Here is a 144,179-nt window from a genome sequence, read left to right as displayed (position 1 = left end):
GAACAGAACAATCGAAGACAACCCTAGTGGCGTAACACATAAAATAAATTGCAACGCTGAGACTGTTGACATGAAGTTATATATCATTATTTGAAAACAGAGCGTTTAAGGACTTTAAAACACAATCGTGTTTGCATCAACACCCGCAGAACCAGCGGTGCAACCGAACTAATTCGTTTCCGCATACCTGTGTGCGTGACCAAGTGCGCAATTTTGTGCAACCTCGACTCAGCTGGTGCAAGCTTTTCTCGTTGAGATACTGTAACAAAAGCATAATGCCTTATGTAAAAGACCGGTAGTGGTTGTCTCATCAAAGCGCGCATTTGTTTACATGCGTTAGAACTGGTGTGATCAGAGTTGCTCCAACTCCATTTTAGTGGAAGCGACTGCTTGCGGGCTCACAGCAAGATGAATTGTAGCGGAGAAATCGTGTTCTTCAGTAAATAATTTACCGAGTTCGATAACATTTCGTCTGTGTATCAGAAAAAGAATTTGAACCTGTTGAATGCCGGTAAGGAATACTTTATTTCAGTGACTAGCGGTTATTTAAGTTGATTGTGCTGCGTATTGCTGCTGAGGATCACTTTCCTAGAGAAACTACCATATTGGACGACTGTTCAACGTGCCGCGTTCCAGGACCAACGTGAAGAGTATTATTGTTCATTCGATGGAAACGAATACCAAAAAAATGCGCGTGCATTTCGGGCATAATAGTTTATTCTTTTTATGCATATATTGGAGCTGACTCACTCCAGAATAATTATATATTTAGTTACACGCTAATATAACATAACTACTGAAACTCACAACAAGACAACACATTCCTTCATTTTCTTTCTTGGAATGTGGGCTACGGCTGGGCAAAACGCGACAATTTGAATTTGCCGCCCTCTATAGCTAATACAAAAAGTACATTTTCTTCGTTTCTCTATTTCAGGGATACGTGCCGGTAGTTACTCGACATATTATGTGTAAATGTTGATTGCTCACAGCGTTCGCGCGAGAAAAATTGCGCGGCTGATGCCCGTGTGTTCGTGACCCGCCAAAAGGGGCGAAATTCTGGTCGGCCAAATTTTCGGATCCATGCATGAAGCTACTCCGGCATCAGTACAACAGCGTAAGTATTTACGTTGTTACTTAATACTACTAGCTACATGCCACCAAATGTTTAGCTCATTTGGTGCCCTGAGGCAAAGGGGAAATTTTTCTTAACGTTAGCTACACTTGCTTAGCCAGAGCTGATTAGGCGTGGATCCTCATGAGCCGTGCTGCGCATGCGCGAGGATCAGTGATGTCGCGCAGCTGGCTCACCGCTCTCCGCGCTCTACCCCACCGCGTTCTCTGCCACCGCGATCTCACGCGCTTTCCGCCACCGCCGCGCGCGCCTCGCCGCTCATGGTCTGTGCACTCGAGAGGAGTGACGTCGTAACCACGACAGACACACTGGCGCCAGCGCGCGCGCGCGCGCAGCTATTCGCCTTCGCTGTGCTGTCGCCGTCTCACACTGCGCTGGAGGCGACTGATAGCGTCTCTGACTGGCGTTTGCAAGTGGGTAACACCATGGAGAAGGACAGTGCAAATGCTGCTCAAGGGCGCAGAAGAGCCGAGAAGCTTATCTCATCGGATCCCGAAGTAGTCGCCTGGCAATTATGCGTTCAGCGTGCGAAGAATGAACAGAAGAAGGCTAATAATCCTAGACAACCTGGAAAGCTAAGAATAATCAGCTGAACCTTCGCTAACGCTACGTATATCCGGGCATAGCCGAGCTAAGCCACTGCAATTTTTTTCATTCGGGCATGTGAGAGGGGCACACCGAGACAAAAAGGTATGGAATTGCCTTAGAAAGTGTCTTATTAAGTTAACCAATAATTTACGCTCATTATATATAATATTGTTTGTTAAGGATGGTGCGGAGGTGCAAGAGAATATCATCTAGAGTTTCCTGAGAGGAAAACGACATGAAAAAAGCACTGAACGCTTTTCAGGAGCTTTGGAGCAGCACAGGACCGACTTCTGTGTCGATCCAATGCGTGGAGCGAAAGCCTGGGAGCATGAAGACTGCGTGGCGGTTCACGGAGTGAATTGGAAGTGCTTCTACTGCAAGAACTGAAAGGATAAATTTTTTTGCGCTGTCTCGTTTTGCCTCACGCAGCATCTCGTTTTGCCCCGCAGGTTGGGGCAAAATGAGACATGTGGTGCATTTTTTGTTTCTTTTTAAAACAAAATTTTGAACAGTCGCAGCATGGCCATATTTATGTAGCACATACCTTGTACCAAAAAGAAATGTCCTCTTTTGACATTTTATGGTAACGAGCGAAATAAAAAAAAAGACATTCACTATTTTCAAATTTTTGTCGCGTTTTGCCCCACCTTACACTAATACTGAGTGCCTTGGAATCATGTCATGCGAATTTGACGCATTTGCAGACAATGACTCAAAATTCGTCACTGAAGGGGATAAGAACGCGTAACGTACGCGTTATATCTTATTTGCATTGCATGTATGGCAACCATAAACATCCTCACTCAATTAAATTTTCATTGACGCTCAATTATTCACAGCTTTAATGGTACCGACTAATACATGTCAAAATTATAGGCGCGCCTGTGAAACCAAACAAAGCGACTGCTCATCACTAGTGAATACCTCCTGTTATGCCTTGATAATAAGAACGGGGGGGTTTCGACCCCCTCCCACGCCCCGCCGTGCGTGGCTTTGCCGTGTCCGGGGAAAAGGGGATCCTGGGGGTTGAGCCGACGCCGGGTGCTTGGACCTTTAAGGCCCCCCGCCAGAGGCAACACACCCCTTTGGCCGCTGCTTCACGTAGACGTAACCCCTGGGCTGACCCACCCAGGGGAAATCGGCGGTCGCCTTTTCCTATTCCCCTCTCTGATCTTTTGCTTTCCTATCCTCTTTCCTCGCTGTCCTGTCTCCTAATCTCTTCTGTTACTTCCCCATTTTCGTAGGCGGCCCGGGTTAGCCGTGTATATGTGTCCTCTCTTGGACATAATATATTAGGTTATAGCGGCATTGTACGGCTGGCGTCTGCAGCCTTAGATCATAAGTGCTGCAGCGTCCCCAAGTTGGACTCCATGGTGGGTGGCCGCCACTGCTGCCGAAACAAACACAACTATAATGGAAACAGCACCATTCCCCCGTCTCCTTGATCGTTACCCTCACAAGAGGGTACGCACCGATGAAATGCTCAATTCTCTGACCCGAACAGCAGAAACGTTTCCAAAGTTTCATGTCCTTCACAGCCAGAACACTGACAAACTCGCAAGAACTATTCTACCATTCACAGTCCCAGAATCCTTGACCGAAGCTTTAGGGCCGGGCTACAAGGTAACCAAAATGGCGAGCGGTGACCTTCTTCTCGAAGTCACAGCGAAACAACAGTATGAAAAACTCAGCACTCTCGTATCACTTGGAAGCATAGCCATTACAGCGTCACCCCATAGGTCCATGAACACCTCACGCGGTGTCGTTTCTGAAGTAGACCTCCTTGACTTCTCTGAAGCTGAACTGCTAGAGGGATGGAAAAGCCAGAACGTAACTGATGTGAAACGAATCGTTATTAGGAGAGAAGGAAAAGAAATCCCAACGAAACACCTGATTCTCACATTTGCAACCAGTGTTGTTCCCCAAACCATTGAAACAGGCTGCATAAAATAAATGTCAGACAATACATTCCTAACCCCAGACGTTGCTTCCAAGGCCACAGATTCGGCCATGGATCACTCAGCTGCCGTGGTCATCAAACTTTTCCTAAATGCGGTGTACAAGGCCACCCCTCCGACAAATGTGCTGAGCCACCACACTGCGTCAACTGTAACGGCAACCATCCTGCATACTCACGTTCATGTCCAAGCTGGAAAAAAGAAAAGGACATCATCACATTGAAGTACAAAGAGAACATTTCTTTCCGCAAAGTCCGTAAAAGGTGCTCACCCTTTCACAGCACACCCTACGCTGATGCGGCGCGCCGGGGGGCCGCGACGCATCGGCCCCCGCCACTCCCTCGGTCTGCGCAGAGCGACCCGTCGGCTGTGGCGCCTGCCCCCACGGCGGCAGTAGTCAAGTCTACTCCGCCAACTAGCGAACAGGGACCGGCGACTCCAGGGCCGTCGGGTCTCAAGGCCTCGTCACGCCAGACGAGGCCCGAAACTCGAGCCACTAGCCCGACCATGCGGGCATCCAGTGCCTCCGAGGAGGCAATGGACACGGCATCGGCACCCCTGGTGCCGAAACACCGGCGCAGTTCTCTGGACCGCGCCAAGAAAACAAAAAGGCCAATAACGGGGCCGAACGACCGTCCTGCCTCCTGAAACAAAGTATTTCACTTGAACACTCCACACTTCCTTACTGTACACAAAGCACCTATTTATCATTAATATGCACACACAAATATTACAGTGGAACATCCGAGGCCTTCTGCGAAACCTCGATGACATTCAAGAACTCCTTCACGAACGCAATCCAAAAGTGCTGTGTGCACAAGAGACACATTTAAAACCACAACACAAAAACTTTCTACGCAACTACCTCATTTTTCGAAAGGACCGAGATGATGCCATGGTATCATCCGGTGGTGTAGCCATTATAGTCAACCAATCAGTAGCATGTACACATTTACCACTACAAACGTCCCTGGAGGCAGTGGCTGTTCGAGTGGTTCTTTTGAACAAACTCGTCACCATTTGCTCTCTTTACATACCTCCACACTACCACCTGCAAAAACATGAATTCCAGTCCTTAATAGATGAGCTACCAGAACCTTATCTGATTCTTGGGGACATCAACGCACATAGCAGTCTATGGGGTGACTCTCGCTGCGATGTGCGAGGTCGGCTAATTGAACCATTCCTTTTTCTCTTCGGGTGGTTGTCTGTTGAATCAGGAAGAGGCAACATACTATAACCTCGCTAATGGTACCTACTCGTTTATAGACCTCAGCATTATATCTCCATCACTTCTACCCTTACTTCAATGGAAGGTCATTAATAACCTTTACGGAAGTGATCACTTTCCTATAGTTCTGAGCACACAAATAGTAAATGAATGTCCCCCACAGGTTCCCAAATGGCACATTGACAAAGCCGATTGGGAACAGTTTCGTAAGACGGCTCTCTTAAGTTGGACAGACATGTGTGACTTAAGCATAGGTGCAGCTGTAGACTACTTTACAGCTTTTCTGATTAATGCTGCCACGAAATGTATCCCACAAACAAGTGGACTGTCTGGCAAACGACGGGTCCCATGGTGGAACAATGAATGCCGGAAGGCGCGCAAAAAATAAAACAAAGCATGGAGGTTGCTTCGGGACTCTCCGACAGCCGATAATCTTGACAGTTTTAAAAACATAAAATCTCAAGGCAGGAGAACGCGCCGACAGGCAAGAAGAGAAAGTTGGGAGAAGTTTTTAACGGGGATCAATTCGTATACACAGGAGGCTAAAGTCTGGAATATGGTTAGTAGGGTAGCAGGGCGGCAAGTACATTCACTTCCTCTAGTACACACACAAGGCGACACCTTGGAAGACCACGCAAACTTCCTCGGCGTACACTTCGAACAAGTGTCTAGTTCCGCGCATTACTCTGAAGTCTTCCAACGGTACAAAACAAGAATAGAAAAACAAAAACTAGAGCGGAAATGTACAAAACACGAGGCATACAACCAACCCTTCAGCTTAGCTGAGCTCCAGGTATCGCTTAACAGCTGCAGTAATTCCGCCCCAGGTTCTGACCGTGTGGTATATGACATGTTGAAAAAGCTACCTGCCGAAACGCAAAAAACCTTACTTTTCCTGTACAATGCTGTCTGGTCTTCCGGCGAAATCCCCTCGTCTTGTAAAGAGGTCATTGTCATTCCTATTCTAAAACAGGGCAAGGATCCATCCTCCGTTACAAGCTACAGGCCCATCGCACTAACAAGCTGCCTGTGTAAACTTTTCGAAAAGATGATAAACCGCCGACTTATACATTTGCTGGAAACGAACGATCTACTTGACCCGTACCATTGCGGATTTCGTGAGGGTAGATCCACCACTGACCACCTTTTACGTATCGAGGCACAAATCCGTGACGCATTCGTCCATAAGCAGTTCTTTCTTTCTGTGTTCCTCGATATGGAAAAGGCTTACGACAGGACATGGCGCTTTGGAATATTTAGAGACCTGTCCCACCTTGGTGTACGTGGTAGAATAGCTACCTGTCGGATCGTACGTTCCGTGTCCGAGTAGGAAATGTTCTTTCAAGACCATTCCTTCAAGAAACTGGAGTGCCACAGGGTGGTGTACTCAGCTGTACACTCTTTATTATCAAAATGAATTCCTTGCGTCTTTGCATACCACGAAATATGTTTTATTGCACACATGTCGACGGTGTACAGGTCGGTTTTAAATCTTGCAACCTTTCCATGTGTGAGCGGCAGGTCGAGCTAGGTCTGAACAAGATCTCTAATGGGCAAACGAGAATGGTTTCAGTCTTAATCCCCGAAAAAGCACCTGTGTCCTGTTCTCTCGAAAGAGAGGTCTTCATCCTGACGCAGACATTGAACTGCATGGCCAACATCTCTCCGTGAAGATGGAGCGCAAATTCTTAGGCCTTATCCTGGATAATAAGCTGACGTTCGTATCACACATTAAACAGTTAAAAAGCAAATGCATAAAAGCAATGAATGTTCTAAAAGTGTTGTCACGCACTGCGTGGGGTAGTGACAAGAAGTGTCTGATGAATTTGCATAAAAACCTCATACGCACTCGCCTGGACTACGGGGCAATAATCTATCAGTCTGCGACACCAAGCGCCCTAAAGATGCTTGACCCTGTCCACCATCTAGGCATTCGACTATCTACGGGCGCCTTTCGCACCAGCCCCGTGCAAAGCCTTTACGTCGAATCGAATGATGGTCGCTACACCTCCAGAGATCTTACCTATCATTTGTATATTTCCTCAAAGTGAACGCAAACAATGAACACCCCTCACACACTACAATCAATGAGTTGTCTGCTTCTGAACTTTTTCACAACCGTCCTTCTATGAGACAGCCGCACTCACTTCGTGTGAGGGGCCCAGCTGAAGAAATGGGTGTGCCACTCTCGAACACTGTCTAATGGCTCCCGCTGCCCTTCTCCCGCCGTGGCAGTGGCAGCTTATAGATTGCAATGTTTCTTTCGTCGAAGTTACCAAGCACGCGCCATTTGCGCATATCCGTACACACTTCCTCGAATTACAATACAAGTACCCACACCCTGAATTCTTTACAGATGCCTCAAAGTCTAACACTTCTGTGTCGTACGCAGCCTTTGGTCCATCCTTTTCCGATTCCGGTATTCTGCACCCTGATTCAAGTATCTTCACGGCAGAAGCTTACGCGATACTTGCGGCAGGTAAACACATAAAACAAATGAAACTACAAAAGGCAGTGATATACACGGATTCTTTAAGTGTAGTGAAAGCTTTAAAAACTATGACAAAGCACACAAATCCTGTCCTTGTCTCGCTATACTCTATTTTATGCACGATCTACTCCCTCAAACAACATGTCGTAGTGTGCTGGGTGCCTGGGCACCGCGAGATACAAGGCAACGTGTTGGCGGATTAGCTAGCAGCATCCGCCCACGAAAACAGTCCCAATACAGCCGTAGCTATCCCTCCGCTAGACTTAAAACCATTCCTCACAAGAAAGCTCAGGGCCTTTTGACAGAGCACATGGGATAGGCACACACAAAATAAACTGCATGTTATCAAGCCGCAACTAGGTAATTGGACAGTATCAAAGTGACGCCACACAGAAGTTACACTCTGCAGACTTAGGATTGGCCACACATACAGTACACATTCATACCTTTTGTCCGGAGGCGATCCACCTTTGTGCGACTACTGTGGCGATCCTTTAACCGTACTTCACACCCTACTACAATGCACGGAACTAGACGCTCTCAGGAGAAAGCATTTTTCATCTGCATACCTGCAGTACCCGCTTCATCCTGCTATGTTAATTGGCAGAGAACCCCTTTTTAAATATCAGTCCCTCTTTGAATTTTTAAAAAGTTTACTTAATTTCAACGTAATTTTTCCAGGCGCTCCGTAGCGCGGCCTCGTGATTGAGGCTGCTGCTGCGGTTTCTATCAAAGGAAGCACCTGCCTCCTGGCCTTTGGGCTCAAAGGCCTTGAGGAGGCGTTCGTGCTGTTTTCCCGCTACTCACTTGTAAATACCATACTCACTCGTCATTCAACCCACACCCATAGATCACATCACTTGTCACTGCCATAATTTTATACTCTACACACCCCTAATACGCTTATTTATAGCACGTGATTTTAGGCCTGTATACAGCCATAATACACCCTGTCGTCGAAATCATTGGTCAGGCCAACACCACACAAAAGACATGGCGCTCTTTGGCCACCCATGGCCCTTGCGCCACAAAGCCCCACTAATCATCATCGTCATCATCAGCCTTGATAATAAGATTCTATCACCCTTTCAATAACATTTCATTTCACACGCATGATGGAACGTTACAGCAATGTACGAGACAATCTATAAGAAGCTATCATTAGTGGTCGCTAATCCATCGGGGTGATTAGCAATCACTACTGAATGCTCATTTAATGACAATTTTTTCTAGCAATGAGTACACACTCGAAATATAACTGGGACTGTTACAAGAAATTTGGCAGATCGCACGCCTTGTGCGAATCGGTGTCATGCGAAGCAGTCAGCGAGTAGTCGATGCTGCATGTTTGGCTTTGAGCCAAGCGTTACGAGGCTGATCGACGTGTTTTTCGTAAGCATAGTAATTGGGTGCACACCGTGGCCTTACCAGGCACGTCGCCTACACTGGCGTTTAAAGGGTAACTTATGGTCTGACGTAACGTCAGCACTACATTTAGGGCACAGACGTGAGTAATATTGAAACGAAGTGCACTTGACGGCGCGACGATGTGAATATCATACGTAACATTCGTTAGCGTGTTTTGCGCGGTCGAGCAACGCTCGAATATCGCTTGCTGAATCATAGGAATACAAATGTTATGTTTATTAGATTTCTATGAAAGCGCAGCAACACAGGAACCACAATTGACGTTAACCCGGCATCACGCCTTTATCATAGAAGTACATATGTAATGTTTATTGCTTTGTTACAGAATTAGATAGCCAGCACTGCAACCACAAGTGACGCTGAAGCGATATTCCGCCTTCATAGGGTCTTTTCCTAAAGCAGTCTCAAGGCGTGGTGTGGTTCTGTCGTAGAATACTTCACTGCGACGCAGAATGCTTGGGTTTTGTCGGGTCAACGCTGCCGATGTCAGTTTTCTTGTACGGTGTCGCATGTAAATTAACAATATCTGTTCTCGCCGTTCATGGGAGGATATAAACTGTCAGTCTCCAGTGGCGCATACCCGCTTGCCTTATGCGGGTATGTGCCACATGTGTCTGGAGGAACGGGTTTGACGGTGTACGCGGCAGGATTTTCACGTTATTCATGTCATGGCAAGACAGTCATATTCGTCAAGCCCTCGCACCATCTTATTCCGATTTTGGTCTACACGAAGTTGAGGCGATCATGAGAGGACCCAGACGTAGGCGGCTGATAGATAGATAGATAGATAGATAGATAGATAGATAGATAGATAGATAGATAGATAGATAGATAGATAGATAGATAGATAGATAGATAGATAGATAGATAGATAGATAGATAGATAGATAGATAGATAGAAACGCTCAAAGTGCCAAATGTTCGCTAAGAAATGCTACGCATTTAAAACTGAATCACTCTTTCGCTGACTTTTTGTTTGATACCCATGATGCAACGTTATAGGAAAGTACGAGACCATACAGCTGAACATATCACTAGTGATGACGAATAACTCAAGATCATCGGTGCTTGCAACATTACCAATATAAGCGTTCAGTTAATCACACTATAATAACAGTAATCACAAGGTGGATTTTCGCAGCAAAAGTGATCACTTGTCACTCACTCGTAATTTGTTCTACACGTCCTGAATAAATCTCCCTCTAATTCACTCCAAAGCCATTCACTCCAAGCATTTACGAAAATTTTATGTCGTCTTGAAGTCGCAAAGTAGTCACGAAATGCATGCTTAGATTAAATTTGCTGGCGATTGAATTACATCGGCTGGTGTTTGAATAGTTTCAGTGGAACTTGAATTAAAATGACTGGCACGTGGACCAATTTGAGTGGCGGCTGGACTAAATTGTCTAGCGCCCAGATTAATTTGGCTGGCGCTTGGATTAAATTGAGTTGGAAAATCTGCAGTACCGTCGTACGAACAGGTGGTCGTTACGGCCTCAGCCTCTACTGCTGCGGGTTGGACACTGTGGGGCGACGGAAGCCTGGATGATGTGCTCGCGCGCTGGGCTGTCGGCCGCATTCTACCGCTCTAATCCCTCGTCTTCAAGTTCCCACATTACGCAGCTCTACGGGGGCGGAGTTCTCCGTTTTTTTAGGACCTTGTGCGCACCAGCCCCCCTCGAGCAGTCCCTAGAGGCGGCGTGAAAGCCGATGAACATTGCTGCATCCCTGTATGTGATGGTGGCGATATCTATTACTTCAAAGATCACTGGACTCTGACTTCTTTAAAATGCAACACATTGTTAATAAATCGGTTGCGTGTTTCTCACTTCTGCGTTTTCCATGTCTTTGAACAGCGACATCGGAGTTGGCGCCGAGCAGAATATTCACCCTAAGACCTGATAGTAGGAAGCCGAAATGAAATAATAAATTGACAGCAGACCTTCTACATTTTGCTTTGTTGTCGGGCTTGTTTGCTATTACTTTAATTGTGGTTGTGTTTATCGTTAGCTTGGGCGCAACCACCAGAGAGAGAGGTTTATATACAGAAAAACAGAGAGGTCGGCCTGAGCGACAGTATGCTCTAGCCCGCTACTCTACACCAGGGCGGGGAAATGGGACAAGAAAAATCATGATGTACAATGGAAAACAAAAACAGTACATTACGTCTCTAATGACAGGATATCACTGAAGTGTTCTTTGTCAATCAGGATCAAGATAGTCTTCGTGTAGATATAAAATTAAAAAAAGGTCTCATTGAACTCTTGCATGGCTTCATTTACACGTATTTGCGTGTTTCTCAGAAGTAACTATTTTAGACTAACATGTTTCACATATTATAGCATGATATCAATTGAAGCATGCTGCAGCAGATGGCAACGGATTTCCTCTCATCACCAGAATTTTCTTAACATGCTCTTTAATTGAACTACGCCAACTAGCGTTACTACATCTCTCCCTCCGCACCCCCCCCCCAAAAAAAAAATGCGGTGGTCGAGGTTGGGAATTGGACCCGCGTCTTTGTACTTGCCAGTGCAACGCCGTAGTCTCTAAGTCATAACTTTCCGAGGCTCATCGTGAACTTACATTAAATTTAGCTGACGCCGATAATACGCAATACGCAGTTTGGTGCACACACTAACGCCTCAACACACAGCTTGGCGAGCTGGCACGTAAAGTGCTCTGCGGCGCCGCTTGCCGTTGCTCGTTTCGATACATGATTATTTTATGTTTCAACATTAGGTCTCAACAAAAAACGCGTACGCTGGGCTATGTCATTACAAAAAGTCATCCCAAAGCTGCATACACGTTTCAATAGAAGGTGCACAAGCACTTTAAGAAGCACAATTAAAAAGCAATAATATCAAAGTAGGGGTACAAACGGCAAATATTTAAGAGGTGAACATAGCATTCTTGGTGTTTTAGATGGACAAGAAAAACTAAAATAATTACCATCCAAGCATTTTGAAATTCAGGCATTGCAGAAAAGTCCGGGTCGAGAAACTCCAATGCAAAATATGCGGCAGATACCATGAAAATGAAGGCCTACAGTGGTATCACTACAGAAGCCATAATGAAGGCTTCTTTACTACTGGAGATGTTTCCTGACAGCGCCTGCACACCGCCTAGCTAACTTCGTTTACGCGGTGCTTAGCCGTAGACGTTTACATTAAAGCGGAGTTGGGGGAAAATAATTGAAATTTAAAATAAAAAAACTATGCCCTGCTTTCACCACCTAAGTATAGCAGGCCAAAATCTGTAAAGGTAAACGAAAAAAATGTACCGAAATTTCGATTAAAAACGAAAATAAAAAGATACAACGAAAATTGATCTCACCACCTAGTGAAACCACCTCCAAGGGAAATATTCGCCAGATTACATACTACCGTTTCTCTTCATCTGGACTTACAAATGTTTATATACAATGGATCCCCGATGAGCTCGTCTTGGCTAACAAGTCTTCCATTTGTTTCAGTTCATGTGTACTGAAACAATACCTGTTGTTATTAAATATCTCAAAATTTCGACACGTCATCTATTCCATAGAAATTGTAGTGCGCCACAGTAATGATGATTCTTCGCGGATGTATGCGGCTCGTGACGTCCTCCTCACCATTCTCACGAAACAACCTCTGCGCGTCGCGTTTAAGCACTGAAACAGTATGTGTAAAGCCTGTCTCTACATTGTAGCTCTGTAAACTATATGTACGTCTGCTGAAATTTTCATGAAAAATATTCGCAGTTTCTTCCGGTGGAAACAAGTTTCCCAAAATTACCTTGCGATAAGCGTTATTATTACCACATTCTAAGCAAGGTGTGAGTGCATATGTGTTGTATTAGGGCGGTCATTTAAAGGGGCGCATGAGCACAACTCGGTAAAACTTTAAACTCTAGAAGTTGTCCTCGCCAGTATTATGTAGCGCCTGTTTTATAATTTCTACGCGAACAAACATACGAAAAGAAAGGAAGCGAGAAGGAGAAAGGGGCGCAGTAAGGGAATCTACAACGAAAGTAGACTCCTTTACGACTTTCAGGAATGACTGATTCATATTTATCTTTATTCATATACTAAATTCAGCCTTTCGTACATAGTCCTTGTTTTGTGATGGGGAAGGGTCGGCTAGCTTGCGAAGCTGAGTTTTAATATGTTAGGACCAAAACCACGATAAGGATTAAGTGTTATGTCGTGGTGGAGGTCTCCAGAAATTTTGACCATCTGGTGTTTAACGTGCTCTGACATCGCATAGTACACGGGCCTCAGGAATTTATCCTCCACCGCCATGCGACGCCACGGCGGTTATTGCACCCGCGACCTTAAAAGCTCAGTTCGAGAGAAGTGTTAGAAATTGTTACGTGTAGCTTAGCGGGACGTCTACTTACAATGTGTATGCAATATATTCAAGATGACCACTTTGTACCAACCAGAACTATGTCGCCTTCCTCCTCTTCAGTGCATGCAGCCACACTGCGGCGGATATTGCGTGTCATAAACCCTGACGGTACGAGCACCGTCCCGATGCCTAACCCGCTCGTTTGTGATCAAAGGTGTGTGGTAGCGCTTTAGCATTGCTACATAAACGACGTCACTTGCAGCTGACGACAACGCTGAAGAATCGGCGGGGATGACTTGATATGTGACGCCACTCACTTGTCGCAACGCTATATTTTTAAATGGGAAGCATTTCTTACCAAACCTCTGGCAGTTGCAGCGTTTCTATCTATCTATCTATCTATCTATCTATCTATCTATCTATCTATCTATCTATCTATCTATCTATCTATCTATCTATCTATCTATCTATCTATCTATCTATCTATCTATCTATCTATCTGTCTGTCTATCTATCTATTTAGCCGCCTACGTCTGGGTGCTGTCATGATCGCCTCCTTAATTTCGTGTAGACCAAAATTGGAATTAGAAGGTGCGAGAGTTTGACGAATATGACTGTCTGGTCATGACATGAATAACGTGAAAATCTTGCCGCGTATATCGTCAAACCCTTTCCTCCAGACACATGCGGCACATACCCGTATACGGTAAGCGGGTATGCGCCACTGGAGAATGAGAGTTTATATCTTCCCAGGAACGGTGAGAACAGACATTTGGTAATTTACATGCAACACCGTAAAGAAAAAAAATTGCCCGCGTATCTGCGTGCTTCGCTGCAAATGTCGTCTAAAGGCGATAGAAGAGGCGCTGCGTGAGACATGGACGCCATCTGTCAATACGTCGGTAAACATGAGTGCTGTGTTGCGGGCTGGTAGTCCCGGCGCAGCGGCAGGCGAAGACCGGCGGTGACCAACGCGACCGGTGGTGACGCCGGCCAGCCCGAACACGCTGTTTGGCGCGATGCGCCGAAGGAGAAGAAACGTCCGCACTGAACGAGTACTCTCCCCAAACTCTCTTATTTACACGTCGCCTGGGTAAAAGAGGAATGCCAGAGCGGCGCCCCCTGTCATTCTGACAATGCAATACTGAACCGAAACCAAAACACAACATGAGCTTGTGCAGAGGGCACGGAGGTAGACAAGTTCCAGCGCAGTCGCATTTTCAGCGCAGCTTAAGAAACTAGGGTCTTTAAAATTGCGTATCTATGTATTTTCTATTAAAGGTACACACCACCTAATACTTACCTAATGATATTGCGCCTCAGATATGCGTAATATTTACTTTTTGATCGACAACGTTCACAAGTATGAACAGCCGTACCAGTTCAAGATGGGTGTGCGGTTAGCAAGTGGTTCAACTTTGGCCGAGTGGCTGAATCGAGTGACGTGCCGACAAACAGAAAGACAGACAAAATTTCTGCGTTTAAGTTCCCCAAGAAAGACTATCGTCTTTAAAAATTACACCATGTCCCGCTAAAGGGGACCATGAGGCGATGCGAAACCGGAGCACTTGCACGATCGCGTTCCGTTGGCGTTCGTTGGGCATGCTACCGACCTCGCGTCGTGGAACGCGAAGAGGAACACTACACACGTCGTGTCTTCCCTCTACCCTGGACGTTAATTCTCACAGGGCAGCGTAGAAGAGAAGAGAGAGGGAGAGGGGACGCGCATGCGCTGGCGCTTATCGCGGCGCTGCGCAGGAGAGAATTTCGGCATGTCGAGTCCGCATTTCAGAGGAGTCAACCGAAGCAAGCGCTAGACAACGCGCGCAGCGCTCTACCGGCTTGAAGGAGAGGAGAGTAGAGGAAGAGAGTAGCGCATGCGTCGCGAGAGCAGAAGCGAGAACGCAGGAGAAGCGCAAGCAGCTGCTGGGAGGGAAGTGGAGAGAGTAACGAGCAGCTGTTGGAGAGAGGGAAGAAGGAGAGTTGGGCATGCGTAGTGTGAGTGCGGAGTAGCACGCCGCGGGACATACCCCCAACAACATTTCAAAAAAATCAGCTGAACATTTCCTGACTCTACGTATAACCTGGCATAGCCGAGCTAAGCCACTGCAACTTTTTTATGGCACTGGATCGGACTGGGAACACTGGGGTGCTATGCAGGGTGGCCCGAGCTTCTTGGGTACACCAGTTTGCTCCGAGCTCGCATTACGGCGTGCATCAAAGGAAGGCAGTGCAGAGCACGCGATAGCAGCTTTGATAAAAACGGCTACAAGAACGAGCGTGGCGTCACAGACGCATGTGCGACATTTGCGGTGGTTTTCAAAGCAACGCCGCGTGCGAACGCGTCAGCGCCGCCACCCAGTCAACATTTTGACAGTGCAGCGACATCAGCGTGATTGTCGCGCTATCTTTTTGCCAACTCATCATCGCGCCTGCCATGGGCGTGTTCGTGGGCGTTTGTCCTCTTTCGGAAAATTCTTCCGTTCCACCTGCAGCACCGAAATTTCCACTCTCGAAGGCAACAAGGGCGCACACGCAGCACTCTGGTGCAGCTCGTTTCGTTCTCTGGAATATTACAGATAAATAAATGGACATGTTACTGCTATACTTACATTACACGTCTGGACATTTTTTTGTAGTAACGAATCGGTAGAAACAATATCTCCACAAAGAAGTAAATATTGACATTTCTCGCCACTAATCACACCAGGGGCGCTTGCGTCGTGGCTGTGAGCGGTACGTCGTGATGATATAACCTTTAGTTCTTCGTGCGTGTGTGCATAGTCTGTGCGATTAAGCTCATAGATGAATCGTGCCGCTCGCTAGCGTTGCGTGGTGAGCACTGCTCCTCGGCAAGAGAAGACGCGGTGGGCGGTCCAGATCTTCATCCCCGGACATCTGTCAATCAAATTGATTGACGTGCGAACTCGGGCACAAACTCGTTGATTCTTAAAAGGCCCCAGTTCAACTCCTGACTGTCATGTTGCTGGTGTGCCTGTCAAGTGTTTCATGCGGTGGACGCTACTCAGCAGCTTTGCCTATAAAATAATCTGGTCAGCTTGTACTACTTGTGCACGGCTGCGGCCATCGAAGATGATGAAAACATTCCTTTATTAAAATTTAAAGAAAACGGGGAGGGTCACTATTCCGGGACTCCTATGGCAACCTCTGCGATAGCCCGGGCCCGCTGGACGAGCGCCCGACAGACCTCGGGGGCGCCTTCGCGAAGGATGCCTTCCCACTGCTCTGGGATACGGGTGGACCGAAGGATTGGTGGGAGGGGAGGGAAGTAGGCAGCGGTGCACTCTACGGTGACGTGAAATGTTGTGGGGATGGCGCCACATCCTGGACAGGCGTTGGTATAGCGAGTCGGATATAATTTGTGCAGGAAGTGCAGATTTGGAAATGTTCGGGTCTGCAGTCGGCGAAGTGCGACAGCCTCCTCTCGTGTGAAGGGCGCTGGTGGTGGTTGGTATCGCTGTCGTTGGCGTATGTAATGCTGTGTGACCTCGTGAAAAGTGAGAAGTGGGGAACCTAGCTCTGTGTTGGCCGCCTCACTGCGCGGGGCTGCTCGGAGGGTGAGTTCTCGAGCGGCCGCATGAGCGCGTTCATTACCCGACAGTGAGGCATGACCAGGAGTCCAGAGCAGGTGTATTGTGTGACTGATGTCTGATGCAACTTTGGATGTACGTAAAAGAATAGAATATGAGGTTTCGGGAATGCCGCGACCTGTTAGGAAAGCCCGACATGCCGCTTGCGAATCGGTGATTATGTAGTACGTTTCCGCGGGGAGGCTCATGGTGTGTTGGATGGCCAGGGTAACCGCCAGAATCTCGCCCGAGTCGGTGGCTGAACATGGTGAGGAGATCGAGGCAGCACTTACAATCTCATGAGTGCCGCTAACCACCACTGCCGTGTGTACGTTTGCCATGCAAGCCGCATCCGTGTAATAGACCCTATTCTCCTCAACCTCGCTGAGAGTGCGGTTTAGGTATCTCACTCGTGCCCGCCGACGACCGGCGTTGCGATCAGGGTGCATGTTGTTGCGATCAGGGTGTTGCGATCAGGGTAGGGGATGCACGCGAAGTACTCGAGCTATTTGGAGCGGCACGGAAGTCCACTGTGTTTCCGGAGGTGCAGGGGGCACTGGGTGACCCAGGCGGGTTAGTAGCTGTCTACCCGTTGGAGTGAGAAGGAGGCGTTGGCGCTGACTAATCCACTGGGCCTCGAGCACTTCATCGAGGGTATTGTGCACTCCTAGCGACAAAAGGCGCTGCGTAGAAGTATAGTGCGGAACCCCCAACGCGACCTTGATGGCCTTACGGATGAGCGTGTCTACTCGTTCACGTTGTCCTTGCGTTAACCGGTGAAAGGGAAGGTGCTAACTAAAGCGGCTTAGAATGCACGCGTCTACTAGTCGAAGCATGTCCCGCTCCCCAAGGCCCGAGCGTCGATTGCTTACGCGTCGGAGCATGGCGATGATCTGTTCCGTCTGGCGTGAGGGTATAGAGATGGTGTGTCTAGCCCTGCCATCTGCTTGAACGTAAAGTCCGAGGATGCGTGCTCGCTCTACCTGAGGGATGAGTGTCCCTTCGACGAGTACATTGATGTGGGGTGGGGGATCCTTACTGCGGCCACGGAAGACAAGGAGCTCAGACTTGTTCGGGGCACGAGTGAGGCCGCCCTGTCGAGCATAATCTGATACGACCTCGACTGCTTGTTGAAGCCGGTCTTGAATGGCACCGTCAGAACCACGAAACGTCCACAATGTGATATCGTCGGCATAGATGGCATAGTGCAGATCCTCAACTTGCTGAAGTTGTTTGGGAAGACCTGACATAGCAATGTTAAAGAGTGCTGGCGAGATCACAGCCCCTTGAGGCGTGCCTCTGCCCGGCAGGTGTATGATACTGGAGCGAAGAGGGCCTATACCAATTGTTGCGGTACGGTCGCGAAGGAAGGCTCGGACGTAGTTATAAACTCGAACTCCGCAGCGTGATTCGGCGAGGTTGCTGAGAATGAGGTCGTGCTCCACATTGTCGAAGGCCGACTTAAGGTCCAGCGCAAGCAAAGCGCGGGTTTGAGCCCCCCGCGATGGACCCAAGACCTGCTCTTTCAACTGGAGTAACACGTCCTGCGTTGACAAGTGAGGGCGAAAGCCAAACTGCGTATCCGAGAAAAAAGACTTGCCTTCCAGAAACGGCTGCAGGCGTCGCAGGACAACGTGCTCCATGAGCTTTCCTATACATGATGTAAGTGAGACCGGTCTGAGATTTGCGATGGAGATGGGCTTCCCCGGTTTTGGGATGAGGGAAATATCCGCATGTCACCATGACTGGGGTAGCGTGCCGTTTCGCCAATGCTCGTTAAACGTGTTCACCAGGTGCGTAAGATCTGCGTCGTTCAGGTTTCGAAGCGTCGTGTATCGGATGTGGTCCATACCCGGCGCTGAATTCTTGCGGATGTCCTCTAACACGGAGCGGACCTCTTGAATCGTGATTTCGGCATCCAGAGCGTTGGGCATATCTGTGACGTACGGGTACGGGTTGTACTGGGAGCTTGTGGTCACCGAGCTTCTTCCACCTTATTACGTGGCTCGTCTACTCAGTATGCTTGGTCTGTTTCGGAGTAGTGACCGTGTCGGTTCGGTCTCAATATTGGTACTATTAATTAGGTAGGCCTTAATTAACATGGCAGTTAATAGTTGTGTCTTAATTGGTAATGTTTTAATTAACACGACATTAATTACACATATTTCATTATCAAGATCCTAATTAGCACGGATGTACTTAACATAATGATAATTAGCGTGATCCTAATTACCGCGTACTTGGTGAGGAAGTTTCTAATTAGCTTGGTTTGAATTATCGTGCTTCTAATTAGCGTCGTGTTAATTAGCATGATCGTAATTAACTGGGCATTAACAAATATAATGTTGAATAGTCATTCTTGATTGTTAATGTTTTAATTGCCACGACATTAATTACTCAGGTTTAATTCGCAAGGTCCTGAATAGTACACAGGTAATTAGCATAATCATAGGTAGCGCCATCCTAAATAACACGATCTCGGGCAGTAAGGTCTTGATTATCTTGATTATAATTACACGCTCTTAATTAGCCTCGGGGTTAATTAGCATGATCTTAGTTAGTTCTTGGCTTTTCACGACTTCATTAACATGGTCTTAATAAGACGTGGCTTAATAGCTTGGCCTTAGCTTCGTCATAGCATGTCCTGACTTAGCTAAGATAACGCCCAGCTAATTAGCTAATGAGCCTGGCGCACCTGCTCGTGGAGCGAGCAGACGAATAATAGGAAGAAGAAGAGGGCGCGCGCCGGCCGAGCAACGCGCCAGAATGTGCAGGCCGACCATGGTGAATATACACGTGGCCTCGACGATTAGCTCCAGCCGCGGTGTTGTAAGGCGCTCGGTCAGAACTATTCTCAGAGGCCACGGTGCTGATTATTCAAAGGATACACATTGCAGACGTTAAACACTTGAAAATGTATTCAAACGACCCGCGCACACATAAAAAATATAGTTAGTACAACTTTCTGCCACTTTTCTTGCATGGGTGCACTTCTGCACTCAGTGGAACGAGAAGCAAATGAAAGAAGGTGCCTTTAGTTTGAAGACACCACCCAACCTTCTCGACCGCCGTTGACGTGACGCCGCGTTCCATCGTAACCAATGGAACGGAGCGCGCTCTGGTGGATGGATTTCACCTTCTCGTACAGTTACCTTGTTCAAAAGGGGGTGTCGCCAGAGCTTGGAAAGATGCCGAGTTTCGCCAAACTCGGGCCATCCTGCATAGCACCCCGGTTCACGCTTCGATTCATTGGCCCTTCAGTGAGCGCGCTGGAAGAAAGCTGGAAGTCACACTGATGGGGGCGCTGGATTCGAACCTGTGATCCTTCAGTACACTGGGAACGCTCTAAGTTTTACTGCAGTGCGATGCCGCATAATGGAGCTGGTTATGTTTGTGCCAGTACTACGCTACATTCAGTATTGTGGCGCGGCGAGATTTTTCAGTATCGCTTAATATTGAATGTTCGATTAAATTTCACCGATAGATGCTATCCTGACAGGTCCCAAAGATGTGTCACATTTTCTTGCTTCGCAGAGACACAGGATGAAATTTACAGTATTTCATGACGTGCGTGATATGTGAAATGACTGTCATTTCAATGTTTCCCATTCTAATGTGCACACAAATATCTTAATTAACCAAACGAACCAACACTGATCATTCCGCTTTCTTTGTTTTTTTTTATTCATGCAGTGCAATAAGGACGTTTTTTGTGTTTCTTTTGCTTACACGAGTATCGAGTGAGGTTTTCTGCTGTGTTTTGAGGCTTGTTGTTCGAAAACCTTGATAAAAAAATGCCAGGACTGCACGGAACATGCAGGGCAGTCACAGTGAAAGCTGGAAGCCGCGTTGTAAACTCTCTTGAGGCAACTAATACAAGTACACTTGTAAGGTATCCACAGCGCCATAAATCATCAAAACTTCCCGAAACCGGGAAGTACCCACTATTCCATTACTATTAATCATTCTGCAGACAAGCAAGGTGCCCACTACCCGTCTATAAGGCATTATGTACACTTTGTTGATGTGGCTGACGACGATGAAGAATTAAGGCTGAGTCCTTTGTAATAGGTGGGAAGCTTTAAACCACCCACTCGTTACGCATTTCGAGTTGTGTGACGCATGACTGTGGTATTACTCTTCTGCCACGCTATATTACTTCTCGTAACGCGATTCCTTGTCCACCATCACGCCTGTATAGGGTCTTTTGCGACAAAACTTCAAGTACCGGCGTGACTCTGTAGTAGACCTGTGCGCCGGTCGCAAAATCACCGGCGGCGGCGCGCCGGTGCTTCGACTCTGGAGAGTTGGTAGAGAGAGAAATTTGTCCCTTGAATTTTGAACAAGCTGTTTCACCGAAAGGACGAAGCAGTGAATGCGATAGCAGCATGTCGCGTAATGTTATATGCACGAAGGCTAGCAGCTAACTGTTTTTTATCCGATCTCGCGCAAATCTACAAAACGCTGGTGTATGACAATACGGCCATTCCCAGGAGAGAAGCGGTTTTCGTGCACCACTGCCCTCTCAGTGGTCACAGCGCGAAGCGGTGAGATCACAGCGCGTAGAAGGCTATACGAGCCGTTCGCTGATGTCTGCCGACATAGCGCGCGTGCCAGCGCTCGCGACCTCGTCGTCATGGTAGAAGTTCACAATTGCTGCTCGAGCCACGCAGTTCCCCTTCCCCAGCTCCCTTCATGCCCCTTCGTCCAGCGAAAAACGGGCGCGGCGTTTCTTTTTTGCTTTAGGAGCAACCGACGGCAGGCCTCGCACGTGGGTTGATGTCATCGCATGCTCCCTGCGTGCGACGGAGGTGGCCAGCTTGTTTCATCTCTGCTTTGACGGTGTTCCTCGCCAGCGTTTGCGAGCATTTACTCACGGGTAGACCATAGGATGCGAGGAGCGATGTTACTGATTTGGACTTTATACGACACATGACGGCGATGGTGAAAACTTGTTCAGGTTGTCCATATAATTGCGATCGCATAAAAGATATACAAAAACCGTGCAAGCGGGTTTGCACTTTTTCCTTGAAAGCTGCATCGTCTCCGCTGGAAAGAGTTCGTCCTTTAAAAGAACCAAATAATACGGCGCATTTCCCACTGGTTTCGTTCTTGCCTTCACTACCTTTCTTATAGGGGATATCTCCTCGCCATTTATTTCTTCTTAAAGCACGCGTACAATGTCAGCACTAAGCTTTGAACCTATCAGGATTTCACGCTTGTCGGCTACAATCTGTTATCTCTGCATGCGCAGTCGCAAACGCACAAAATGGAGGGCAATCAGTAAATCGCGCACGACGATCATACCAGACAAGCAAGAGCAGGTGAGCGACTGCTTGGCTATAATGTGGGAAGCAATTCACACCTGTTATTTCTCCCATATGGACCGGTCGCGAGTATGTACAGTACAGTCCACTGTTAAAGGGAACACTCGCATGAGCAACTTTCATTTTGCTTGCCCCCTAACGGCTAGTGTAGCAGAGCAAAATGCGAAATGCTTTTGTAGGAGAGCGAAATCCGGACATACCCGAAACGCAAGTGTTTCCTTTAACAGTGGTCCCGTCTGTACGCCAACGATGTCATGTGAATCACGGTTCTGGCGTCACGAAACGCACCTAAAAGGCGAGAAAATGACGCGCTCGTGTTTTGTATTTTCAGAGGCTGTTTTGGGGCGCTTTTAAAAAAAACAGGGATGTGCAAACACGCACACAAGGGAGTTGTCAAGACACCAGAAACGCGGCTAACACCTGAAAAATCACATAGTGGCGGAAAAGAAGGTAGACACAAATACTTCTCTGCTCATTCCAACGCAAGAGGCGATACTTGTCAATTAGATGCGCATGGGGGTCTACGTGAGCCAAGAGCCAAGAGCCGAGAGAGTGAACATACACCTGTTCACCCTCTGGGCTTTTCTCTTGTGCCCGTGCTTGCACGTGCTTTATTAATAACATGAATACCTACCGACCCTCTCAGCTATATTCCAAGTTTTTCATTATCTTCACTTCTATATTTATGAATTTACTCGAGCAAGAATGAAAGGAAAAACGTGTACTAATACGTCAATATATATTACTTATCTAATTTATTTATCTGTGAACAGTGTACCAAGACTCCAATAATATGCTATCCCACGAGTTGGGTCGTCGCCCTTTAAGGCTGGAGGACGCGTCAGCGCTGAGGTCAGGCAATACTCGTGAGACTTCTGGTAGAGAAAAAAGATACGACAATTCCGGGGAGGTATTCTCGATGTGTCCATCCAAAGGAGATGTCCACAGTCAATTTCGACAAAGCACATTCAGTTACTCGAAAAAGCGGTGAGCTGTCATGTCACCTCGCTCTTGACCACGCGACGAAGCGCACCAGCCAGCACATTCCCAGCGTAAGACGAAAGTGGACGAAATGTACAGAAACAGGAACTTGTGAAGTCTGAACTTGCGCACGAATGCGTCCAAGATGTTTGAGAACGATGCAGGGAATGCGTACAGACCTTCACAGATGCGTTAGACGGGCGGCCGCATTAAACCTAATTCGACGGCTAACGCCACGAGAGTTCGTGCACGGCCTCCGAGATGTGCACCCGAAAGCGGATCTCTGGGTGCTGCTTTCGTTGAGTTGAAGCGCATTCCGTCCTTCTCATTTTGTCGAGAGCGGTGAAAGCTTCGTGACGTCAAGATAACTTTGCAGAACAAGAACCGGAAACAGGGGCGCACTGCTCGCGAGCTCCGCCAATCAGTGGCGGCAGAAATGGACAGTCCATAACATGGACACATGGAGAATGATTCTCCCGGCTAAGTGGTGTATTTTATGTCCAGATTCCCCGTTCGCGTTAACAGAAACTACTAACGACGGCACGCCGCAATTATGGCGTGGTGGCGGCGCGAGCGGCGTGAGCAAAAACAGGCGGCAGCGGAGGCGCACGGGTCTACTCTGTAGTAGAATGCTCGGCTGCCGTGCAGAGCCTTGGTTCAAATCCCGCGCAATCTTGGATATTTTTTTTCTCATTATGAGTGATAGCGGTTACGGACACCAGCGGCGGCGGCAGCGGCGGACAACTACACCCCCAAAATCGTCGGTGCTGATCTCGTAACAGCTTTCGCTGTCAAGTAACAAAAAGAAAATGGGTTGAAATAGTTTAAGCTAAAGGTCGAACAATAAAGATCAGACATTCAAATATGTCGTAAAAGTAAAATGATATAATTAAACATTGTTTTATTAGGGCAAAACTTTACTAGCCTCATCAAACGCGGAAAACACGAAACGGCGACCGCTACTCAGCTGATTGATCGGTTGTCGACGCATCATTTCTCCCCATAGCAGGCGCTTCAAACACGGCAGTGGGTACAAAACTGCGGCAACATGATGTCACAGACCTGAGCACGCTGGGCATCTAAGATTGTCCGAAACCGCTTCAGAAGAGATTCGTTGGGCGTCTACTGCACTGTCAAGTATTTCCTTTTAATTCTTGAAAGCTGAACCTGTTACAATTTAACTGACCAGCAGCACTTCACAATGTTTTCACAGAACAGCTTTCCAGACTCAGAATTTGACATTCGGCAACTCTTCTTCATTTTTCAATTTTTTCAGAGCGTCCGCAACATTTCCGGGACTGAAAATCAGGTAGGTGACGCCCCACCGTGGATCAGCGGTGTGCCAGCTTACTCTTTGGATTTACGTGCCCTAACCGGCGCCCTTCAAAACACACCACAGGCAACTTCTCGGCCGATCGTGCTCCTTCGATTTAGGCTGCGAGTAATTTCACTTACTGTAGAGAATAAACGACGCTAGCATGAGCGCGACCCATAGCTTTACCATGGACTTGTTAGTTTGGCGAAACTTCAATAAATGTCCGAATTTGGGCAAACGAATTCGAACATTTTTGATGAAGTCAAAGTTAGGCTGAGTCTATCAAGCTGAGTCAAGCTTAGTCGATCGCTTTCTTTCTGTGTATCTCTTTATTGCTTTCTTTGTTTCCTTCCTTCTTTGTTTCTTTCTTTTTTCTTTATCTCCATCTTTGCTAGTTCTCTCCCACAGCAACGCAATCATATGGTTTACATAAATGCTTGTTGTGCTAGCGTGCATGAATAGCCGAGTGGTAATGACGCTTGCCTTCGGACCGTGCGTACTCGGGTTTGAACCCTGCGTCGCGAAGCGATTTTATTTCGTTTATTTATTTCTCCTCTTCCTCTCCACTTCCCTTCTCACTCATCTTTCATTCCTTCCTCCAAGGCGTTGCTAGGCGACGCATGGTGACGTAATTGCTCTGCGAGGTGTTTCTGCGCGCACCGAACGGCCTAACCCCGTTAAAAAGCTTCGCTCTTAAACGCTTACCAGATTGTCAAGCCTTGAAAGTGAACAAACGCGCACAGCAGTGCAGCTGTTCGTGCCCCTAGATAGCGGCTTGGAACCTAGTGTGTTTAGAGTTAGTGGGGCATCTTCTTCACTGGCAAGGGCTTAATCCCCTCTTAACGTGTGCAGAATGCTAATCAGGGTGTGCTGGGGCAACTGCAAGACCTCACTGCAATATATAATAGCTGAAAGAGGGATCGTAGCATTTTTTGCGATGTAGGTGTTCTACAACCATCCCCTCTGCATTGCGGTTGACCGAGCACGCAGTTCCAAAAGTCACTTTTTCTGTCTTGGCAAGACTCCTCAGCACACACCTCGATAACACCACTTCTTTTACCACCCATAGAGCAACGGCGTGTACAAACGCTTCCAGTGACAAGTGAAAGGGTCATTGGCAACCACACTCTAGTGTTACGGGGGCGTTGTCACGGATGGCGTTGAAGTCATCGCAAACGAAATTTTCTTCATCTGAACAATTCTTATCCCACGCGAAGTTTTCGCAACCAGAAAAAAACACCAGGCCTGCGTGGAAACCACAGCACTGTCACACCTTTAGCTGAGACACTGCTGCGGTTCCTTGAGATTGAGATTCCTTGCCCGAGGTGACGTCTGTATAGGGTGTATAGCGTAGCTCTCTGGTAGAATACTCGACAACCACGCAGAGTGCTCGGGTTCAATTCCCATTCGATCGTGTAGGTTTTTTCTCATTTCATTTTTTCTTATTTCACTCTATAGCTCTCACAGACACTGGTGGCGGCGGCGGCAGTGCACAGCTACGGCACTATTGCCGTGATCTCATAACAGCTTTCGCTGTAATAAGCCGCCGGCTCATCGCAGCAATTATAGAAGCTGAATTCCTGACTCGACTTAGCTTCCAGCAATGTCGCCACTTGTCACCTGCGGCCAGCCACAGTTTAGTTTGCCATGTACACAGCCACGCACGTCATTTTGCGATGCTACTCCATCAAGCCACCACTCGCTCTTTCCAAAGACGGCTCCTTTACTTCGCGTTCGTGGCAAACAATAGACCGTGTTTTGCGACTGCATCTACCTCTTTTGGTCAGTGAGCTCAGCATAAACGTTGCAGCCTTTTGTAGCGATCATCGAAAATGCCCTTCTCTCTCTCTCTCCCAAGAGTCCAGTGCGTTTCATCATCACCACGGCGGACCTGCCTTACCTTAACCATTTAAGGGGGAGTTCCCCTGACTTCTCGGTGGACCACTTCCTCGTCGCAAAGAGTTTTTTTTTTCCTTTCGCATTCGGAATCCTATTAGTTCCCCCCGTTTCCCTCCCTCGCGCCCTCAATGCTCACGAGCCTTTTCTTCTGCACTCCGTGGAACAGTTCTTACTTGTGAATGAACGTCAAGCTATTCTTAAATTTAAATCAGGCTGTTAAATCCAGCGTATTTCTCTCATCTACTAAACTGACCTAAGAACAGACTAGTCAAACACTATTCATCTTCTTTCGCAGAGATTGTATGCATAAGATACCTGCTTCTGTCTATGACACAAGAAAAAAATTGTAGTGGCGTAGCCCGGCTATGCCAGGATATCGGTAGCGTGAGCTAAGGTTCAGCTGATTATTTTTAGCCCTCCTGGTTTTCTAGGATTAGCTTGATTATCAGTGCTGCTTCAATGACACACACACACGGTATACGCATTATGCGACGCATGTATATTTAAGTTTTGATCAACGTCATTTCTCTATTGCCACAAAGACTGCTTGGTGGTCAGTGTTGTGACACACTGCCGTCTCTATGGCGCCAACGCCCGGCCCAGCGTCAGAGGGCCACTGCGCAACGGAGGCGCACAGCTGGGCGCGCGCCGGCGCCAGTACGTGTGCCGCGGCTATGACGTCACTCTTCTGGAATGCGGAGATCGGTGAGGAGCGTGGCGGCGGCTCCGGTGCGTAAGCTGTGCGCCGTGTGGCGTCACTGCTCCCCACGTATGCGCAGAACAGCTATCGGACTGCCACACGAAGCCACTCCAGCTCGGCGAGTGTAGCTGACGCCAGAGAGTTAATATACTGACCCTAGAGGAAAAGCTTCCCATAGGGCCCATGCATTGAAACTACAGTGTACTTGAATGGGACAGTGGGCTCAGTGCAGTATCCCTGCGCCGCACCGCCACGCTCTTTCTGCGTCGACTGCTTGGGTGCCCGCTAGGGGCGCTGCCGCCAGTTTCTCCTGCAAACTTCTCTTGCGGGTGTGAAGCGCTTCCCCTTGGTCGAGGTTACGCTGGTTGCGCTGTAATTCCGGGAGGATGAACAAACGCGGGCTTGGAGGTGGACAGAGGGCCACCACAATGACACAGCAAGGGATCACATAAAAACTAATAGAGGGAGGAGGGGGTTGAGCATTTTATTCTTTGTTTAAAGCTGACCCAAGTAGTAGAGGCTACTGTTTTCATTCGTGTATGTCCTGCAGCGCATGTTCACGCCATGCATTCGTTTGAAGGATCTTTGTTGTTCTGAAGGATCGGCATCTGTGTCTATCCGCGAATTGCAACTGTTTCAATAAACGGCCCACCGCTGCATCTGGACGGTCGGTACGCGTTTCTTACAGCCTCCGGCGGTCGTCCAATAGAGCATGCAGCGTATGTGCAGAGAAATTTCTGGGGCAGCATTTAAGAACAAAAAACCGCTGGACCCAACGAAGCTAAGAGTGACCGCAAGGTCAAGTGCGATACCAATAAAAGCACGAAACCACGACGGCAATGACAGTAAAACCATACTCTACTTTGGTAAAGGAGGGGGGTGGTCAGGGTACTTCTAAAAATAAGGAACTCCGGTACATGGCTGCTTGTTTCGCAATCGAAGTCCTAAGCACAGAACTAATGACGAATGAAACGGGCTGGATAGAGATCGATGTTCAGAAAAAGGAGATTTAGGAGGATGACTGATCGAAGTAGCTGTCATTAGGAAGCGGGGGAGGCCCACATGGATTGGGCGCCTTTTGGAATGCTGCAGTTAGATCTATGTTGTCATCAGCTCTTTAGATCGACGTTGTGATATGGCCAGCATTTGCGCACACATAGGCAGGGTTTTGTGCAAATAAAATCACTTTGTCAGCACGCGACGCTGTCGAGTGTTGGTGGTGCAATTCTACGGTGTAATAAAAATGCACGCACGTAATGTATGTTACTTGTTATTTAATCATAATAACAATGTATAGATTTTTTTTTTCATTGGCCCTGCAGCTATAGTACCAAGATATATCGCCTACGAGTCCAACTAGTTTTGGTAACCTTGTAGGTTTTACGTCTGCAAAAAAATTAATATTACGGTGCGGATACATTTATTACAATGCCAAGTGAGTACGCCCAATATTGTCTCGCGAAAAAAAAAGGCGTTAAGTAGGGTAGTCACACAGACCTGCTCATATGCGAAAGCAAATAAAAAAATGAGGCGTCGTTTGCATTCGGCATAGTGTGGCTCGAAAGGCGGGAGTGAAGTCGCTAGGATCGCTATAGTGGCGAAAGGGCATTGAAAATTGTATCGATCCACAGGCCAGAAAAAAAAGATCTTGAACGCCCCCAGCTGCACGCAAGCGTCAATATCGCTTAAAATATCGCCCCTGCAGGCGCCCCTCCCCAAGCACCTCTCTCGGCCAAGTTGTGTTTTGGGCCAGCTGTCGGCTCATGAACCCTTCCCCTCCCTCCCGCCTACAGGAGCACCGTGCGGCACAGCACTCTGCGCACCTCTCGTCCCAATGCCGAGGACACAATCAAAGCGCGTTGAGAAACCCGCCCCACCCTGTGTCAAAACACGCTCCCAGTAACCTGGTCGCACGCAAGTGGACACGGTCTTCTACGGTCCTGCTAACAGGAAGGTATCCTTCCGGCCTGTCTCCCAGGAAGCCATCTCCGCCTCTCTCGCCGCCATTCAGGGTGTTGTACTAGTGAAAGCAAACTTTCGGCGCTAGGTTGTCGCTGCCGACGTCGCACCTGGTACACGCCTTGATATCCTGATCGCCACCGCTGATATCTGCGGCATCCCTGTCCGTGCAATGAAGGCGACAACCAACACCTGCAGTCGTGTTGTTTACAACGTCGATCCTTCAACAGGCGAGGACGAAATCCGTGCGAACATCACGTCGCGGCATTCCAACCTGGAGTGCTCCCATGGCGGCCGCAACATACTCGTGTCCTTCAGCGGGTCCAAGCCCCCTGCTAACATCGAACTGTATAAACAGCAACAGCGCCGCACGGTACGCCCTTTGCGGCCCCCTCCCAACCCAATGCTCTCACTTTGGCCGCTAGGGCCACAGTGACGTCACCTGCACATCGGAGCGGCGTTGTGTGCCCGGCGGAGGGCCGCACGCCCTGGCTGAGTGCAGGGCCGAACAGCCAAAGTGTCTGTCTGTGGTGGAAAACACCCTGCCACGGAACCGCACTGCCCTCGCTGGCTAGAGGAGCGACGCGCACTAGAACTGCGCAACGATTCGGCAGCGCTGATTTCGCGTTGTGAGGACCTTGCCGTCGCGCGGGCATCGGACACGAAGGCTTCCGGCAACCCTGTAAAACAACACCGCAGTTACCGGACAGTCGCCGAGGGCCTATCCTACGCTGCCGCCAGCGGCGTCACCCCTCCCGCAGCTGTGCCCCCACCCCCATTGCCCTTGCGCCCCCCGGCCGCAACACCAGTGACAGGAGGGGTTCATTCATCACAGTTCTGGTGGCAGCACTCCGAGCTACAATGGAATTCTTGCCCTATGACTGACCGCTCCTCCCGCTCTGCGCCGCAGCGCTGGCCACTCAACTGGCATCAACCAGTGATGGCGAGTGACTACCACCGAAAAATCAGGCCGCGCATACTGCAGTAGAACTGCAACTCACTGCGCCGCCGACAAGGAGTGCTTGCAACGATCCTCCCCTTGCTCGGCTACGACGCCCTGGCCTTCGCGCGGCTCGCAGCGTCACGTAAAACTATCCGGCGGGTTGCAAGGCGCGGCACGCGCGTTGCTGTTTTGCGCGCAAGAAAATTCAGAGTTACGAGGTTACGATGCGCAACGTTCGCGCGGAGGAGGTATCGCAGCCCGGCTACATCGGCTATAGCAGTCCAACGCAGTGTGCGCTGCCTGATTGCAAGACTGTGCCGTGCAGTGGCGCTCTACACCCGCCTGGGAAGCCGCGTGCCGCGCTGTACATTCGGTCTACGCCAGTGGCGTAGCCAGAAATTCTTTTCGGGGGCGGGGGGGAGGAGGGCTGGAATGTCAACACACACACATATATATATATATATATGATTTTGCTTACTTTTGAACTGTTAGCGAATTCCGACTAGGGCGCCTAAACACACGCACATTATATATATATATATATATATATATATATATATATATATATATATATATATATATATATATATATATATATATATATATATATGGGGAGGTTTGGCGCTTAAGTCGGAATACGCTAACAGTTCAGAAGCATATGCTTAACAGTGGCTACCTATAACACAAGTTCAAAAGTAAGCAAAAGTTAGCGTGCATCGAGCGAAGGCGTCGAGCAGTCTGCAAGAGTGCTGGCGAGTGTTCTTGCGTCGGATGGGATTGCAGAGCAGTTTTAAAGACGATAGTCTTTCTTGGGGAACTTAAAGGCAGGAAATTTTGGTGTGTCTGTCTGTCTTTCTGTTTGTCTGTCTGTCACCCGATCCAGTCACCCGGCCAAAGTTGAACCACTTCCTTACCGCCCACCCACCTTGAACTGGTACGGCTGTTCATACTTGTGAACGTTGTCGATCCAAAAGTAAATATTACGCATATCTGAGGCGCAACATCACCAGGTAAGTATTAGGTGTTGTTTTCTTTTAACAGAAAATACATAGATACGTAATTCTTGGGGCCCTAGTTTCTTAAAGGGACACTAAAGAGAAACAATGAATTGGTGTAGACTGATAAAGTGTGCTTGGAGAACTCTTGTGTAGCTTATTCCACCACCATAGGTTTATTATTAGAGAAGAAAACCAACTTCAAAGTTTCATTTTTAAATTTCGCGCCGAACTTTTTAATTCGTGACGTAAAAGATCTCAAAGAGCATTTAACGTATTTTGGCGCCACTGGCTCGACGAAATTTCCAGAAACTCGTTATGTGAAGTCTCTGGCCCCATCAGAGGACTATATACTTCGATTTAGCCGATTAGGAGCTACGTAGGCCCAAGCAGGTGCCCTCAAAAATATGTGACGTCACGGAAAATGGTGCGGGAATTCCAAGGTGGCATCGCCACGTGTATTTTGTTTTTGCGCGTTTTCTCGCTTATTAAATTTTTGCTCGCAGCAAGCGTGGTGTTTTTGGTATCGTGGAAGACTACTCTACCAATACGAGAAAAATCATTTTGCTCTTTAGTGTCCCTTTAAGCAGCGCTGAAAATGCAGCTGCGCTGAAAATGCCATGCTAGGCGCGCCGACGAACGCCCTCTGCCACGGAGCAAGGAAACCCTCTGCACAAGCTCATGTTTCCCGACGTATTGATAGATGGCGTCCATACCTCACGCAGCGCCTCCTCTATCGTCTTTAGACGGCATTTGCAGCGGATCACGCAGATACGCGGCCAATTTTTTCTCGGGAGTCTAGTTTCGCCACCTATGCAGGTGGCATTCTCAGTATATATATATATACACTGGCAATAAATGAGCGGAGATCGACCAGTGTCGCACACGTCCTTGTAAACGTCCAGTAGGGGGCCGCAGCTGTTGTTGCAAGCCGATGGTTTAAGAAGAATGAACTACGATTCCAGTGGTTCTCATTGGCCCTACTTTCGTTCCCGATCCAACATCGTTGCATCGTTTGAGTCGAAGCTATGTCATGTGCAGGGGTGTGCATGGGTGCATGTGGCGAAACGAATATGTCATTTTGTTATTAATTATTTTTTTAATTGGAGTAAACCTTTTACAATCATGAATTCGCCCGTATTTTAGAACGTTTTTTTTGCATGTAAAGAGATGTGCACATCCAGCACCTGTATTTTTGCTGGAAAACGGAGCACTTTTTTTTTTGTTCCCTGCCCGCGCGGCACACGGCCATTTCATCGTTTTATAGCCCTGACACAAGGGCACTCTTAGGTCCTTTACGTGAGGGGACATCTTCCAGAAAGGCCTTAATGTGCAGTGACACTTTTAAAATGTGCCACTCTAGCGTCGCTAGCGCGAAGTCGGTGACAGGAATGACAGCAGGTTAGGTCGTTCCGTACGCAAGCAGACAGAGCGAAGAGATCAGAAACGTGTTTGGAAAACAAAACAACTTTAATCTAGCGGTATCGCAGCTCCAGGAATTTCAGCAGTACAACACTTAAAGAAAACTAACATACGTATCTTTGAGCCATAAAACCCAACATAACTAACGTACGTATAAAATCGATCAATCATTTACAAGAGGCAGTGCTGGGCAGTATCGAAGATACATGTATCTTCGATACTATTTTAGGTACTCTTTGGGTATCTTGCGTCTGTATCGTGATACGTCTCGCAAGACGTGTATCAGTATCTGTATGTCCGATGCATTCAGTGTATCGTGTATCGTAAGATAGAAGATACTGCGATCCAGGGGCGTAGCCAAGGTGGGGGGGGGGGGGGTTGGGGGGTTCAAAGCCCCCGAAATTTTTCAATTTTGCTTGCGTATATATACACGCACACATACAAACGCACGTACAAACATACATAAAGTATGGTTGAACCCCCACCCCCCGAAAAAAATTTCTGGCTACGCCCCTGCTGCGATCGCAACACCGTGGTGCGAAACAATAAACGTTGGTTGAACTCCGCTTCTCAAGCTGGTACTGCTCCCACTAAGCCACCACATAAAAACTAAAGACTATAACATTATTTTATCTTTCCACCAGAATTTTCCAGGGAGGGCAAGTGATGAGCTTTGAGTGCCCCTATTGAGTGAGCAGAGTCACGTGGTGGCGCTAGCGTCGTCTAGACAAACGTGCGAACGTCTACGCCCAGACGACATTTTGTTTCCATGCTTTATTTTTTTTAGTTGTGTCGGTGCTATGGCACATGGCCCTTAGGTACTATACTGTGCCGCGTACTCCAATGCGTGCGGTGTCCTTTGCACAAAGTCTGATGCCGCTGCAGTGTCGTTATCGAAGTTTCTCTTGCGTTGTGCGTCGTTACGAAGTCTGAAGAATGCAAGGAAAGGGGTTGCTTTGCGTCCAGTGGCTTTTACGCATCGGCGATTTGAAGGACTTCGTCAATGCAACTTTGACTTACATGCAATGAGATTGACTTATATATGCAAATAAGATTCTAACAGCTACAGCACAAGCGGTACCGATATTGGATTTAACAGAACAAGCATTAACTTACCAGAAGCTATCTTGGCGTACATCTCCGTTTCTTTTATTCAATGAGTTTTCAAAATCATAATTTGATTGCTAGTGCAAGTTCTTTCTAAGCTGTCCTTTTCCATCCCATACACCACATATGTCTCTGTATGGCTGTTTTCGGCTCTGCTTACGGAAGTATGTCTTTAACTTGCTGGCAACGTAAGCTCTCTGCTTTATTCTTACATTTAGCTGTTCGCATTATTTCTGCTGCTGCTTACAGACTGATATTCTACTTAGGTTTACTATTATGTCATGGCGACGTTGACATCAAATATATAATAATCTGAGTGTGCTTGGAGTATACAGTAACGAAAGTTCTGATTACTGCTTAGTAAAATAGCGAAATTGAGTTTTCATTATAATAACGTAAGTTATGAGGAGCCATCTCAAAGATGTTAGTTCAGGGATTGGAGAAACAATGTTATACGAAATGCTCCGTTTTTCTATTGAGCGTCTCAACGAGTCGGTTTACGCTATTTTATATAGGCACTAATTTTTCTGTGGTCTTACATTGAATGCCTAATTGTCATGGCTATTAAGGGTTACCCGCCATGGTGGTCTAGTGGTTATGGTGCTTGACTGCTAACCCGTAGGCCGCAGCGGCCGCAATTCGATGTCTGTGTGCTTATAATTGAGTTTTATAACACCACGTGGTTGAAATTTCCAGAGCCCTTCACTATGGCGTCTATCATCATACCGTGGTTCTGTGGGACGTTAAACTCAACAATTATTACCAGCGTGGGAGTGCCGCCTGTATCGTGTTCCTTTACTAATTCGCTGTGTTTGATACAGAATCGCTTTTCTACTTTACTTATTTACATTTGTGTTTATTTTTTAGTCTACTCTAAATATTTTAATGTTACTAATCGCCAGGTAATTGGAGCTTAAGCGGCAATATAGTGTGATTAGCGGTGGTGTCCTGCGGCACTTCATGCAACTATAGAACACGTCTGACACGTTTTCTGGGCTGCATATGTTCTCTCATAAAAGAAAAATTGTTAGAAGATCACGCATTACTGAGTACGTCGCTAACGAACGCTTTACGCCAGCAGGTAAGTAGAACATAAAAGTAATTACAGTTTTATGTCCTCTACGTAAACGAGATGCGTCGCAAAGAATGTCGCTGCCGGCGTCCTTGCAGATGTACACCTGTCCGGTGATCGGGTATTGTGAAAACTGTGATACGTTTACGGGCAAGATAGTACTTAACAACGGTATTTGCACCATTGTGCAGAGGTATCATATTGAGATAGCAGCCAGCTAGCTGGTCGCCAAGCAGAGCAACGACTCTGCCCAAAACAAAAGCGGAAGCAAAAACCGTTATCAGCAAAGAGTAAAAAGAGCTGTCATGGTAAGCAGCTAAAGCAATCCCATTAAGTTGTTTCGGAACAAAAGTATTATACCTTCAGCAAGAAATACAAAACTTAGGAGGTACTAACAGACATTTCATACAAATGAAACAAAATTGGTCGCAGTTAACTTTCAAGCAAACATTTTTGTGCATCGGCGTTTAGTGCTACATTGCCGTATACACAAATATATAACAACACATTTCCGAATCTATCGTAGTGTCTTAAGAAAAATTTGTAATGTATCGTATCGGATACAATCGACGTTGTGGTATCTTGTATCTGTATCTAAAATACTTCTTGCCTGAGTATTTTGTATCGTTACAAGATACAATTTCAAAGTATCTTTGCCCAGCCCTGAAAGTATCACACAATTACCAAACAGTAGTAGATATTTACGCATGCTCTACATCTAGGTAAACAGCTGACGTTAATCGAGTTAACAGTAGCTAATAATGTGAAAGTTTGAAAGTGGAAACAGATGAAGGCATACGTGCGATGACCGGAAGCGTTGAGTCCCCGGCGATCGGATGAGAGAAGTCACAGAGAGGTCTGGCACGACTGCGATGTGGGCGGAGTTTGAATGTTGATCTTTCAGGGGGCTAGTGCTTGAAGACGATGTCAAGCAAGTTGAGGTAACTTTCGGTATTAAGTACGCGTATTAACTAGAAGAACGGCTAAGTTCAGGTGGCTAGCCAATACGGAACCACAATAAAAACTTCCAGAAGGGATATTTGATGGTCTGCTTCTACACCATGCTAGACAAGCAACTAGACTGATAAGCAGTGCGATATTCTTTCGTGTCCCCCGCTTCACTTATTGGGGGAAAAGGGACCTCCACATGGGTCCAATCATACGCGCTTGATTGTTACCAACTCGCCCCTCAAAAATGTATTGACCACACCCCTTTTTATTATGGGGGGTTACTCAACTGAGCGAGAGTGACAGTATACGACTTGCCCACCTGCAGTTTTCACCGTGAGAATGGTCCCTTTCCTTGGCTCTCAGCCGGTGCGTCTTGGGGTTCGCAGTTGATCGCAGCCTTCAACGACCCAGCCGTCGCCGCGGGTACAGGTACAAAGGATCAAACGTCAGCGGCGAACGTTCGAAGAATACCCCTTCGGCTCTAAAGACCAGTCATGGGCACCTTACCAGTAAAACGTGACAGTGTTACAGTAACAGTTACCTAGGCGAAAAAAAACTCTGCTACAGTTACACTTACAGAGTTTCCAAAAGGTAACCTGTATCAGTTACAGTTATTGTGAAAAAGTAACGTGGTCACTTTTCCGTTACTGTATAAAACAATAGATCACAAAATAAGTTATATTGTTTATTTATTCAAAATGTGCGAAGGCGTGCGGGTAGTGAAAATTGCACGTGGTAAAACCTTACACGAAGGAAACCTATCATAAGGGGGCCCAACACAAGCAACCCTTTTGTACACCTCATTCTGTCGCATCAATAAATGCCCTTGGATACCAGAACTGGAAAACGTGGTTGATGGTCTGTAACGACAGCAGTATCCTACGCCGTTTATTAGCGATGCCCAGAAATGGATGCGAAGAGGAACTTAGAGTGCGTCACGAGTGCAGACGACGTCCACTGTGTCTATTCCTTATGTTCAATGTGTATCTCACTGTCCGGAGAGCTAATAATATCTGGGGTTAAACGTCCCAAAACCACGATACGATTATGAGAGGCGCCGTAGTGGAGGGCTCCGGGAATTTCGACCACCTGTGGTTCTTTAACTTGCACCTAAATCTATGTACATCCCGCGACTGTTCGGAGAGCTCTGCGTCCGCTGGGCATACAAACCGTTTTAAGCCCATTTATACCTTGAGACATGTGTTCATGCGAAACCCCAAGACCATATACCGGCGGACGATCAGACCCAGTCAGAGCGGGGTCATCTAAAAGTACATTGTGGGGATTGCGACGCAACTTACATCGAAACAGGCCTGAAAAACGGGATGTTGCTAAAGCAACCCGGGATGTTGCTAAATCAACCTACGATGGGGCTTGCTGAACACTGCTGGACAACAGCGCATAGTTTTGACCTAAACAATGGGACGACATGGCTCGTGAACGAATGCAGGTGGGAAGAACACTCCTGGAATTGTGGATCATTCGCCGCGACGCGTGGGCTTGAAACAACCTGAGGATGCCACTTGCATAGGAGGCAAAACGTCTATGTCATATTGTTAATAACTGTTGGGTTATGTCGGAGTTAACTATTTACAATCAGTTCCAAAGAGTCTTTAAAAAAATTACACCATTTCCCGCTAAAGGGGACCATGAGGCGATGCGAATCCGGAGCACTTCCACGATCGCGTTTCGTTGGCGTTCTTTGGGCATGCTACCGACCTCGCGTCGTGCAACACGAAGACGAACGCTATGCGCGTCTTGTCTTCTCTCTAGCCTGGTCGTTAATTCTCCAGGGCGAGCGGGGAACGCGGTCGGCAGGCGTGCAAGAGGGGGGCAGCGTAGGAGAGGAGAGAGAGGGGGAGGGGACGCGCATGCGCTGGTGCTCATCGCGGCGTTGCGCAGGAGGGAATTTGGCATGTCTAGCCCGCGTTTCAGAGGAAGAGTGGAGAGGGGAAGTGGAGAGGGGGAGGGGAGAGGAAAGTGGAAAAGTGAGGGGAGAGGGGAAGTGGAGAGGGTAATTGAGAGGGGCAGGGGAGAGGGTGAGTGGGGAGGGTATGCGCAAGCGCAGTAAGGGTGGCCACGCCGCACACCACCACCACCACCACCACCACCGGATTGAACTCCGCCATAAGATACTTCGCATCTAAAAATTGTTTTGTTAGTTCACGGTATTGCTGGCTCTCAGCCGTTTCGCGCGGTGTAGCTTTCTAGCCACCTGTCAAACAGGAGTAGCTCGGAGCCACGGACGAAAGAGACTATATAAACTAGGCGTCCTAATGCTCCACCGGTTCACCAAGAACAAAGCTACAAGCTCAAGTGACAAAAATGATATATATTCCGAGAAAAAAAAACAACGGACGTGAACTTAGCAAGCTGTTCAGTTGCAACATGATTGATTCACGATATCTAGTTTACAAGTCAACACTGACGTCGCGTTAAGACCAACCTCCGACCTCAGCCTTCTGCAGGAATGACAATTTCTTTAGCGACCCCCTCTCCTAAACGGCGAGGGGAGCGCTATTGTGGAAAGTTGAAAGGCGTATACAGGATATGGTAATAACATTATTATCTGTGGTTTAACGTCCCAAACCCACAATATCGTTATGAGATACGCCGTAGTGGAGGGCTCCGGAAATTTCGACCACCTGGTGTTCCTTAACGTGCACCTAAATCTAAGCACACAGGCCTCAAATATTTTGCCTCCATCGAAAATGCAGCCGCCGCGGCTGGTATTCATTCAATCCCGCGAACTTCGGGTCAACAGTCGAGCACCATAAGCACTAGACCACCGTGGCGGGGCTACAGGGTATGTTAAAGAATGAAGTTCGAAAAAGTGGAAAGCGTTTAAAGTCGGCCATTACAGAGTATTGCAGTTGGAGAATATCTTCAGAAGAACAAACATTTGGGCGAGTTCGATTCTGTTGAACAAGCCCTTGTGTTCGTGTCCCTTCTTCATCTCTGTCGTCGTTGTATCACGCTGAATCCAGCCAATATGTTCAAGGATATCTTATAAAAACAGAAGTAACTGTAACGGTATTTCCCGTTACATTTACGGTGTAAAAAAGTAACAGTGTTACAGTTACAAGTTACTGAAAAAAGTAACTAGTTACCGCTAACGCGTTACCAGTAACTAGTTACTGCCCAAGACTGCTAAAGACAACCCTCTTACGATCAAGCGGTCCCGTCAGTCAGCGGGGGAGCGCGGCGTCCGTTAGTCGGCGTGGCGCCGGTTCGCAAAAATGGCAATCCGTGACAGACACACGACTTTTCTCTTTTCTGCAAAGGGTCCTTCAGAGCAACGAAATGGGCTCACTACAGCCCCCCCCCCCTCCTCCCCGAAATTTACTGAACTCCACAGAACTTTTCGGCCGCGTTTGAGGCGAAGTAGTTAAAAAAGGCGATGACTGTCGAAAACGATTCCTCGCTCTCCGTACAGGGGCAAGAAAACGAAACGTCCCTGGACAGCAGTCCAAGATGAGCCCCCCCCCCCCTTTCTGGGCCCTCCGCTAGCACAATATAATCCTTTCAATTCAAGACGTCCCGGCGCAGCGGTGCATTCACAATACCTTCTCTATAGCCTCATCCGAGGAGTTCGGCTAGTCTACAATAGTTACTCGTTCGTGGTAGCACGGCATCAGCGTGGGAGAGGGGAGCCCGTTAATGAGCGTGTCGCTGCGTCGCAAAATGGCAATCGATGGCACTACGCCTCTGTTTGCAGGGTATTTCTGACGGCCAAGCGCTGCTAAGCCAGCATGGCAGCCAGTTACAGAGCCGCCTTTCAATTCAAGACGTCCCGGCGCAGCGGTGTATTCACAATACCTTCTCTATAGCCTCATCCGCGGAGTTCGGCTAGTCTACAATAGTTACTCATTCGTGGTAGCACGGCATCAGTGTGGGAGAGGGGAGCCCGTTAATGAGCGTGTCGCTGCGTCGCAAAATGGCAATCGATGGCACTACGCCTCTGTTTGCAGGGTATTTCTGACGGCCAAGCGCTGCTCAGCCAGCATGGTAGCCAGTTACAGAGCCGCCAGGGGCGCAATGAGGACAGCCAGCCCAAATCACCAGTGTTTGCACCAAAGTGTCTTTTCGACTGTGGAAAGGTATTCTAGAAAAAATACCGATAACATCCGGCGCAGGTGGCTGTTTTGGTTGGCGGCACATGACAGTACGAAACAATTTCGGGGGGGAGGGGGAGGGGGGCTGTAGCCCGATCAGCTCCCCCCTCCTGGCTACGCCACTGCTCTACGCTCCCGCACGCTCTCATCCCCACGGAACAATTCACCAGTAAAACATGTGAGTCTGTGGCCGCCGTGGTGTGCGTAGATGGTTTTGATACGTAAGTCGTCAATGTGTACGTCCGCCCAGACGCCGCGGCCAGCTACGCGTTTGTGCCGCCCCTCGTCACTGCCCTCTCGCGCGACCACGTCCTCTGCCAGGATTTAATGCGCACCACGTCAGCTGGGGTGAACCGGCCACCGACGTGCGCAGTCGGTACTTGTGCGACGTGATACACCGGGCTGGTCTCCTCGTTGTGAACAGTGGAGAGGCAATCTTCATCCGTCGCAACACGGCTGCCACCAACGTTAGCTGCCACTGTGATCGAGCTGGCCCTGGTGTCAGAACGCTGCTCTTACGAGTGGAAGCGACACTCTGACACGGCCGGGTCCGATCACATTCCGATGGCGCTACTACCGTGCCATCCCAGCCATGGTGCCGTCCGCGAATACAGGGTCGTGCGCTGGCCACTCTTCCGCGAGCTGTGCACGGTTGTACAGTCCAGTGAGGATTTCTTTGCGCGCATCGCTGACTGAGCCGAGCGTGCAACCACAGGCTGTGAGTGCCCGCCGGAACGTGACGCCCGGACATCAAACTTCTGAACGTTCGCGCAGTTCGACAGCGCGTTCAAAGGCGGGCACTCCGCTCCCCTGGCCCCGGTGCGTGGTGAGTATAACCGCCTCGACGTCGTATGCCGACGCCATGCGCAACGACTGCGCGACCGAAGTTGGACGAGCGGGTGTTGCTCTCTCCGTGACCCGCACCGGCGCCGCTGCGGATGGCACATCACGAGGGCCATGATCAACCCGAAGGTCTCGCACTTTCCTGTCCTAGCCATCGCGGTGGCGCGCGAAAGCAAAGAGAATCTGGGATGCACCACGAGTGCCTCAGTCTTTGTGGGAGAGAGTGTTAAGTCGATGCCCTCCTAAATAGCAGCAACACACATGGCAGCTGCCTGTGTACTCAGCGATGAGCTCACTGAGCTCATCGCCACGTCCTTCGAACTTCTTCTTGTTGCTGCCCAGGATTCTGCGCAGGCAGCCCCGACTCTCCCAGCTCCCGAACCGGCTCTTACGGCTCCGATCCGCTCCCTTTGCGAGGAGGATTTCACCCTCTCCGAACTGGAACGGGTAATCCAAAGGAAGCGAGGACGCAGCGCCCTGGCGCGGACGGCATAACACACCAGCTACTGAGAAACATGGAGTCCTCCCGGTGCCCTCTATTGTTAGAGGCATACAACCAAGTTTTCTCAAGTCCACGCCTCCCGGATCAGTGGCGCTCTGCGGTCGTTGTGCCGATCCTGAAGCGAGGTGAGCCGCTCCACGAACTGATGTCGTATCGGCCCATCTCCCTCACACCCGTGGCAGGGAAACACATGTGTGAGGAAGAAGATCGGCAAGCACGGATGCGCATCGCCATGGCTCGCACACACCGACAATTCGCACACTGGTTACGTCCTGCGTGCTGCTGCTACGGTCGTTGCTCTCGTAGAATGCTCAGTAAACCCCCGTAACAAGTGGTGAAGCGGCTGGGTAAGCAAATCTGGAAGTACGCAACGGGAAACTCAAGCCCGCCTCTACAATGACGGAAGGAGGACCAATGCAACCCGGTGCCGCGGTGGCTACCATGCTCTGCCCTGGCCCGTTCCCTCAACGTGATCCAATCTTCAGCGGTGTGGATGACTGGCTCGCTGAATACGAACGAGTGAGCGTGATACACCGCTGGCACGACGCAGGAAAGCCTAACTACCTGTCATTTCACTTGAGCGGTGTCGCCAGCGTGTGGCATCGAAACCACCAACGCGACCTCCCGACATGAGCTGCCTTCAACACTCACGTGACGGAGGTATTCGGGCGCCCCGCCGTTCGCAAGCTTCGAGCTGAGCAATGTTTGCGTGCTCGTGCGCAGCAGAGCGGTGAGAATTTCACAAGCTACATAGAAGACGTTCTCGACCTATGTAACCGCGTTGATGTAGCAATGACCGATGCCGAGAAGATTCGGCATATCTTGAAAGGAATCGAAGACGATACCTTTCCGATGCTGCAGGCGAGAAACCCATCAACAGTCTCTGACCCAGTCAGCCTTTGCCAAAGTTTCGATGCACTGCGCAAACAACATGCAGCCACCCGCCAATCTCTGCCATCCGCGACTTCAATGTCCGGCTACGCTCTTGCTCCCGATCACACGTCCCTGCTGCAACAGATTAAGGATTTCGTTCGAGGAGGAGTTGCTCGTCAGCTTTCGCTGAAGCCGCTTATTCACAGCCTGTCGAGTTCTCCATTGGCGCTAGCTCTCCAGGACATCGTCAGGGATCAGGCAGCCGATCAAGTTCCACCTTCTATCCTTCAGGCTCCGGCTGCTGCTCCCCTGACGTACGCTTAAGTCGCTTCGAGGCCTGTGCTACAAAGTTGCGGCCCACGTCGCCCGCATATGCGCCCGCCAGTATCTCCACCCGCCCGACCAGCAGTACAGTACGCATGAGCTGAGGATCCTTGGCGCACAGAAGACAACCGTCCTATTTGGTGTCATTGTGGTCTTCCTGGGCATGTGGCACGTTACTGTCGTATTAGTGTACCGATTGTCTCCAACAATATGCGTCCACCATGGGTCACGTATGCGCCACGTCAGCCCCGCCGTAGTTATTGGACAACCACGAATCTACTCCTGTCGCCGAGGCACCATTCTCCTCCCGCCGTTCGCCTTCTCCTCACCGCCATTCCCTTTCACCCATGCAACAACGGCGGAGCCCCACTGCGCCAGGAAAACTAACTAGCGCGGTTCAGGAGGCAAGAACTACGGTGCCAGCGAAATGTGTAAGGCCTCCAATTTCCCCGAAGAACGTAATTGATGTCGCGATAGAAGGAATACGGACGACACTGGCGCCGCTCTTGTCGACACTGGCGTTGCTCTTTCAGCAACTGATACACGCATTTTCGCGGAATCAGAAAAGTGACGACACCACTTTCTGGACTATCTCTTTGCACCGCCAAAGCACAGCACGTCGAGCCGTCCGGCGCCTGCACAGCCCGTGTCGTCATACAGAATGTTGTCTATGCATTCGAATTCATCGTGTTGCCATCATGTTCTCAAGGCGTAATATTAGGCTGGGATTTTCTCTCCACGCATCATGCGATCATCAATTGCGCCCGTGCCGAAATCGAGTTGTTGCCGTTTTCAGCAGACATTATCAATGACCACACAGACTTGTAAAATCGCAGACACCGTTATGCCAGCCTGATCAACTGCTCTTGTCAGCATATCTTGTACTTCTATCAATGACGGCACCTTGCTTTTCGCACCCTCTGACCATCTACTTCGTCACCGATCACTACCACTGCCGTTTGCCATCCTTCAGTTCAATTCTGGCACGTCTGTGATGTACGTGTCAAAACTAACGGCCGCACCAGTTACCCTGCGCCACCGTGAAAGCCTAGGGAGAGCCGAACCACTGCCACCTTCTTCAATTTTCGACACCATGGAAGACTCCGCTGAGCTGGCAGCCCTTGAGACCTCGCCTCCTCAGTCACTGCCGCGGCCTTTCACACCAACTATTGCAAGCGACCTTACGACGACGCAGCGCGATCAGCTTCTTCGCTTGCTCGAAGGTTTCTAATCCTCGTTTGACTCCCACGCAACGTCACTTGGCCGCACGACTGTGTCGCACACCATCGATACTGGTAGCCATGCGCCAATTTGACAGGGTCCTTAGCGAGTATTGGTGAGCGAAAGGCGCGTTATCAATGAGCAGGTGAAAGACATCCTCCAACGTGGTGTCATTCAACCTTCCAACAGTCCCTAGGCCTACGCCTGTGGTCCTGGTTCGGAAAAAAGATAGTACCATACGATTGTGCGTCGATTATCGATGGCTTAACAAGATTACCCAAAATAATGTGTAGCGAGAGAGGGAGACGAGACGGCGGCCAACGTGGCCGTGTCGTTCTCTCGCCACTTTATTTGGAAGGCAATTGCCGAAGCGGAGCGGCGGCGGCTGCAGCGTCCAAACCGACAGGAGCGTGAGTACGATCTCTACTGATCGCGCCTCGAGCTCTAGGCATGAGCTGCACGAGAGGCGCAGCACGGTGGCTAGAAAAATGACGATGTTGATGAATGGTGATGATGATGACGATACAGATTACTCCCCCCCGCAGAAAAGAGCCCGGAATGCAAAAATCACAGCATATCCACGGGGTGAATGATGATGAGTGGGGCGAAGCTACGGAGGGAATCATCTGTAAACCGTGAAACTCTTCCGTGAAATGCGCCCAGTACATAATATAAAGAGTGTGAAACATCGTGTATATATTAAACATCAAACTTTTATTGTACTGTTGGTTTACGTGGTCCCTTCATTATCACTTGTGATCGGTGAAATGCAAGGAAGAAGTCCGCTCCCGAGCGAAAGAGCGCCAAGAGCGACCGCATTGCCCGCTCGCCCTGTGCGAATTAAAGGCAAGGCTAGAGGGAAGACAGGACGCGCGTTCCACGACGCGAGGTCGGTAGCATGCCCAACGAAAGCCAACGGAACGCGATCGTGCAAGTGCTCCGGCTTCGCATCGCCTCATGGTTCCATTTAGCGTCCCAAAACCAAACATATTGCTCAAGGTGTGCCTTGCGTTTTTCGTAGAAATAATTTCTTTATCATGTACATTAAGACGAAAAGTTGAAAGCTCACTAGAGTGTATCGCCCGCAAAGTATGTCTTTTAGTGTGATTTAACTCTCGTACGGCAGGGTCCTCGCGCCGTTGCCGGTCCACCTCGCCCGTTGACGATCGGGCGAGGTGGCTACATATTAAGAAAAACATCTGGCGTTCTTTCGTTCCGCTTTTACAAAACATCTGGCGTCTTTCGTTGGTTTATTTCATCAATCAACGGCGTTTTGAACAAAATTTTTATTGTTTAATCACGCACAGGAGAAATCTCACCAGGCACTACCTTGGAGGTAAACAATGGCTGCTAATGGCAATGAGAGACAGAAGAAGTCGGCTTTTAGCTAACACTTACACTTCTACTTCTACTAACGTTTCCTACTGGAACATGCCAATGGCTGCCAATGGGGAATGAGAGACAGAAGAATTCGGCTTTTAGTTAACGCGCACGCTGCGAATGTTTTATTGTTCAACAACGCACAGGAGAAATCTCCCACCGGCACCACCTTGGAGGTCAAAGCGTAAGACTTGTTACTCACTACTACGACCACGACGACTACGAGGGACGAACGGGTGCCGCCTTAAGGAGCTTCGCCCCTAAAACGACGGGGGCGTATACACAAGAATGATCCGTGACGCGAGGCAAAGTGTCAGTGGGCAGCCCAGGTCGGGAACGTGAGATGACCATCGGAGAGCAGTGGGTCTCTGGCGGGCGGCTCTGGCAGCTGCGTAGCGGGCGGGGGTCGCGACGAATGGACGCTGTAGGCAGGAGCAAGGGCGCCCGTCTCTCTTCATGTCGGAACCGATCCCAGAAAGTCGGTTGGGCGTGAGGAGAGGTGTTGCAGATGTCACAACAATACCGGTGACTGCTCGGTGCACTCCGGGCACCATGCCTGCTGCGCGAGACGAAGTACCGCCGGGTACGGTGGCTGTAGACGTGGGGAGGAGGCCTGCACAGCGCGCTTGCGCAGTGGCCACATGTCGCGTGGGCGGCGCCCTGTGTCAATGGCTCCGGAGCAAATCTACGGTGACACCGAGCAGGCATCGTGGCTGCAGGCTCGGACAATGCACCTGTGCGCGTTGAAGCACCCTCGGCAGGTGGCACACGAGGGCTCGTGCGCAGGTCAGGAAGCTGGATTCCGGCCGACGTGGCAGGCGTCACATGTGCGGCTTGCTCTGCCATTGGCGAACCAGGCAAGTCGTCTTGAGACGCTTCGGTCATCGTGGCAGCGTCTCGCAAGTTCGGCCCTTGATGGTTCGGTGCTCGAACTTCAGCTGCGGTAGATTGCGAGGGTGATGCTGGTCGCTGCTGGCCAGACGCACATAGTGTCGAGGTTGTTGACACGTGGTGATGTTTGAAAGACGAGGACGACGAGTCCTCCACAATTGGGGAGCAAATAGAGGGTGGTGCGATGTACGCGTCAGACTCCAGGGCATGCCGCAAAGTAGCGGTCGTGGGTTCCGACGGCTCCGAAGCGTCGCAGGCAATCGAGGTCGGCGAAGACGTGTGGATTGAAGGCACGCGTGAGGGACCTTCATACAAGGGTTTCAAAGGAACGCATCTGTCGGTGGGGAGATCGGCAGAAGTAGGCGCATCTTCTACCTCGTCGGGGTGGTCGGACGCAGGAATGGATGCTCCTGTAGGCGCATCCGAGGTAGAAGGAGTCGTAGACGGCGAAATGAGGTATTTGTGAAGGTAGGGCTGCGGGCCTGTTGGTAGTGCTCGCTGCGACGGAGGGGAAACCTGGAACTCACGGCTGCCCGGAAGCGGGCGGTACGTTTCTCCGTAGCAGGCGAGCACCGCAGCGCAGAGGTCGTCGTAGGGCCGTGGGCTGGAGGACGACTCGGCGGCTAGATCACACAGTTCAACCGGGAGGGCGTTCAGCAGGACAGCGTGCGTCATCGGCTGTGCATTGATGCCATTCACCGCGAGAATGGCATCGAGCCGCATAAACCACGCTCGGGGGTAGGCCGGGTGAAACGGCGGAACTGGAGGGCAGAGTCGCGGCAGCATGGCAGCGGGCCGCTCGGCGAAGGATGTGGTTGTCCGGGTCACCACTTGTAGCGAGAGAAAGAGACGAGACGGCGGCGAACGTGCCCGTGTCGTTGTTTCCCCACTTTATTTGGAAGGCGATTGCCGAAGCGGAGTGGCGGCAGCTGCAGCGTCGAAACCGCCAGGAGCGTGAGCACGATCTCTACTGCTCGCGCCTCGAGCTCTAGGCATAGGCTGCACGAGAGGCGCAGCGCGGTGGCTAGAAAAATGACGATGATGATGAATGGTGATGATGATGACGCTACAGATGTGTATCCGTTGCCCCGCATTGATGACGCGCTGGACTGTTTGCAGGGTGCAGAGTTCTTTTCTTCCTTCGATCTCCGCTCTGGCTACTGGCAAGTGCCCATGGCTGACGCTGACTGTTCGAAAACAGCGTTTGTAACACCAGACGGATTGTACGAATTAACTGCAATACCTTTCGGTCTCTGCAACGCGCCCGCGACCTCGACCTTTGAACGCATGATGGAGGCGTCCTGCGCGATCTGAAGTGGCGCACTTGTCTCTGCTATCTTGATGACATTGTCGTCTCTTCCCCAGATTTTTCGACTCATCTGCACCGTTTACATCAAGTTTTGGCCTGTCTTCAGAATGCTGGCCTCCAGCTTATCTTGAAGAAGTGCCAGTTTGCGGCTCAAAAACTGACTACATTAGGCCACGTTGTCTCCAAAGAAGGCATTCTCCCCGATCTTGTTAAACTCCAGGCCGTATCCGATTTGCCAAAGCCCACTACCCTGAAAGCACTACGCAGCTTTATTGGCCTATGCTCCTATTTTCGACGCTTCGTTCGCAATTTCGCTGATGTCATCGCACCCCTGAATGCACTTCTCCACGGCGACAATGAACTGTCTAACTGGTCGGAAGCCTGTGATGACGAGTTTACGACTCTTCGCCGCCTGCTTACATCTCCGCCAATCTTGCGCCACTTCGATCCCAGCGCACGGACAGAAATTCACACTGATGCCAGTGGTGTTGGCCTTGGTGCTGTGCTCGCACAACGTAAGGACGCCAACACCGAATAGGTGGTCGCCTATGGTAGTCGTGCGCTCGCGAAACCTGAGACCAATTACTCCGTCACAGAAAAATAGTGCTTGGCTATTATATGGGCTCTTCAGAAATTTCGCCCCTCTCTTTACGGTCGTCCCTTAGACGTCGTTACGGACCACCACGCTCTTTGCCGGTTGTCGAACCTGAAGGACTCGTCAGGCCGCGTCGCTCGTTGCACTCTCCGAATCCAGGACTACGACATCCGCGTCGTCTATCGCTGTGGCCGCCGACACTCTGATGCTGACGCCCTTTCTCGTTTTCCACTCATCTCAGACGACAGCATATGTACACGCGATCAAGATATGTCGTCACTCGACATCCTGGACATGGCCTCAGAAAAACTAAACGACCCATGGATCGCCACCATTTTGAACTTTTTGTCAAGCTCACCGACAGCGTCGGCACCTCGCGCACTGCGACGCCAGGCACAGCATTTCGCTATCCGCGACGGACTTTTATACCACCGCAACTACATCAACGACGGCCGCACATGGTTACTAGTCGTACCCCCTAATCTTCGTCAAGAATTATGTTCCGCTTTTCACAATGACCCACAGTGTGGTCACGGTGGAGTGTCTAAGACGTACAAGCGGCTCAGTCGACGATATTATTGGCGGGGCATTTACAACTTCGTATGCAAGTACGTCCGCTCTTGCATCCCCTGCCAACGACGCAAACCAGTGTCGCACCTCTCCACAGCACCTCTCCACAGCACCTCTACAGCCACTTGCATGTCCAGCCCTCCCGTTTGACCGCGTCGGCATCGATTTATACGGGCCTCTTCCATACAATGGTACTGGAAACCGTTGGATTCTCGTTGCCGTAAATCATTTGACAAGCTATGCTGAAACCGCCGCCTTGCCTGCTTCAACAGCAAAAGGCGTTGCCTCCTTTATTCTACACAACTTCATTCGTCGCCATGGCGCACCTCGTGAACTCCTGAGTGATAGGGGACGTGCATTCCTCTCGGACGTGCTGCAATCACTCCTATCTGAATGCCAAATTATTCATCCACTACTAGCGTTTATCACCCACATACTAATGGCTTAACTGAATCATTTAACCGGACCCTTGGTGACATGTTGTCTATGTACGTTTCCTCAGACCACTGCAATTGGGATGTTGTACTTCCGTTTGTCACATACGCGTACAACACCGTCTACCAAACCACTACCGGATTCTCAACATTCTTTTTGATTTATGGCCGCGAGCCCTCCAGCACGATTGATAAAATTCTTCCGTACCACCCAGATTCTGCCGGCTGCCAGCCTGCTTCTGAGCTCGCCCAGCACGCTGCGGGATGCCGACAACTAGCCCGATCTTTCACCTATGATGAACAGTGTCGCCAAAAACTGCGCCACGACTCCAAGCCACCTCCGGACCCTTGTCCTATCGACTCCCTCGTGTGGCTTTGCGTGCCTCCAGTTGCTGCTTCGGGCCTTTCATATAAGCTCCTTCCAAAGTACCACGGACCCTACCGCGTCGTTGCGCAACCCTCCCCTGTCAATTATGTCAATTATTAACCTCCCCTGTCAAACCTCCCCGTCTACCACTCCTCCTGCTTGGCGTGCAGTCGGCATTCGACTTGTTTCCCCACGCGTCCACCATCAGTGCTTTCCGCGCGCTCGGTGTTGAGAGCAGGCGCTTGAACTATGTACGAGGTTTGCTCACAGACCGGACGTTTACTGTGCGCGTGGGGAGAGTGACAAGTTGATCGGGCCCGTTAAATCTAAAGAGTGGTAAGTTGGGCTAGTTGGTAATGATCCATACTTAATGTAACTGCGCAAAAAACGGACGGAAACACGAAGGGCGAGAAAAGGACAAACAAGCGCAGACTATCAACTGAAGTTTTATTGCACGAACGAGGCAATATAAAGGGCAGAAAAAAGCGAGAGAGGGCAAAAAAAGAAGGAGACAAAAGGCACGAGGGACCAAATCAACAAAAAACATTGGCCACATCAGGCAAGGCACGCCCGTCATACAAAACCAAGATAACTTAACTCTTTATCATGTATGGCGACATATCATTCATAAGAATTCTGAGTCCTGCGTTAGTGTTCCATCTGTCGCCATACATGATAAAGAGTTAAGTTATCTTGGTTTTGTATGACGGGCGTGCCTTGCCTGATGTGGCCAATGTTTTTTGTTGATTTGGTCCCTCGTGCCTTTTGTCTCCTTCTTTTTTTGCCCTCTCTCGCTTTTTTCTGCCCTTTATATTGCCTCGTTCGTGCAATAAAACTTCAGTTGATAGTCTGCGCTTGTTTGTCCTTTTCTCGCCCTTCGTGTTTCCGTCCGTTTTTTGCGCAGTTACATTAAGTATGGACCGTTAACTCTGGTGTGCCACAGTCCAGTGTTTTAAGACCGTTTCTGTTCAACATGGTGCTCGCGCCTCTCGTGAAGTGCCTCCCAGAAACGACTGATTTCCCAGTGCGCGCGGTGATCTATGCCGACGACGTCGCCCTGTAGGTGTGCGGCTCCAAACGGACGTTCAGAGCTGTCCGCGACTGCATTCAGGCAGCTCTCGTGTGTGTTGCTGCTTTTTTTTTAGCAAATTGGCCTGGCACTCTTTCCCACGAAGACTGAGGCACTGGTAGTGCATCCCAGAGCTGCTCTGCGCCGCCAAGTACCGTACCTTCAACTCCACGATGCGCCGATCGCCTGGCGAAGCTGGGTGCGCTACCACGGGCTCACCATTGACAACCGTCTACGGTAGCTGCCTGCTGTCAAGCGCATTCGGCAGGACGCCTGTCGTGTCGAAACCTGTGTTCGCCGACTCTTTGCCGGTGGTGACAGCTGCCCCCCCTTCATTTGGCTGCACCATCTGGGAGGCAATGACCTTTTCAGCAGTGCACTACGCCCTTTCACTGTGCAGTGTTCGTGAGGTGCGCGCTGGAACGGGATTACCTCCGAGTGATTCGCACGTGTCACGGATTTCCTCGCAGTTCTTGTGTGGCAGAAGCACTTGCGAAAGCTCGCGCGTGTCCTGTTTCATTAACATCTGACCTGCGCGCCCTATGCCATGGAGCGCCTTCACCAGGCCCCAGACGCCAGCCCGCTCTTCGGCCGACTTCGCGCAGTGCTCAACTCGCGCGTAGGCCAAATCCTCGACTTCTACGACAGTGTGGTGGTTCACGAACCGACGCCCCCTGCACGCTGGCCCGCCCCTCATTGCGGCGAGGCCCTGCGTGTTTCCCTCGAGCTCCCTGGTGTCCGCTCCAAGCGCAACAGCCCTCGCTGTGCCATCGCGCACGAAGCCGAAGCGCGGGTGCACGAGGAAATCGCCGGCAGGATCCACGTCTTCTCCGAAGCCTCTATCCTACAGGACTGCTCCGCTACTGCAGCCTGCGTCGCACCCGAGCTCGGCACTGAACTCCAACGACGCCTGAGCTACGGTGCTTCTTCCACCACAGCCGAACTGGTGGGTCTGCAGCTGGCTGCCGATCTCCTTCGCGACTCGCCGGCTGTCACGAGCGCAGTTATCTTCTGCGACTCTAAACCAGCCCTGCGCCAGCTTGCGAGGGAGGACTCGGGCGTACCACTCGCACAGCGCGTTGCCCAGAGTCTCCTGGTACTTCGGGAGAGCGGTTGCGACGCTCTCTTGTAGTGGCTGCCATCCCACGTCGGTATCACAGGCAACGAGGCAGCGGACGAGCTCGCAAAGCGAACATTCTCCGCCACGATCCCGCTGACAGATTACGTCACGTCGTTTGACTCTGCGCGCAACAACTTTCATCGAGATTTAGCGCGCGTGCATCCTGACGCGCGGATCGCCGCTGGACTCCCCCTCCTCCTCTTCCTGCAAATAGTTTTCCCGACGCGATCGCGCGCTCTTCCTCGCTCTGAGGACAGGTTCTGTGTGGCCCGCGGAACGTAAATGTCGTCTCCGCGGCGCGGCTGCACCGAACTGCGTCGATTGCGTTGCGGTGGAAACAATGTACCATCTGTTCTGTGAGTGCCCTGCACTTGATTACGCACGGAAGCGCCTCGTCTCGGAGCACTGCCTCGTCGGACTGCTCTGTGCGACCCTGCAGGACTTCCTGTATCCCACCGGCTAAGAGGATCGCCGCCATGCTGCCCTGAGGACCCTTGTCTCCTTCCTTGAGGACGCGATCCCGATTGTGCGTGTTTTCTAGCCGCTCAACACGGTGAACTAGCGCTTCTCCTCCTGCCTCTTCGCGAGTTACAACCTTTCTCTTATTGTTTTTCTCTTTCCTTTCTTTTCCTTGCTTTTTAACACGAAACTGTTTTATGCCGGGGTCCAATACGGCTCCACTGACGTATTTCTGTCGCGGATATGACGTAAAATAGAAACACTAACAGATGGCAAAGAAAACAAATCAGGAAGGAAAAGTTCCGTCACTGGGAGTCGAACTTACGACCCTTCCTCCGCAGCGCGAAACGATTAGGCCACAGACGGCACGTTCTTTGCCATGCTAACGGCGAGCTATTTATATACACCATTTGCCTGTGGCGGTACTCAGAGATCGGTGGTACATCAGCGTGTTTTCGTTATCACTAGCGAGATGGCGCGAAGGGCTCGAAGAGCGAAAAGTCCCTAGAAGAGCGCGGTTTAAAGGTCGTGGCCTCACGCGGAGGAGCGCGAGCCTCTACAGGGCGTGGTCGCTCGTGCGCGCGCTTATCTCGTCCTAGTGGTGGTTTCTACATCTTGTGCTCTCGCCACAAGTTTGCGTTGAGAGCACGAAGGTCACTTCGTTCACTGCAACGGCCGCTTTTGCGAAAGGAGCGCGCTGCTCACACAAAAATAAGTGACTACTGTGACCGTTCGCGCTCATCCTGTGTATGTTCATTCCGTGCGTCATTTCTGCTAGAGCAGCGCGTAGCAACTTTCTAGCTGCTTGCCGTTCTTCGCCTGACATTACAATTTGTTGCTATAACATTCATTCCTTCGCCGTTGGGGCGAAAGAATGCCCAACAAACGCTCAACTACATCTGTGAAGACACGTTGCACTTTGTTGTTATACTAATTCCTATGACAGAGCGAATAGCCATGTTTTTTCTTCTTTATCCTACCGTATTCTGTTCCCCCTCATCTCCCGCGAGTGTTTTGGTTAAGGTGACCTCACTGAGAGACAGTTTTCGTCACTCCTCCCCCTGTTTCCTACTGTCTTCCGCGTTCTTTCCTGTTTATAGAAATAAAGAATAACGCACGGCTCAGTGAGCGAAAGAGAACCGGAGAACCGTCGCCGCCGTGGCTCAGTTGGCTCATTCGGTTCAGCGAGCAGCTCAGTTGGCTCAGTGAGCCGTCTTCTAAAGAACCACCGCTCACTTTTACTGAGCCGCGGATCGCTCGTTCTTTTAAAGGAGCCGATCAAAAGATCCGGCTCGCTCCTGAGCGACCCATCTCTACCTATAACCGCAAGGGTCCCCCCATGATTGAACAAAACGAATGTTGCCAGATCCTGAGACGCTCGCTATTTTTGACGGTGGTAATCAGTTTTAATCGACCAACCTAAGCTAGCTACGTGCTGTTGGCGCTATGTCAGGGAACATCTGTGTTTTCATTCGTGAAGCCGTGTGTTAGTGTAGCGTTTTCTCCTTACAGCTGGCCCGATTGACAACAGTGAAAATTGCCCCCTGTTTGTGCACAATTTTTACTATGCACGCCCTACCAACAATGCATAACGAATACAGTTTCTCTGTTTGCTGGCACAAGGGTCACTCGACGGATTCCCAGCTCGAAGGAAATATCGTAGGCCTTGGGTGCGGTGCGTCCACTTGCAATGACGAGGCACCTGTATCGGCATTCTTTTTCAGCTCTGTGCTACCGTACTTCAGCGCAGAGAGCCAATATGAAGCAGAAAAATGTCGATTGCAGCATGCAGCGGGGAATGTGAGAGATCACTTGAAAGCTTCAATCAAAATAAAGTTGCACGTCACACGAAGTTTTATCACCGTTAAAAATACTAAAAATACTTGTGTTGCGCTTAGCTGGTACATAACTTTCATTGCTTGTCTCACCTCTTTTTTGCCGTCCGTCCTGGTTTGCACTGATGTTTTCAGCTTTACACAAAAAAGCTGTCACGTGAAGTCGAGTTGTTGGTACGTGGCGACAGAAAACGCACACAACGGGACACAATGACAACAAGATATACACGACGTCAACGAAGTTTCAGGCGCTTTAACACGACGCGCAAACAGGCGCAATCAGCCGCGAGCGCACTCTCGAGTATTGTTGATATGGTGGCGCCATCTAGTAAACCCGCCTGCAAACGCTTCTTTCCGCGCACAGTAAATTGCACAAATAGCCGTTCGCTTCTTTCGTAAAATTATTCAAAATAAACACAAAAACAATATCCGCACGTTTTTAATTGTGCAGATGCTTCTTTAGGATTGATATAGCGAGTATTGTGAGTGTTGTACAATGCTAATGTTGGCGCATCTTTAAAGAAGGTGATGGCAACAATGACAACGTTCCAAGATGTCAGCCTTTTTGTGTGGTGAGCGTTCTCGCGTCCAAGCTTTTCCTCTAGAATGGGTATACTAACCCTATGGCTAACGCTACAAAATCCTTCAACGGGGAGTGTCGCTGCAGTCAGCGTTTCAAGTCGGCTTGTCTTCCGCAAGGCGGGAACTCGTCTAGGCACTTGCTGCCTTGACGAAGACTAGTCCACTTCTCGAAATATTAGCTCCAGCGACATCCGGCTGTGTTCAGGGATTTCTCATGACTTCGAGCCTCAGTTTTTCGCGTACTTATGGCTTGTTCGGACCACTGTCACAAAGTGACAGACTCCCAATCACTTTTACCAAGAACATGGGAGCAATGGAACAATCTACCTGCGTCCGTTGTTAGCATGAGTAATCTTGCTACACTTAAAATTGAATCAGTTAACCAGACCTAGCCTGGAACCTTGATGCGAATAACGCACCTTCTGACCCTGTGATCGTGTCAATAAGAAGGATACTTGAATATTGTGTGCATTGCGCTGCCCATCATATGTATACTAGTGCAAAAGCGTTTATCGTGAAATCTAATTGGTAAACTACGATTAAATATTGAAAAAGTCATGTATAAGCGAGATTCACCATATCTAATGTGTGGACCATGTGAATAGTACTGCATGCGCATTTTGTATACGCGACATTTGAAAATATGCACGTATACAGCTGCCACTCTTAACTTGTACATCAGAAAATTTTACATTAAAAAATTTATTTTCGAAGCTAGCACATTTCAGTTGCTATTTATCATGTTCCTTTTGTTTCTAAGTTTTGCTTTTGCCATTCTTTATGTAGCGTCTAGCCTCTGCAATTTATTTTTACTTTGAAAGTATTGTAAATAAGTAAATATGTAGCACTACAAAACATTATGGTTAATTAAACACGCAGCTACCGCTTTCACTTTTGATAGGGTGCGCATAACGGTATATTCGTTTCATAGGGTTTATTAGTTAATTTCTTCCAGGGACGTTTGTTTGTTGTCCCAGCGATGAAATTTTAGCATAACATGCTTATGGTCGAGCAATTATGTTGATACTTCACACATAAAAATACAAATGTTATGATGCGTTTACCACTGAAAAACCATAATGAAATTTTATTGCCAGTATTGTTCCGTGGATTTTCTTTAAATAATGGGGTTCAAGCTTCTATATGTCCACTGGAATGATCTTGAAGCTGTACGGTTTCCGCAACCAAAAACTTTCTTTGCTCACTAATGAAAATCATACGCGGCAATTCATTCCTTCCCGTCACCACTTCTGATACAGTGTATGTGTCGTAGGATCTCAGCCAGATTTGGAGCCTCTTTCTGTGGTATTAAGACACGATTTGTCAGAAACTTCAACAGTTTCATCGAAGTAGGAGCACAGAAGTTCGAAAACGAACAGGCAACATTTTGGCGGCTTTTGTATACGAGATTCTGGAAGCCACATCCAGCAGCGAAGCCCTTCGTGATCCTCACCTGCTGTGGAGTAAACAAGCAAATAAATGTAATCAGTATAGCGGTGGTCAAAACCCGCGAGTTGAAAATTTTCTCCCGTTCTCTAAGACTGGCAGGGTTTCAGCCCAGACAGTGATTTGCCATACTTAAATATGCATTCTGCGATTAGGCGTAAATATTCAGCAGTGAAGTCTACTTGACAACTAAGCACATAATCGTCAACAAGGTTAAAATCCCGTGTTAACAACGTAGAGAGGTTCAGACATGTACGAAATATAATGGAGGCGTTTAACGAAACAAAAATATTGGGATGACTACGAGGAACGGCGTGGAAGGCATCACCGGAATCACAGTTCGATGGTTAGCACTACAATTTAACTTCTTAAAGAACTTCTAGTGAGCTTTCATTCTTGGCCTTCTTTTTAATGGTACTTTTATGCAACCTGCGATTTTTTGTAGCGCTTCTAGCGTTTATTTCCGCTGGGATTTTTTTTCGTTGTTTAGTTACTAGGACTAGTGATGGTTCTTTTTCCTGTTAGTTTCGCTCTACTATCGTTCTCGCTCTTTGTGTCAGGGCTTCTGTTCGCAAGGCGCTGCCCGCGTTCAGAGACACGGTCACCGATTTGCTCTCTCACCTTTCTAGTAAGGCTAGTAGCTGACTCCTTTAGTATCCAGCTTGACGTAACTCAGCGAAACATTGGTCTAAAGAAACGCGGCTGCTGCAGTGAACGAAGCGACCTTCGCGCAGTCTATCGTTTCAACGCAAAGTGAGCGATGAGAACACAGCAAGCACAAATCGATGGTTTGTATGCTATTCCATGTCAAGACAGTTGGCGCGCGACCGCGCCCTGTCGTTCAAAGTACTCAGTCCCTGCCGCACTGACGCAGCACCTTCCTCTCTCTCTTTCGAAGACCCTCATGGGCCCTTCGCACGTCGGAAGACGGCCGGCGCTTTTCCTCTCTGCTTCAGCCACCATCGTCAGATGCCCTCCCCCGCAAGCTTTTGCTTGTAGATAGAGCATAAAACGCGCGGGGCGATGTTATCGCCCTTCCACATCATACGGAAGTGGCGACACCAACGGCTACGGCAAAAATGTGCCTGGAGTGTCCATATAATTGCCAATGCAGTAAAAGCTGTATGGAGGGTGGAAGTGGGTTCATTGATCGACGTCGGGTAGCAGACAGAAAGCCGGCACAGCGAAAAAATATTAACGCATATCCACGAAGTGCTTGATGAAGAGTGGGCGAAGCTCTGGGGATTTTTCGGTCACCGTGAATCTCCGGTTTGTTGTTTTTGCCTTTTGCAGCCGCTTCCCGCGCCTTCGCCTCCGGAGTAGCAGCTTCTGGTCGGCGCAGCGTTGAGCCGCCGCATGCCGCGCCCTACGTTCGTTTTCATCCATGGCAGAAAGAAAACGTGTGGCCTGGAACGCGCTTACATAAGCATTTGCACCGCAGCGTCCTCTTCCGTCCGTCCTGTCAGCGCCCAGGACGGACGGAAGGTACATGACGGGCGCCTGTCATGTACCTTTCTTCTTGTCCTCGTCTACGCTACAATATTTAAATAAGAATGTATCACCAACAAGCCCCGCAACGTGTTTGTAGGTGTTTTGTATTGTTTTGACAAAATTAAGATTGTTGTTCGTCTATTGTAAACCTTTTTTTTCATTCATATACACACATATGTTTTGACTATAGCAACGGTTTTCCAACCACCATAACAGCGGACAGTGAGCGTCGACGACAAAGCTAGGTGCTGAGGTATATGAATTCTACGTTGAAATCGCAGACTCGTATAAAGGGTTCGTGCTGCTAGGTGTTTTATATTGTTCTGTGATGCGGCCTTGTGCACTGCTGTGCCCCTAGCGGACTTGCAGCATCAAAGCAAGGAACAACTAGGGGATGCCAGCTCGGATCAGACCGCAACGTTAATCCAAGACGACACCCATGAAGCCAACTACCGAGCAAAAGTCCAGCGCCGGCGAAAGTTAAGGGCTAAATTAGAAGAAGCTACAAAACACGACACCCCGCCACTAAGATCCACCCGCCCCTACGAGGTCATACTCAGAAGACTACAAACACGAAGCTTCACAACAATCCCAGTGCTTCACAAGATGTACCCGACTATATACCCTGACCCCAACTGCGACTACTGCCAAGCCCCAGCAACCGCGGAGCATATCCTCTGGGAGTGCCCAATTCACGAATCAAGCGGAGCTGCTTACACAAAAAGAGCCCAACGTACGCTGCCCCACCTACTGCAAGACATGGAGGAAACCACCCACTGGATACTCGAAGATCCACTCATCAGAGCCAGGCTGAAAATACGGTGCAATGACTTGCCCAAGACGGCCATTCCTTGCCCAGCAATAACAAGCACAACAAGGTCACCAGTTTAGGAAAATCACCTTTTTATCTTTTTTTTCTATCTTTTCTTTCCCATTTTTTACACCATGGTGCTGAAGTCAATAAGCGAGAGGATTTTGTATATATTCCAATAAAGTTTTCAATCAATCAATCTATCAATATCCGGGCACGGGACATGCCTCGACCCTAAGGTGCTTCACCCCTAAAACAGCTCCACAGGCTCGACGCCAAGAGCTCGCGATCAGCGCTCGCGCATCGCGCCAAGAGAGCTACCCACAGGCGAATGCCTTGCATAATACCAGCTTATGAAACGGAATGACGGTCGCGGGCTTCACAATAAGCACTCGCTCTGGTGAAAGGGCGTGTCATTTGACGGGGCCTAACCGAATGTCGCCGCAGTAATTAAGATTGATTGGTCGCATGTAATTTGGGCGCATAAAACATACGCCCACTGTAAAGGTTGCAAATGCACGCCTCTTTTTCATAAAACTACTGTTATTTTTAGGCACAGGGATGATGCGGCGCGTGAGGTTATGGAAGCATTCTTCATTAAGAATGCTGGGGAGAGTTGCATCAGCTCTCCTTCAGTGGCGCTATCGCGAACTGAAATTAGTTTTTTAGAGGCGGGGTAGATAGACGCTTTTTGGCTTTTGTGTTTTTGTTTTTCTGGTTTTGTTGGCTTACCTTGCTGCTGCCTATCTGGTATTATGACGGTAGAGTTTTACCTATCGCTATTTCTTGGTTCTTTTGGTTTTCTTGCCCTTGCGCATGTTAGTATGATCCCCACGTGGCGGCGATAACACAGATCATTTTGTGTCACCTTCTGTATGTTTTCTTTTCCTTGGTTCTTGTAATAAATCTGCCAGTTGCGAGTAAGCGCTCGTCTGTGAACTTCTTGTCCTTTGTCCCGTCTTTTGCGCTGCTCTAAAATATTATGGAACCTTACCAAATAGCCCAACTGTCGACCTTGCTGAGATACGCTTCAACCACCGCTCGTATGTGGTTCCTGTTGGCCCGTCGCTATATGCAGTTCTTAACGTGAAGCGGGTTGTGCTCTCTTCTATCACAAAACTTAAGTTTGGAATTAATGTCCAATAAATTATTTGATGCCCCTCTATTCCCTATCTGCGTTAAAACTATTACACAAAAGCGGATGCAAAACACAATATGAATAAATGATCCCAAAACTATACATCTTCACTGCAGCGCAGTGTACAGCTGCCCTAAAAAGCTAGGGCCGTTGCACACTGGAGCCAAGCCTGAAGGAACCGCGAAACTGCGCGGGTTCTTTAGCACCAAGCCAAGTTTAGCCTAGATATAGCGAGTTAAGCCTTGATGTAGCCTCATGAGCATAGAGAGTTAATCCTGGAAAGCCAAGCTGAGCCTAGGAAAGCCACGTTGAGGCTCTGTCTTTGTATTGCTTTGTCTCTCTTTTTTCCGGTATGTTTGACCTTATTTATTTCTTTATCCGTGTGTCTACTTCTTTCTGTCTCTTTCCTCACATCTGTTCCTCTTTCATTTTTCTATGCATGATTTTCTCAATTTCTCGCTCACAACAACGCAATAAAGTGGTTCCCATAAACGCGTGTTCTGCTAGCGTGCATGGAAAGCCGAGTGGTTACCACGCTCACATTTGCACCGTATGCACCCGGGTTTGAATCCCGAAAGAACGTGAGCTTTGGCATGTTGGTATTCCATCTTAAAACATACAGCGCACAGAAAGGACAATACACTGAGGTACGAAGCGGACACTGCTCTAGCTCCCAACAAATGCTTCAAACATGAATATGAAAAAGAATGCACACGTATGCTTTTCGCAACGTCGAAGAATTCGACGTTGCGCAGTTCGTCGGACAACAATGCAGTTCGGAAGATACCGGTGAAGTACAGGAGAAGCTAGCCGAGAGGCGTGGATTGTGGCCGTGACTGCACGTTTCATCGCTCTAACCGCTTCGCTTCGCTGGTCGAGTTCGATCATATTGGAGGCATACGGCGCTCCATAATATGCACAATAATCGCTGTACATGCAAGCGCACAAGAAAAACAATGCGTTTATTTTGATCTCGCTGAAGCATATTATACATTAAATATAATCAAAGTGACTTACGAGCGTGAAAACACATTAACGCACGAGGCGACATGAAGTGCAACTCGCTCATTGTCACTGAGCAGCTGATCGTTCAACATCGCTGTCATTCTCGGTGCTTTCTACGTCGAGTGAAAAATCATCGTCGTCAAGTTGGTTTCAACATAACTGCTGAAAGCAATCTGAAGAAATTAATCTGCCGAAATAGACTTCGACCATTCCGTGTCACCATGTTTACAATTAAATAGACGTCTGGGCGCGGAGAACATTTTGCACTCAAACCGGTCATCAAGCAAATCACTTACAGTGTTAGGCCACCTAACACAAAACGTGCAAAAACAAGCGGTGCAGCTCTGCCTATGGAACCAACGGTGAAGGACGGCGTTGAGAGCGTCCTCGAATGACTGAAACGTCGCTCGCACGATTCATAATAGGGCTTCCCCGACAAAGGATAGAGGACTTATTTTAATGTATCGCCAACTTGAGATGGCTCAGTTATAGAAGAGCACATCGGGAGCCCGTGTGACCTCCCTTGTACAATGTTATGGGATTCCTGTACTACAAAAACACTTACAAATGCTATGTTCAAGTAAAACAGGGTGAGTTTCCACTGAAAATGTCAGGCGATAACATTAAGCTAACCTACGTCGCTACAGAAAACCTCGCGCAGCTGATATGTGTACGCTGTGGGCTTTCATTGAAGGCGCTATAGTTGCCACGTATTTTTATGAAAACATTGCGTCTCGCAAGAACGAATCAGACTTCTCGTGTCACGGAGGGCGCGGTTTGTTCACTGATGCAGGAAACATGCAAATTCGTAGTGTTCCTTTCTTGTCAACGCGTTAACACTTAGGCTAGCACAGCCGAACAAGGGAGCGACGGCGTAGTGCTGCCATTTTGTCGTCTACTAACCCTCCTGGAGAGGGTGCTCCTGAATTCCGCTTGGCGGCGCGACATTTTCTGGGCACTGCGAATTAGCGAGCCGTAAAGATGCGCAAAAAATCCCGTAGTTATCAAAAGGTAGTAAGAGAGCAGCACTTTAAAAAATATATGACATTTCACGCCACGTAGCTATATGCGCGACGTCGCTACCGCTTCCGGTGTGAATTAATATTTGATTTTCATTTTTCTCTTGCTGTTATTTTCCTCACCGCACGCAGATGGCGATGGCGGCAACGAGCCGCCAACTTCTTGACACATGGTTACTATGGAAGTATCGCTAACACTTTACATATACATTGTAGCGCAATCGTTCACCGCAGCGGCAGAAAACGGACACAGGACACGAAGAACACGGGACGAGCGCTTCATGTGGTCTCTTCGTCCTTTAGCGTAGCTAATATGTGAAATCAACTTAACCAAATGTTCAAATTCTACCTGCACAGCTTACTGGATGCTCACACTAAACAGTTTCTAGACGTACACTTTTTTTCACCATGCACACAGGTTGGTGTTGTGAAGGCCAGAGTAAAGCGGGCGCTGCTGTGAAGAGGGAATCGAGTCTCTTCGCCTGCAGCCGCCACAAAGTCGCTGCAGTAACCCTGCATGTCCGATTCAAAACAGCAGCGCATGAGGCCTACAGGAGGATCGCGCAGTGCTGCCAAACGAAATGTGCGCGCCTCCCTATCGGGGTTAACGGACTGTGCACACTGTACAGTGGGGAATGCTTGAGTCAGTCGCTCCGCTGTTCGCGTTTGATTTAACGCCGATAGTACAGGCGCGGACACCGATGCTGGTATCTCATCGATCAAAAAGCACGCTTATCAATGCAGTTTACCGCTGCTTTCTCGAGAACTGCTTGCATCATATTTGCAAGTAATCGAGGCACCACTGAACTAAGGTCTTTGGTGAACCCCCCTGAACTAAGAGTTTTAGTGTCTATAGATTTGCGGAGCATCACGTATTCACGGGGCCTAATGAAGTCTGGAATCGTTCTCGACCCCGACAGGCAGCTGAGATAATTGCTTACCCAGCCAGACGCCGCCCAGCGGGTCACATTGGGCTGGGGCTTTTAGGCTCAGGGTAGGTCTGTGCGGTGCATCTGCTGATGAGAACATAAGCGTGCGCAGGGTTCCCCATCAGGGGGGGGCGAAAGTTCATCGCAGCGCCCCCCAGCCCTACTAAGTCAATGTATGGGGCAGATTTTGCGCCCCCCTCCCCCCTCTTAGGTGACTAGAAGGGTCAATGTACAGGACAGATTTTGCGCCTCCCCCCCCTCATAGGTGATTAGGGGGGGGGGCGACCGCCCCCGCTGCCCCCCACCCCTCCCCCCTGTGCGCACGCCTATGGATGAGAATATTCACCGCAACTCCGTCTACACCAAGCCAACCTCACGCTTCACCTTCAATAATCAACGAACACATCGAATAAATTTTGCTTTGGCAAATGTTCTTCAATCTTACCTGCTTTTAACGTGTCGGCCAGAATAAGGCAATTAGTGTCACTATAAAGCACACGGAATGTGTTGTTTTCATTCGAAATAGCGATTTCCTTGTCAGTGATGTTCATGATAGAAAATTTGCTCCCTGAAAATAGAAAATGAGGTGCTTAGCTCTTGCAAGAATTATATTCTTGTGTCCATTCAACCCATATTCGTAAAAGTAGTAGGATAAGTATTTCTGTTAACACAAACAGTGTAAGCAAACCTAAATAACCAATCAAACATAGAAATAAAAGACTAGCAAATAACAAAGTACACCGTATAATAAACTCTAAACGAATAATAGTAAGAGAGAAATTAAGTTTCGACGCAAGGGCAAAGCAATGAATGCGATTGCAATAAATTGGAATGCCACACGAAGAATGGCAAGTAGCTCGAAACTTGCTGCGTGCTTCTCAAGCCCAAAGAACGCACGAAAAGAATACACAAAGTGCGAGCGCGAATTAACTATAGACACAGCTCGACGGTTGCAGCGCGCTGCTGAAACACCAAACAGGACGCATGAAAAGAACGCACTTCTTCAACTAGCCACTACTTTCCCTCTTCTAGCTAGCAGCTCTTTCCTTTCGCAAACGACTATTGGGACGCCGTAGTGGAGGGCATGATTATGAGGGACGCCGTAGTGAAGGGCTCCGGAAATTTCACCTTTAAGAATGGAACGCGATAACGTAGGCGGGCACCGTTCGCATCGCCTTCTCATTCGCTTGCCATGCTTCGCTTCTTCGCGAACATTCAAACTGTGCCGCTATGGAAGGAACGTCTGTGCGCGTAACACTGGCCGTTTTAAACTCTCCAAGAATGCCTACTCGAAGCGCACTTACGTAGTGTCCACTACGCCATAATTCACCATTTTGCAAACAACGAAGTATTCACAAACCTACGTAAGGCAATACGCACCTCTGCCGCTTCAAACTTTCTTGATGCTGTCGTGGATGATGATCATCAAATATGGCTAAGCGCTTTGTAATGAATAGTCCTTTAGACAACCCACTCTCCAAATGCACATGATGTCACGCCTGTTGTGATTCGACGCTTCTGCCACACAATATTACATGCCTTACGGGACTTTTTACACGAGATCACGCTTGTATTTTATTTTTGCGAAGCAGTTTCAAACAATGGCCTGATTTTGTGGTAGAACATCTCGCTGCCACGGACAAGGTTGCATTCCGGCCCGAACCCTTGTTTTTTATTCTTCCCATTTATCGCCATTTCAGCTACTGGTACGCCAATGCGACAACGCAATACCGCCACAGTTACGTAGTGTGCGTGGTGTCCACTGAGGGATGTATCCTTTACGCACGACCATAAGAACACCGTTCACCGTCGAAGTGCAAGAAGCTGGCATTGTTCTGGCCGTCGCGCATCCTGCCGTACAAACCGTCCACTGCGACTCCGAAAGGCCAATCGCAAACTTTTTCGTGAGGTAGCACAGGCGACTGTCCGAAGCGAGGCCTACAGGAATTTACAAACGAGAAGTCTATTGATCTCGTAGAGGTCGCAGCCCATCCTGGGAATCAAGGGAATAAGGTGTCCGAGGTCTCATCAACTGATAGATGCACGCCTCTGACTCGGACACTATGGATCATGCACCGAGATCATACCACGAAATAACACTAAGAGAGGGAGAAAAGGCGAATTTAGACGCCTCTGCACGCAAGCCTCACGAGGGTAAAAGCCTCGATCATGCGTCAAATCTAAACTGATTCATTCCATAGCTCTCATTAGCTGGCAAAATAAGTGTCAACGGGCGATGAAGCTCAATATGCCAAAACTGCACAATCAAACATTGCCTACCAAAAATTGCAATATTTGGGGGTGCGCGAATCTGCCCTTTCCGCGTCGCTCCTACCAGCTCTCTCACACGAGACGTGAGAACAGCTGCTCAGAGCACGCGATCAGAGTTGGTTGCTTGGCTGGTTGGTTCCTAGAGCAATTACTCAACCCACCACGGAGGATTGGCCCTGAATCGTGCGGCAGTAGGTGTTGTGAAGGAAAAAAAAGGATAATTCTAAAAGGATAATTTGTAGGTACGCTATATTATTATTTGTGTTTACGGTTGCTGTATTGAATGCTAAAGAGAGAGAAAAAAGGGAGAGAAAGAGTGAGGTAAATAAAAGAATTAAATATATAATTAACGATAAATGAAATAAATAAATGAAGAAATAAAACAAGTATGTACTTGAAATAGCATCGCGGTCTTTTATTGTTTTATATAGTCAAATGCCGCATCACATATGTTGCTATTACAGTGACCCAGTGCCGACGCCCCCAGTGAGATTAATGCAGCTCAAGCCCAAGTTTTCGGAAAAGTGGTTCGAGATATCTTCGCCTAAGATTTTGATACCTGCGACATTCTGTGAAAATATGCTCTATGGCTTCTGCTACTACAGCAACCTTCGTCGCCAGGGTGATAGTTAATGTTTTCCTCTGCATATGGCTCATAGCCGATGTAGGGTATTGCCGGAGTAGTGGGTGAATTTAACCAATATCTTCCGTAGCTAATAATTCGTAGAAGCTATTGTTCACTTGTATTTTGATTTAAAGTAGCAGTTATTGATAATGAAATATTTAAAGCAGGAAGAATTTAGCTCGATAATCTTTTAGTCTCGCTGATGAAATCATGAATGGCAAAAAAAAAACATCCCTGGGACTCTATTCCAGAGTTGTGGCCCCAAATGAAAGGAATAACCGGTTCCGATACTTCCAGGCACAGCTTGCGAAGAGTCAGTACTGTTATTTTTTCCTCAATATCGTGTACCGGCGACAGGATAGAAAGTAACGACTGATAGCTTCCTGCTCATTACGGAAGAGGCACAGAGCGGAAGTCTCTAAGCCTGCTCTATTGAAGTAAATATTGAGGAAGGTAACGCGGTATAAAATTTCCTTATGGCCGTTTCCGTCGTTCTTGACTTGGATAAATCGCTGCTAGGGAAATTAGAGGCACTTGCAATTCGGAAGAGCAGTCAATGCACGGTCCGCGAAACTTTTTATTATTGTTAGAGAACGAAATCTCGCCATCGTGATGTGAGCTGTTGGCGGTAAAACACGAATGACTGGCGCCAAAAGCGACGCCTTTGCGAGAGAATCAGCGATTTCATTGAACAACAAACCCTTGTGGACCTGTACCCAAATCAAATCAATACATTGAATATCAGCAGGAACTTGTACTTCATAGAGCTTTAGTATAGCGTGTCACCAGATGCGGCAAGAGATGAGCACAGAGACAATGACAAACCACTGCGGAAAATCGTCTATAGAAGATATTCCGCAGCTGGTTTCTTCAATCAAAACTAAATGCTGCCACCACACCGTGGCCGTCTGAGTACCATGGCCATCGCAATGGCCATCCCCCTTCCTTGGCCTGTGCCAGAGGTGCTCAATATGTCTCCATCCGCGTCGCGTCGTCTGCCCATAGCGTCTGCGCGCACGCAAGTAAAAGCGAGCAGACGGCAGCGCCGGAAAAGTCGTCATGGCGGCACCTGTGGATGCAGTTTCCTTCCGCCTCGAGCTGATCACGTCGTCGTCCTGCGCTGTGTGGCCCGTAATTTCAAAACTTACGTATTTATTTGCTATATATTCGCGTCCTGAACCTTTGAGAGCAATGTACTCGTCGGTATTTTGCAGTGTTTCCAAGGTTCATTCTCATATTCCCGGAGACAAGGCTTAGCAAAAGTGGCTAAATAAACACAGCTGATGGAAATAATGAAAGCAAGGCATACCTGAAGCTTTTCCCCTGCGTGAACTGACGCAAAGCGATGAGCGATTTCACCATTTATTTATTGCTATGAGGACAGTGAGCGAGTGCAAGCGCCAGTTCGGATCGAAGCGGGCGGTCGCGTCTGCATGGGTGCTGCCATGTTGGCTTCTAACCTCAGCTATTGCCGGTTGCTAATAGGGAGTTTTCCAATAGGGGCCCAAAGGTTTGGGCCCCAAAGTCCTTTGCGCATGTTCGCTTTGGGTCAAGCAGGAGCTAAGAGTTTTCGAATAGGGTCTGCGGCAATTTGGACAGTCCCCCTATTCTAGGTCACTGAAGTCTTGGCCAAGAGCCGTCGCTTCAGTGGGTGCCATCATGTTAGTTTGACCAACGCCTCCTCTAGAAACATGCCTGCGGCGTCACTGGCTATGCCATTGTAACCGTCTTGCCATGAGTTGTGCTCGCTTGTCTAGAGATGGCGCCACGTTCTCCCCATTGCTTTCAATGGGGCTGGCGTGGTGTGACGTCAACGGGGGTAATGTGCGCATGCGCAAATGTGTGTTTCAAGCGGCCACCGCAAAGATCGCCAGCTACTGCCTTCATTAGAAACGGTGAAGGAAGGAAAGGGTAGGGCAGGAGATTTTTGGCTCACCCGGCAGGCATCTTTCTAGAGGAGGCGTTGGTTTGACGCAAAGCTTTTGGGGCAGGCTTTGTGGCTCCCGCTAAATTCGAGAAATAGCGTCCCCAAGGCAACTCCCAAACGATGTTTCGGTCTCGCGCATACGCAGTGGCCTCGATGCTATTTTTGGGGGCCCCAAAACGATTGGGGCCCCTATTCGAAAACTCCCTAATACAACAATTAAACGCATGGGCCATAAATGCGATGTAGAATAAACACATTCCAGTCGGAAATAAACAGCGTTTCTAGTGCCTCCCAGTGCCTTTTAGTGCACTGGTTGGCACAGGAAACGCTGTACAGTGTGTCCCTGTGTACTACAGTGCGCTGGTAGGCACTGGGAGTGACTACAGCGTGGCCAGTGCCGCCCAGTGCGCTGAAAGACGCTGTACAGTGTGGCCCGGTGTCCTACAGCGCATTGGGAGGCACTGGACACGCTGTACAATGTCTGCCCGAGCACTGGGAACACAGGCGGCGCATTAGAGAAAACTGGGCGCGCTAGCTGGAATTCGTATAAGATTTGGTATTGGATCGCGAGAATTTGAAAAGAAAACTCATCGAAGATTTTCAAAATGTTATTTTATTCTGTGTCCTAAACATATATAGATTTGTTTTACTTAAGCGGTGGACGTACGTATACGCTAAAGTAATCATCTGTCGAGCGATCACGCGTGCGTTTTCTCTGAAGTGTGTGATCGAGTGTCATAATTGCAGTTGATATAACTGCATCGAAAGAAGTTATAATTCGCAACACTCAAGGTGGGGCACGGGCTCTCAGCACGAGAGGACAACCCCGCCGCGGAGTTGCAAGGCTTCGCTACAATTACCGCGGGTACGAAAAGGGAGCCGACTGGCAACCTAACAGCTTGGCACTATGTCGGGTTATGGTAGGCCTTGAGGTGCTCCACGTTGACGATGTCGCGCCCCGGACAGCGCATGTCGGAAGGTGATTCAATGGGTTCGATCAGGTGGTTAGCCGGGGACGTGCGTTCGACGACATGGTAGGGGCCTTCGTATTTGGGCAGCAGTTTTAAAGAGAACTATCTTCCAATGGTAGGGATCGAGAGACTTACGAGCGCTCCAAGGAGGAACGCGGGCGCAGAAACGGTGGTGTCACCGCGAACGCTGTTCTGCCGCTCTTGGTCATGTGTAGTAATATTCGCAATCTCGCAACACTCTTCAGCAAGTTTGGCTGTGGCATAAATAGGCGCTCACTGAGATCGACGCGGCTTGTATGAAAGAATTGTGTCGAATGTGTGCAACGGATGCCAGCCTTACGATAAGAAAAAGGGGGAAATACCAGTAGTGATCTCAGGGGCTGCATTGTAGGCCTAGTTATAAAGCACAGAATGACATTCTAATTTGAAGCTTTCGGTGAGGCCATTCGCCTGCGGGTGGCAAGCGGTAGTTTTGCGGTGAACATTGTTGCACGCTTTGAGAATGGCTTCTAGGATTTCCGACAAGAAGACACGGCCTAGATTGCTGGGCAGCTACTGGGGTGGACCGTCACGCGGTATCAATCGGTTGAGCAGGAAGGAGGCCACATCGTGCGCTGTAGCCTCTGGGAGGGCGGCAGTTGCGGCGCATCGCGGACTCTTAGCACGAGCGGCGTTCTCCAAGAAAGGACTAAAGGACCCACTAGAAGGCTCTCGAGAGGACGAGCCACCGCGGAGTTCCAACGCATCGCTTAGTTGCAGCGGGTACGAAAAGGGAGCCGCCGGGCGCGTTCCAGCCGCTGGGAGTGCGACAGTTCCGGCGCATCGCGTGAGATCGTCAGCTGCGAGAATGACCCAGTGGTTACCAGCCGACGTCAGAAGAAGGGACCCGTAAAAATCAATGCCGACGTGCTAACGTAAAATGACACGCGACCTGAAAAAAAATCAGCCTGCCATATCACAACCGGCTGATCGCCGACCATCCTCAGGATTTTAGGACAACTTCGATTGCAAAACTCGGAGGTGTCAAATACGACTCCCGGTTTTATATTGGCTGAGAAGAGTTGTTTGAATTCCTATGCTGCTTTATTGCCTTACTAAAGCCATGTAACTTCCTTGGTGGTGTTTGGCGGCCTTATTCTTGTTGCCTTATGGTCAAAGCACTTGCTCAATTGTCGATCTTGCTGCGATTTATTCTTGTTTTTTCCAAAGCCCACATCTGGAACAACATGGCATCTGGGTGTGTCAGAACAGCTCGCGGAGCTGGCAAAGTTTTCGAATAGAATGCTTGGGAGCATGTGCGGGTGAGCGAGACTAAGAGGGCGCTTCAATGCCTCAATGAGTCTGCCTCACCACTGCCTCATCAAGTCTGCCTCACCCCAGGTGCGCGCTGCGCACACCAGTGGCGAGGTAGACTTTTACAGCGAAAGCTGTTATGAGATCACAACAAGGGCCGTTTTTGGCGCCGTAGTTGTCCGCCGCCGGTGTCCGTAACCACTATCGCTTGAAATTAAAAAAAAACTAAAAAAGAAAAAAAACTTTCAGGATGGAACGTGGTTCGAACCTGGGCCCTCTGCGTGGGATCCCAGTGTTCTACCTCTGAGCCATGCCCGTGCTTGGAACTGCTGTGCGAGAAGACCCTATACAGGATTCATGTCGGGAAGGAACCACATTAACATATGTAATGTAGCGTGGTAGAAGAGTAAAATAACAACCAAGCGTCACACAACGTGAATACTGTAACCAGGAGTCATACAATGCGAATTGCGCAACGGGTGGGTTGTTGAATGCTTCGAACCCATTACAAAGGGCTCTGCCATAATTCTTCATCGTCATCAGCAACAGCATCAACAAAGTGCACATAATGCGTTACATGTGTTCAGCAGGTACCAGGGTTCTCCGCAGAAGGACAAAAAATTGCACACTGGCTGCTTCCCCATTCCACAAAAATTATGATTTATAGCTTAGTGGGTTCCTCGCAAATGCACTTCCATTGGTTGCTAAGGAAGCCCATAAGCTCCCATGATCCATTTTCTCAGGGTCTCATAACGTTATTTCCCTCTGTCTATCTCTTTCTCACGTTAGCTTTGTTATAAAGAGTGGTGGGAGAGTGACGTCACGACCGGGCATCACCAACATTAAGTAACTAGTGGGTCCTTTAAAGCTTCCAACCCATTACAAAAGGCTCAGTCAGAATTATTCATCGTCATCAGCCATCGCATCAAGAAACTGCTCATAACGCCTTCCAGATGGTACATCGCTTCTCCGCAGAATGACGAGCAATATCGTCGTAGGTGCTCCCAACTTCATAAAAATGATGATTTTTGGCGTAGTGGTTACTTTGTTAGTGTATTTTTATTAGTAGCCACAACAGAGTTTATAACGGGCTGTAGAAATGCCGCTCTTCGAGCTTTCGCTGTGACTGTGCTCCGCTTTCCACGCAGGCCTGGCGTTTTTTAGGCGCGAAGCTCCTTATAGCCTCACCTGGTCGGTCGTCGTTCCGTCCGGCGTTCGCCCGCCGTCGTGTCTCCCGTATCATTCAATAGATGGCGCTGTCCCAGAGAAATGCGTGCAAACTGCAGTTGGGTGACGATATACTAGATGGCGCTGTCCCATAGAGATGTGTGCAATATGGCGGTTGGGTGAATGCACGCTGGGTGGCGGTATAGGTGCCTGTCACAAACGAGCGCCCAGAAAGCGCGCGCGCGGCTGCTTTCAAACGGCAGCGGGAAAAAAACGGCGCGAGCCGATCGCCCAAGAAGCGCGAACGGCGAAAAAACAAGCATCAAAAGACGCCGGCGCGCCGCATCCTACTCATCCACTCCAGCCAGACGTAGACAACGCGATCAAACGCGCAGCAAAGCCTGGAAACATCTGGAAGAGAAGGGTGACGCATCGCCGATGACGCCGCGGCGATTCGAACCTATGACAAAGCTCTCGTCCTTTGCCTAGGCTTAGCTGTACTACGCGCCGGAGAACACTCCCGACGCTTCCAGAAACCGGGGTGAAGGGATAAAATTGTGCGACGACGACCAGAATGTCGAGAAGCAGTGAAGGAGCGAGCGAGTCAGTCGGCCCGGTGATGGTGAAGTTATGCTACGTGTGGCTCCGTTAGCCAAAGGAGACATGTTTATGATGGTGTGCGGTCAGTCGATCGTCGATCTGGAAGAATCCGATGACGACACCGTGTGAGCCGTGACAAGTTACGACGACGGTTGAGCTACAACGATCAACGCTGGAGCTGGCGTGAGTGTTTCCTTGAAGAGAAGCATTCGATTACCGTCCAAGAACTGTGGACTGGATACGCCATTGTACATGTACGTCGGGACTTTAACTGTCCTTGAATAGTTGTATTGCATGCGATTGCATTTGTAGCGTGTGATCTGCTTGTTTAGCTCCCGTTGTGTAAACAACATCTGAGTTATATTGTGAAGTTGTAACTGGTACCAGCCGAGTGTGAATGTGTTCGTGATATTGGTATATTGTGACATTGTGATATTGGAGCGCGCGGCCGGCGGTCCGCGGAGCGCTAACTCCTGGCGAGAATTGGAAACGCGGAGCATGCGCGTAGAACCACAAGGGCGGTTCGTGTCCCGCGTCGTCTGCTACTTCTTCGCCCCAGCGCTCGGCGCGCGCTGGCGAAATTCTATATTTCTACGGCTGGAAGGACAAGCATGCTATTATCTATGCATCGGGCATAAATTTCCTTGTCTGTTATAAAAAGCGGCCGGCTGGTGCGAGCACCGTGTTAAGCTTAGGACTAACTTATCGGTGAGCATTTACAAGAATAGACTGTTGGGCTAGTTGGTGATTCACTGTGAGGGAAACTGCGCACAAAAAAAAACAACATCAGCAAAGGGAGAACAGAACAGCACAAGCGATGCGCTTGTGCTGTTTTGTTTTCCTTTGTTGACGTTGTTTCTTTCTTTTGCGCAGTTTCCCTCATAATGAGCACTTATATTAGGTTGCGCAAGTGACAGGCTTCATTGTCATTTTCACACAATTCCACAGCTGGGGGTCCCAAATTCGAAATTCGGCCGCTGGGGCCGCGACTCGCATCACACCAAAACAGGCGAGAAACCAGAGCAACAAAACAAACAACACATTTTGTTTCTTCCTGCTGATTAGCCGCCGACGCGCAGGTATAGTGGCGGCTACATGAATCGCACCGCTGAAAAACGGAAGCGCTGTCCAGCGCTCGCCAAGGACAGGGCCGGAAAGTAGCAGACGAACAGCGACAAACGCCGCCCTTACGTCTTTATGCGCGTGCTCCTTGTTTACAAATCTCGCCGCCAGTTTGCGCCACACGGACCGCCGGCCACGCGATCACCTGTTCCCACTAACAGTGGACCGCATTGTACACAAAAATGATGCAAACACAAGCACTGTATGTGGCTTCTGGGTGATTGAAACTGCACCGTGACAACCATAGAAAATTTGCTCAGTAAGCAGCAACAGATAAATATTAAGATCGTACCGCAGAGAAAGTTGTGCTCATGTGAAATGTTATCTAGCGATGCAACTTTGTATGAGGCACGCGCGTGCATGTGGCTCTCTTGCGTTGGCCTCCAATCGTATCAGAAAGGTTGCGGCTGCATGCAGACCTAAGCATGCTGGGTTCCTTCCCACAAAGCGAAGAATTTGCTTGCGTCGACTTCATAGAGGTATGTATCATCATCATCATCAGCCTGTCTACGCCCTATGCAGGGCAAAGGCCTCTCCCATGTTCCGCCAATCAACCCGGTCCTGTGCTTTCTGCTGCCACGTTATACCTACAAACTTCTTAATGTAATTTACCCACCTAATTTTCTGTCTCCCCCTTACGCGTTTGCCGTCTCTTGGAATCCAGTCAGTTACCCTTAATGACCGCCGGTTATCCTGCCGACGTGCTACATGCCCGGCCCATACCCATTTCTTCTTCTTGATTTCAACTATGGTATCCTTAACCCCCGTTTGTTCCCTGACCCACTCTGCTCTTCTCCTGTCTCTTAAGGTTACACCTATCATTTTCCTTTCCATCGCTCGCTGCGTCGTCCTCAATTTAAGTTGATCCCTCTTTGTAAGCCTCCAGGTTTCTGCTCCGTAGGTAAGTACCGGTAAGATGCAGCTGTTATATACCTTCCTCTTCAGGGATACACTCTTAGAAAAGATCGAGTAAAAAGGGCGTCTTTTTGTCCCACAACAATAATCGTCATCTGGCTTGCTTGCGTTTCCTTTCTTGAAAACTCGGCGCTGGCCACTTTCCTGCCAAGAATGCTATGTCACGCTGATAGCGCGCATGTTGTTCGTGACTCGAAAGTGCCGGGCGCGCGGCGATAGTGCAAGGAAGGCAAAATAAATGACGATTATTGTTGTGGGACAAAAAGACGCCCTTTTTACTCGATATTTTCTTAGAGTGTAGTGGTAGACTACCATTCATGATTTCATAGTGCTTGCCGAAAGAGCCCCATCCCATCCTTATTCTTCTACTTATTTCACTCTCATGATTCGGCTCCGCGGTTACTACCTGTCCTGAGTAGACGTACTCCTTTACAACTTCCAGTGTCTCGCCACCTATCGCAAAGCGCTGTTCTCTGCCAAGATTGTTCGACATTACTTTAGTTTTATGCATATTATTTTCAGACCTACTCTTCTACTTTCCGTATCCAGTTCAGTAATCATGAGCTGTAATTCGTCTCCCGCGTTACTCATCAATGCAATGTCAGAGGTATGTATATGTGTGCTAAACAGGAATCTAATTTTGCGCATGCTTGTCGTGTCAACCACGGCCCGTTTTTAGATGGAAACCTACAATAAATAAAGTTGCATAGTTGTACGCATTTTATGCAGCAAAAATGTTTATATGCCGCAAGAACGTGCTAAGGCCCATTCGAGTCTTCAATTCGACACGGAATAGATCGTTACCTCTTACAAAAGCAGCGTGCTCGGCCTCCGTGACCATAGCAGACGTCTCCGGCAGTCAAGTGGTTGTCTGAGGCATTATGAGGAGCGCACCGTTTTTCTGAGCAGGTATTTAGCATTTTGTAGAGTCAGTGAAGCAGCCGCGGCAGTACTCTATTCATTTCGTCGAAGTCAAGCACAACAATAGTAAAAAAGGAGACGCGAAAGCGGCTGCGGGGTGTGCAGTAGAGGGTTGGCTGAGCAATCCAACCTTGCATGTTACAGGGATGCCCCCGCATGGCGGCTTCACGGTATGTCCTCCCGCGCTGTATCAAAGCCGCGTCTAGCAAGGGGGTGGGAATGGTGAGATGTTGAGGAGGAGGCACAGCAGAAGGGGAGAGGGTAAAGCACAGCTTTGTAAGGGCTTAGGCAGACAGAACCATGCATAGCACAGCCACCTATAACATAGTCCTGTATACAAGGGGGCGGAAAAGGGAAGTTAGGGTGAGGGGGAAGGAAAGGATCAAGGGATTATGCTGTCATCATATGCTGTCATCTTTTGGCGTTACGCAGGCAAAACCATATATATAGCATTGCCAATTAGAACAAGGGGGAGGAAGTGAGGGTGAGGAAGAGCGAAAGGTGGAAGTGATAGGGTAAAGCATAGCACAGCCATGTATGGCCTCACGCAGGCAAAATCACGTAAAGCATATCAATGCATAGTATGGTATAGTAAGGGTGCGGCAAAGGGCAATGAGCGTGAGGAGGAGGGAGAGCAAAACATAGCCTTGTATAGCATAGTGCCAGGCGCGCATCCATAAATCTGAAACGACGCATGTAACGTAGGGCTCGGAGCCCCCTAGAGCAGAGGATTCACGGACTTAGAAATGATTGTTAGTTATGCTAGCCGGTGGCTATCTAAGGTGGAAGGAAATAAGTTTTCTCAGAACCACCGCTTATGACGCACAGAAAAGCCCAAAATCTGTGTGACCTACTCACGTCGTCAAAAAGCGCACGCAATAAACCTACTGGCTGCCGTCCTTGCAACAAACCCCGTTTCAAAGTCTGCCACTGTATGGCCACTTCACTTATCGCTCGGCACGGCATCTGCAACACGGCATCTAACTTCAGCGTGAAATTAGATGGTGGCTATAACGGCGACACGCGTAATGTAGTTTATCTCGTGGAATGCTCAATCTGCAAAATGCAATACGTAGGCGAAACCGAAACACCATTCCGATATCAGTTTAACAACCACAAGGCTCATACTTCTTCACTTCCTCACCTTCTAATGTCAAAGCATGCTAACGAAATGGACCATTCATTTGACATCAGAGCCACGATTCTGGAGTCTGGCTTCCGAACGCATCATGACAGGGAAGTTCGTGAATCATTTTTCATCCCTTAGTTCAATACAATCGAAGGCGGTTTGAATGAGAGTGCGGGGAAACTTAGTGTCTTGCATCAGTGACTGCTGTCGATCTTATTGCTTGTACCATCTGTAATCCTTGTGCACGTGTTGTGACTTGTCATTTTGATTGCTTATAAGTAGTACGTGATACGGGGCCCCAATATGTATATATTTCATGCCTGATTGCTGCACTTGCTTTTATAATTTTTGCGCTCACGTGATCTTGCAATCGAAATGCATGCGCTTATAGGCTGAACACCACTGTCACTTGTTACTCTGACGAAGGCCGGTCCCACTGCCGAAGCGTCGAGAAACCATTCCGTTTTTCGACGTGTGTTTCTTTTTTTTCATATAACCTTGGCCTTGGCCACGAGCTGAGGGAGAGAGTCATCCGTGGCTTTCAGGTTTATTATTCACTGACGACAAAACATCCCACCCCAAAACGAGTTCGTGGGTGCACTCACGAAATACCGCAATGATAATGTGGTGACGAATACCATCGATAAAAACACGAACCGTACACTGTGCGAATGGACGAATGACGGCGTTCGTCGCTGCACGGAGAGAATGGCCGCTGTAAGGCGTGGTAACTTTTCGGAGGCGAGAACAAAAGTCAGCGCGAATAATGGAAATGGCAACGCCAGTATCCACGAGAGCCTCGACGCATACACCTTCAACTAACACGACTAAGGAGTTTGACGGTCGCTCTGGCGGAATTGGTGGTTGTCCGGTGGATGCAGTTTTCCCTCCTAAAACTGCATCGGGGAGTTTTCCGAATGGGCGTTCGTGACATGGGACGCGTGTGGCAGAGGCGACACTGAACGGCGACGTGGAGAAGGTGACCGGCGACGAGACTCATGGGAAGTCGCAGGCATATCGACATAGTAAGGAGGAGAGGGTGAACGGCGAAAGGAAGGGCGGTAGGGCGTCCGTTGGTAGTTCGTGGTTGGACGCATGCCTCGGCGTTCCTCGGGAGCGTAGCCGCGTTGCTTGTCCTCTTGTCGCCTTCGGCAAAACCAGGAGATGTGTCGTCGATAGCCGCAGTAGTAACAGATGGGTCGAGGAGGACGCGGAGCGGTGTAGTACTGCTGCACACGCAGCGGCGGTGTCAACGCAGCCACAGATGCGTGGTCTCCTGGTGTAGGCACAGAGACGGTGGTTGCTGCAGGGAGTGCCGCAACGTCGGCGTACGTTGGCACCTGACGAGTGCAGGGACCGTCGGAAAACGTTAGACGTGACGCGGACGCTATCTCGTGCCTAATGATGTCCCGCAAGTTGCTTGGAGCAGAAGGTAGAGAAGATTCCAGAGCGTAGGAAGAGTAACGCCCGTGAAGCTCTTCACGAACGATGTCGCGGATCAGCGTACGTAATCGAGGGCAGCAGGAAGACGAATGTCGGAGGTATCGTAGCAAAGGCGAAGACACTGGAGTTCCTCAAGTCGCTGGCAAATGGTGATGATATCCTGGGTGGCGGCGGGATTTGCATAGCAAGGGCGTTAAAGGCGATGGTGTTCATGCCTTTGATAATATGGCGTATTTGGTCGATCGGGTACATGGCGGAGTTTACGCGCATGCAAAATGCAAGAACGTCCTCAATGTACAAGGTGTATAATTCTATGATTCACGGGTCAGTTGAATGCGTTCAGCCACCTCCTTCTTCGATGCCTCAGCGGGAGGTGTGGGGGCCGCGAAAATATGACGAAGCTGCTGAGTGAACGCGTCCCAGTCGAGAAGGTCTAGTTGATGGTTCCAAAACCGGGTTTTCCTGACATCAGAAAGGTAGAAAGGGACGTTCCGCCACTTCTGTGAGTTGTCCCACCTGTTCAAGTAGCTGACGAGATCGTAGATTGTAGTCATTCTTCGACGTAATCCCCGCGTAGACCAGAAAACACTGCCGGTCACGCTGCCGGCTGTTGATGGCCGGAGCGGATGCCGGAGGCTGGGTTGGACCGGCGGCGTTGCACGAGGCAGGATCTTCGTGAGCGGGCATGGCAGGTGGTATGACGCGACGACCCGAGCGGAGCTCCAATGAGAACGTGTGAGAGGATTGGGGATCGAAAAGCACCATCCACCACTTATGAGGAACCCCGCACCTCCACCACTTACGAGGAACCGCTTTATTCCAGTCTAGCTCAAGCCGTGCTACAATGCTGATGATACAATGAGGAAGTTGCACAAATGATGAGGGTATGTTGAGATGACAAAGAAGCGTCACGGACTGATTTGTTGCACTCCCACTATATATATATATATATATATATATATATATATATATATATATATATATATATATATATATATATATAGATATATATATATATATATATATATATATATATATATCCTTCATCAGCTTGAATTCACTAAAACCTCCTGTCACGCTCAGTTCTAAACCTAATAGAATAACAGAAGTGACAGTGGTGCTACAGTATGCGTACGCAACGGGCCAACCATATATATATATATATATACATATATATATATATATATATATATATATATATATATATATATTGTGTGTACATATATTGTAAAGTCGTATATTGGTGGGCACTAGGTGACGATGCACAACGGCAACAGAGGGCGGGGCACCAACACTCAGCACGAGCGGCGTTCTGTCACAAAGGTACCCAAGAGGGCGACAGACTAGAAGGCGCTGGAGAGGACTGCCGCCCGCGGAGTTCCAAGGCTTCGCTACGGGTACGAAAAGGGAGCCGCCTGGTGACCTAACAGGTTGTCGCTATGATAAGGTCATGGTAGGCCTTGAGGCGCTCCACGTCGATAATGTTGCGCCCTCGACTGCGCAAGTCCGAAGATCGTTCAATGGGTTCGACGACACGGTGGGAGCCTTTTTATTTGGGGAGTACTTTCGAAGGGAGGTCAGTTGATGTGGTAGGGATCGACAGCCATACGAACGTCCCAGGGAGGAACGTGGGCGCAGAAGTGGTCGTGTGACCTCGAATGCTGGTCTGCGCTCTTGGTCATGCGTAGTAAAGGTCTTCGCAAGCTCGCGACACTCTTCAGCAAGTCTGGCTGTGGCAGAAATAGGCGCACACCCAGATCGACACGGCTTGTATGGAAGGATTGTGTCGACTGTGTGCGACGGATGCCTGCCGTACAACAAAGGGGAAATAAGTAGTACTCTGAGGGCGTAATTGTAGGCGTAGGTGATGAAGGGCAGAATGGCATTCCAATTTGTGTGATCGGCGGCAACGTACATGGAGAACACGTCGCCGAGCGTGCGGTTAAAGCTTTCGGCGAGGACAATGCTTTGCGGTGTATGCAGTAGTTTCGCGGTGAACAACGTTGCACTCTTTGAGAATGTCTTCGACGACTTCCGACAAGAATACACTGCCTCAATCGCTGAGAAGCTCCTGGGGTGGACCATGACGCTGTATGAATTGGTGGAGCAGGAAGGAGGCCACATCCCGCGCTCTAGCCACTGGGACGGCGGAGGTTTCGGCGAATCGCGTTAGATGGTCTCACAGCCACAATGGTCCAGCGGTTACCAGCCGACGCCAGAAGGAGGGGTCTGTACAAATTAATGCCGATGTGCCCAAACGGCTCGTTAGAGCAAGGTAAAGGTTGGAGAGCTGCTGGCTAAAGGTGCGAAAGTTTTTCGCCGCTGACAGTCGAGGCAAGAGCGAACGCACTATTGCACGTAGCGGTACATACCTCGCCAAAAGTGCGGTTTGGAGAATGCGGTTGTAAGTTTTGGATACTCTTGAGTGCGCACAATCCGGATAAGAGTAGAACGACTCTCATATTTCAAAACGCAGACTGTAGGGTATTGCTAGTAGCCACTGGTGGCCGTCAACGTTGTAATTGCGTCAGTGAAGCGGGTATCCTCGAAATGGTGGGCTTGAGGACGCAACACGCGAGTGCTTGGTGTAGCCGATGGAGCAGTGAGCAAATCCACCAGCGAGGCGATTCATTGATCCTGACGCTTTTCGCTAGCCATAGTGTGAAGATCGATCGAAGAAACGGCAAAGTGCGACATTGAACAGTCACTATTCTCATCAGGCAAGGCGAGCTCGACAGGGTGTCGGCGTCAACATGCTGTTGCCCGTTGCAGTATACCACGCAGATATCGCAGTCTTGCGCGTGAAGTGCCCAGCGGGCGAGACTGCCTGAGGGACCCTTCAATGACGACAACCAGCATTGTGCATCATGGTCCGTAACGACATCAAATGGGCGACCTACAAATAAAATCAGAACTTATTAAGGGCCCAGATGTTGGACAGGCATTTTTTTCCGTGATGGTATAATTGGTCTCGACTTTAGTAAGCGTACGACTTGCATATGCCACGACATATTCAGGGAACACTAGTTTACGCTGCGCAAGGACGGCGCCGAGGCCAACACCGCTGGCGTCCGTGAGTACTTATGCAGGAGCCGTAGGGTCGCAGTGGCGTAGTATGGGAGGAGACGTCAACAATGGAAGGAACTTTGCGAAAGCGTCGTCGCACTCTGACGATCGCGAATTCAGGAGCCTGTTACCTTCAAGTAGCTTCGTTAGTGGCGATATGATGGCGGTGAGGTTTCGAATGAAGCCCCGAAAGCAGTAACACAATCCATCGAAGCTGCGCAGTTTTTTGACGGACGTGTGTTTCCGGGACATGACCATGGCCCGAAGCTTGTCGCGATCGGAGAGAATTCCGTCCCTGGGCACGACGTAGCCTAGTATTGTCAGCTGCCGTGCAGCATATCGGTACTTCTTTAGATTCTGTTGCAGACTGACACTGCTTAAGTGTTTCAAAATATGCTGCAGGCGTTTAAGATGCGTGCAGAAGCCAGAGCGAAAATGAAGAGGTCAATAATTAGCACGTGTGCCATCTCAAGTTGCAGAGAACGGTATCGATGATGGGCGCGCTCAAAGGTTGTGCGCGCATTACACATTCCAAATGACATCACGTTGAATTCGTACAAGCCGTCCGGCGTGAGAGAGGCTGGCTTCGGTCGAGCGCAATCAGCCTTGGGTACTTGCCAGCGCCCTCAGCGCGAATCGAGACAGGAAAAGAATTTTGCTCCTTGCAGGCGTTCAATGGCGTCGTCTATTCGCGGTAGTGAATAAACGTCCTTACGGGTGCTCTTGTTGAGTTATCGGTACTCCATGCAGAACCGTGCAGAACCATCGTTCTTCGCGACAAGAAGAATAGGAAACGCCTAGGTGCTGTTTGAGGGATCAATAAGATCTCGTCAAAGCATGTGGTCAACTTGCTCGTTAATTACAGTAGATTCTGCGGGAGATACGCGATGTGGACTTTGCCGCAGCGGCGGTTGGGCGCCAGTGTCGATGCGATGCATGACAGCGGACGTGCGAACGAGAATGAAATTCTTCCAACAAGCACAGAAGCTGAGAACGCTGTACCGGCGTAAGGTTGTGAGCAATGGAGGAACCAAACACATCAGTGGGTGAAGAACAGGGGCGTAGCCAAGGGGGGGGGGGGTTGGGGGGTTCAATACCCCCCGAAATTTTTCAATTTTGCTTCCGTGTATATACACGCACACATACAAACACACGCACAAATATACATAAACTATGGTTGAACCCCCCCCCCCCCCCCGAAAAAATTTCTGGCTACGCCCCTGGTGACGAATCAGACTTGGAGACAGCACTGGGCGTAATGAAATTGGGACAGTGCGTGTCATCGGGTGCGTCCATAACTTACGCTTCTGACAGCACTGAGCGTAATGAAATTGGGACAGTGCGTGTCATCGGGTGCGTCCATAACTTACGCTTCTTCGAGGGGTAGCACTCTGCCGAGATATTTCCCTCCACCCAACCTAAATATGTGCGGATATGAGTTCGTAACAAAAATAGCGGTGCTGCCCACAGTGACATGCAGGGTCGTAAAGGGCACCATCAAGCCTTTGCAACTGCAAGCATGGTCGGATGGTGAAAGGAGTGCAGTGGTGTCGGAAAGACCAGTGCAGTAGCTGACACAAACTTTGACGAGATTGGAGGTACTTTGCTTTCGTCTTGGACGACTATCTTGCTCGAAGCCGATGGACTATATACAGGCGTCAAACCTGCGTATGGCGATGTTTCTATTTCGGCTGGTGCGCTATGAAATACGGCGTCGTGCAGGGGCGTAGCCAGAAATTTGTTTCGGGGGGGGGGGAGGTTTCAACCATACTTTATGTATGTTCGTGCGTGCGTTTGTATGTGTGCGTGTATATATACGCAAGCAAAATTGAAAAATTTCGGGGGGGCTGCACCCCCCCAACCCCCCCCCCTTGGCTACGCCCCTGGCGTCGTGCTGAAAATCTCAACCCAGGATGAAGTCGTGACAGCACGCAGAAATTCGGCGGCGTACAGAGCGTCCTCAATGATGACGCGGGCTCTGGGTACGATGGATACTTCGGGCGCTAGCTTACAGAGCGAGCCCTGAACGTGGCGTCGTCAGTGGTCGTAGAAGTTTCGTGCCCCTAACGGACACGGAGACTCCAGTGTCTACAATGGCAGATGCGCGAACACCGTCCCCAAACAGGTCTATTACATTCGATGGTCTTCGCTGAAGGCTTTGGCAGTTCGACAATGTCGCAGCACTTCCCTCGTGGACTGCGACGACTACTTTTCCTGGATTCGTGCGACTGGACGTGGCTGCATCGTTCACGTGTGGTTGATGGCTGCTGCAGGTGAGCAAACGCCAATAGAGGATCATAGCGGGCAATTATCTCGCGCACGAAGGACTTGTTTGAGGTGTAAGGCGCGACGACGACAGCAGACAAAAGGGAAGAGTACTCATACACGGCGTGTCACTTCTAACAATGTTAAGTACGAAAGGAGCACAGTACATATATGCACCACGCGCTGTCACAAATCATCAGTGCTCATTTGCATTGAAGTAAAACAGCCGATCCAGTGATAGTGAAATTGAAGCCACACTAACACACATATCGCCTTCTTCGATGATTTTCTTGGGCTGAATGAATAATCTTACCCATTTATCGTGGCTTTTGGCGGCAATAGAGAAGGCGCCAAAGTCAGCACTACACTTACAATCACGACAACAAATTAGGAGGTGATCTTCTGTGCCATTTCTAACGTTGTTGTTATGTGGTTTCAGTATGTCGTTCAGGCATTGCTTAGTTTGGCTTGCGTATCTCGTAGACCACACGTACTTGTTTGACGTACTTGTTTGACGCACTTGTTGTGGATGACCTACTTGTTTTTCTGATTCACGCCGCAGGCCGAGCTCTTTGGAGACGAGAGTTGGACATCCTGCAGAGCCTGGAAAGCTGCAGAGCCTGGAAAGTATGCTTGTTTTGACGCTATAGGTACTGGCAAGTTCACTGCGGAATGGAAATGTAGCGGTTGGAGTCGTCTTTTAAGAGAAGGCACGGTGTATGCTCATAGTTGTCTTAGCCCCAAACAATGAATGTAATGGATCAAAAAAAAAAAGAAGCAGGGGACTTTTTTGTTGTATAGACAAGTAATTGTAGAGTGCGACATCACTTCAGTAACATACATAATGAAATGTCGGAGAACTTCAAAAAAATCCTGCTGATGGCACGTAGCAATTAAGTCGACGTAGGCACCAATTTCCTCAATTTTTAAAGAAATTATTTTGGAAAAGCTTTGATAACATCCATGGCCGAACGATGACTTGTGTATACAACTATGAATGCTTTTATGTGGTGCAGCTGCCCTATCGATTAATTGAGGCTTCATTGTGGTATGCCTCCGTATACAGACAGACAGAAGACTATCAGAGTGTTATGTGACATAGCGAACCTTCGGGGACTGCCTACATCTCATGCAGGAAGATTGTTTGTGGATACTTGCTCCGTATTATATTATAACCAAATGATAATCAGCAAAGAGATCTACCTGTTAGCACCAAAGTATCGCTCAGTGCGCTTCTAACATACACATAAAATAAAAGAGTATTCATTTACGTCTGCTAGTTTTTCGAATTACTTCTTTTTGAAAACAATCAGAGAATGGAATCAACTCCCAGAAGCGATGGTAAGTGCAACTGATAATAATGCATTTTTTCTCTGCTGTGACTACTGACGCGTATGGGACATTTCTCAGTGTTCTGACATTCGCATGCTGTACCATTTCGATAGTAAACGGTAACTATTGTTGCACATTGCATTTGTTATTTACTGTAATTCAGCATTGTGTTTAACTTCTGTCTACTGACAAAAAATGTACGAACTCATAATCGATCTGTCACTTGTACATTGTATCTTTTGCTTTATTCACCATCTTTATTATAGCTAAGAAACATGTTTGACTTTCTATGTTTGTATTTCACCCATCCCCCATGCGTAATGCCAAAATGCCGTTGCAAGTGTCTCTGCAAATAAATGAATAAAAATACCCCATTGCGGTAACTGAGCGCAATGTGCGCTCACCGTATATATTTCTGTGTTTTGTTTTATATTTCTGTGTTTTTGTTGCATACAATTTTGTGTTTTGTTTTTTTCGAAGGCAGTTATTTTGACTAAAAAATTGCAGTGGCTTAGCTCGGCTATGCCAGGATATACGTAGCGTTAGCAAAGGTTCAGCTGATTATTCTTAGCTTTCCAGATTGTCTAGGATTAGCTTGATTGTCATGCTTACTGTTGCTCCAATGACACACACACGGTGTGCGTATTATGTGGCACATTAATATTTATTATTGCTCAACGTCGGGTTGCTTCTCTATTGCCACAAGGACGGCTCGGTGGTCAGTGAAGTAACACGCTGCCGTCGCTGAGCATCCAGTGACGCCGCTTTGCTAGACGTTCCTTCGTTTCCTCCAGTGTATCCGCAGCACGTTTAGCCTTCTTCTGGTCATTCTTCATAAGCTGGACCGGTAATTGCCAGGCAACTACTTCGCGATCCAATGAGATAAGCTTCTCGGCTCTTCCTCGCCGTCGAGCAGCATTTGCGCTCTCCTCCTCCATGGCGTTATCCACCTGCAAACGCCAGTCAGAGGCGCTATCAAGCGGCCCCAGCGCAGTGTCAGACGGCGACTGCACATCGAAGGTGAATAGCTGAGCGCGCGCTGACGCCGCTGTGTTTACGACGTCGCTCCTCTCGAATGCGGCGCATACCAGCAACGGCAGGCCGCGCGCGGCATTGTCGGAGGGCGCGTGAGATGCCAGCTCCGGTGACCCAGCTGTGTGACATCACTCATCCTTGCGTATACGCAGCCCGGCTCACGACGCTCCACGCGAAATGGGCTCCGGCGAGGCAAGTGTAGCTAACACTACAAAACATCTTTCGTTTCGACAGAAATGTCCAGCAGGACTTGGGCGTAGTATTTTCGTAGAGCGCCGACAGCGAAAACCTATGCGGAGCGTGTCGGCGTTATCCTACTTAGACGAAAAAGAGGCGCGTCCGATTGAGGGCGACTCCATAGCACCTCGCCCCCAATCTCTTGAGGCTAGTTCAACAGATGGCTCATAGTTTGGTATGCGTTGTGTTTTCATTACAAGCTTTGCGTTGAAGCGATAGACCGCACAAAGGTCACTTCACTCACTACAGCAGCCGTGCTTGCTAAAGGAATGAACAGCTATAATTTCTTCTTCATCATCAGCCTGTCTACGCCCACTGCAGGGCAAAGGCCTCTCCCATGTTCCGCCATCAACCCGGTCCTGTGCTTTCTGCTTCCACGTTATACCTACAAACTTCGTAATCTCATCTACCCACCTAATTTTCTGTCTCCCCCTCACGCGTTTGCCATCTCTTGATCTCCAGTCAGTTACCCTTAATGACCTCCGGTTATCCTGCCGACGTGCTACGTGCCCGGCCCATATCCATTTCTTCTTCTTGATTTCAACTATGATGTCCTTAACCCCCGTTTGTTCCCTGACCCACTCTGCCCTCTTCCTGTCTCTTAAGGTTACACCTATCATTTTCTTTTCCATCGCTCGCTGCGTCGTCCTCAATTTAAGTTGATCTCTCTTTGTAAGTCTCCAGGTTTGTGCTCCGTAGGTAAGTACCGGTAAGATGCAGCTGTTATATACCTTCCTCTTGAGGGATAGTGGCAGACTACCATTGGTAGACTATCATGGTAGTCTACCATAGTGGTAGACTACCATGATAATGCTTGCCGAATGGGTCCCATCCCATCCTTATTCGTCTAGTTATTGCACTCTCATGATTCGACTCCGCGGTTACTACCTGTCCTAAGTAGACGTACTCCTTTACAACTTCCAGTGTCTCGCCGCCTATCGCAAAGCGCTTTTCTCTGCCAAGATTGTTCCACATTACTTTAGTTTTATGCATTTTAATTTTCAGACCTACTCTTCTACTTTCCGTATCCAGTTCAGTAATCATTAGCTGTAATTAGTCTCCCGCGTTACTCATCAATGCAATGTCATCAGCGAATTGCAGGTTACTGAGATACTGTCCATTAACTCTTATCCCTAACTCTTCCCAATCTAGTGCCCTGAAAACCTCCTGTTTTCAGGGCCCTAGATTTCTTCTTATGTCATTCCAATTTGTTGTTCTCGCATTCATTGCTTCGCCCTTGCGGCGAAACTGTCCGTTTTACACTGCTATGATTCCGCATAGGCAGCATCGCATGACTGCAACTCACGCAACCAAAGCCTGACAGTTAGCCAAGAATATTACGTACACACCAACCTTAACCAACACTAGCCAATAACAAGCGAAGGTTAGCCTGTGCTCTCTCTCTCTTTCTGCGTGACATACTTAGATTTAAACGGCTAGATACAAGTTTAAAAGCTCTAGTTTACGTATATGGCTAAAGTTTTAAAAAAAGGGGATGTGCTATCGTCACCATATAGAGCAAATAAATGAGAACCACCATTGTGCGTCGAAATCTGACTTACCATTGTGTTGAACATTAAGAATTTTTTTAGAGTCCTGGTCTTCTACGGTAAGAGAAATATTTGTAGACCTGATATTACTGAGAGAAAAAGAAAATGTATAATGCGTCCGTCAGTGTAACCCCAATACATACAACGCTGAAAATACTGAAATAAATATAAAGCTTGTACTTTTTATCAATTGATATTACTTTCAACAAAAATGTAATGCTTGGCTGTGGCGTAATGAGCTTCTGTGTAAACAAGCAAGACAGCGTCGCTCTGCTTAGTAACGCGCTGTTCCCTTACTGTCGACAAATATATTTGGCGCTCCACTAGTTACATGACCGAAAAGAATTTAAAGCAGGAGAAAACATTTGGTCCAGCGTTATGCTACACAGCCCTAGAAATGAGATATGAAACCCGGCTGGGTACCGCATATGCAAAACACTTTGTGCACAAAATTTCCCAACAGAAACCAGACTGTGTATGTGGCCACGTGCGTAAGCCCGCGATATTAGACAGATTTAGTTGGGCGTCCGCGGCACCTTGGTGGACGCAGCCTGGCAGCCATTTGCTATTGCAGGCTGTGTCCGTAAAGCTGTTGCGGACGCTCAACTAAATCTTTCCATTACGAGCAAAGACGACAGCTACTACCAGATTTAAACGTACTGGACCGTCGGCCCTTCAGACTCGGGAAATTCCTTAGTCCGTGGCCAACACGTGCCTTGCAAAAAGGGGCGCTGCAGCGACACAGAAGTTTCCAAAAATGAGTGGCGTACTTTTAAATCATTGAGAAAACATTTATGTTCAACTTATGCCTATAGTCTAACCTGAACGTGCGGCCATGGCGGCTGCATTTTCGATGGAGGAAAAATGTTTGAGTCCCGTGTACCTAGATTTAGGTGCACAATAAAGAACCCCAGGTGGACGAAATTTCCGGAGCCCTCCACTACGGCGTCTCTCATAATATTGTCGTAGTTTTGGGACGTTAAACCCCGGATATTGTCACGTGGTCCTGACGTCGACGAAGACAACAGTCAGCACGTCCGAGATGAAACTGTTTATTTGGCGGAACTTGTGGCCGAGAAACTGAGAACTAGAACTACAGCAATACACACTACAATGATAGCGGCTAACAGTGCGTCGTCCGTCGATCAACTGACAAGCGGTCAAGCGCGTCGGCTTTTATACAGGCGCTATGGAACTTTCCAGCAATATCGCTGGTGGCGGCGTTATCTCTCGACAAAGCTGGAACAATCGCGTGCGGCGCACAATCTTACAAAACGATCTACTAAAATCGTGAAGCTTCTCGAACACTGCTTCGCGGCCAGCGTCGAGCGTTGATAACCGTCCTTGCTGGTCAAACTCGAACACATCAAAATAAAAGAAGCGGGCGTGGCAATATTATTATTAACCTGAACTTGCGTGCTAAGTGTGGCTTCAGTGTAAACATTACTCTGTGTCCCTGTGACTGTAATTTGCCAATTACAGTGTTGTTACGTGACTGGATGCCATGTAGTGTTGTTTTCAGCACAAACAGCGTTCGTGTGACTTCATTTTATGCTATCTATTGTGTTACGTGCCTGCACTGTATTGATGCAAAAGCCTTAAACGCGTCATCAAGCGCGAAAATTGACCGTCGGCGTCCCGCGTCGGCGGCTTCAGCACGAGCGATGCAAAAAGTCATTATCACATGAGGACAGCGCCATATGACGTCGCTATAGTGTCACATAACGTGACGTCATCCCATGACATTGTGTCTTGGTCAAACGTGGGCCGATCACGGAGGCAGTGTAAAAGCAAGTGAGATGTAGAAAGCTTGCAATCCTTCCATCGAGGAGCAGGGCAAGACCCCGGTACTTGCAAAAAGCTTCAAGCACAAATGACGCATGAAAAGAAACACACAAGGCGAGTGCGAACTAACAACTGTCACCGCACGACACATCCAGCGCGGTGCTAAAACGCAAAAAAGGATGCACGAAATAACGCAGAGGTATGCACAGGACGAGCGCGAACTGTCACTGTTGTCACTTCAACTAGTCCCTCCTTTGGCTCTTCTAGCCAGCAGCTCGCTCCTTTCGCAAACGCGGCCGCTGCGGCAAGCAATGTGACCTTCGCGCAGTCTATAGCTTCAACGCAAACATTGCGGTGAAAGCACAAGGCGTACAAAACTCCCGCTCAAGAGATAATCGCGCGAGCACGGTCGACCACGCCCTGTATGACAAAGTACAAACCGGAGGGACACATCCCAACTCCGGCGAAACACTAGAGACTTTTGGAATTGGGTACCCAAGAACTTTACGAGCCACCAGGGCGCATGCGATGAACACAAGCCACTCTCGGACACGTGCGCTCGAGAAAGAATAAAACGTTTATTGATGTTCTGTGAGAACATCGGCGAGTGGGATCCTTAGTCCGGGATCCCAATGGCGCGCGCCGCTGTCCTCGCACGTTTCACAAGGGTCTATTGGGTCTTCTGATCCGAGCTTGACAAAGCTGGTTGTCCCAAGACCGCGTAGCACCCCCCTTTGGGCGGCAAACGAAGCCGGAGTGTGCGTGACCACAAGAGAAAAAAATAAAGACGGCGCTTGGCGGTGGGCGCGTGAAGACACGGCTCGCGTTCCCTGCCGACGCCGATTTTGGTCACTAAACTAAAACAACATTTGGGTCTAGTTGGTACATATTCCTGACGCTAAAATTACAACGCAAACAAACTCCTTTGTCCTTACTTCTTTTTTACCTCTTTGTCCCTTCGTACACCTGAAGGTCATTTCATGGCTTATATATGCATTGGCGTATGAAGGACTACAGCAGTTGTTAGTCAGCGTTCTGTCGTAGGTTTCTTTTCTTCGTGGCTGTCTTGTGCAATAGCGCCGTAATTTTAACCTCACGATTCTGGTCACTGTGAAAGATATATACTGTGATTATGGTTCGATCGTCTCGTCTTTTGACTCCTGTGGCATAATCCGACAAGAGCCAAAGCGTTCCCACTGGCTCGCGCCACCACGAGCCACGGGACGCTCTTATTTTTCCCTGGCCGACTGGCCACGAGCGGCGTGCCGCTACACTCGAAATGAAAAACTACCGTGGGTTTCCAGTGTTAGGGTTGACGCGCTGGAGTTTTGAGTACTGTGGCGGAGCCTGGTGGCGTGTGCCTTAGTTGGTTGTGTAGTCAAAAATAGACGCCGACCGGTGAGTTACATAGTTCCCACTTGCTTTGAGCGTCTTACTTAATTTTGCGCGCAGTTTTCAGACTCAAAAAGTGCTTAAAATGTACGCAGGAACTTGCCCGCTATGCCTGCAAAGCCTGGCATGTTTGACGAGCGATCCCTGCTTCAAGAAACCGTGCCGAAAGTATGCGGACCGGGTGACGGCTCTTAGCAGCGCGCGGTCCCGAAGCGCGGTCGCCGCCGTTATTGCTGCGTGGTTAATTGCCACGAACATGAGGGTAAGGATTCTAATGTGCGGTTCTGCCGGTTCCCTGGAAAGCCTTACGAAGTGGAGCGACGGAACCGCTGGATGCATGCCGCGTGAAGTGAGCACGCGAGCAAGCCGCGGTCTGCTACGTAACGTGCTGATTCATTTTCGTGCACGCGTTCTACATATGTATATATTTCCTGTGTGTAGTCCTGACGGCACGCCGACGGCGAACACGAGGATATGCAGCCGGCACTTCGTGAGAAACGAGAAACAGGATGCCATGAGTCACCCTGCATATGTGCCTACAATTTTTCCGGCAGCTTACAGCCGGCCGCTTCCAGCTGCCCACGGTCAGCGCCCTCTAGAATATTTTCAGGCCTGCTCACTACTCCAGGCATGACCTCTGACGTCACTCATTTCTGACCCTCGTCTACTGCCGAGTAGACGTGCCCATGCATGCTCACGCCGTTCGAGAGAGCAGGATTGCTAAGCGTGACGAAGCCTGTCATGGCATACTGGTATTTCTTTTTGCGTCTGCATGAAGACCGTGTTCTCCGTTTGTGATGTGCTGCGTGGTGATGTGATGTGCTTCGTTCAGTGAATGTTCGCGTTGTACATCTGCAAGCTCTCCCAATGGAGCAGTGCTGGATGCCCAAGTGTAGCCGATATTGACAATGTAGCGAAGGTTCCAGTGTTTTCATTCTCCCAAGACAACCAAAAAGAGAAATGAGAGCAATTCACCCGGATGACATCGACATGCATTCTCTCCGTGTTTGGAAGGTGTGTGATGTCTATACTACGTGGTAGCGCATCATAAATGTGGTAGCGCATCAGAACTGTCTAATTTTAGGCCCATTTCCTTAAGCTCGACCATATGTAAAGTTCTCGTGCACGCAGTATTTAAACACATAAACATATACCTGGAACAGGAGTCTATTGTTTCGCCATATCAACATGGCTTACGCCGAGGTCTCTCAATAGTCACACAGCTACTACAACTAACACATGACATATCACAAATTCTAGATTACAGTAAACAAATAGACTTAATATTATTGGAATAATCGAAGGCTTTTGATTGTGTACCACAAAAGAAACTAATCGTGAAGCTTGAGTGTACAAAAGGTGAAGGCCCTATTATTGATTGGATGGAGAACTACCTGAGTAACCCTTGCAATGCGTGCATATCCATAACGAAAATTTCACTTAAGCATTTGCTACATCGGGAGTGCCCCAAGGCAGTGTACTGGGTCCTGTTTTATTTCTGATGTACATCAACGATTTACCTTGTAGATTAAATGTTACTAAAATCCGGCTATTCGCTGATATTGTATTTTGTACCGTGAAATTATTCTGCTAATGATTACCATGTACGAAATAATGATCTAGAATCTGTATCTTCTTGGTGTGAGGAGTGGCAGATGACTCTGATGACCAAAAAAATCTGTAACGTTTACTGTGACTAAAGAGAAACATATCTCATTTTGCTTACACTATTAATCACTCTCACTCGCTTATTTGAGCATAAATATTTAGATGTCACCTCAACGCAGCATCTTCGATGGGAAACCCGTGTCAGCAATATAACCTCGAGTGCAATAAAGCGCCTTTTCGTTTTGAGAAGACCCCTTCATACAAAGCTGCTGGCATACAAGATGCTTATTAAACCAGTGTTGGAGTACGCCAATATTGCTTGGTTTCCGTATACAAAAGAACTAATCGCAAGAAGGGGTGCACAGTGAGGCAATGAGGTTCATTTATGATAAATATAACCTAACAGATTCTCCTACTGAATTACTAACTAAAGCTGGACTATTAACAATACAAAGTAGGGCAAAAATACCAATACTAAAGTTTTGTTTCAATTAATTCATGATTACATAAACATCGACCTGTCAAGACTAATGCCTTTCAGTCGTTCTAGGTTAACACGATAGAGGCACTCTCAAACACCTAATGAATAAACTTTCAATACAAATTGATTCAAATATTCATATTTCCCGCAAACCATAAGATAATGGAACCAACTCAGTTGAAGAACACGTGGACTAAAATAAAACAAAAACGCATCAACATTGCACAGAAGTGAAAAAAATTCCCCCACCTCCCCGAAGGGAATCGTGAGGAAATGCGAATGCATTTCTTGCGCCGAGAGTACACGGCGTAGTAATTTTAATGGCGTAAAGCTGGACATATCGACGCGCTCAAGTGTCTCCCTTTTGCACGCCTCTTTCAACGAATGCTTCCTACGTGCGTTCGTAATCACCTCATGGATGTTGCCACCGCCATGGAGGAAAGAAAAAAGAAAGGAGGTAGCATTATGTCACGCAGCCAGCCTTGGCAAGCCAACTCGCTTTGAAGCCAGCAGTGTCGGCCCAACACGTGACCTTTTGCGTCAAGATCACGCAAAAATTGAGGTTTGCCGAGATTTCGGGTATGGCACCCGGTAGCTTTAATTGAAGCGCGCTTGTTCGGCGCAGACCGGCCGGGTCACAGAGGACGTTCAAAAACGAACTCCGCCGGTAGTACTAAAATCTACCCGCGCGCTCTGACGTTTTGATCACGTGTTGGGCCGACACGGTGGGCTTCAATCGCGTGACGTCATGCTCCCTGCTTTGTTTTTCCTTCCTCCATGGCCACCGCCTTCAATGCAGCACAAACGCGTTTAGAACGCGCTGTTTTCAGGCTGTGCCAAGGCAGCACAAACGCTACAAACGCGTTTCAAACGCGCTGCATTGAGGCGGTGGCACAGGGAGGAGAGAGAGCGAACGGCGAGAGAAGGAGCCGCGAACCACTGCACCTACCCTCCCGCGCGCCCGCAGCTGTTGCTATGGGAGAGGGAGTGAGAGCGGAGAGGCGCGCGGACAACGCCGGATGCTTCACACAGCCCGACTAAGAAATGCATTCGCATTTAAAAACAAATGGAAAGAGTAACATAGCGTATCGCCTAACCGCACACGTGCTGAGAAGATAGGCGACCTCCTTCTCCATGAGAGACAACGATGCCTCACTTATGCATGCGTCCCCCATTTGGTTAATATGGAATGCCTCTACACTTCTCTACTGGACTGCGAACGATGTTTTGACAATATCTTTGCATCGGCATTCCATGACAGAGGAAATAAATATTTTCAGTGGCCAGTCAGCGGTAGTCCGTGTCCGTGTCGATCCTCGCTCTGAACACAAACATGCTACCGTAACAACTAGCCCCACTTTCAATACTCTTGCAACTTAGTTCTTCTGTTATTAACGCTTCATCTTTAAATGTGTTCTTAGATATGGTAGAAGTAAATGTACATGCTGAGCAATCTCTCTGCACTGTATTTTTCTTTTTTCAGTTTTTTTGTCTTCTTGTAACTCGTCTCCGGACTCTCTATTTCGATAATCTTATTGCATCATTCGACACCATACCATTATAATTGTTGTAATTTGTAGTTTTGCCATGATATGTAGTCTTACCATTCGCATTGCTAGTGCTAATTTTGATGGATTGATTATCTATTGATTTCCAGGCTACAAATGAAGTGATGGTGCTTCTTTTCGTTTTGATATGTATGCCCTTCATGGAATTATCTCCTTGTGAGATCGGCAGTATTGCTGAATAAATAAATTAAATGTATTGGATGCATATATATATAAAGCCACAAATAAAAATAATTCAGAAGAAATATTTCAGATGCCCGCGACCAGGGATTCCAACCTGCGACCTCTCGCTTCGCAGTTCGCTGCATTAGACAAGCATGCCTTGCGTCATTCGTTGTCCAGTATACTAACCGTAGAGAACAAACGTACGCGGCGCTGGGTGAAATGCATGGGACGCCACACGTGGCGAATTAAAATAATTCGAGATGCGGGCCATCCTGCATCGTTGCCCGCGCTGTGTTTGCTTCGTATCACAAGGAACCCACACTAGTTTTCCATTTTGGATTGTAGCACCGCGCCACTGGTGCCCTGTCGGCCAGGGAAAAAGAGTAGCTTCCCGCGGCTCGTGGTAACGTGAGCTAGTAGGAGGTCGATTCCACGAAAGATCAAAAAAGTGTGTATATTTGATGTTTCCGATTTTCCTGATAATTTTGTATGTTGTGCACATATGACTGCACAGCACGAAATCGCAGTTCGTTTTCAAATAAAAATTTTTTTCATAACAGGAAAATTCGACAAGTGTCGCCCGTTGACGACGACCAGTTTACGAAGAGTGCGTTTTCGTAAATTCGCGACCATGCTGGCAGCTACTGAAGCTATATATTACAAATATCTTTCTTTTTGGCAGAAGTAGAAGTAAAGCGGAAATAGCTCTTATGTTTTCATAGAATTCTGAGCAAATTATGTATTTTTAAAAATTCACGAAAAAACGCTGCGTTTTGAAAATCAGTCAAATTTGGGACGCTATGGCTACTTCTGTGAACATCTTAGCTTGTTCATATTTGCAGCATGAATAGGCCTCTATGTGAATAATGAACCTCTGCATTTGTATTTCTCTAATAATTTTCAAAGTAGTAAATTTTCATGCTCGAAACACCAAAAAGAGAAAAGTGCTCCTCGATTCAAAAATCTATAATAAAAAAAACCCAATCTCAATTTTGTTCAAAGTCCCCCAAAATGTTCTCGAAGGACTGCAGAATGATATTATGAAAAAACATGTTGCATCATTTTTATTAGCACAAAAGCAGAAAATGTCAAACATTGTGTTTCCAGAGCGTGGTGGCTACTGCGTGAAGGACATCTCTAGTAACAAGAAAATACAGTAACACGTCTTTTTTCTTCTCTGTGCTTCGCTAAACAACAGTAATGATCTATTGTCGGAAAGTGGGAACTGTTTTGTAAAAAAAAAAGATCGTTCCAATTAAATGCATTTGCGACACCACTTATATTCCTCGTCGACGGGCAGCACGGACATTTTCATTCCTCTGGATAATTTTTTTTAAGTAAATGCACTTACCTATATAAAAGCAACGAAGCTAAACGCGAAATTGGTGTAGCTGAGTCGATCATGCATTGTAAGAATGCGAGAAATCGCAAATAGCGACAGTGGTGAACGGCGAGTACCGAAGTGCAACCTAAGCACACCAGCCACACATTGTTTGCCAGGCTTTGTCGCTCTGCACGAGAAAATGCTGGGGTGTCGATTGCGTTGGTTACACGATACATTTTTCACCGCTCGTCGCTCTCCCGCCCGGTCTCTGGATCCGCACCGTGCGGATCGTGTGGCGGATCGAGTGGCCCGCGCTACAAGCACTCGCGTAAACGGAGTAGAATGCGTTAGGCGGACAGGGGCAGAGGACGGCGCGATAAACGCCCGCCTGAGCAGACGACAGCAACGAGCACGGCTGTGCCAGTCAGCCAAACACCACCTGAGATAGAAGTTAAGCATCCAAATTGTGCTTCACCTTGATGCGATCACTGTCCTGCGCTCTGAAGGTGGCTACGGGTAGGCGTTATAGCCATGACCGAGATTTTGTACGGACTGCCTCATGGTGCACAAAAAGAAAATTCCGCTGCAGCGGAATTTTCGCTATGTAGAAGATATCGTATCGAGTCTCTTTTGCGGAGAGTCATGAAGTAGGATGCGCGCTCAATTCAAGAGGGAGACCAGATCTGCCAGCACTGCTTCAAGAGATACAAGGAGATGCAAAACAAAGCAGATGCAATGCAAACAAAACGTGTTTTGTCCGTGGCCAAAACTGCTGCCACCAATCTTCACGTAATCGATTCTTTTTAAATTCTGCATTGATCACATAAGGTTTGACAACGTACACATTTGGGCCAACAAAAACCACACGTCTTGGCGACCGCTCTCCAGAAATTCATTTCCATTCATGAAGAGACCTTGGCTTTTATACCAATCTCTCAATTCTGGCACAGCACATCATCATAAGAGACGCATGGAGGGAATGCGTTCTTTAGCACTCAAGATATGAATTATACTCAACTGAAATAGATGAAAGAAAAGGAGGCTACAACTGAAAGTGCCTACTGTGGACTGAGGGATGTCTAACACTGGCGTGAAGTCGCACACCACGCAAATGCATTTAATTGGAACGATATTTTTTTCTTTACAAAACAGTTCCCACTTTCCGACAATAGATCATTACTGTTGTTTAGCGAAGCTCAGAGAAGAAAAAGACGTGTTACTGTATTTTCTTGTTACCAGAGATGTCCTTCACGCAGTAGCCACAACGCTCTGGAAACACAATGTTTGACATCTTCTGCTTTTGTACTAATAAAAATGATGCAACATGTTTTTTCGTAATATCATTCTGCAGTCCTTTGAAAACATTTTGGGGGACTTTGAACAAAATTGAAATTGGGTTTTTTTATTAGAGATTTTTGAATCGAGGAGCACTTTTCTCTTTTTGGTGTTTCGAGCATGAAAATTTACTACTTTGAAAATTATTAGAGAAATACAAATGCAGAGGTTCATTATTCACATAGAGGCCTATTCATGCTGCAAATATGAACAAGCTAAGATGTTCACAGAAGTAGCCATAGCGTCCCAAATTTGACTGATTTTCAAAAACGCAGCGTTTTTCGTGAATTTTTAAAAATACATAATTTGCTCAGAATTCTATGAAATCATACCAGCTATTTCCTCTTTACTTCTACTTCCGCCAAAAAGAAAGATATTTGTAATATAAAGCTTCAGTAGCTGCCAGCATGATTGCGAATTTACGAAAACGCACTCTTCGTAAAATGGTCATCGTCAACCGGCGACACTTGTCGAATTTTCCTGTGATGAAAAAAATTTTTATTTGAAAACGAACTGCGATTTCGTGCTGTGCAGTCATATGTGCACAACATACAAAATTATCAGGAAAATCGGAAACATCAAATATACACCGTTTTTCGATCTTTCGTGGAAACGACCAGGAACGCTTTGGCTCTTGTAGGTTTATGCCCCAACAGGGAAGAAACGAGACGGCTGAACCCGAATCACATTATTTCGAAAGCAAGTATATGGATACTCTCAGAGGGTTTGTGCCGCCACGGTCATGTGCCGGATATGTATATGTGCTTGTATATAAATAAAAGCCAAACAGAAAAAATCACGCCATATCACTTCAGTAACATACATAATGAAATGTCGGAGAACTTCAAAAAAATCCTGCTGATGGCACGTACAATTAAGTCGACGTAGGCACCAATTTCCTCAATTTTTAAAGAAATTATTTTGGAAAAGCATTGATAACATCCATGGCCGAACGATGACTTGTGTATACAACTATGAATGCTTGTATGTGCTGCAGCTGCCCTATCGATTAATTGAGGCTTCATTGTGGTATGCCTCCGTATACAGACAGACAGAAGACTATCAGAGTGTTTGTGACATAGCGAACCTTCGGGGACTGCCTACATCTCATGCAGGAAGATTGTGGATACTTGCTCCGTATTATATTATAACCAAATGATAATCAGCAAAGCGATGTAGCTGCCAGCACCAAAGTATCGCGCAGTGCGCTGCCAGCATACACATAAAATAAAAGAGTATTCATTTACGTCTGCTAGTTTTTCGAATTACTTCTTTTTGAAAACAACCAGAGAATGGAATCAACTCCCAGAAGCGATGGTAAGTGCAACTGATAATAATGCATTTTGTCTCTGCTGTGACTACTGACGCGTATGGGACATTTCTCAGTGTTCTGACATTCGCATGCTGTACCATTTCGATAGTAAACGGTAACTATTGTTGCACATTGCATTTGTTATTTACTGTAATTCAGCATTGTGTTTAACCTGTGTCTACTGACGAAAAATGTACGAACTCATATAATCGATCTGTCACTTGTACATTGTATCTTTTGCGTTATTCACCATTTTTAGTACAGCTAAGAAACATGTTTGACTTTCTATTTTTGTATTTCACCCATCCCCCCTGCGTAATGCCAAAACACCGTTGCAAGTGTGTCTGCAAATAAATGAATAAAAATACCCCATTGCGGTAACTGAGCGCAATGTGCGCTCACCGTATATATTTCTGTTTTATTTTATATTTCTGTGTGTTGTTTTTGCATACAATTCTGTGTTTTGTTTTTCTCGAAGGCAGTTATTTTGACTGCAAAAAATTGCAGTGGCTTAGCTCGGCTATGCCAGGATATACATAGCGTTAGCAAAGGTTCAGCTGATTATTCTAAGCTTTCCAGATTGTCTAGGATTAGCTTGATTGTCATGCTTACTGTTGCTCCAATGACACACACACGGTGTGCGTATTATGTGGCACATTAATATTTATTATTGCTCAACGTCGGGTTGCTTCTCTATTGCCACAAGGACGGCTCGGTGGTCAGTGAAGTAACACGCTGCCGTCGCTGAGCATCCAGTGACGCCGCTTTGCTAGACGTTCCTTCGTTTCCTCCAGTGTATCCGCAGCACGTTTAGCCTTCTTCTGGTCATTCTTCATACGCTGAACCGGTAATTGCCAGGCAACTATTTCGCGATCCAATGAGATAAGCTTCTCTGCTCTTCCTCGCCGTCGAGCAGCATTTGCGCTCTCCTCCTCCATGGCGTTATCCACCTGCAAACGCCAGTCAGAGGCGCTATCAAGCGGCCCCAGCGCAGTGTCAGACGGCGACTGCACATCGAAGGTGAATAGCTGAGCGCGCGCTGACGCCGCTGTGTTTACGACGTCGCTCCTCTCGAATGCGGCGCATACCAGCAACGGCAGGCCGCGCGCGGCATTGTCGGAGGGCGCGTGAGATGCCAGCTCCGGTGACCCAGCTGTGTGACATCACTCATCCTTGCGTATACGCAGCCCGGCTCACGACGCTCCACGCGAAATGGGCTCCGGCGAGGCAAGTGTAGCTAACACTACAAAACATCTTTCGTTTCGACAGAAATGTCCAGCAGGACTTGGGCGTAGTATTTTCGTAGAGCGCCGACAGCGAAAACCTATGCGGAGCGTGTCGGCGTTATCCTACTTAGACGAAAAAGAGGCGCGTCCGATTGAGGGCGACTCCATAGCACCTCGCCCCCAATCTCTTGAGGCTAGTTCAACAGATGGCTCATAGTTTGGTATGCGTTGTGTTTTCATTACAAGCTTTGCGTTGAAGCGATAGACCGCACAAAGGTCACTTCACTCACTACAGCAGCCGTGCTTGCTAAAGGAATGAACAGCTATAATTTCTTCTTCATCATCAGCCTGTCTACGCCCACTGCAGGGCAAAGGCCTCTCCCATGTTCCGCCATCAACCCGGTCCTGTGCTTTCTGCTTCCACGTTATACCTACAAACTTCGTAATCTCATCTACCCACCTAATTTTCTGTCTCCCCTCACGCGTTTGCCATCTCTTGATCTCCAGTCAGTTACCCTTAATGACCTCCGGTTATCCTGCCGACGTGCTACGTGCCCGGCCCATATCCATTTCTTCTTCTTGATTTCAACTATGATGTCCTTAACCCCCGTTTGTTCCCTGACCCACTCTGCCCTCTTCCTGTCTCTTAAGGTTACACCTATCATTTTCTTTTCCATCGCTCGCTGCGTCGTCCTCAATTTAAGTTGATCTCTCTTTGTAAGTCTCCAGGTTTGTGCTCCGTAGGTAAGTACCGGTAAGATGCAGCTGTTATACCTTCCTCTTGAGGGATAGTGGCAGACTACCATTGGTAGACTATCATGGTAGTCTACCATAGTGGTAGACTACCATGATAATGCTTGCCGAATGGGTCCCATCCCATCCTTATTCGTCTAGTTATTGCACTCTCATGATTCGACTCCGCGGTTACTACCTGTCCTAAGTAGACGTACTCCTTTACAACTTCCAGTGTCTCGCCGCCTATCGCAAAGCGCTTTTCTCTGCCAAGATTGTTCCACATTACTTTAGTTTTATGCATTTTAATTTTCAGACCTACTCTTCTACTTTCCGTATCCAGTTCAGTAATCATTAGCTGTAATTAGTCTCCCGCGTTACTCATCAATGCAATGTCATCAGCGAATTGCAGGTTACTGAGATACTGTCCATTAACTCTTATCCCTAACTCTTCCCAATCTAGGGCCCTGAAAACCTCCTGTTTTCAGGGCCCTAGATTTCTTCTTATGTCATTCCAATTTGTTGTTCTCGCATTCATTGCTTCGCCCTTGCGGCGAAACTGTCCGTTTTACACTGCTATGATTCCGCATAGGCAGCATCGCATGACTGCAACTCACGCAACCAAAGCCTGACAGTTAGCCAAGAATATTACGTACACACCAACCTTAACCAACACCAGCCAATAGCAAGCGAAAGTTAGCCTGTGCTCTCTCTCTCTCTTTCTGCGCGGCATACTTATATTTACATGGCTAGATACAAGTTTAAATGCTCTAGTTTACGTATATGGCTAAAGTTTTAAAAAAAGGGGATGTGCTATCGTCACCATATAGAGCAAATAAATGAGAACCACCATTGTGCGTCGAAATCTGACTTACCATTGTGTTGAACATTAAGAATTTTTTTAGAGTCCTGGTCTTCTACGGTAAGAGAAATATTTGTAGACCTGATATTACTGAGAGAAAAAGAAAAGGTATTATGCGTCCGTCAGTGTAACCCCAATACATACAACGCTGAAAATACTGAAATAAATATAAAGCTTGTACTTTTTATCAATTGATATTACTTTCAACAAAAATGTAATGCTTGGCTGTGGCGTAATGAGCTTCTGTGTAAACAAGCAAGACAGCGTCGCTCTGCTTAGTAACGCGCTGTTCCCTTACTGTCGACAAATATATTTGGCGCTCCACTAGTTACATGACCGAAAAGAATTTAAAGCAGGAGAAAACATTTGGTCCAGCGTTATGCTACACAGCCCTAGAAATGAGATATGAAACCCGGCTGGGTACCGCATATGCAAAACACTTTGTGCACAAAATTTCCCAACAGAAACCAGACTGTGTATGTGGCCACGTGCGTAAGCCCGCGATATTAGACAGATTTAGTTGGGCGTCCGCGGCACCTTGGTGGACGCAGCCTGGCAGCCATTTGCTATTGCAGGCTGTGTCCGTAAAGCTGTTGCGGACGCTCAACTAAATCTTTCCATTACGAGCAAAGACGACAGCTACTACCAGATTTAAACGTACTGGACCGTCGGCCCTTCAGACTCGGGAAATTCCTTAGTCCGTGGCCAACACGTGCCTTGCAAAAGGGGCGCTGCAGCGACACAGAAGTTTCCAAAAATGAGTGGCGTACTTTTAAATCATTGAGAAAACATTTATGTTCAACTTATGCCTATAGTCTAACCTGAACGTGCGGCCATGGCGGCTGCATTTTCGATGGAGGAAAAATGTTTGAGGTCCCGTGTACCTAGATTTAGGTGCACAATAAAGAACCCCAGGTGGACGAAATTTCCGGAGCCCTCCACTACGGCGTCTCTCATAATATTGTCGTAGTTTTGGGACGTTAAACCCCGGATATTGTCACGTGGTCCTGACGTCGACGAAGACAACAGTCAGCACGTCCGAGATGAAACTGTTTATTTGGCGGAACTTGTGGCCGAGAAACTGAGAACTAGAACTACAGCAATACACACTACAATGATAGCGGCTAACAGTGCGTCGTCCGTCGATCAACTGACAAGCGGTCAAGCGCGTCGGCTTTTATACAGGCGCTATGGAACTTTCCAGCAATATCGCTGGTGGCGGCGTTATCTCTCGACAAAGCTGGAACAATCGCGTGCGGCGCACAATCTTAACAAAACGATCTACTAAAATCGTGAAGCTTCTCGAACACTGCTTCGCGGCCAGCGTCGAGCGTTGATAACCGTCCTTGCTGGTCAAACTCGAACACATCAAAATAAAAGAAGCGGGCGTGGCAATATTATTATTAACCTGAACTTGCGTGCTAAGTGTGGCTTCAGTGTAAACATTACTCTGTGTCCCTGTGACTGTAATTTGCCAATTACAGTGTTGTTACGTGACTGGATGCCATGTAGTGTTGTTTTCAGCACAAACAGCGTTCGTGTGACTTCATTTTATGCTATCTATTGTGTTACGTGCCTGCACTGTATTGATGCAAAAGCCTTAAACGCGTCATCAAGCGCGAAAATTGACCGTCGGCGTCCCGCGTCGGCGGCTTCAGCACGAGCGATGCAAAAAGTCATTATCACATGAGGACAGCGCCATATGACGTCGCTATAGTGTCACATAACGTGACGTCATCCCATGACATTGTGTCTTGGTCAAACGTGGGCCGATCACGGAGGCAGTGTAAAGCAAGTGAGATGTAGAAAGCTTGCAATCCTTCCATCGAGGAGCAGGGCAAGACCCCGGTACTTGCAAAAAGCTTCAAGCACAAATGACGCATGAAAAGAAACACACAAGGCGAGTGCGAACTAACAACTGTCACCGCACGACACATCCAGCGCGGTGCTAAAACGCAAAAAAGGATGCACGAAATAACGCAGAGGTATGCACAGGACGAGCGCGAACTGTCACTGTTGTCACTTCAACTAGTCCCTCCTTTGGCTCTTCTAGCCAGCAGCTCGCTCCTTTCGCAAACGCGGCCGCTGCGGCAAGCAATGTGACCTTCGCGCAGTCTATAGCTTCAACGCAAACATTGCGGTGAAAGCACAAGGCGTACAAAACTCCCGCTCAAGAGATAATCGCGCGAGCACGGTCGACCACGCCCTGTATGACAAAGTACAAACCGGAGGGACACATCCCAACTCCGGCGAAACACTAGAGACTTTTGGAATTGGGTACCCAAGAACTTTACGAGCCACCAGGGCGCATGCGATGAACACAAGCCACTCTCGGACACGTGCGCTCGAGAAAGAATAAAACGTTTATTGATGTTCTGTGAGAACATCGGCGAGTGGGATCCTTAGTCCGGGATCCCAATGGCGCGCGCCGCTGTCCTCGCACGTTTCACAAGGGTCTATTGGGTCTTCTGATCCGAGCTTGACAAAGCTGGTTGTCCCAAGACCGCGTAGCACCCCCCTTTGGGCGGCAAACGAAGCCGGAGTGTGCGTGACCACAAGAGAAAAAAATAAAGACGGCGCTTGGCGGTGGGCGCGTGAAGACACGGCTCGCGTTCCCTGCCGACGCCGATTTTGGTCACTAAACTAAAACAACATTTGGGTCTAGTTGGTACATATTCCTGACGCTAAAATTACAACGCAAACAAACTCCTTTGTCCTTACTTCTTTTTACCTCTTTGTCCCTTCGTACACCTGAAGGTCATTTCATGGCTTATATATGCATTGGCGTATGAAGGACTACAGCAGTTGTTAGTCAGCGTTCTGTCGTAGGTTTCTTTTCTTCGTGGCTGTCTTGTGCAATAGCGCCGTAATTTTAACCTCACGATTCTGGTCACTGTGAAAGATATATACTGTGATTATGGTTCGATCGTCTCGTCTTTTGACTCCTGTGGCATAATCCGACAAGAGCCAAAGCGTTCCCACTGGCTCGCGCCACCACGAGCCACGGGACGCTCTTATTTTTCCCTGGCCGACTGGCCACGAGCGGCGTGCCGCTACACTCGAAATGAAAAACTACCGTGGGTTTCCAGTGTTAGGGTTGACGCGCTGGAGTTTTGAGTACTGTGGCGGAGCCTGGTGGCGTGTGCCTTAGTTGGTTGTGTAGTCAAAAATAGACGCCGACCGGTGAGTTACATAGTTCCCACTTGCTTTGAGCGTCTTACTTAATTTTGCGCGCAGTTTTCAGACTCAAAAAGTGCTTAAAATGTACGCAGGAACTTGCCCGCTATGCCTGCAAAGCCTGGCATGTTTGACGAGCGATCCCTGCTTCAAGAAACCGTGCCGAAAGTATGCGGACCGGGTGACGGCTCTTAGCAGCGCGCGGTCCCGAAGCGCGGTCGCCGCCGTTATTGCTGCGTGGTTAATTGCCACGAACATGAGGGTAAGGATTCTAATGTGCGGTTCTGCCGGTTCCCTGGAAAGCCTTACGAAGTGGAGCGACGGAACCGCTGGATGCATGCCGCGTGAAGTGAGCACGCGAGCAAGCCGCGGTCTGCTACGTAACGTGCTGATTCATTTTCGTGCACGCGTTCTACATATGTATATATTTCCTGTGTGTAGTCCTGACGGCACGCCGACGGCGAACACGAGGATATGCAGCCGGCACTTCGTGAGAAACGAGAAACAGGATGCCATGAGTCACCCTGCATATGTGCCTACAATTTTTCCGGCAGCTTACAGCCGGCCGCTTCCAGCTGCCCACGGTCAGCGCCCTCTAGAATATTTTCAGGCCTGCTCACTACTCCAGGCATGACCTCTGACGTCACTCATTCTGACCCTCGTCTACTGCCGAGTAGACGTGCCCATGCATGCTCACGCCGTTCGAGAGAGCAGGATTGCTAAGCGTGACGAAGCCTGTCATGGCATACTGGTATTTCTTTTTGCGTCTGCATGAAGACCGTGTTCTCCGTTTGTGATGTGCTGCGTGGTGATGTGATGTGCTTCGTTCAGTGAATGTTCGCGTTGTACATCTGCAAGCTCTCCCAATGGAGCAGTGCTGGATGCCCAAGTGTAGCCGATATTGACAATGTAGCGAAGGTTCCAGTGTTTTCATTCTCCCAAGACAACCAAAAAGAGAAATGAGAGCAATTCACCCGGATGACATCGACATGCATTCTCTCCGTGTTTGGAAGGTGTGTGATGTCTATACTACGTGGTAGCGCATCATAAATGTGGTAGCGCATCAGAACTGTCTAATTTTAGGCCCATTTCCTTAAGCTCGACCATATGTAAAGTTCTCGTGCACGCAGTATTTAAACACATAAACATATACCTGGAACAGGAGTCTATTGTTTCGCCATATCAACATGGCTTACGCCGAGGTCTCTCAATAGTCACACAGCTACTACAACTAACACATGACATATCACAAATTCTAGATTACAGTAAACAAATAGACTTAATATTATTGGAATAATCGAAGGCTTTTGATTGTGTACCACAAAAGAAACTAATCGTGAAGCTTGAGTGTACAAAAGGTGAAGGCCCTATTATTGATTGGATGGAGAACTACCTGAGTAACCCTTGCAATGCGTGCATATCCATAACGAAAATTTCACTTAAGCATTTGCTACATCGGGAGTGCCCCAAGGCAGTGTACTGGGTCCTGTTTTATTTCTGATGTACATCAACGATTTACCTTGTAGATTAAATGTTACTAAAATCCGGCTATTCGCTGATATTGTATTTTGTACCGTGAAATTATTCTGCTAATGATTACCATGTACGAAATAATGATCTAGAATCTGTATCTTCTTGGTGTGAGGAGTGGCAGATGACTCTGATGACCAAAAAATCTGTAACGTTTACTGTGACTAAAGAGAAACATATCTCATTTTGCTTACACTATTAATCACTCTCACTCGCTTATTTGAGCATAAATATTTAGATGTCACCTCAACGCAGCATCTTCGATGGGAAACCCGTGTCAGCAATATAACCTCGAGTGCAATAAAGCGCCTTTTCGTTTTGAGAAGACCCCTTCATACAAAGCTGCTGGCATACAAGATGCTTATTAAACCAGTGTTGGAGTACGCCAATATTGCTTGGTTTCCGTATACAAAAGAACTAATCGCAAGAAGGGGTGCACAGTGAGGCAATGAGGTTCATTTATGATAAATATAACCTAACAGATTCTCCTACTGAATTACTAACTAAAGCTGGACTATTAACAATACAAAGTAGGGCAAAAATACCAATACTAAAGTTTTGTTTCAATTAATTCATGATTACATAAACATCGACCTGTCAAGACTAATGCCTTTCAGTCGTTCTAGGTTAACACGATAGAGGCACTCTCAAACACCTAATGAATAAACTTTCAATACAAATTGATTCAAATATTCATATTTCCCGCAAACCATAAGATAATGGAACCAACTCAGTTGAAGAACACGTGGACTAAAATAAAACAAAAACGCATCAACATTGCACAGAAGTGAAAAAAATTCCCCCACCTCCCCGAAGGGAATCGTGAGGAAATGCGAATGCATTTCTTGCGCCGAGAGTACACGGCGTAGTAATTTTAATGGCGTAAAGCTGGACATATCGACGCGCTCAAGTGTCTCCCTTTTGCACGCCTCTTTCAACGAATGCTTCCTACGTGCGTTCGTAATCACCTCATGGATGTTGCCACCGCCATGGAGGAAAGAAAAAGAAAGGAGGTAGCATTATGTCACGCAGCCAGCCTTGGCAAGCCAACTCGCTTTGAAGCCAGCAGTGTCGGCCCAACACGTGACCTTTTGCGTCAAGATCACGCAAAAATTGAGGTTTGCCGAGATTTCGGGTATGGCACCCGGTAGCTTTTAATTGAAGCGCGCTTGTTCGGCGCAGACCGGCCGGGTCACAGAGGACGTTCAAAAACGAACTCCGCCGGTAGTACTAAAATCTACCCGCGCGCTCTGACGTTTTGATCACGTGTTGGGCCGACACGGTGGGCTTCAATCGCGTGACGTCATGCTCCCTGCTTTGTTTTTCCTTCCTCCATGGCCACCGCCTTCAATGCAGCACAAACGCGTTTAGAACGCGCTGTTTTCAGGCTGTGCCAAGGCAGCACAAACGCTACAAACGCGTTTCAAACGCGCTGCATTGAGGCGGTGGCACAGGGAGGAGAGAGAGCGAACGGCGAGAGAAGGAGCCGCGAACCACTGCACCTACCCTCCCGCGCGCCCGCAGCTGTTGCTATGGGAGAGGGAGTGAGAGCGGAGAGGCGCGCGGACAACGCCGGATGCTTCACACAGCCCGACTAAGAAATGCATTCGCATTTAAAAACAAATGGAAAGAGTAACATAGCGTATCGCCTAACCGCACACGTGCTGAGAAGATAGGCGACCTCCTTCTCCATGAGAGACAACGATGCCTCACTTATGCATGCGTCCCCCATTTGGTTAATATGGAATGCCTCTACACTTCTCTACTGGACTGCGAACGATGTTTTGACAATATCTTTGCATCGGCATTCCATGACAGAGGAAATAAATATTTTCAGTGGCCAGTCAGCGGTAGTCCGTGTCCGTGTCGATCCTCGCTCTGAACACAAACATGCTACCGTAACAACTAGCCCCACTTTCAATACTCTTGCAACTTAGTTCTTCTGTTATTAACGCTTCATCTTTAAATGTGTTCTTAGATATGGTAGAAGTAAATGTACATGCTGAGCAATCTCTCTGCACTGTATTTTTCTTTTTTCAGTTTTTTTGTCTTCTTGTAACTCGTCTCCGGACTCTCTATTTCGATAATCTTATTGCATCATTCGACACCATACCATTATAATTGTTGTAATTTGTAGTTTTGCCATGATATGTAGTCTTACCATTCGCATTGCTAGTGCTAATTTTGATGGATTGATTATCTATTGATTTCCAGGCTACAAATGAAGTGATGGTGCTTCTTTTCGTTTTGATATGTATGCCCTTCATGGAATTATCTCCTTGTGAGATCGGCAGTATTGCTGAATAAATAAATTAAATGTATTGGATGCATATATATATAAAAGCCACAAATAAAAATAATTCAGAAGAAATATTTCAGATGCCCGCGACCAGGGATTCCAACCTGCGACCTCTCGCTTCGCAGTTCGCTGCATTAGACAAGCATGCCTTGCGTCATTCGTTGTCCAGTATACTAACCGTAGAGAACAAACGTACGCGGCGCTGGGTGAAATGCATGGGACGCCACACGTGGCGAATTAAAATAATTCGAGATGCGGGCCATCCTGCATCGTTGCCCGCGCTGTGTTTGCTTCGTATCACAAGGAACCCACACTAGTTTTCCATTTTGGATTGTAGCACCGCGCCACTGGTGCCCTGTCGGCCAGGGAAAAAGAGTAGCTTCCCGCGGCTCGTGGTAACGTGAGCTAGTAGGAGGTCGATTCCACGAAAGATCAAAAAAGTGTGTATATTTGATGTTTCCGATTTTCCTGATAATTTTGTATGTTGTGCACATATGACTGCACAGCACGAAATCGCAGTTCGTTTTTCAAATAAAATTTTTTTCATAACAGGAAAATTCGACAAGTGTCGCCCGTTGACGACGACCAGTTTACGAAGAGTGCGTTTTCGTAAATTCGCGACCATGCTGGCAGCTACTGAAGCTATATATTACAAATATCTTTCTTTTTGGCAGAAGTAGAAGTAAAGCGGAAATAGCTCTTATGTTTTCATAGAATTCTGAGCAAATTATGTATTTTTAAAAATTCACGAAAAACGCTGCGTTTTTGAAAATCAGTCAAATTTGGGACGCTATGGCTACTTCTGTGAACATCTTAGCTTGTTCATATTTGCAGCATGAATAGGCCTCTATGTGAATAATGAACCTCTGCATTTGTATTTCTCTAATAATTTTCAAAGTAGTAAATTTTCATGCTCGAAACACCAAAAAGAGAAAAGTGCTCCTCGATTCAAAAATCTATAATAAAAAAAACCCAATCTCAATTTTGTTCAAAGTCCCCCAAAATGTTCTCGAAGGACTGCAGAATGATATTATGAAAAAACATGTTGCATCATTTTTATTAGCACAAAAGCAGAAAATGTCAAACATTGTGTTTCCAGAGCGTGGTGGCTACTGCGTGAAGGACATCTCTAGTAACAAGAAAATACAGTAACACGTCTTTTTTCTTCTCTGTGCTTCGCTAAACAACAGTAATGATCTATTGTCGGAAAGTGGGAACTGTTTTGTAAAAAAAAAAGATCGTTCCAATTAAATGCATTTGCGACACCACTTATATTCCTCGTCGACGGGCAGCACGGACATTTTCATTCCTCTGGATAATTTTTTTTAAGTAAATGCACTTACCTATATAAAGCAACGAAGCTAAACGCGAAATTGGTGTAGCTGAGTCGATCATGCATTGTAAGAATGCGAGAAATCGCAAATAGCGACAGTGGTGAACGGCGAGTACCGAAGTGCAACCTAAGCACACCAGCCACACATTGTTTGCCAGGCTTTGTCGCTCTGCACGAGAAAATGCTGGGGTGTCGATTGCGTTGGTTACACGATACATTTTTCACCGCTCGTCGCTCTCCCGCCCGGTCTCTGGATCCGCACCGTGCGGATCGTGTGGCGGATCGAGTGGCCCGCGCTACAAGCACTCGCGTAAACGGAGTAGAATGCGTTAGGCGGACAGGGGCAGAGGACGGCGCGATAAACGCCCGCCTGAGCAGACGACAGCAACGAGCACGGCTGTGCCAGTCAGCCAAACACCACCTGAGATAGAAGTTAAGCATCCAAATTGTGCTTCACCTTGATGCGATCACTGTCCTGCGCTCTGAAGGTGGCTACGGGTAGGCGTTATAGCCATGACCGAGATTTTGTACGGACTGCCTCATGGTGCACAAAAAGAAAATTCCGCTGCAGCGGAATTTTCGCTATGTAGAAGATATCGTATCGAGTCTCTTTTGCGGAGAGTCATGAAGTAGGATGCGCGCTCAATTCAAGAGGGAGACCAGATCTGCCAGCACTGCTTCAAGAGATACAAGGAGATGCAAAACAAAGCAGATGCAATGCAAACAAAACGTGTTTTGTCCGTGGCCAAAACTGCTGCCACCAATCTTCACGTAATCGATTCTTTTTAAATTCTGCATTGATCACATAAGGTTTGACAACGTACACATTTGGGCCAACAAAAACCACACGTCTTGGCGACCGCTCTCCAGAAATTCATTTCCATTCATGAAGAGACCTTGGCTTTTATACCAATCTCTCAATTCTGGCACAGCACATCATCATAAGAGACGCATGGAGGGAATGCGTTCTTTAGCACTCAAGATATGAATTATACTCAACTGAAATAGATGAAAGAAAAGGAGGCTACAACTGAAAGTGCCTACTGTGGACTGAGGGATGTCTAACACTGGCGTGAAGTCGCACACCACGCAAATGCATTTAATTGGAACGATATTTTTTTCTTTACAAAACAGTTCCCACTTTCCGACAATAGATCATTACTGTTGTTTAGCGAAGCTCAGAGAAGAAAAAAGACGTGTTACTGTATTTTCTTGTTACCAGAGATGTCCTTCACGCAGTAGCCACAACGCTCTGGAAACACAATGTTTGACATCTTCTGCTTTTGTACTAATAAAAATGATGCAACATGTTTTTTCGTAATATCATTCTGCAGTCCTTTGAAAACATTTTGGGGGACTTTGAACAAAATTGAAATTGGGTTTTTTTATTAGAGATTTTTGAATCGAGGAGCACTTTTCTCTTTTTGGTGTTTCGAGCATGAAAATTTACTACTTTGAAAATTATTAGAGAAATACAAATGCAGAGGTTCATTATTCACATAGAGGCCTATTCATGCTGCAAATATGAACAAGCTAAGATGTTCACAGAAGTAGCCATAGCGTCCCAAATTTGACTGATTTTCAAAAACGCAGCGTTTTTCGTGAATTTTTAAAAATACATAATTTGCTCAGAATTCTATGAAATCATACCAGCTATTTCCTCTTTACTTCTACTTCCGCCAAAAAGAAAGATATTGTAATATAAAGCTTCAGTAGCTGCCAGCATGATTGCGAATTTACGAAAACGCACTCTTCGTAAAATGGTCATCGTCAACCGGCGACACTTGTCGAATTTTCCTGTGATGAAAAAAATTTTTATTTGAAAACGAACTGCGATTTCGTGCTGTGCAGTCATATGTGCACAACATACAAAATTATCAGGAAAATCGGAAACATCAAATATACACCGTTTTTCGATCTTTCGTGGAAACGACCAGGAACGCTTTGGCTCTTGTAGGTTTATGCCCCAACAGGGAAGAAACGAGACGGCTGAACCCGAATCACATTATTTCGAAAGCAAGTATATGGATACTCTCAGAGGGTTTGTGCCGCCACGGTCATGTGCCGGATATGTATATGTGCTTGTATATAAATAAAAGCCAAACAGAAAAAATCACGCCATATCCACGAAGTGAAAGATGATTGAGGAGCTGGCTCGGAGATAATCGGGAAAACCATGAATGCTCTGTACAATTCCTCTACTGTCATATAAAGATGTGACACGTTGTTATAGTAGCGATTGCGGTCAGGTTGTTGTCGAACCACAAGCGGTCGCAGACCTTGCAGCTGTGGCCGAACGTGTGGTCGAGAAAATCGCGCTTGAAGCGCGCGTCAGCGCCACCAACTTCAGGTAGCGACCGCCTTCGGTGCTTGGCCGCTGCATCCCGCGCCCGTACCCCTTTGAGGTTCTCTTGCCGCTGCTTCGGCGCTGCTTCGGCTTCGCGGGCTTGTATCTCGGGGTCCGCACGACGCTGACGTCTCTGCGGTCTCGCGAGTTCTCGCCGCATGGTCTTGGTGGCGAGCCCGCGTTGCTGCTGCCTTGCGAACCCTCCGCTCCGCCGCCTTGTCTTCTTCGCTCATCTTATTATATCAAAGTGCACTGACTGACAACTGTCGAAAGAGAGAGCAAGCACGCAGTTGTGGCCCTCTAGGGGTCTCCTATCAAACTAGAGCACGCGCCGGCATGCAGCGAGGGCCGCATGCTACAGTTGGCTATGCTATATGTGGTTTTGCCTGCCTTCAGTCACTGTGTACACAATTGTGTACGCGAACTTCGCTGGCGCATCACACGCCGCGTGTTTCTTCAAATTGCTTGAAACTCAGAGTGCACACTCGTGCAGGCTTCCTGAGTGGACAGCTAGCGGTCATTTAACTTCATTGTGCTGCGCATTGCTGCAGAGGATCACTTTGCTGGAGACATTACCACGTTAGACGATCCTTCGACGTGCCGCTTTCCAGGACCAACGTCAAAAGTATTTTTTTTTCTCCGCTCGAAACGGATACAACTAAAAAACAAACTGTCCATGCATTTCGGGCCTAATAGTTGATTTTTTTTTTCTGCAAGTATTGAAGCTGACCGATGGCAGAATAATTAGACAATGAGTTACACGCTAATTAACATTAATTACTAAAACTCACAAAAAACAACACAATACTTCATTTTCTTTCTTGGAATGTAATACTGAGTGCTTTCGAATTATGCCAATCGAATTTGACGCATTTGCAGACAGTGCATCATAATTCGTGACTGAAGGGGTTAAACGTCATCACGTCGCTCGAAGAACAAGAGGAAGAAGACTTCTGTTTCGCGCGAGCTGAGCCTGCAGTGGTCACCTCTGGAACAAAGGTTACGCGTACGGCGCGGGACTTCGCCCCAGCTAAAGAACCTGGCGAAACAGGTCCTTAAATGACTCAGAAGAGAAAAAGTTCCGATGCGTGCCACCGTGATTCGAACGTGCGATCCCTCGCTCCGCAGCGTGCAGCGTTAGACAACAGGCACAGGCGCCATTCATTGTTTTGAATGCTAACGGTGAGCTATGTATATGCACCATTTAGTGCTGCTGCTACTCAGAGCTCGGAGGTGCTCCAGCATGTGCAGTGTCACCCGCGATATTGCCCGAAGTGCGCACTTTATGGCAGCGCTCCTAGATTTTGCTTTATAAAACTGCCCTTGAGACGCGGCACTAAAAAGTGGCGTCGAACGCCATCACGCGGCAGGAGACGCGGAGGGGTCACTCTACGGGCCACTGTTTCAAGAAGAAAAAGTATCTAAGAACGCTGGTTTGTAGCGTGCTGCTCAAACACAAAGGAGTAACAACTGTGACAGTTCGCGCTCGTCCTGTGTATACTTCTGCGTTCTTTTCAAGTGTCTTTGCTTGTGCTTCAGCAGCGTGCTGCAAGTATCGAGCTGTGACCGTCGTTAGTTGGCGTCTGTCCTATGTGGGTTCTTTTTGTGCGTCCTTTGCGCTTGAGCGGCGCGCTGCAAGTACCGAGTTGCTTGCCGTTCTTCATGTTACATTCCAATTGGTTGCTATCGCATTGATTTCTTCGCCCTTCCGGAAAAACTGAGTTTCTTCTGACACCGTGGCCAGAATCTTAAGGCTAAAAATCAAGGCAAATGCACAAGACACTCACGAAGAAAAGAAACGTACCGCAAAAGCGCTCACTGACAACTGTTTTAGTCTTTCGTACGCCATTACATATATATGCCCAAGACAACCTAACCGCACATGCGCACACAATAGCTCTAAAGCAAAATGTGTAACAAGTATGGTAGTGTAGTAGATATGGCGAAGACATGGAATCATATTCAGATGGGGCACGGACAAAGAAGTAAGAAGGACAAAGAAGTGTGTTTGCGCTGTAATTTTATTCTCAGGAATATGTACCAGCTAGACGCGAATGAAGATTTATTTTATTGACTAGAATCGACGCCAGCAGGGAACGCGAGCCGTGTCTTCACGCGCCACTACCAAGCGCCGTATTTCTTTTCTTCTCTTCCGGTCGCGCGCTCTCTCGGGTTTCGTTCGCCGCCCAAAGAAGGGCGCTGCAGAGTCTTGGGACAATGCAAGCGCAACAGTCCGGTAATTGTTCGCGTTCTGCCCGTGCGCCCTTTCGGCTTGCAAATTTCTTGGGTCCCCAACTCTAAAACACTCTAGCGTTTCGCCGGAGTCTGGACGTGCGCCTACGACTTGTACTTTCACAAGCAGGGCGTGGTCGACCGTGCTAGTGCGGGCTTATCTCTCGAGGGTAGTTTTGTACGTATTATGCTTTCACCGCAGAGTTTGCATTGAAGCTATAGACCACACGAAGGTCACCTTGCTCGCTGCAGCGGCCGCGTTTGGGAAAGGAGCGAGCTGCTAGGTAGAAGAGCCAAAATAGGGGCCAGTTGAAGTAACAACTTTGGCAGTGTGCGCTCGTCCTGTGCAAAGCTGTGCGTTTTTTTTTTTTTCGCGCTACCTTTTATTTGAGCAGCGCGCTGCATGTGTTCCGCTGCGACAGTTGTTATTTCGCACTCCCATTTGTGTATTTTCTTTTCCTGCGTCCTTTGAGCTTGAGCAGCGCGCATGAAGTTTCTAGCTGCTTGCCGTTCTTCCTGTGACATTCCAATTTCTTGCTCTCGCATTAATTGCTTCGCCCTTGAGGCGAAACTGTGACTTTTTTGTTCCAAGGCGAGTGGTGCAGATTGTCGCATGGTGTTGCGTATTCACCGGCGGAACGACCACCGGTAGTCGAGGAACACACGAATAACATGGAGTCCAGAAGACAAATCCCGTTTATTCACGTGAACCGCGCTTTTTGCTGCGTATCCTAGCCAATCACGTTAGGGCAAAACACAAAGAGACCATCGGCGAGCGGGAGACGCTCAGTCCCACGTTAAGCGTAGGACGGCCAGCGCACACAGAACACACGCACACAGGAACGCACGTAAAGACGCACGGCAGACGTAAAAATGGTCGCCGCGCACTTTAGAGAAGAAAAATACCTCGCAGCATATACCGTGACCCGCATATGTTGTGAGAAACCGGTCTTAAACATTTCTTGGTTGTGATTGTCAAATTGCACGGTGAACGCTCACATGTGTGTGCGCGTATCACTTGTTCCCTCTTTCCTCCTTGCTTTCTCTGTTCTTTTTCTCCCGTTCCCCCTGCCCCAGCGCAGGGTAGCAAACAGGGTGCAACCTGGTTACCCTCCCTGCCGTTCCTTTGCTGCTCTCTCTCCCTCTCTTGGGCTGAAATTGACGCCATTCTCATAACGGAGAGAGAGCAACAGTATCTCAGCGGCTAACTCGACGACGCGAAGTATGTTATAAGACGCAACTAAGATTGAGAGTTGCTGCTGTCTACGCAATCGCGCACTACATGTGAGGGTGGGTGTGGGCATTTAATACTTTTCCAGTGGCGGACGACCGGGACACGGCTGCTTCAGTTCATCTCATTGAATACTGCATCCTGTCATCGATTGGGATGGACTCTCGAACGTCACGAAGCGTATTCAAGTCGTCATTTTTCGAAAACCTTCGGCACGGATCACCGCTCGGAGCGTTCCATTGGTGTGCTACCATCGTGAAACCTGCCGACCTGCCTTTCAACAATAGTTGCGTAATCTCGGGAAAGCGCCGCATAGGTCCCTCAAGTACGTGGCGCACTGAACTCAACCGCGCAGACTTCACGCACCTCCGCAAAGCGCGTAGATAGGCTCTACGTGCTGCGCATGCGCACATTAGCCACGCAGGCGATCCACATACGCTAACCTTTACATGTACTTGAAACTGAAATTGTCTAGTGTAGTCGATGTGTTTGGTAAGCCCATGATATGCGCAAAACTAATGCCGAAAACGCGTGTCATCTGCCGCAATATTTTTTTATCGCTGTGATTTTCACAAATTCTATTATCTGTTAAAAGGAGCAGCCGGCGCTATATAAAAGCGTTAACATTTCCTAAACAACACATCATTTAAAGAAAAAAAAAACGTTATCGCTAGCCTCTTCCTATGAGCAACGGAGGTTTGGATAGGCCAGAAGTTCGGTGCCATATGATGCTCTGGTCGACCTCCCGCCACTTGCAAAAACCACTGAAGATATGATACAGTTGAGGCAGCGAGTGGAAAAACCGCCGTCATGGCTACGAGCGGCGCTGACCAACACTGCCAGGTTTAAATGCGCAGATGTACCCAATAAAGTGGACGACAGGACAACCGTCGCCGCATCGGACGCGTTATTCGAAGGCTGCAGGTTCGTTCTGCCGGCGGCAAGTTGTCTTTACGTCCCCATTTATATCTTCACATTTATATCATAATTACTACAAATAACGTCGCCTGTACTTTCCTTGGGTTGATTGTCTATTGCTTCTCATTAGGCACATCTTGGGTAAATCGTGGTTTTGCGTTACGTCAGTTTTCTGCAACCAAGACCTTGAAGACACAGGACGGATACCACGCTGTCTACGACCTTTCGTGTGTACTGATGCGCGTAGAGTAGTAGACGACGCTCACACTGGATCATGTGTTGCTCGAATGCGCATGTTGCCACCTATCTCCCCGCTTCTCGCCGTTATGAGATGATGAGCTGCGCTTGCGTGCGACACTCCAGCTATAATAATAGATCTCCTATAGTATTCCATGAATATGCAATTGTTGTTATGCCGTCCGTTGCGTCTTAGCGGCTATGGCGTCGTGTTTCTCAGCGCGAGTACGCGGACCCATTTCTACAGCGCTTTCCCGATTAATTATTGCGATAGCAACTCTATGGACACTCTCGGTGAATTTTTGACGTCCCCGTCATGTCCCCTATATGTATATGTACGTATATATACACAAAAGCCACAAATGAAAAGAATTCAGACGAAAAAAATTCCGAAGAGCGCGACCGGGCATTCGAACCTGCGACCCTTCGCTCCGCAGTGCGCTGCCTTAGACATTCCGCCTTTTTCACAACAGCCCTACGCATGCGCTCTCCCCTAGCGGAACGAACAGTCGCGAAACGTCTCTTCAATTCGGAGGCTTTCCTTCTGGCAATACTGACCAGAAGGAGAGCTTTCGAAAACTACCAACTGAAGAAACCCACAACGACGGAAAAGAAAGAAGGCACGAAAAATTCTCTGCGCATGCCCATGCAATAGGCGAACCTATGAATCCGGCACGCGGGGGGGGGGGGGGTCTACGTGGAAGATAACTGTTAAGTTATTTGATTTCAGCTTTATGGAAGGTAATCAATGGTTGCCTCACGCATGCCCTACCACTATTCTCGATATGTCATGCCTCGATCATCAGGCGCTTTTCTTCATTTCTACGCCGGTACAACACTGCGCATTCATCGAATTTTGGCGTGCACTTACACTCTGGGCAATGTAAAGATAGATTAGAAGGAGAGCCTCCGGTTAGTCCTCTCTCATGTTCCAATAATCTCTGGTCAATGCAGTGGCCCGTCTGTCGTACGTAGAAGCGGCCGCACCAGCATGGGTTGACAGGCTCGGACTTAACATAATGTACTTCTTTAAACGTTCAGCTACAGTGCCTACAGTGGCTAGTTAACGTTTAAAGAAGTCCATTATGTTAAATCCGAGCATGGTTGCAGAAAGCGATAGGAAGAAACGTGTCGTAGGTACGCCGTACATTCATTGCGTATCTCACAGGCTAAAGAAATTAGGAAGTAGATACGGCGCTAATATTGTTTTCACGGCTGCCAATACGCTAGGTAAGATTTGTGCCGCTGCGCAGAGGAAGAATGAGCGAGTAAAAAAGAAGCGGACCGATATTTGTTTCGTAAAACACACCAACAAATTCACTGATTGCCGTACAAGTGCGACGTGTAAGGTCCCTTTCAGCTGTGGCCGCTTCTACGTACGACAGGCGGGCCGGTGCATTAGCCAGAGATTATTGGAACACAAGAGATCGCTAACCGGATGCTCACCTTCTAATCTATCTATACATTGCCGAGAGTGTAAGTGCACGCCAAAATTCCATGAATGCGCAGTGTTGTACCTGCATAGAAATGAAGAAACGCGCCTGATGATTGAGGCATGACATATCGAGAACAGTGGTAGCGCATGCGTGACCCAACCGCCGATTAACTTGCATAAAGATGAAATGAAATGCCTTAACAGCAGTTATCTTCCACGTAGACCCCCACGCGTGCCGGATTGAAAGGTTCCCCTATTGCATGGGCATGCGCAGATAAGTTTTTTTCCTTCTTTCTTTTCCGCCGTTGTGCGTTTCTTCAGTTGTTAGTCGGCGTTTGTGGTGTCCTGACTTCTTTCTTGTGTCCGTGTTTGCAAGCCCTGTCTTTTTAGGATGATAGTCGATTACATAGACGAAGACATGAAATCATGTTCAGATGTGTGAATGAACAAATAACTAAAGAAGTAAGAAGGACAAAGATGTGCGTTTCCGCTGTATTTTAGCCTCAGGAATACCTACTCGAGCGCTGCGGGGGCTCGGGCCTACCCGACAACCCGGGACCGGCCCGGCGCGTGGGCCGGGCCGGGTAAAGCAGTTTTCATGGAGGGGCAGGGCCGGGCTCGGGCCGGGCCGGGCTTGGACTTTGCTCAGTTCATAAAGGGGTGGTGCTTCAAGTTTCAAGGCTATAACAAGCCTGTTGTGGGTTTCCTCTGTATGCAAGGACACTCCACACGATGGGTCGGACATAGCAAACGTTTAGAATATATTTTATTCACTTCCAAAGTGTACCTAAATGCCCATTCTCTTGATCGAGACCCATCGCTAGCGCGCAAACACTGACGTAGCTCTATAGGAGGGGCAACGAAGTTTGTAGTGACGTCACACGAGATCTGCTGTAGTGATGTGACTGACCTCCGGACCTCTGCAACGTACCTACCGGTACGGTCCCTAGAATATACTATATTCTAGGGTCCGTAGTACCGGCAAAGCATCGGTTGCTGCGTCAGTCGCTAAGTTTCGATCGCGCCCTGGCTAAATGCGTCACAGCCTTGTGTGGTCACGTGAGCAAGACCCCTACACTGTTACGTGACTGCCCAACCTCGGCGTCCAGAAACCTAAACCGAAAGTTGTCCACATAAAAAGGCGATATTAAATTATTTAGCGAGAATATATGATTCTTGGCGCGTGTATCATGCTTCCTGGAGCTATAGGAAACGCTTACAGCAAAGAACGCGCCAGCCACAAATTTGGTAGTACTACCCCTTTAAGATTGCTACACACACGTAGTGCATACATATATGTTCTACATATTTTATCTCGAAAAAACTATTTTTTTATCTGGGGTCAAGCTAGTTGGAGAAGTTTTGTGAGGGACAAGTACTGAACTACTTCTGCTTCTTGCTCATGAGGCTACTTTATTTATTTGAAACGGGCGAGCTGAAAGTAAGCAGACCAGGCGCCCATAAAGTTAACATCTCTCTTTCCTCTGCTTTATTAACTATAGTTGCCATTATTTTATATCCCAAATGTTATTTTGTAATCGCAGTAATAAATGTACTGTAATATATTGACCTCTATAACTTATCATCGGAAGAGCGATCACAGAAATCCAAAGCGTGGCAACGTTCTTGAAATTTCCAGTAGTCCACTAAACCAAAACGTCTGAGCGGAGTTACGTTACATAGATTCACTATAATGACACATTCTTTTTCCGTAGCTCCGTCACGGCTCCCAGTGGTCATGTAACACGACATGGACATGCACAGCCTGTTTTGTTTGTCCACATTGTTAACGTCTGAGCTTTCGTCTTGTTCCGCTATGTGGTGCGAGAGCTACATGATTCTGCCGCAACAGCGCTGGAATGTGCAGGAATAGCATAGGTCCGTTAAACAAGGCATGGGGCAAAATATATTCGCTTGAAAAAAGACAAGTGCTAATTGCGTGTCGGGAGGTGTCCCTTTACGTCGAACCATACGCACCCAATGAGTAATTATCGAGAAAATCATTCGCGCCTTTATTTCCCAACTGTAACGAACCCCGAAAATAGGTCGAAATCTCTTCGCCTACCTTCTACCAGTCCTACCTGCGTTATCCAATATCGTTAGTAAGGCACAAACCATTCTAATATCATAAAACGAGCATAGTATAAACCGTACATTGCATACAGTGCTGAAACCTGCATGGAGAAGCCCTCATAGAGGAGTTTCATAGATTATTATATTGAAGAGTAGCACGTAGTGATGCAGAACTATCGATGGTACTATCGATACTATCGATAGCTGAGTCACTATTTAACTATCGAACGTAAAAATACTATCGATAGCGCTATCGATAGTAACTTCGATGGTGCTATCGATAGTATGAAATCACATCAATAGTAACTTCGATGGTGCTATCGATAGTATAAAATCAACAGCGCGAACTCATTGCAGAATAAACTTGCTTCCCCGCGCGCGTGGTACATAGTGGAGCCGGAGGAGCAGGCTGAAGGGCAACATGCTTGTGTTCTTCACCAGAGCGTTTTGACACACCATCATGAAGTCAAACTGTTCAGCTGTAGCGGAAAGGAAGCCGTTACATGTGGTGTAACTGCGCGGCTCCAAATTTATATTGAATTTTATGATTTCAAAATAAAAAAGTAATATCAACAACTAAGTTTGCTATTTGTAAAGTGTGACTGGTTGCTTTTGGATATGAATTTATTGATGTACATATTTCGCCATTTTAACTGCTGAGATAATTTATTTCTCTCACCAAGAATTACTCATAAATAAAGAGAAGCTGATAGTAGGCTATCGCAAATATTTCGACAATATGGCCACCCAGCAACAGCATCATTTGTCACACCACTATCGATAGCATTGTCACGTGGTTGTGAAGGTGAAGAATGCCTCAGGATGACTGGGAAACACGGAAAGTGTATAGGTGTTCTGTGATACGGAGCTCTTTATTTGGGCGAGCTTGTAACCAGAAAGTCAGAACTCAAAATACAAGCAATACTCACTGCGCACTGATAGCGGCGAGAACAGTCGTCGGCCTTCCAGTAATCTGATCATCGGTAACACGCGTCGGCTTTTATACATCAGTCATCGAACTTTCCAGCTTAATTCCTGGTGCTCGCGTAAGCTCTCGAATAAACTTGACTATTCGCGTCCTGCGCGTAATCTTAACAGAATGATCTCAAACAATCGTGAAGCTTTGCAAACTTTACGTCGCGGTCTGCGTCAAACGGTGCTAACAGCCTTTGCGGATGAAACCCGAATACATGAAAACAAAGCAATAAACACGCGTGGCAGTAATATCGCTAGTAATATTACCGATGGTACTATCGATTGCACTATCGATAGTTTCTCGATAATAGAACTATCGATAGTTTGTTTGCACTATCGATAGTTTAAAAAAAAAACTATCGATGCTGTCGATAGTCAATTTGCCGGTAGTTCTGCATCACTATAGTGGCACGACGTTCAGGAAGAAGAGAAATGAAGGGAGAGTTGGACATCTATGTTCATTTTGCATAGGTCTGAACAGACCTATGATCTGTTCCAGTGGTGGAACTTCCAGTGTACGAAGTCTGAGAACAGCCCCCCCCCCCCCCACCCGACTGTCGGCACCATCACAATTCGCAAGGCACATTTTGTGCGCCCTTGCGTCTAGCGCAAGCAGTTCGAGAAACTTTAGCGCGGCAGGATATCTGACGTAACAGCGCATCGTGTGTGCTTACAACAGCAATCTCTTGATAATTTCACTTTTCGCCCAATAACATGTGAAGAAATGAACTCTAAACTATGCCACAAAAAACTTATAGAATGTGTGTACTAGGAACGGGGTGATATATGGAAACAACGCTGTGACAAATCGCTTTTTCTTCCTTTCGGTTGTTTATACGTATTTCGAAAAGTACACGTGGCGCACGGAGCTCGTTATAATTTTTATCTAGGTTAGCGTATTTACAACAAAGGTAATAATTTTCGTTTTTTACCTCTATTTCATTAGCTGCGGCAAGGTGCTACTATGCTGAAGACAAGTTCTACATATCCAGAAGGGCGCACGATTAGCTTTGTCGTTAGAGCATGCTTTAAATTTCAATAGATAGCGTAATGAAAACAAAGCGAAGAGAGCGTTCAGTTCTCGCTCTCCGCTGTTCTTACTGCGCTCCCTGTTGAAACTGAACTCATGCTGCAAATCCCTTTTCTTGCTACAATACCTGCTAGTAAACGCTCTTGATGATTCCCATTGTATTTGCAAGAAATATTGGTGCAGTATACCGCTGCCGAATAACCGTTCATAGTACCCAGCATTTCCGGTCAACTGTTACCACAGTGAGGCCCTTTTGTATGAATAATTACCGTAGGTTAAAGCATACTTGTTAGCGTTGCATGCGTCAAGAAAACGTGAATATTTGCTACTTAAAAATGCGTTGCTGCCGATTCCATGTTCTGTCAAGACGACTTAGATTATTGGGTCGGGCCCATGTCGGGCTCGATCTGCGGTCGGGCCGCGCCAGGCCGGGCGGGTGAAATTTTTTGTCGGGTTCAGGCCGGGCCCGGGTCTCGCTTTGAGTAACCGGGCCGGGCTCGGGCGGGTAAACTTCAACGAGTGCCGGGCCCGGGCCGGGCCCGGGCCGAGATTCACGGCCCGTGCAGTGCTCTAATATGTACCAACTAGACCTAAATTAAGTTATATTTTAGTGACCAGAATCGACGTCACCAGAGAACGTGAGCCATGGCTTCACGCGCCACTCCCAAGCGCCGTCTTAATTTTTTTTCACTTGTGATCTTGCGCTCTCCGGTTACGATCACCGCCTACAGGGCACTACAGGGTCTTGAGACAACGCGAGCGCAAGAGCCAGATAGCGGCTTGCGTTCTGGCGGCTCGGAAAATTCTTTGGGTCACCAATTCTAAAATTCTCTATTGCTTCGCCAGATTTTGGATGTGCGCATCCGAGTTGTACTTTGACATACAAGGCGTGGCCGACCGTGCTCGCCAGCTTATCTCTTGAGGGGGAGTTTTGTACGTATTGTGCTTTCCCCGCAAAGTTTGCGTTGAAGCTGTAGACCGCAAGAAGGTTACTCTGCTCACTGTAGCAGCCGCGTTTACGAAATGAGTGAGCTGCTATAGCGAGAAGAGCGAAAGTGGCCAAAGTAGGGCCTAGTTCACGTAACAACTGCGATAGTTCGCGCTGCTCCTGTGTATATCTGTGCGTTCTTTTCGTGCGTCATTCTTTGTGTTTGAGCAGCGCGCTTCGAGCATCGAGCTGTAACTGTTGTTACTTCGCATTCTTCCTGTCTGTTTTCTTTTCCTACGTCATTTGTGCTTGAGCTACGCGCAGCAAGTTTCTAGCTGCTTGCCGTTCTTCCTGTGACATTCCCACTTCTTGCTATCGCATTCATTGCTTCAGCCTTGAGGCGAAACTGTGTTTTTATACGAGTAAGCTTGCTTAATGGCGGACATCAAATCCAACGCCAGCGCCTTTTGTCTCGCTCCAATAAAGTTCAGCTACCACGCCTGAGCACGTGACACGATTTTTAACACAGGAGCTGTTTATGCTCAAAGAAAATCCATTGGGCGTGAACAGAAACTGTCATAACTATGCGTGGCATCTACATTAAAACCTTGCGCGTGCAACGCAATGACTTTACCGGCAAGCACTGTTTTATTGCGATAGCAATTATATGGACAGTCTCGGCTTATTTTTGCCGTCGCCGCCGTCATTCACCGTGTATATATATATATATATATATATATATATATATATATATATATATATATATATATATATATATATATATATATATATATATATATATATATATATATCAAAGCTACAAAGAAAAGTAATTCAGAAAAACTTTCCGACCCGCGGAATCGAAGGGGCCACCTCCCGCTTTCCAGCGCGCGGCGTTATACGGTTAGGCCACCAACAGCAGCGTCTTTCAGCGTGCTAACGGCGAGCTATTTATATACCCCACTTACATCAGTATGCTTTCTTAGTTACCAAATAGATGGCACGATGCGCACGCGTGGCGCGCTTTAAAGATCGTCGCCCTGTTCCTGCGAACGCCGCTGCTCTTCGACCTACAAGTCGTGGTCGCCTTCGTGCGCTTATCTAGAGGAAAGAAGGGGGTGGCTGGGGGGGGGGGGGGAGGGACGCGGTGTTGTATGTCTTGTGCTTTCCCCGCGATGTCCGCGCTGAAGTCACAGAGCGTACGAAGATCGCTTCGCTCGCTGCAGCGGCCGCGTTTGCGAAAGGAGCGCGCCGTTCAAACAGAAATAAGTAACCAGTGGGAGAGTCACTTCGCGCTCGTCCTGTGTGTACCTGTTCGTTCGTTTCGTGCGTCCTGCTTATGTTTGAGCAGTGCGCTTCCAGTGTCGAGCTGTGACGCATGATAGTTCGCGCTCGTCCTGTGTACGTTCTTTTCATTTGTCATTTGGGCTCGAGCGACGCGCTGGCAATTTCGAGCTGCTTTCCGTTCTTCGCGTTACATTCCAATTTATTCCTATCGCATTCATTGCTTCGCCGTTACGGCAAAACTGTGACTGTTTTGTCTTCTTGTACCACTTCTCCTTCGATTCCAGAACACATCGATGGCACGGGATGCAATAACTCGGATGGTGAGGGAACAAGTACAGAGACCTAGAAAGAGATAGAAAGAAAGAAAAGAAGGAGAGAGAGAAAGAGGGAGAAATGAACAACCAGATAGAGAAAGAGGTGGAAGAAATCGAGAGCATGGCTGAAAGACAAAGAAGAAAGAAAGAGAGAAAAATAAAGAGATTATATATATATATATATATATATATATATATATATATATATATACAAGGAAACAGGGACATAAGTAGAGATAGGAAAAACAAAGAGAAAGAGCGCGAGAAAGAGAAATGGTAGGAAGAAACAGGAAAAAATAAATAGAAACAACGAAAGCCGCCAAGCTAACTGTTCCTTCAGGCTTGTTACCACTAGTTAGAAGCTGCCATAAAGGGACACTAAAGAGAAACAATGAATCGGTTTAAAATTGCTCCATCATGGGTTTAATATTACAGGAGGAAATGAAGTTCAAAGTTACATTTTTAAATTTCGCGCCGAAATCTCCCCGCGGGACGTCACGTATTTCAAGGTGTAGTTATTGTGTTTTGGCGTAACTGGCTCAACAAAATTACCCCAAACTTGGTATGTTAAGCCTATGGCCCCCTCATAGGACAATGTACGTCGTTTTGAGCGATTAGGAAAAACGTTATGCCTAGTAGGCGCCGTCAAAACGTGACGTCACTGCGAATGGTGCGGAAACTTCAAGGTGGCGTCGCCACCCACATTTAGTTTTTGCGCGTTTTCTCGCTTACTAAGCGTCTTCTGGCCGCAAGCGTGGTGTTTATGGTATCGTCAAAGAGTACTTTACTAATATGAGAAAAATCCTTTCGCTCTTTAGTGTACCTTTAATATTCCTTAGCAGAGCATGCTGAGTGCCAGAGTGGGGTATTTCAAACTTTCCGGAGCACTTTTGCCCGACAGCTTGGTAGTAAATATTTTTCTTCATGGCGCCTAAACGCGACACTATCTTGTGAGGATGAATTAATTTTTACACAATTTATTAAAATTGAAACGCTGAAAATGCCTCCCACCTTGTGTATTATAGCGCGCCAACACCGACTTCAATTTCACTGCTGCCGCAGCTTGTATTTGCTTTAAATATTTTAGAGCTAACTTTAGGTGCCGGCTGGCTAGAAGTGACGTAATCTTTCCTTTCGGTTACTTTGCCTTCAGGCCACGCTTTAATTCTTTCGGGAATATTGGAACTCTTACCTGTGCTCCGTTTTGTTATAAACGTCGAGAGAACGCTCAACTTCTTTTGTTGTATTACTCCAATACCGTGAGCGTACACAGGGAGTTTGTAGTGTATTTTTCAGCGTACTCGCACTTACAGATATACGTGAAAGATAAACACTACTGTTAGTCCAAATAAACTGAAAGAAGAAAGATGCATTCATATGTACTGCATTCTGCCTGGAGCATAACTCATGCTTCGGCACACTCCCTCTCGCCTCCTTTCCCTCAATACAGTGACTTGTCTGTACTTATCGTCTTTTTATCGCTAGCTACGGCTGTCTTCGAGATATTGTAACGATTCCCACATTTTAGACTGCTGTATTCATGATTAGCTCTTGTACGATCCTATCACAGTTACTGCGAATAATGGTCATGAGCGTTGCGGAGGTAAACGCTAGTGCAGTCGCAGTTTTGTAACAGTCCAAATGATCAAATGATATTTACCTAGAAATAAGAACACCGTATGCTAACTGCTGGCGGAGTACATGTGTGTGGTTGATTAATGTCTATCCCTCACGACTCGAGCCTAATACTGTAATGCCAAAGGTAATTTTCTCTTAAACAAGTTTTAATGCTTGCACTAAGTCGCACAAATCTTGGCGGAGCGAAGCAGAGGCCCGTCGCCGCTCCTACTCCCCCGTCGACCAACACATTTATCTTCCAGGTGCGCGGCTTTCTCCTGGGAAGTACGCACTCTCCTAAGACGCCCCATGACTCTAGGTCTGCTCGCACATTCTGCTAGCGTGCTTTGATGGCTAAGTGGTTAGGACGCTCGCCTACAGATCGAGGGTACGCGGGTTCGAATCCCGCCTCATGAAGAATTTCTTTCCGGCTAGAATTTATGTCTTTCTCTCTTTTCCCTCTCTCTCTGCTGCTTTCTCTCTCTTTCGTCGATGTTCTTTTTGTCTGTCTTTCTTTTTCTTTCTACACTTCTTTCTCTCTATTTTCCGCACTCTCAAACCACTAATTAGTTGTGAGGAGCTGTGGGAGACTGCCCTGCGCAGCTCCCCTCCCACCCTCCAGGACAGAGTCCTGAGGTGGGCTGAGGAGGTAGCGGAGGCCTACCACGACTGGTAGTCTGACGTTATGCCACACGAAGTGGTGACGGATGCTTACTGGGACTGAATCACAGACGAATTTGTCAGAGAATGTCACTTTTCAACGAAGTGCCACGCTGCCTAACGGGCGCCGCAGCCAAAGAGTCGACATTGTTAAACCCCGTTTAATGGGGCAACGCTTGCCTATAGGAGCTGCTTATGTCTTTTGAGTGGAGCAAGCCCAAAAGGGTTGTTCATATTGGACTACTTCCGGTTTAAGCATGTTTTGTTATTTTGTTCCTGTGCGGTCTGCGGGAGTCGTTCAAAAGAGAGACCACTGTTTCCTATTCTGAACAACGTATGACCAGTGCAATGCGCCGGCCGCGAGCGTAGTAACCGGACATTTCCCACAAGAGCACATCTGCGTGGTATGTAGTGGACGCCGCCATCTGACGAACTCGGTCATCACTCTCGCCCTTTGTAAAATGGGGCACGGGAAATGGGGCACGGGTTATGTTTGGAGACTATCACAGGCAGAGAACCCGAGGAAGTAAATAGCTATCTAAATGCACAACATCACCCTGCTAACCATTTTACTCTTGTCTCGTCTAGTAGGGCATAGAAGCTAAAACCCGTCGCTCTTTCAGAAGCAGTGAGCATCGTCTAGTATCGCCTGACTGCCTAACATTATCTGAATGACTATTTGACGAAGCTGTGCCAAAGCAAGTGTGCAACCAATCCTGCCGTATTTCCTCTCAAGTTAGCTCGCCCCACTTCAGGGAAACCGTCAAAGCTAGACTCTCAGGAAAAACAGCGCTCACATCCCATTCGACGCAGGACGCGCAAGCACTGTACGGGACTGCTTGGCTTCATCTGTCAAGGCTTGTGAACGTTGCCGGACATCCGTGTGCCATCTGTTTGTTTAATTTTAACAGCAATGCTGTTTGAGCTATTGGTAAATTGTGTTCCATCGTCCAATACTCCTCAGGTGTGTATGCGCCACAGGAATTTGGCAAACCCCACTACTGAGTACAGGTGGGGGTGTCAAACACAAACGAACACGTGAAAAGAGATAGAAAAAGAAAGAGATAAAAAATACGCAGAAAGAAATAGAGAGAGAGACAGAAAGTGATAGAAAGAAAGAGGAGGTGAAAGATAGAAAGAAACGGAATAAAGACAATAAAAGATAGAACAACAGAGAGAGAGAGAGAGAACGATAAAAACTAACAGACAAGGAAAAGAGAGAAAAAAAAGGGGAGAGCAAGACATAAAGAGAAGGAAAGAGAGAAATTAATAGAAACAAAGAAACAGAGAGAAAGGCGAGAAAGAGGAATAAAGATTTAAATGGCGAGAAAGCGAAATAAATATAGAGATAAAGAAAGAAATGGAGAGAAAGAGAAGTAACAAAAAATAAAGAGAAACGAGGAAGGCCACCCAGCTTCGCTGTTCCTTCAAGCTTGGCACCCCTAGTGCGGAGCTGCCATATTTTTTTAACTTTCTCTTTAATTAGCCGCTGTTGACCGTACTCGTATCAATGTTTAGCCAATTCTAATTTACCTGGTACCCTAATTTTCCTACCTATGAATAGTTTCTCACTGCTTGTATTGCGTCGTAACCATCAAACAATCTTAATTCATGTGTACTAACTTTCTTTTTTTCATGATAGTTTGTACAATTTGACATATTGCTGTCAGTCTAAAAAATGTCTTGCTTTCTACCATACTTTTCACCCTTTGAATTGGCCTGCTTTGGATTAGACACCGACAGGTTGGTCATTTAACGCTGACGACTTAGCAGCGACATGTCCCGGGTGGCAACTTCTGACCATATCATGCAAAACGTATTGGCCGCAGCATGCTACCGTGCATCGATTTTCATTGCACAAACCGCCACCAGGTATACAACGTATTTATGGGGGACGAAAACATCGGCACATCAGTGACTGTGAACATGCGACTGCCAACAGGTTATTCCTAGTCCGGTTGTTCTTGCAGTTGAAGTCAATGTCACTGCTTGGCTTTACCATAATGAACCGCCATACACTCAGACGTCGATTATAGAAATGTCTATTCTGAATTGCTGCTAGTCGTGCTACCTAATGCTGCGTGAATGTTGGGCATAATGACAAAATTAGCCGGGCGTAGCTTGCACTATTGGCGCAAGGCTAAAGACAAAGCGGAGCTGATCGGTTCCTTGCTCGACCTGGCGATACGAAGTGATACCAAGTGATACTGAGTTATACGAAGTAATGCCAAGGGATGTCAACTTCCAGTCAAGTCCAGTACAGTCACCTCTCGACGTTTCGGCCGTACTACGTTGTAGACTACTTTAAAGGAATCGAGTTCAGTGGGCCCGTTTGCGTAGTATGGAGGCGCGGAGGTTTTTTTTTTCGCGTTGGACAGATTAGGGGCAGCTAAACATTTCCGCTATTAATAAAACTGGCAGGGCTGGGCAAAGATACCTTGAAATTGTATCGCAATACGATACAAGATACTCAGGCAAGAAGTATTGGAGATACAGATACAAGATACCACAACGCTGGTTGTATCCCATACGATACATCGCAATTGCATCTTAAGATACTTCGAAACATTCACAAATTTGTAATTATATTTTTTATATCGTGTAGCAAAAACGCCTATACAAAAAAAAATGTTTGCTTGAAAATTTATTAACTGAGACTAATTTTTCATTTGAATGAAATGTACGTCAGTATCTCAAAACTTTTGCATTTCATGCTCAAGGTATATTAGCTTCATTCCGGAACAACTTACTGGCGTTGCTTTAGCTGCTTAATATGACAGCTCTCTATACACTACGCTGACAGCGGTTTTTGCTTGTCGCTTTTATAATTGGTGGGAATGGCTGCTCTGCTTGCCGACCAGTTAGCGGGTTGCCATCTAATCACAAGGAATGTATAGTCGTTCAGCGAACTGGGAGAGCGGGAACAGACAACGGACGAGGAAAAAACCACACAACACGAGCGCTCCGTTATCAGTTCGCGCGCACCCAGTTCGCTGAAAGAATATGACTTACCAACTAGCCCACCTCTCGATCATTTATAAGCCTCCGCACGATGGTGCAAATGCTCCTGTGGAGCTTTACATTTCCCGGAAACGTATTACAATTTTTGAAGTACTGGATCACCGGACAGCTGTACATCAGCAATAACGCTGGTAGCGACGTTCATTGCGATGCATCGTGTTTATGTGGGGACATAAAACTGAAATGATTTTCATATTCTGCTTTTCTGCTGGCGTAAATAAAGTGTTTGTTAGCGACGTACTTAGTAATTCGCACTCTTTTAACAATTTTTCTTCTACGAGAGAATATGTGTAGCTCAGAAACGTCTCAGACGTATTGTTGCACAAAGTGCCGCAGCACACCGCCGCCATTCTCTTTACATTGCCATTTATAGGTCCGAATACCTACTGATTAGTAACAGTAAAACCAGTTAGGGAAGCCTAAAAACGGAAATCAAATATATCTAATTAAAATAGAAAAACGGTTCCGTATCAAACACAGGGAATAAGAATAGAGACACGTTGCAGGCGGCACCCCAAAGCGCTAACAATAATTGCTGCGTTTTACGTCCCAAAACCGGGACAAGATTATGAAAGACGCTGTAGTGGAGGGCTCCGCAGATGTCGACCACCTGGGGCTCTAAGACCTACGGCCTGAAGCATAGTGCCTCTAGCATTTTTCTTCCCATCGAAATGCGGCCGCCGGGATCTTCGGGCCAGCAGCCAAGCACCATAACCACTACACCACCGTCACGTGTAACTCCCAATAGCTATAACAGTTAAATATTTAAGCTAAGACCACAGAAAGTTCAGTGCCTATGGAAAATAGCGCGAAACATCTAGTTGAGATGCTCATGAGAAAAACTGAGAATTTGGTATAACAATCTTTCCCAATTTCATTGCTAAAATTTTTTTGAGGGCTCCTCATAATTTACGTTATCATTACGTTACTCAACTTTGCCATTATACTATGTGATAAGCAGAATTCTTGTTGCTGTATACTCCAGGTGCACGCATATTATTATATATTTGTTTTCAACATCGCCTTGGTATTCTCTACTTCTCTACTATTTCTTCTCTCTCTCTCTCAATTGGAATATAAATATGTAAACAGTAGCATAAACGACGCAGACAGTCAAAAGTAAGAATAAATCAGAGATCAACCTTGGTAGCTCGGTAAAGACAGGCAGAAATGCGTACCGAAAAAAAATACAGCGACATAGGTAATGTATGGGATGGAAAAGACGGACAGCTGAGAAAGAACTTGTGCTAACCAAAAATAATTTTGACAACTCATAGAACAAAACAAATAAAGACGTACGTCAATATAGCTTCTGTTAGGTGAATGCTTGTTCTGTTAGATCCAGCGTCGGTACCGGTGGTGCTATAGCTATGGGAATCTTATTACCATATAAGTAAGTTAACCTCATTGCATGTAAGCCAAGCTTGCATTGACGAGGTGCTTCAAATCGCCGATGTGTGAAAGCCACGAGACGCAAAGCAACCCCATTCTTGCATTCTTCAGAGTTCGTGACGAAGCACAACACAAGAGAAACTTCAATAACGACACTACAGCGGCATCACAATTTGTACGAAAGACGCCGCATGGATTGGAGTACGCAGCACAGGACAGTGGCTAGGAGCCAAGTGTGATGGCACTGACACAAATAAAAAGAAAGGAAAAAAACATTGAAAAAACAAAAGGTCGGCTGGGCGTAAATGTTTGCACGTTTGTCTGTCGAGAAGACGCGAACGCCGCCACGTGACTGCTCCATCGATAGGGACGGTCAGAGCTCGTTCCCTGCCCTCGCCGGAAAACTCTGGCGGAAACATAAAATAAAGTCACTGCCTTTAGTTTAATTTTCGTGGCTTAGTGGCAGCAGTATCAGCATGAGAAGAGAAGTTGCGCCATCGTTTATTGTTTACACGGTGGTGTTGCGATCGCAGTATCGTGTATCTTGAGATAGACGATACATGCTGCAATGTATCGGAAATACAGATACAAATACGAGTCTTGCGAGACATATCGCGGTACAGATACAAGAAAGCCAAAGAGTATCTAAGATAGTATCTCAGACATGTATTTTTGATACTGTCCAGCACTGAAAACTGGCACACGCAAATGTGCCTTTGCTTCGATGGTTTTATAGTTAATTTTTTTGTATACCGGTGTGCTGGACATGGTCCGTGGAACGTGGTTATGCGCCGTACGTCATTCACAGCCTATACCAATGCAGGAACAGCAAAACATAAGCAATGAAAACTTTATAAGACACTTTGCGTTGGTTGGACAAGAGAAAGACCTACCGTTTGCCATAGCTAATAATTTTAATGTCGCACATGGACGCTGACAAATGTGTTGCAACGAGTCTTAGGCAGCAACCCCACGGTACAGATCCTATGCACATCAATTACGTCGACCATTGCCTAACATCACTTGTGGTGCATGGTAGTGCCTGTCTAACGGCAATTCTTTGTTGTAGTGTTGGCTATCCACATTATAACAATGCAGTATATATTACACATGTTCTCCAATGACTCGGCTCATATCGTGGTTTTTGGATGCTAAACCCCAGATATTATTATTATTATTATTATTATTATTATTATTATTATTATTATTATTATTATTATTATTATTATTATTATTATTATTATTATTATTATTATTATTATTGTTATTATTATTATTATCTAATGACTCGGCAAGCGTTCCTTGTCGCCGCAGCAATATGCCAATAAACGCTGCATACACTTCGTTTCGATATAAGAGACCTCTGTGATGTAACTTTAGTGCCGACGTTATGTCGGACCATTTATATCGACCATAACGGCCGTTTCCACTGGCATCTAAACGGTCCTGATTGTAGGACCGTTTACACGCCAGTGCGGTCGATGTGCCTGGTAAGCCCACGGCGTGGATACAACTGCTAAATTTACACGCAGCCGTCGATTCACCTCGTAAGACTTGGTTCAAGCCATGAAATGCATCATAGTCATCTACTGGCTGACTGCATCGCATGAAATCGGCCCGCACTATGTGCGGAATATGCCTGAATTTTTTTCGATGCTAGATCTCTTTTGCGTGCAGTGGCAGCTGCAACGTAAATATGAAGATATTATAAAACTTTATAGGAGCAGCATGAAAAAGCGTGTGCGTTATGAATACCAAAATGTAGTAAGCAATATCAGTATAACATTCATCAGTATTATAAAACTAAGCTTCATTCGCACAAATAACAATGAACACAAAAAATAATCACCTTTGAGGGGTCTTGATACATAGAAAGGTTCGTGTTGTTGACCAAGTCGTTCACATCTAAGGAATCCACGGCCACAGCAAGGGCCGAAAACATAAGTGCTGCGAAAGTCGCCATGAGATTGGCTGCCTGCTTTCAGAGTAGACAGACCGTTTTGGGACACCATATTTATACTCTCTACTCGAGATTATATGTCGTACGTGTACAAAAAAGAAAAAGTCTGTAGTTATGCGACTGATCCTCGTTCAAGCATGTGAATCGGACGTGCACATTTATTTGTTGACATTTCCATGTATCAGACGCACATAGGTTATGACGTCCTATGTGAACTTTAGTTCATAAATAATGAACAAATTTTAGAATCACTCATTGCTGAGAAATTCCGCAAGGCGGTAGAAGGATTATTAAAGGGTAAACCGTCATTCATCTGTTTTTAGCGCAATGCTACAAAGACGTCAATAGGTATTTATCGAAAAGTAAAGCTTTCTAGTGCTCAAAAAAATTCATCCTGGTTCGCGATGGGACGCGGGGCGAATGCCTATCCCTTGCGGCCACTGTACGCATTGATGTAACCAGGAAGCTTGCAACTGGCGGGGCGAGGGTGAATTAGTGAATACGAAGCACATAGATACTGAATATGGGAAATCAGTAGTGCGTCATTTCGGAAAGTGGAGAAAGAGCTATGACAGAGAAAATTGTCATTATCCATTTGTACCGCGAAGCAACTAGGAATGTTCCTTTCATAACCCATGAAACAAGCTCTATATTCTGAATCAGCACTTCTCCATGTCGATGTAACCGGACGTACACTCCTGCAAACGGACAAAAGTGGTGAAGGGATTATTTCTATTTCCTACAGTAAGGGAAGTCTTTAGGTGAGATGGTAATCGCGACCAGAAGCCGCATACTTACAAACGCCGAGCATTATACGTTCACTGAGAAGGATTGTCTATAGTCGGTGACAAGCTAAGAATAAAAAAGTAAACTGTTCCGCCGTTCATTTGTATTATGCACGTCCAACTACGGCCGCTCTTTTCCATGACGTAACGGTTAAGACGAACCAATGAAAAATGCAACATGGCGCCGCTCGCGACGAGAGGCGAGGTACCGCGGCACCGAGACTGAGATCCGTGAATCCAATTTCCTTCCAAAAGAAGCTATTTCCTACTGTTATCCGCACGTACCCATCATCATCCTCGGCGGTCGTCATCCAATGCTGTAGAAGCTTGTGACTGCCGCGTTTGAAGTGCACCGAAGTGCAGCAACTACGAGTACAACGCTTTAGCGCGTTCCGTCGCTTCGGCAGCGTCAAGTTGCAACACGGCGTGTGCTCCCTCCATCGCTCGGATACACCAAGCATATCGCCTGAGGGTCACCACATCGCGGTGACCCTCAGGCGATATGCTTGGTGTATCAGCTTGGAGCTCGCAACGTGGGAATCTTGGTGATCTATTGTGATATGGGCCCTGTTCTGTGCCTGTAAGAGTGCCATATGTACGGACGAAGCGTGAGAGAGAGGAAGCGACCAACAAAACCCGTTAGCGCAACACAATCCGAAAGTAAAAATTGGGGGACCCTTAAGCTTCACCTTTAAGAGTTGAACGCAATAGCGAAATCCGGCCCCTAGTGCGCACTTCAACCACTAAGTGCATACTTATTAATGTGTATTGTTACACACACGCACACACACACACGCGCGCGCGCGCGGGAATGGTACATACAGGTTTTTGATCTAAAGCAAGTGTCGCATGGCCTCCAAGATACACGCGGCGCGTTTGCCATCTCGGAGGCCATGAAGAGTCTCACAATGCCTCACAGATGACAGCGCATTATCTAGCGTTTGCTGTTTGCTTGATCAACGCCTCCTCTGGAAAGGCGGCATTGGCTTGATATGTTTTCCGCTAGATGGACATAGGTGTCCATTTTTAGAGGTGTTTGAAAGTTCGTGTGTGTTTTTAGCGGCGATGGCTGCAATATCCCGGCCATTTTCGACGCAGTTTGATGGCCTCCCAAATGCGCCTACGAATCGCCGAATGGGCTCGTTTTCGTCGTTACACCTGTCGAACAAAATGCGTTAAGGAGACCCCTTCGACTACATGACATTTATGTAGTATCTTTTTCCCTAGCAGCTGCAAGTAACATCGTGGCTTTGTGGTAGGACAACTGCTTGCCACGCGAACGGCCCGGGTTCGATCCTCATTGGGACCGGAAATTTTATTCTTTATTTTATTTGCTTCTTTCTTGATTTTTTGCTCACGGACGATTTTGCGCTCACAACCAACGGTCCCGACGCCGACGGTGGAATTTCTGCGACACGAGCTCTCTAACGCTATCGCGTTAAAAACCAGGTGTGGAGAATATGCAGTGGTGTGTGCATTATAGGAAGATAATTGTGGTCGTCATCCGGTGCGTGTGTGGCGATGTGACGTGTGCCTATTGGCGCATTTGCGTCGTCTTAACGGAATTCAGTTCCACCAGCCCAGAATGATGTGCTAGCTTGAAGTGCCCGTCGCGTAAGTATCACGCTTGATGCACGAACGCCTTGGAATGAGAAACGCCGTGTAAGGTAATCGTTGTCTACAAACCGTGAAATGATGCGCTCGCTGTGACACGTCGACTGCGTGGATTGTCACCGTAACTGAAGTGGCGCCGCTAAAAGTAATATTGAGTGAAAAAAAGAGCTTTTGTTTTTAATGCCGTTGCATTATACATCACGATATCATATCTGGAATTCTTGTTTTTGTCTAACGTGCGTTTTTTAGCACATCGCGCGTATTGTGTCCATGTATTACGGAATCACAATTTGTTTATATTAAACTCGTGAAAGGGGGCTTATAGCGCATAGACCCTTTTTTAAGCGCTTATCGCTTCTTGTGAAGCCTCACCCCCTCCCTATGCTTCACGAACAAATGAGGAGGGGGGAGCCAGAGAGGTGGCGTTTGACAATGTACGAAAGGAATGTACTTGCCGATTGTGTCCGCCGAGATTACTTCTATATATGTTTTGCTTTCTTTTTTTTGAGGATGCACATGTTTTTTTATGTCCGAGTGTATACGTGTTGTCTTTTGACTACTGATTTTTTCATTTCTACATTTTTATTATTTTATTTTTTTTCTCGCAAGAATGAGAACATTTTTTTAGAACTTCCGCTGGTTTTCGGCGTATTCACAGGAGTGCCGCCGCTTTTTGGGCTTCTTTTGTGGTGATTATTCGCTACTTTGTCGGCGGTATCTGGCAACACTGATATACCGGCTTTTTCGAAGCATGCGCCTACAAATCGCCGAAAGGGCTCAGCTTCGTCGTGACACCTGCCGAACAAAATAAAGAATCCCTCAAGGCTGTGCTTAGTGTGCAAGGCACACGGCAAGTCCGAGAGCCCATGGGACTGTGAAAGACGTGAAGTTTGTCTTGACATGCCTGTGTACTTCAAAGTTTTTCACACAAAAAAATCGCACTGAAACAGTTTATGCAGTTAAGCGTCGCCTTGCGTGATTGTGCGTTTCTGCCATGCAACATCAAAGGCGTTGAGACTCCTCCACTACGTGGCAATTATGTATTATTTTTTGCCGAAGCAGTTCGAAGTAACACCGTGGCTTTGTGGTAGGACACCTGCTTGCCATGCAAACTGCCCGGGTTCGATCCTCAATAGAACCGAAGATTTCTGTTGTGTATTTTGTTTGCATCTTTCTCGATTTTTAGGTCACGGAAGATTTTTCGGTCACAAATGTCTGTTCCTGCAGTTTCTGGTGACAATAACCTGTGGCGCATGCCCGTACGCCGCGGCCCGTGGTAAACGGGTATGCGTCACAAGTGCATGGAGCAAAGGGTTTGACGATGTGTGCGACAGGATTTTCGCTTTATTCATGTCATGACCAGATAGTCATATTCGTCAAACCCTCTTACTCTCCCATGCCAACTTTGGTCTACTGTAAGGTAAGGAGGCGATCACGAGAGTACCCAGACGTAGGCGGCTAGATACATAGATAGATAGTAGAAACACTCACAGTACCTTGGGTTAGCTAAGAAATGCTTCGCATTTAAAAAGGAAGCCTAACCGCTGCTATCTATTCATTTGTGATTATTGGGCACATTCATTGCAACTCTGGTTGCATTGCAACCCATCGTTGCAATTTCAGGAGCTTTCATACAATAATATGCATAGTTGTCAAGGATAAACTTAGCACCATTACAGGTGACGGAACATAATATATGCCGTAATTGTAACTATGGTTCAGTTGTGCACATCCTGAGGCATGGTCTGCATTCATAGTTACTCTTAAATCTTTTTAAATGCGAATGCATTTCTTAGTCGGGCTATGTCAGGCATCGGTGTCCGCGCGCCGACAGGTGTTATCTCTCCGCTCTCACTCCCTCGCGCCCGTAGCAACAGCTACGGGCGCGCGCGCTTGTCCTCGCCCCTAGCAACCAGAGCAGGTGCTGCGGGCGGAGTAGCGGAGAGTGAGTGGAGAGGAGGAGCGCGTCTGACTTGTGAGGGCGCTCGCATCGCGGGAGCTCCGCTGTGTGGAGCGAGTGTAGGAGAGGGTAGGTGCAGTGCTTCGCCGCTCCTTCTCTCGCCGTTCGCTCTCTCCTCCCTGCGCCCCACTCTCCCGTCCGCTGGAGTGAAGCGCGCGCCTCACTCTCGACCTTTCGCTGGCTGGGCCCTTCTCAAGGCGATGGCAGAAGTCGGTGAAGGCGAATGTCTGACGGCTTCATTTTTTACGCCATTAAAATTACTACACCGTGTACTCTCGGCACAAAAAATGCATTCGCATTTCCTCACGATTCAATAAGGGGAGGTGGGGGCAGTTTTTGTTTCTGTTTGCTTGCTTGAGGCATGCCGAATATGTAAGCATGTTGCAAGTCCAAATGAAGAAGAGCAAGCTAATCAAATTGATTGAAAATAGCCTGGTCATTTCAGTTCGCATCCAATGTTGACACAGATATACCGTCACCTGCCATATATGTTGACTATTTTAGTTTTTTATTGAAACCATATCTGAAGTCTACATCTCACACTGTCTCTTAAGTGGTTTTTGTTGTGGTAGATCAGCATTTTGAATACACCAGTACTTGTATTCAAAGGCGACATGCCTGTTCCACCACTGCAATAGTTCTAAGATGATTATGTGTTTCGTAACGCACCGATATTCTCAATTAAAACCACTTGAGAATATTGCCACGTGCGCTTGTTTTGCTTTGTTTTTGTAACTGGTCCGTTGCACGTGTGATCTCTGCCTTGCGCGGGCCGCGCCAGAATGTCTGGGGACATTCCAGATTGTAGGAGATCATTTTGTCAAAATTGCGCAAATGACGCGAGTAGTCAAGATTATTCCAAAGCTTGCGCAACCACCAGTAATACAACTGGAAAGTTCGATGCATGATGTATAAAAGACGGCGCCTCCCAGCCATGATCAGTTTTTTCGACGGTCGATGCTCTGTTCGCCACTATCTGTGTACAGTGTGTCTTGCTTTAGTTTGACTTTCCGTTTCCCGACCACAAGTTCAGCCAAATGAAGAGTTCCATATTCGACACGCCCACTGCTGCCTTCGTCGACGTCACGACCCCGTGACATCTGGGGGAGGTGCTTCCCGGTCCATGTACCGAACGCCCCCTTCCAGCCGTGAGCCGAGCCCGCACCGTCAAGGAGACATCGACGCCAACCGGTGAGCCAGCCGCAGGCAGCAAGGTCTCCCGCCTGAGTACAGATATATACCCGACAAGACGAAGACCGTGACGAGGGCGACAGGCACGATGACGCCCACGGTGTCCCCTGCAGCGATTGTGATGCAGTCACCTAGAGAGCCGCCGACCTTCTATGGAGTGCCAAATGACGACCCCGAAACCTGGCTCGAGACGTTCGAAAGGGTCTCAACGTTCAACAACTGGGACTCCGAGGACAAGCTGCGCCACGTCTACTTTTACCTCGAAGACGCAGCAACGACCTGGTTCGAGAATCGGGAGTCCGCCCTTCGAACCTGGGGCATGTTTCGTCTCAGAAGCAACCACCATCCAGAAGACGCTAGAAATGCGAACCCGCCAGTACAACCGCCGCTTGATCCAAGAGAGCGCAGAGGTTCAAGCCATCAGCGCCGACGATCTACGTGAGATCATAAGTGCCGTCGTGCACGAAAACCTTCGTCGAATCTTCCCGTCATGCCAGCTGCAAGTTGTCTCGATCGCAGACATCGTCCGAAAGGAAATCCAGCAGTCGCTGGGCACCCCCGAGTCAGCGCAGCCGCAGCTGCAAGCAATGATCTATGCTGCTGAATCCCGACGCAATGTCCCCCTTCCTCACCAACATCAAGACGCCACACGGCCCCAGCGGTTCCGCCGCCACCACCGACGTCATACCGCCCCCCAGCCGGCCAGCGATACACGCCGAGAAAGACCAACGTTTGGGGTGGCCCCGACCACCGCCCACTCTGCTACCCTTGATGACAAGCTGGCCACACCTACTGCCGCTGCCAGTATCGACAGATGGGACTGCGTGGGTTCTCCATTGATGCGCCGCGTCCACAGCGGGGTGAAAAACCACGCGACATCGCCGACTTCCTCGCAGGAACACAGTGGACGCCCCGACAACCTTCTTGTTCGCCGTCGCCAGGCCGCTATGTCTTACCGCAGCGCCGCCAGTACACTGGCCCAACCCGGGGCTGGTCACATAGCCCGTATCTCGAAAAACTCCAGGCCTGCGCTGAAACCGCAGCACAGTCACAACGAAAGCTGGTGGCAGCAATCGATGGAGGTGTGGTTGCTGTACGACGAAATACCGAAGATCCTCCGCCGGCGACGACGACGTCCCGACGAAATCTAAATAACAAAGCGCAAGCCGAACGGAGCCCTGACGTCGAAGCTTTGCGGCCAGAAGAAGACCTGACGACGCAACGTCGAAGCAGCGGGATAAATGGACGCAGCCGTGATATGACGCCACGACCTAACCGCAGCGCAAGGCGACGAACTAGCGACGTCGACGTTCTTATCAACGGCCACAGCGTCACAGCTCTGGTCGATACAGGGGCCGACTGTTCCGTCGTCAGTGGACCGTTCGCCCCCCGCAGGGGCGACTGCGCAAGCAGGCGTTTGGTGTGTAGCGACACCACGGACCCGAGCTAAGGGGCGTTTCAACCGCTCCCACACCTCTCTGTGCATGGCTGAGCCGTGTCCGGGGAAAAGGGGATCCTGGGCGTTGAGCTGACGCCGGGTGTGTGGACCTTTAAGGCCCCCCAGCAGAGACAACACACCCCTTTGGCCCAACTTCACGTAGACGGCACCCCCGGGCCGACCCACCCAGGAGGAATTGGCGGTCGCCTTTTCCTGTATCTATCTTCCTACACCTTCGCCTTTGTCTCGCACTTTTAACTTTCCTGTCTTCTCCTCACTTCTGTCTACTTCGGTTTTAACTGGCGGAAAGGGTTAACCTTGTGTGCATCACCAGTCATGGCTCACCATATATGGTTATAGCGGTGGTGTACGGCTGGCGCTGGCATACTTGTCTTCGCACATCTGCTGTCGCTTCCCCTTGCTGGGCTCGGTGGTGGGCGGTTGGCACTGTCGCCGAAACATAAACGCAGGCTATGTTAAGTTCATCTTTTTCTAAAACCAATCGTGCCCTCAAAATGATACGCACCGAAGCATCCCTGCAACTTTTCCCCAAGACCCACAAACATTTTCCAACGTACCACGTTGTCCACAGCGAGCTGTCAGACCAAAACGCCAGAACTATTTCACAATTTCTGGGGTCAAAAAGTCCTACGGAAAAACTAGGACCAAGTTACAAGACAACTAATATGGCCAGTAGCAATCTATTGCTCGTGCTCAAAGACAGAAAACAGTACGAAAAACTCTCCAACCTTACATCATTCGGAAGCATCCCTGTCACAGTCACCCCACATAGGTCCATGAGCACCGTCCGTGGTGTCGCCTCAGATGAAGATCTCCGGAACCTCTCCGAACCTGAACATCTCGATGGATGGAAACAACAAAATGTCGTCAACGTTCAAAGAATCAAAATAAGAAGGGACAACGTAGAGAAACCAACCAAGCACATAATACTAAAGTTCGGATCGAGCGAACTACCGGAATCCATAGAAACAGGCTACACAAAACTAAGAGTCCGCCAATACATTCCCAATCCACGAAGATGTTTCAACTGCCAAACGTACAGGCACAGCTCTCTAACATGCAAAGGATAACCCACGCGTGCCAGGTGTGCCTCTAAAGACCACATGTCAGAGAAATGTGAGGCTGCAGCTCACTGTGCCAACTGCGGTGATGATCACCCCGGATACTCACGATCCTGTGTTGCATGTAAGAAAGAAAAGGACGCTATTTGTTTAAAAGTGAGAGAAAACATCTCCTTTAGAGAAGCCAGGAAGAGAGACGCACCCTTCTATGACACAACATATGCAGATGCGGCCTTGTTAGGTCTTGTTAGGAACCTCGATGACATACGAGAACTCCTCAGCGAACACAATCTAAAATTACTGTGCGTACAGGAGACACACCTGAAATCCAAACATACTAATTTTCTACGTCAATACGTCATTTTCGGAAAAGACCGCGATGATGCCGTGGAGTCATTTGGTGGCGTAGCCATTATAGTAAACAGAAATGTAGCATGCACTCATCTAAAGCTTCAAACATCCCTTGAGGCAGTTGCCGTCCCAGCTGTTCTTTTAAATAGACTCATTACAATTTGCTCACTGTACATACTACCTCATCATTAGCTCCACAAAAGGGACCTAAAATCATTAATAGATGAACTGCCAGAGCGCTGTTTGCTTCTTGGGGATTTTAATGCGCACAATGTTCTTAGGGGCGATTCTCGCTGCGACGCTCGAGTACGTCTTATTGAAGAGCTCCTTTTTTCCTCGAAGTTATGTCTCTTTTAATACAAGCGAGCCCACATATTTTAGCCTTGCTAACAATTCATACTCCTCCATAGATCTTAGCATTTCATCGCCGTCACTTTTAACCTATTTTAAATGGAATTTCCTTAAAACCCGTACGGAAGTGACCATTTCCCGATAATTCTAAGGGCGCCGAACCAAAAGAACCGTCTTCCACGGGCTCCTCGGTGGAAGCTCGGCTCAGCCGATTGGGAACGGTTCCGAACTATTACTCACGTGATGTGGGCCGAGATGTCCGGCCTACAATAGAAGATGTTGTGAAGTATTTTTCCGCTCTTTTGACTGTTGCTGCTTCTCAATCTATTCCCGAGGCGAGCAGCGCACGCTCTAAACGACGTGTTCCCTGGAGGAACGATGAGTGCAGAAAAGCGAGGGACAAGCGCAAGAAAGCATGGCGGTTGCTCCGGGATTCTCCGACAGCGGAGAACCTAGCGAACTTTAAAAATGTGAAACCCCAAGGATGGAGGACACGCCGGCAGGTTCGAAGAGACAGTTGGCAAAAGTTCCTGTCAGGAATCAACTCGTATACAGACAAAGGCAAAGTCTGGAACGGGTTAATAGGGTACATGGACGAGAAACACTCTCACTTCCTTTGACTAACATGCAGGGCGAAACGCTGGAGGACCAAGCAAATGTTTTGGGCGCCCACTTCGAACACGTGTCTGGCTTGTTGCAATATTCGGAAAGTTTCCAACACTATAGGGCAAGAATAGAAGGACAGAAACTAGAACACAAGTGTACAAAACACGAAGACTACAATAAGCCTTTCTGCTTGGCTGAGTTGCAGGCATCGCTAAACTGCTGCAACAAATGCTCCCGAGGTTCCCACCATGTAGTATAAGAAACGTTGGTACACTTACCTCCCGAAACACGGAAAACTCTCCTTTCCCTTGAAAATGTCATATGGTTTTCCGGCCTAATTTCTACCTCCTGGAAAGAGGCTATACTAGTTCCTATCTTGAAACAGGGCAAGGATCCATCCTCTGTTTCGAGCTGCAGACCAATAGCTCTGACAAGTTGCCTCTGTAAGCTCTTTGAGAAAATGATAAACCGTCGACCAATACATTTTCTGGAATCAAAGAGCCTGCTTGATCCACATCAATGTGACTTTCGAGAGGGACGGTCCACTACTGACCACCTCATACGGATTGAAACACAAATTCGTGAAGCTTTCATTGACAATTCTTTCTATGTTGTTAGACATGGAAAAAGCGCACGATACTACATGGCGATTTGGAATACTGAGAGACCTCTCAGAACTCGGTATTCGTGGTAAAATGCTGAACCTAATGGAAAGCTACTTGTCGAACCTCACTTTCCGTGTTCAACAGGGCAACGTTGTGTCACGACCGTTTGTCCATGAAACTGGAGTACCACAGGGTGGTGTGTTTAGCTGCACACTTTTTATAATAAAAATGAATTCCCTGCGTCTATGTATCCTACGCACTATGTTCTACACGACATACGCAGAAGATGTCCAGATAGGCTTTAAATCACGCAGCCCTGCAATGTGAGAGGTAGGTTCAGCTTGGTCTCAATAAGGTATTGAAATGGGCAGACGAAAATGGATTCAGCCTCAAGCCACAAAAGAGCACCTGCGTCCTATTCTCCCGGAGGAGAGGCCTAGATCCCGATCCTGATATTGACCTGCAGGGCCATCGTCTGCCTGTAAAAACGGAACATAAGTTTCTAGGAGTTGTGCTGGATACGAAACTAACGTTTGTGTCACATATCAAATATATGAGAAACAAGTGCATAAAAACAATGAATATTTTAAAGGTTTTGTCGCGCACGAATTGGGGCAGTGACATAAAATGCCTCATGAATCTATGCAAGAGCCTTATACGCACACGTATAGACTACGGAGCTATAGTCTACCAGTCCGCCACCCCAAGCGCTTTGAAAATGTTTGATCCATTCCACCATCTAGGCATCCGCCTTTCTACAGGCGCCTTCAGGACAAGTCCAGTACAAAGCCTTTACGTAGAAGCAAACGAATGGTCGCTGAAGCTGCAACGAGCATGTTTGTCGTTCACGTATTTCCCAAAAATAAACGTAAAAGACAAACATCCTGCATACAATGCGGTAAACGATCTGTCCAGCACTTCTTTGTTCCATAACCTTTCTGCAGTGAGAGAGCCATACTCTCTGCGTGGAAGAGCTCTTGCTGAGGAAATGAACATCCCACTTCTCGAACACCAGCTGATGGCTCCTGCTGAGTAGCTCCCGCCGTGGCAATGACAGCTTATGAACTGTGCTTTGTCTTTCATGGAAGTTACAAAGCACGCGCCTGCTGTACATATCCGCACGCACTTTCTTGAACTGCAACACAAACATCGTTGTCCTGAATTTTTCACAGACGCATCGAAGTCTCATGTTGGCGTATCTTACGCGGCGGTGGGCCCGTCCCTGTCAGATACTGGCATACTGCACTCAAGTGACAGCATATTCACAGCAAAGGCCTACGCGATATTAGTAGCTGCTAAGCACATTAAAGAATCAAACATGCCCAAGGCGTTATACACACGGATTCTTTAAGCGTCGTGAAAGCGTTGAAACTCTGAAAAAACACAAAAATCCAGTAATTGTGCGACTCTATTCACTTTTATGCACCATTTATTCTTCCCAGCAGAACGTTGCGATCTGTTGGGTGCCTGGACACCGTGATATCGAGGACAATGAACTGGATGACAGGCTTGCTACATCTGCCCATGCACACGGCTCTGACACGTCCAGGGAGGTCCCTGTACTGCACTTAAAGCCCGCTCTGAGGAAAACACTCAAGTCACTCTGGCAACATCTATGGGACAGCCAAGCACAGAATAAACTGCACATGGTTAAGCCCGACCTTGGTAACTGCCCACAAACATCAAAAACTCGTTGTACAGAAGTCACACTCAGCAGATTAGGAATAGGCCACACTTACAGTACACACGCACAGCTTTTGTCCGGGGGTGAGTCGCCCAGCTGCGATAGATGCGATGAGCCACTGATGTTGCATACCCTCCTACTATGCACAGAGCTAGAGCCGTATAAAAGAAAGCATTTCCCATTACTATACAAGCAGCAAATTTCTTTGTATCCTGTAATGTTTTTAGGTAGAGAACCTTTCATTAAACACGAGTCACCTTTAAAGATTTTAAAAGATGTGTATACTTGCAATGTAATATGTCCATGCAATCCGTAGCACGGCCTCTCAACAGGGGCTGCTGTTGCGGTATCTGCACTATAGAAAGCACCTGCCTCCCAGCCCTTGGCCTCAAGAGAATTGACGAGACATTCCCGCTAATTCATTAATTCTTAAAGCGTTATTTGTACGACCTCTCGCCACTCATTCTCAATATGCTCACTCATGTCAATCTCATGATTTTAACAACTATATGTTTTACACACTTTATTGCGCAGATTCTTAGGCCCCTATACAGCCACTTAACACCATCATTGTCCACATGTCATGTCATGTACTGGCGCTCTTTGGCCATCAGTGGCCCTTGCGCCATAAAGCACCACTTATCATCAGTGGACCGTTCGCCACGAAGTTGAAGAAAGTCAAGACCGCCAGTGAAGGCCCCGAATGCAGGACAGTTGGAGGCCACCAAGTCACGCCAGCAGGAATCTGCCACAGCGAGAGTCACCATCAACAACCGCGTTTATCCCGTGAACTTCGTAGTCCTGTAGCCTTGCTCGAGAGGTGTCATCTTTGGCATGGACTTCTTAAGCCTTCATGGTGCAGTTATCGACTTGAGATTCAAGTCGATAACACTATCGGCCGAAAAAGCGCTACTGCCGCACTCTCCGCCAGGAAAGTACGCCTTGAATGTGCTGGAAGACCATGTCACCCTCCCCCTTCGCACCACCGTCATCATTTCCGTCGGCACTCAAAAATCAGCAAACCTGGAGGGCGTCGTTGAAAGAGACCAGTACTTGTTGATCAACCGCGAGATTTGCTCGCAAGGGAAATAGCCGAGCTTCCTGGA

The 144,179-nt window shown here is 47.8% G+C and overlaps 1 protein-coding gene across 1 annotated transcript; it reads right to left on the bottom strand.

The window, feature by feature from the left end:
- Positions 1-54,979: 54,979 nt before the first annotated feature.
- Positions 54,980-131,471, bottom strand: LOC119383881 (uncharacterized). Its single transcript, XM_049412699.1, has 5 exons — positions 131,296-131,471; positions 123,949-124,109; positions 99,424-99,500; positions 62,197-62,319; positions 54,980-55,368 (listed from the first exon to the last, which is right to left on the bottom strand). Exons 1-5 carry the CDS (start codon positions 131,407-131,409, stop codon positions 55,190-55,192), a joined length of 654 nt encoding a protein of 217 aa, XP_049268656.1. The 5' UTR covers positions 131,410-131,471; the 3' UTR covers positions 54,980-55,189.
- Between the last annotated feature and the right edge of the window lie 12,708 nt (positions 131,472-144,179).

The sequence above is a fragment of the Rhipicephalus sanguineus genome, chromosome 2 (genome assembly GCF_013339695.2).
Source record: "Rhipicephalus sanguineus isolate Rsan-2018 chromosome 2, BIME_Rsan_1.4, whole genome shotgun sequence".
Taxonomy (NCBI): domain Eukaryota; kingdom Metazoa; phylum Arthropoda; class Arachnida; order Ixodida; family Ixodidae; genus Rhipicephalus; species Rhipicephalus sanguineus.
Note: the sequence above shows the minus strand (reverse complement) of the source record. Positions and strands in the feature narration are given on the sequence as shown.

Bases quoted from the DNA above. Each gene is read 5' to 3' on its own strand.
- LOC119383881 (XM_049412699.1), bottom strand. From the start codon at position 131,409: ATGGCGACTTTCGCAGCACTTATGTTTTCGGCCCTTGCTGTGGCCGTG. The intron at 99,501-123,948 runs GTAAGAGTTCCA...TTTTTCTCTCAG, and splicing joins TATAACAAAACGGAGCACAG to TAATATCAGGTCTACAAATA. The intron at 62,320-99,423 runs GTAAGTCAGATT...TTCTATTTTCAG, and splicing joins TCTTAATGTTCAACACAATG to GGAGCAAATTTTCTATCATG.